This window comes from Epinephelus fuscoguttatus, linkage group LG10 (genome assembly GCF_011397635.1).
Source record: "Epinephelus fuscoguttatus linkage group LG10, E.fuscoguttatus.final_Chr_v1".
Taxonomy (NCBI): domain Eukaryota; kingdom Metazoa; phylum Chordata; class Actinopteri; order Perciformes; family Serranidae; genus Epinephelus; species Epinephelus fuscoguttatus.
This window is the reverse complement of record NC_064761.1, coordinates 29554509-29698687: the sequence shown is the minus strand read 5'-3', so window position 1 is coordinate 29698687 and position 144179 is coordinate 29554509. Positions and strand designations below refer to the sequence as shown.

The 144179-nt window shown below is 42.2% G+C and overlaps 5 protein-coding genes across 5 annotated transcripts; 3 read left to right on the top strand and 2 right to left on the bottom strand.

The window, feature by feature from the left end:
- Window positions 1–56532: 56532 nt before the first annotated feature.
- foxd2 (forkhead box D2) lies at window positions 56533–58903 on the bottom strand. Its single transcript, XM_049588900.1, has one exon. The coding sequence runs from the start codon at window positions 58435–58437 to the stop codon at window positions 57334–57336; it is 1104 nt and encodes a 367-aa protein (XP_049444857.1). The 5' UTR covers window positions 58438–58903; the 3' UTR covers window positions 56533–57333.
- A 6794-nt stretch (window positions 58904–65697) lies between these two features.
- Window positions 65698–66957, bottom strand: foxe3 (forkhead box E3). The gene has a single exon (XM_049588899.1). The coding sequence runs from the start codon at window positions 66955–66957 to the stop codon at window positions 65698–65700; it is 1260 nt and encodes a 419-aa protein (XP_049444856.1).
- An 11924-nt stretch (window positions 66958–78881) lies between these two features.
- Window positions 78882–84832, top strand: haus8 (HAUS augmin like complex subunit 8). Its single transcript, XM_049587798.1, has 10 exons — window positions 78882–78982; window positions 79388–79452; window positions 79908–79969; window positions 80749–80875; window positions 81114–81224; window positions 81309–81412; window positions 81638–81796; window positions 82268–82409; window positions 83356–83497; window positions 83985–84832. The coding sequence occupies exons 1-10, from the start codon at window positions 78918–78920 to the stop codon at window positions 84109–84111; spliced, it is 1104 nt and encodes a 367-aa protein (XP_049443755.1). The 5' UTR covers window positions 78882–78917; the 3' UTR covers window positions 84112–84832.
- A 503-nt stretch (window positions 84833–85335) lies between these two features.
- On the top strand, window positions 85336–90013 carry sac3d1 (SAC3 domain containing 1). The gene is given in 5 exon segments (XM_049588875.1): window positions 85336–85387; window positions 85390–85423; window positions 86975–87392; window positions 87983–88265; window positions 88477–90013. Coding segments are annotated over 5 exon segments (1254 nt in total). The 3' UTR covers window positions 88944–90013.
- Window positions 90014–90337: 324 nt separating this feature from the next.
- Window positions 90338–143442, top strand: cpamd8 (C3 and PZP like alpha-2-macroglobulin domain containing 8). The gene is made up of 44 exons (XM_049587974.1): window positions 90338–91030; window positions 93269–93420; window positions 93948–93970; window positions 94616–94781; window positions 95113–95165; window positions 95769–95786; window positions 96404–96458; window positions 96664–96777; window positions 97135–97219; window positions 97417–97525; window positions 97785–98012; window positions 98153–98323; window positions 98437–98565; window positions 98690–98888; window positions 99060–99244; window positions 101152–101301; window positions 101410–101571; window positions 101678–101820; window positions 102564–102626; window positions 103724–103955; window positions 107310–107463; window positions 108913–109043; window positions 109216–109267; window positions 109443–109741; window positions 112213–112281; window positions 112368–112524; window positions 113696–113872; window positions 116266–116347; window positions 120958–121114; window positions 121321–121395; window positions 123853–124018; window positions 124664–124750; window positions 124935–125071; window positions 125318–125473; window positions 126282–126344; window positions 129240–129514; window positions 129623–129710; window positions 133182–133256; window positions 133480–133585; window positions 133796–133906; window positions 133991–134203; window positions 136848–136922; window positions 140224–140425; window positions 141232–143442. Coding segments are annotated over exons 1-44 (5631 nt in total). The 5' UTR covers window positions 90338–90944; the 3' UTR covers window positions 141233–143442.
- Window positions 143443–144179: the final 737 nt, after the last annotated feature.

Genomic DNA, 144179 nt, shown 5'->3' with positions numbered 1-144179 from the left:
GCCAGAAATGACCATATTTAGACTAGGGCGGTCAACGAATATTCTAAATTCGAATTTAAATTCGAATTTGAAAAAAAAAATGGACCTCCGAATGTGAAAATTGATATTTGATTGTGGAGAAAAAAAAAAAACACCAGCACAGCTGTTCTCTTTGCGAGTGGGCGCACCGCTCGCGGAAGTGCTGCGAAGCGCAGCGCACTGAAATTCTCGTGCGAGCCGGAGCACTTCCGTTCATATCAGACGCGCATTTCTCCACACTGGTCAACAAGCAGTTCTGCTCCCAGCTGTTGTCTCCGTCACCCGGCTTGACACATTCGCTTGCGGCCACGGAGCTGTGCATTGTGAATGACACAATCGGTTAACATGGGCGCTGAAAGGAAACTGGCTTCACTTCTCGGCGCTTCAAGGCTATTCGCAGCGCTTTCGCAGGCGGTGTGGCCTGACGGGTCAAAGAGGTGGGAGCGAGCGAGAGGTCCACAGTCGTTTATAACGTAATGTTATAGATAATTGTTTTATGTGTTTTAATGTGTAGGTATGTAAATGTTTTCAAAGACGTCTATGTTGAAATAAAAATACCTACAAGTAGTTATGTTTCCTTGTATTAATACATATACAAGTATGTTTCCTTGTATTAGTTTGCCTTCTTGTGGACATAATGCGAAAAAAAAAAATTTGAATGGTTCGAACCTGTGAGTTATTTTTAGAAGGAATATTCGAACGTCATTTTTGAGCAATTTTGACAGCCCTAATTTAGACACAAAGATGGAGCTGTGAAGGAGTGAAGGGTGAGTTATATGTAAAGAAGAAACAAACAAAAAAACACCCGCTGTACTGCTGTCACAATCAAGCTATAGAAATCATCTATAGAGAGCAAAACCTTTTTGTGCCAGGTTGTAAACATGTCACATTTCTGCTGTAAAGTTGGACGTTTTAACGTCTATGAGATTAACTCCCTTCAGGAGCCAGCCTCAACTGGCCATTAGAGGAACTGCGGTTTTTGGCACTTCATGTCTTAAATTTTCAGCCCTGCAGGTCGCCACTTAGCTGGGACTGATACCATGTAGCCATAGTGTCCCTGTTCTGGTTCTCGCCAGGGACCTTTGTTGCTTCCCATGATTCCCTTCCCTTTCTACACCATCTAATAAAAGGTGAAATGCCAAAGAATTACTTTAAAAAATAGCAGGGACTTAAAAGTCAATATAATCAGCATCTTCTAATATTCATGTAAATATCTCAGGTCAAAAGGTTTTTGAACAGAACACAAAAAGGTCACTGAAGCCTGATTTGATGCCGTCATAATGCCAGACTGTGGGAAAATAACAAAGCAACAACGTGCAACAAAACTTGCACCATTTTACAACATCACAAACTTGTGTAGTGCAATGACTAATCTGAAGGTGTGCGACTCATAAGCATAAGAATTATTCTCCTGACTATCACAGGGCTGACACTCAGAGACAGACAACCATTCACGCTCACATTCACACCTACAGCCGATTTAGAGTCACTAATTAACCTTCATGTCTTTGGACTGTGGGAGGAAGCTGGAGTACCATGAGACAACCCACACTGGCATGGGGAGACATGCAAACTCTGCACAGAAGGGCTCCCCCACCCTGGGTTCAAACCAGGAACCCTCTTGCTGTGAGGTGACAATGCTAACTACTGCATCACGTGCCGCCTAGAAGAAATATATGTATATGAAATAAATATACAAATTATATATGAAACCTATTAGAAATTGTAACAATTTCATATATTGACAAATATGTGTCAAGCCCAAACTAATCTGTATGTTTATGTATGTACAATACATTTATTTCCATATATGGCAGATATATAATCATTTATATACGTAACATATATATTTGTATACATTTTTAATATACAAATACTATAAATATATACATTTCAGTTATGAAAAACATGGTGTGCACATATAAGTTCAATATATGCTACGATTATACTATGTAAAAATGTTACTTGTATGAATCCATGCGTATCTATCCCAAAAACCTGTCAATATATGTTGGTATTATATATGTAAATGTAAAAAAAAAAGACACGTATGCTTAAAATTACTACGAAAAACAAATGTAAGCATGCATAATTTTGAATGTTTCAACATATTACAACATCACCATCTTGCGTATTGCAATGACTTATTCCTGTTAAGAGGCATCTCTTGTTTGCATTTGCATTAGCCATTGTTTCCATAAACTTGCATATACAAATTAAATATACGTATAATGTTAGGATATATGGTCGCAACATTGAATACCATATAAAAATGTATCATCAACATATATTATAAACCCATATATTCATGTATTCAGAGGATGTATGTTTGTGATAATAATGTATTACCTTGTAGGTTACATAAATGGCAACATTACCCCGGATATATGTCATATGGTACATTTCTGTGTGGGATAATAAATCTTAATGTAAACCATAGCCTGCAGCTGCCTTTTACTTTAAACAGTAACAGTACAGTGAAACTTATTCACACACGCTGCATCACAATTAGAAAATACCTGGTGGAGCATGTGTATGAAATCTTACATAGCTGAACTTCATCTTATTCCCATCTCCCAGTGTAGTCCAGGTGATTCTCAGCCAGGTTATTAGCTCTAATCTTAGAGACAGGTCAGGGAACAGTGAAACCCAAGATAAATATATCTAATAACAATGCACTCACACACACCATACCCCACAAACCAAACACATGTAAATGCCTGCTGTGTGACACAATACTGAGACAAATCCTCAAAGAGCTCCCTCTCTCCTCCTTGCTCATAGGATCATATAGTCCCCCCATACAAAACATTAGCGGATTGACACTATCACACCGGCTATCCGGCAGAGCCCCTTTCACACTTAATTACAGGCTCTCATTTCCCCCGCCGAGGGAACAGGTGCAGGGGGAGAGGGAGCATAGTTCAGGCCCACTGTCTCCTTGGGCTTAGGGCCTTTTCCTGGCTCTGAGAGGCCTGTATTGACAGAGACAGGGGGGACGCCAGCGCTGATAAATCACTGCAAACGTGTAAATGCCACTGCACCACATTCCGCTGAAGAACAGGAGGCCAAACGGTTACAAGTTCCTTTCTCTTTCTGTTTCTGTTGTTTTAAGGCCTGCCCCCTCCTCTAACCCCCCCCCCCCCACACACACACACACGCACACACACACACACACACTATCCTCGCCTGGTATTTTTTTCTCTCTCCCTCCATCTCTCTCCTTCTCTTCGCTCCCCCAAGCAGCTAATAGCATAATTTGAGGAAGAATGTTCCCGGAGTTTCCTGTGAATTCAACCATTAGTCATCCGAATGACCTCTCTGTTCCTCCCCTTTCCCTTCCGTGTCACAGGCACAGCGCTGCTATGGAGCAATGGCTGCCTGGGGAAGAGGGAGGTAAATAGGAACCAGAGCTGAACCGTGTGTGTGTGTGTGTGTGTGTGTGTGTTACTGTGTGAAAAAGCATGTCTTTGTACTGTATACACGTGCATTTTGTGTTTCTGTGTTTATTTGGATGTGTTTATTATTGCAAGTCTGCAATCGTGCCATGTATATGTGTGTGTATGAAAATCTGATATCAGTGTGTGTGTGTGTGTATGTGTGTGTGTGTGTGTGTGTGTGTGTGTGTGTGTGCATATGTGAGTGAGGTGGAAGCTCCCCCACTCAGCGGGGTGCAGAGGTAGGGCCCCAGTACTTACCCCCTGACACTGAGCTGTTAACTGGGAAAAGTAGAAAAGGAGATGTGCAGGGTGGAGTGGGTGGAGGCGGTGTGTGTGTGTGTGTGTGTGTGTAAGAAGAGATGTGCAGCAGAGGGGGAGAGAGAAAGAACGTTTGTGTCACCACCACCACGATAGCTGAAATTACTTGTTTATGTTCCTTTCAGCTCTAATAACCAAAGCAATTATTTGCTTTCACAGTGCAGTTACTACTTTGGCTGCGAGTCCGTATAAGATTTATTTGGATTGATTAGACAACAAGACAGACGGAGAATGGGACCGCTATGCTGCGCAGTTACGTCAATTACATATACATAAACATCATTGTCTGGGATAAGTTGGCCTTTGCTGTGGGGAGCGTGCAATTAGCTTTTGGGGGAGTGAAAGCGAGGGTTGTATTCAAAAAGAAAACAGACGTCGACAAATTTAACTCCAGATGATGCAACATAAGTTGGATCTGGAAATAGATTTGGGAATCTGAAACCAATTATTTACAAAAGGAGATTCGGAGAGATTGAGAGTTAGCTTTATAACAGATGTTTTTCTAACTCGTGATTGACTCTGGATAGGATTATTATTAGCAGCTCCACTCAGGTTTTTCCAGCATAATCCTCGGCGGAACAGGTAATTGGCAGACCTTGTTCCATTACTCCAAAACATTTATGTTAAAATCATCGGTTCATTGGTTTCATCATGTACCAGACTGTAGATGATGAGAAGATGTATAAACCATGTTCATGCCGACCCAACACAGGGGAGTAAACTGACTTTAATGAGGATTCTTCAGAGAACGCAGGCTAACCTTCACATCACACACATGTAGCGCAGTGACTCACATCACAACTGTGGCAACCACATACTGTACACCAGAACCACGGGGCCCCACAGTGGCCCTAAACTGGGTCTACCTATCCATATACTCCTCCTGTCCTCCATCCCAACACCCTGAGCCTCTGCACCTCCACCACCACCCCCCCACATCAAAGGCCATCAATCTCCCACAGTACAGGGGGAAAGGCAAATATTTAGAGAAGGACTGAGCCCCCATAAATCTGTAGTAGGAGAGAGAGAGGGAGAACATGATACCCACCGTACTCCCCCAAACCTCCACCCCCACCACCATCATCCCAGTCCCTCAGCAGTCCTATGTCTTGACGGCTAAAGGAAGCCTTGGGAGGCCACAGGAACTGGAGAGGAAGAGAAGAGGAGGTCTGTGGCAACACCAGCAAGGAAGATGACGGAGATTAAGAAAAAAAAAAGAGTGAGCGAACACCCTCCCACACTCAGTAGAGACATGCACAGTCAGTCAAACAAAAACACACTCTCATACACAAAAAGAGCTCTCACACATACACACACGCAGCATGGAAACATGGACACAGTGGTGGGACTCCTCTTCTTGGCCTTTGATTTACTGCAACTCTCAGTTCCACTCGAGTGAGACTAGAATATTAGCGAGTATTTATGTCCTTTTTCATTTGAAAACAATATGGCTTTCAGTAATAAAGAAAGGAACGCTGCACTGACAGGTCAGGGTTGGGAGGTCACTGGGAGAGTAAATTGGGGGCAGATGAGATCCTGAACAAAGCTAGGCTTGCTCCTACAAAAACTGCCCGCATAGAGAATGGAGGCTGTTGCTCCTGAACAGCTTGAAGGGAGGCTATGCATACAGAGAGACAAAGCTATTGGTCTTCTGTCTGAGAGATGAGGTTTTCATACAAAAAAAAAAAAAATCCAGCACAAAGCCGAATGTTTCCACTAGAGAATAAATAAAATAAACCAGTTCAAGCATTTGAGGCACTTATCCCTTCTCTTAATGCCTTTGGTTCTAAGGTTAACCAAAATCCTGTTGTGTTACCAAATGTATGTTGTAAAATTGTAAAGACATCGGATGTGGTAACTAGAAAAGTGCTCTCAGTAGAGCAGCCACTTCAGACTATTCTTGTAATTTCAGCAGATGTGCCACAGAACGTTTCAGAAGCATCCCAGAAACTAATAAATATAAGTGCTTGGTCTATTTTTGACGGAGCCATGGCACATTGCACAGAGCAGATTGAGTTTTCCTCCAAACAGGCACTGTATGTGAAATATAGATATATAGATTAATGTAATTATGAGGATGAATGATACTTTATCTCTTATCTATGTCATTCCTAACTGGTATTTGAACGGTATTAACTTCGTCTGTAGGTTGCAGCACAATAAAGTCGGAAAATAACCCACATATTCCATGTTCCAATGTTTGGACGGCTGGTTGCCCCAAGTATGTCCATGGCAATATTTGGAGTAACTCCTCCAGATTTTAACTTATGTAGAGCCTCATCCCATGCAAATGGAAGGACTCTTCACCTCCAACATATGGGCATTGGATTAAGGATGTTATGTATCCTTTACAATTGAAGAAAATTTTATTAAAGGATCAACTGCACAATTCTTTGCCACCTGGCAACCATTTTTAACTTTTGTGGCAAATATGGACGCTGAAAAATTGTAATGAAACATGATATACTCCGCTAATTATGTCATGCAATTTAATTAATATATATCTTTTTTGATTCTTTTTTATTTATTCATTTATTTTAGTTCTTGTCTATTGGATTTCCTTTGGCTGGTCTGGCTCTCTCTGTTTGTTCCTGGGTTGGTGGGTGGGTGGAGTTACAATTTAATCCTTGCTGGTTCTATGTTTGTTTGAATTATCAATAAAAAAAATACCTTGTTTTTTTTTAAAAAAAGAAACCATTGTCAAGATAGCTGTGAATATAACAAAAATGTGGACTAATTCAACTTATAATGAGCCAAACTTTAGTGGACTATAGCATGTCAAGTATGGAATCTATCTGCAGATGTGGTTGTTCAAAATGAGAGCAAACTTTTCCAAGGATGTCAGTTTTTGAGTCATGATGAAGGCCAAAATGTGGCCTGCAACAGATGGTAAGGCTTGTTGTTTTTAGCAGAGCTGATTTCCAGAAAATTTGCAGTGTCCAGTTAGGAGGAATAAGGAGTCAGCGCTGACGCTATTAAACAGTCTATAAAACGGGGTTTTCAAAAATTCTCTTTCGCTACAATCATAAGAGGTCCTTAAGCATAAAGTCATAAATGTATGCACAAAAAAATAGGCTGACTGCTCCAGTAATTTGTGAGATTATGCGTTCACATGACCAAATGCCTCCGCCTAGTGGAGATTAAAAGCAGTAACTATAACACTGACACTGCACCTTAAATATTTTGCCTAAAAAGTGAAAAGGACACCTGCACACACATTAAAGCACACATGCACTCACACAGAAAGAGGTGTCCCCTGCAGTCAGCTGTCAGAGCGGCACGAGGGATTTAAGGAGCTTTGCATGGCTCTGGATGGCCCCACTGACAAAGCGAGAGTCCCAAGAGTAAAGGACATTGATCCCTGGGCAGAGTATGTGTCCTGCTCCCCCGACAGACTAGCTGATTGACTTTTCCGCCCCACTGGGAGCCAGCACAGGCAGATAGAGACACATAAATGCCTTAACACCAGCGGGCCTGATGCACGCACATGTCAGTGTGGAAAGCAGACGTGCGAGGACACGCATAATTTGTTGGGTCAAATCATACGGGCACACAAGTAAACACATGCAGTAAGATACAGTATATGCATGCGACACACATACTTGCTTGTGACACCATCACCACTGTCACCACCACAGCTGCCATATTCATGAGTGGGATCTGCGCCAAGCTGCATTATCATGGCCCAGATCCTGCCTTTGTTCTGGCCTTTGTTGGCTTTCCTGGCTGTCTCTGCCTCCATCAAATGTCACGTCTCTGCAGACTCTGTATTTTGAGCGTCAATGTCAATAATTAGACATACAATATTATGGGAGCCTCTGGACCCTTTGCTCAAGACACATTACATTTTTTATGTCTGTGGTTTTGTGCTTTGATTTTACCCTCTCCTCTGTCATCCCTAAACACAACTTCACATCTAAATCGCAGTTTTTTCTTTTTAAATGGCTGCTTTTATTTTGAATTTTTTATTTTGTCGTTTCATATTTGTCATTCAAAAATATATTTTTTTAAATCTTCCTTCCTTTTCTCTCTCATTTCCTTTGTTGACCCTTCTCCTGACCGTTAAATCGGTTAACCACCGAGAATATTTTTGACCTGTTACGCATGTCAGTTCATAGGTTATTTTTGCTACTCTCCAGTTTACTGCACTGCGCACCATCTGGGCCTGGTGGAGGCTAACTTTAGCTAGTGGCGCTGCTCATTCAGCAATTACTGTTTGTAATGCTGCCGCCCTCTCTGAATAGATAGTGCTTTGAAATGTGGCACTAAAGCTCACTGAGTCAATGGAGCACCAGACTATAAGGAAGGCCTCTTGTACTGAACGTAATTTTGCGTTCTGTTTTGTTTTGACATCCCTTATATGAGGTAATGCACAGTCATGTTAGCATTTACTCATTAATCTATTTATTTTTTTTACAAATAGGTGACAAGATGATTAACTTGGTGGCCACACAGCTGTATATTATTTCAACACTGAAACATTTCTTTGACATTTGACAGTTTTAAAGCAATTAAGCTTGGTCAAGTCACCTGCCTATACATGATTTGTTGTCTGCTCTGGTCGTCAACCTCAGCCTACAACTGAAATCCATCACTGCCTTTTCTTTCCTAGTCGTCCCTCACACACACACACACACACACACACACACACTAGATGTGCCTGGGGGAGGATAAGGGTTTGGGATGTGCTGGGAATGGGCACCTAATTGCTTCTTACTGATCCAAATAGCACATCAGAGGCAACGGCACTTCAGTGGACCTCCGAAGAGGTCCGCTAGCTTGGGCCTGTTCATTACCCTGCTGACCCCCCAGCTCGACCCTTCATACGCACACATATTACACACACACACCTCTACCCCTTCACCTACCCCGGCTTATTGTCTCTGGGGTTTAATTGGAGCGATGTTCTCCATTGTGAGCAGGCTCAATGGCAGTGGAGGGCTCCATTGTGGGGCTGAATGAGGGCAGGAGTGTTCATTAGGTGAGTCTCTGAATAAGGTCTTCTGGAGGTAGGGGACTGAGAGCCGGGGGCTGCCCGAGACCTCCGGGGTGGGTGAAACTGCATGCTCTTCTCTCCTCTCCTCTCCCTTCTGTCCTCCCGGCTTCCCTGCTCCTCTCCTGTTGTCTCCCTTCCTCAACAGCCTGACGCTTGGCCCTGAAAGGCAGCGGCTGCGTTTGTTGGAAAGGCAGTCTTTGTCTGTGCCAGGAGGATGAATCGTAGGGAAAGAAGAGAGACGGGGATCAAAGACGGACTGCAGAAAAAGCAAGGACCACCTCCTCTGGTGGAGGGAGAAAGAGAACCGATGGGCCCTGAGAGAAGTTTCATCATTCCTCAGTCTGCATTTGGACCCCGTCCCTCACTGGTGGTCCCAACCAAAATACTTAATGAAACACTACTGTAAAAGTGATACTTCATTGATGCCTGTGGGGAATATTCCTTACACTTGGCCTCACCCGTGGAGGTCAGAGCGCTGGTTCAGCTGCAGAGCAACACCTCCCGGGCTGATATGGATTCTCAACATTAGCCTCCAGCTACACGGCCACCCTGCAAATGCTGCACATGCTATGTGCAGAAACTTGGCAGTGAGGAGAAAAGATGACTGTCTGGGCTGTGATTTAAATGACAGGTTATAGAAAAGGGAGAATTTTTATTCCCCAAAAATTGATACGCGTGCAAAATGAGCAGTCATCACAGTATTAATGAATATTAAAAGTGAAGGAAAGGAAACAGGTGGGCATTTTTGAATGTCTCGCTGCTGGAAATTGGCAACATCCACATTTGGCTGGCACACAGCCACATTTACTCTGCTGTTCTACAGACTGAGCTACGCTGCAGATTACAGGGATTTACCATTCAGCTATATTTCCTTAAAGTTTTGTTTCCTTTAGGGAGTGGGCCTCTTTGAAATGTGATTAAACTCATTTAAAATCTACTTAAAAAAGAAAATTCTAATCAGCTAGATTCTAATTGGCCTTAAAATGTTCAATTTGCCGTAGAAAAGTACACACCATTTACTTTCAGTGTGGCTATGAAGTTGAGATGGAAACCTTTTAATGTAGAAATCCAATGCCAACATTTGCTGTGACTGTTACTTTTCTCTTTCCAGACTGCGGCACTGAAACATTTAAGCTGCCATGGAGCTGACAGGCTTTGGCAGACCACCGTCAGCCAGTCCTCAAGCCTCTGCCAGTGGCTGAGTGCTCTGTTGTGAGCGTGGCGTGCAGTCGGGCGACGTCTGTGTGACAGACTCGACTTTCACACTGACCAGAGCCCCTTCACCCGCTCCCTGCCCAGCCGCTGATGTCATCATGCCTCCATCACGCACACATGCATACACACAAACACACGCATGGAACGTCTCTGCTCTTCCACTCTCCCTTAGCCGCTACCTTCCGCTGTTTACATTTCTCTTACTGCCCAAAAAACAATACCAGACATCTTGTTCACCACAATGAACACACACACATTCACACACGTGTAAACACAGGCCCGACCTCATGCTTAATGCTAATCTGACATCATCAGAGAGGTGTGTAGGGTTACACAGGCTTATGTGTGGACACAGAGCCAAGTCTTGGAACTGTGTTATTGCTGCCACACACAAACCCATATTACTGCTCCTTAACAAGGGTGCGTTCAGGTTTCTGAAACAGGATGGCTCATCTGTCTCTCAGCTTCACTCTGCAGCTCCCTGACTTCAAACAGACGCGCTCTACCTCTCCTCTCCTCCTCTGACGACAGTATTTATTTTTCTGTCTGAACAGCTCACATAGAGCCCTGCATGGACAGTGTAGCGTCTGCCTTCAGCCCGGGTTGTCACGCGTGTTACTACACTCCGTGTCCAGGCACACATCAACACTCAAACACGAATGCAGATTCAAACGTACACATTCTGCAGGTGTGAACACATATTGACTCGCAGCAATGTACTGGCGTGCACACTTGCCACCCACAGTGCTCTGGTCTATATGTGGTCACTTATAGGTGTTTGGCCTACGGTAATGTTTGTGATATTCATTTAAACGAGAAATGGCAAACTTGATCCGCACTGAGAGGGCCTGTTGATGTGGGCCTGCATTCTGAATCCCCAGTGACGGTCTCCTGTCCCTTCCTGTTTAGCCTGGGCGTCTGCCGCACATAAACACTCTGGGGCCTCCTCTGTTGCAGGATATGTGGACGTATGGGGATAGGGGGGCATGGGGGGCATGAGTCATGGTTTCAATCCCCCTGGAAAGCCGCCTCAGAAAAGGCTAGTGTAAAGGCGAACTAGAGGGGGCTTTGTGGAGGGATGATCCTTAACCCAAACTCACTCTGAAACTAAACTTGCCTTTTCCTCTGTGCTTTAAGATACCCTGTGGAATGTCCTCATAAACAAACACAGTTACAGAATGTTTACATTCAGTGTTTCTCACCAAACACATTGTGTGCATCCTTGAGACACAAAGGATCCATCTAGTGATACTCTATATTTTTCTTGCTGTCAAAAAGTCCCATGAAAAGACCAAAACCAACACTGAACCAAAATTGATCCAAGAAGTATTTTCCGTGCAGACAACGTCTGGGAAAGCTAATTCCACTGCGCCATAGACCTCCACTGTTGTCCAACAATGAGCCACACTTGGTGACATGCTCCTTCATTATGATGAACAAGGGCACTGTAGTTTATTTTTTAGCCAATCCCAATCATAACATTCATCAGACATAATACTCAAATCTGCAGCTGAAAATAGTCCCCGACAAATACACAATTTACTCCTTTTTGAGTTTGACATTTGTTGAAAAATATTCAGAATCCAGCTGTTTTAGAAAAGTATTTGTATTTGTTTTTAAATTGAAATATAAATCTGTGCCCTGTTGTTAAAGTAGTAGTATGTGAACAATTGGACTTGGGACTGAGGGCCACAGACACGACAGGGAACTCAAAAATATTTAGAGATGAACTAATGCATTGTTGGTTCTGGTCTTTTCACAGGATTTTTTGATGGTGATATCTATATATAGAGATAGAAATCTAAATATAGACAGATATATAGACACATGAAATATCAGCAGCGTTTCCTTTTGAATACATTTTCCTCCACTTATATTCTTTAAACTTAACAGGTGGCAATTTTACATGTGCATGTGTGTATGTGCATGAGGGTACCACCAGGGTGCGACCTACAGGGGAGTCAGGGGGAGTTTGGTTCCTCTTAAAGGGAAACACCACCTAAATTCATAATTCCAGTATGTCACTTTCATGGCCAAGGAAAGTTTAATCAATATCTGTGAACATGAGTTACTCTCTTAAAGCCAGAACCCAGAGAAATTAGTCTCAAACATGTGATGTCATAGGATATATATCTAGAGCTGCTCCATAGACAATAAATGGAAGACTGATTCTGTGGACTCACAACATGGTTGTTTTCTTTTCTACACCCAAATGGACTTTATTCTATTGTAGTTTTCTCAGTTGTGAAACAGAAAATGTACCCATATACTCTCAACATTCCCCTGAGTGCTCTTCCTCAGACTTCATACCCTATGACATCACACATTTGAGTTTTAGCACTCCAGTTTTGGGTTTAAGAGAGAGTTGTTCATGTTTGCTTATATTTTTGGACTGTCCATGACCATAGGAATAAAATGTATACATTTTGAAAATGGCTGTAGTCCTCTAAAATATTGACAATATGCTATTTTTTCCATGCATTTCAATTTTTCTGTATCTTCATCATCAGCGGTCATGCATAAAATTAGGCTACGTTGATGCAGGATTTATGCACGAGAGTGAATCAGCTATTCTTGCCATCACCATCAAAGCATGGCAGTGCAATATCATAAACTTCACTCACTTAAAGTCAAAGATCAGGAAAAAAAGAGAGCTCCCCCGACAGGCACGGTATAGTTTGCACAGTAGGCACCGCAGATTATAGTTTTAATAGAAGAACAGGAAGAACGACTTCCCTGTCCTGCTCCGCCACCATCCCAACTCCTGGCCTGATCACAGAGACGGATTTGGTCAGAGATAATGAATTCAAGAGCACAAACCCAGTCTTGCCGCACCCAACTCCCTCTCATCTCTGACATGGAGGGGAACCACTATGACACCATGTGCAGGGGCCAGAGAGGGACCACACAGCAGGAGCTCAACCATTCATTCAGTGTGATCATCTAGTTATGGTCTGAGAATGATAAGATGTTATGGTAAACTGCGCACTACAGGCTGTCTGTCCCCAGTGTGATTACGGTAAAAGTCCCACTCTCTTCTGCACGTAACGCTGCAAAGAGGAAGTGTTTTTAAAAATGTATTGTTTGCCATTCTGTTTGAATGCAACCACAAAAATATTACACCCCAGTCGCCAGCGTTTCGCTCTTTGTGAAGTTTTAAATATTTACTGTCAGGGAATCTATAAAAAACAAAAAAAAAAGGCTGCCACGGGCACTTGGGTACTACCACAGTGATTAAGTGATGCATGACAAGAGACGACTATCATTAACTGCTCTGTGTGGCAATAACGTCAAATGTTTTGCAAGGAACACAGGCTATGGTATGTGTGTGAATTCATGCGCATTTGCTTTCATGTCAGCATACTTCCATGTGTACGTGCTTGAATTGCAGCTGAGGGGACTTGGCAACACTTGTCGCCCGTAGCGCTGTGAGAATGTTTCGCAGGCTGTTGCGTAAAATTCTCCAGTTTGTTTGTTTGCTCTGCCTTGGTACCATAAAAACTCAGGGACGGGCAATTGGCACCGCCCTGTTTACATGCCGAGGCTGCGACTCCAGAGAGATGAAGCAGAGAAGGTCTGGGGAACAAATGTTTCCCCACGCTGCCTCACCGCAGAGGGGCACTGATTAGGGCAGCCGCGGGGAGTCTGACGTGTGAACGACTGGCTGTGGTGGGACTGGGGACGGGTAACGGAGAGTCTGAGGGCATCAGTGAGGGTCTGCTGCATGACAAGACAGCTTCATCCTTCATCTTCTCTCTGCTACGTTTAGTCCCGCTTTGTCCCTGGGAAGCTGAGTCCTGACTTTAGCCACATCACATGGCCTCCATAAACTGTGACAAGAGAAGAAGTGAGAAAGACAGGGGGGGCATAGAGGAGGAAAAGAAAAAGGAAAAGGATACTAAACACATCCCCCAGCAGTGAATATCCTGCCTGAAGGAGTGCCATCTGGGGCTGAACGTTGAAAGGGAGAGAGGAGAACAGAGAGAGAGGAGAGCCGGGGTTGGGGTCCGCAAGAGAGGGAAGGTGGGAGTCCAGCTGGGTCCCATTAGGGCCGGACCACATGTGCCTGCGGGGGGGTAGTGGCGGACCGAGGGGGCAGGAGGGAGCAGAGAGGGCAGCGGGGAGGAAGTGCTGAGAGCGATGGGCCTAGACCCTGTGAAGCTTTATTAGGCCTGTCGTCTGCTCTTCTCGACGGGGCTGCTCACACCCCCCTGCAACACCCGCCACCCTACCTTACCCCCCCCCTTCCCCGCCAACCCTCCCCTGCCCTCGGGCACCGCCAGGGCAGAACAGTATAAAACTATTAGAAGGAGGGAGATGGGACTAGACCACCCAGACACATACACACACACACACACACACACACACACACAAACACACCCATAATGGCTACCAGGAGGAGGCCCCAGCATGAGAGCTGCAGCTGGAAAGGGAGAGGGACATCCACACACACATGCACGCAAAAAGAGTGACACACACACACACACACACACACACACACACACACACACTGAAGTAGGGTACATGTACAACAGGGACCATTCAGTCTTTCATTCAAATGTCAGACACACATGTGGCAGATTATGTCCTTAATTTTATCGGTTATATTAAGACAGTTTGGAATAAAGTCTGAGGGACACAACTGTGATATTTGCATCTGTATTAATGTTTGAGCAAAAATGAGTTTCTGCCATGACCACCTGTGGCTCTTCCTCCCCTTGTGGTTGAGATAGGTGCAGACGACTGAGGCTGCATATGTGTGTGAGACAGAGAAAAAGAAAGAGCAGCAAGGACAGTCAGAGATTGTTCTCATGCATACTCTGTGCATGCCTTAATTTGTGTATGTGCTTACATTTCACAGTCCTGGCATATCTGACATGCCTACAGGCTCATCTGCCTCCAGCCCTCCTACCATCCATCCATCCATCCATCCGTCCATCCATCCATCCATCCCTCTATTGCCCCCCGGGGGATGCGTGAGAAAAGCCTGCCTGGAATCTGAGCCCTTCCTGAAATGCTGACCAGCACCATGAATGGATGTGACTGCTTTGTTGGCGTAATGATGGTGATCATCCTCTAGGGTAGCAGACGGATAATGAGCCTCATGACGGAGAGCTGTCGGTCTGGTATGTCAACATTAGCATACTGAGTTCAAAGTGCCTCACTGCTGGGGGAAATCTCAGGTTCGACTGTATGTGTACAGGATCAGGGAACCTGATGGTGCCCCACAGTACAATAAGCTCCTCTTACTGTAATGAAGCAGATAATGACACATGATACATGAGAGCGTTAGAAAGATAATATACTTTTAAAAATAATAATTAGGTACTTATAATTGTTTAAAGGAACAGTGTGTAAGATTAAAGGGGATTTAGTGGCATCAAGCAGTGAGGACTGCAGGTTGCAACCACCTGAAGCTTCTCCCAGTTAGAATTACTTCAGCATTCAATGTTCAGAAAGTTCTTACCAGGAGCCGAATTATCTGTAGAGGTCTCTTCCAGTCCAAAACAAACGGACCCAGTGATTTGAACTGTGAAAAACACAGAATAAAGCAGTTTCACATTAGCCTGAGTGTCAGACTGAAGCTCCCAGAACCTTCAGTCTGACATGGCTTCCATTGAAGGCGATTTACAAGGGGGAGGGAATTTGATTTTTTCCCTAACCAATCAGTAGAGATCAACGACTCACCCAGAATCTGACGTCATTAGTATACATGCCTCGAGGGTGCCGAAAACAAGCGAGCATTGCCCATTTAAAATGTCTCCGTCGTCGTGCACGCCCAGCTGCATCGCCGTTAAATCCAGTTTAGCAGCTTCCTTAATTTGGTCCTCCATTAATGCGAGTAGTGGCGAAATACCTCGATAGCATCATTAATGTGGTCTGTAGGATCTGTAGCGGTCGCCATTGTTGCTATCCTCACCAGTTACCCACTGGCGTACAGCTTGACATCAGCGTGGCGCTGATTGGCTAATCGCTAGACCCCTGGCGTTCACTGGTCCGTCCATCGTTTGGACGAGATAAATCCCAAATTCACTGAATTATGCCAGACCAGAAATGCAAGCCTACTCAGTTGAGTGGGCGGGGTCTATGGTCTGGAACCAGGCTAGTTTCACATTAAAAAATCTGTGTTTCTCCGGTGCTCTTGTTGCAGATGCAAAAACATGAAAACACGAATGAGCCAATCTGGAGCTAGTGGCTGGTTCGTCCATTCTGGGCTACTGTAGAATAGGGCTGTCCGATTAATCAAATTTTAATCTCAATTACGATTTGGGCTTTCAATGATTATGAAAACAAAATAATCAACATAAAATGATTATGCGCTTCTTATCAGTTTACTCTCGTTGTCTTGTGTTGCAAATCAAACGCACCTGGAAGCCGTACATACGCAATACTGCCCCTCCCCTCCTCTCCTCTATTTGCTCCACGAGCCAGTCAAGTAGGTGAAATCGAATAATATGAGGGGCAGGTGATCGCCAAAGATTTCAAAAACAGCGTGCGGAATATGGCAGAGGGAGAGCGAGAGAGGTTGCGTAAATAAGTCATCACGTGCACTGCATAATCGTTTGCATAATCGTGATTTCAATTTTGACCAAAATAATCGTGATTATGATTTTTTCCATAATCGAGCAGCCCTACTGTAGAACATGGCAGTGCAATGTACCAGTTCATTCTAATGTGATAAAACTCAAAAATTCCTATTTTCAGGTGATTATACACTATCATACACTACTATACACTTCTTACATTATATTCCATTTCTGCCAATATATCCCCCTAACTCCTAAACACTGGACCTCAACAACCTCAGAAAAATACCACAAACCTGAAATTCAAAATTGGTAAGATATTAAAACTTGTTGAATTTCTGTATTAGGCAGCATAAAAAGTAAAGTGAAAAGTGTCAAAAAAGTGTTTAAAAAGCGAAAACATAAATAAACAGTTTGTTGTGTTTAAAGGGATTCAAGAGTTTTCATTCAGGACTAATTATTAAACTGCAACATCCTCTCCAACATAAAGATTTACTGAGGAAACTCCTCTGCCAAGGTAAGTGTACGAGGTGTGTGTCACTGTATTTGCTCATTGATGTGTGTGTGCGTGTCTCAAAGTGTGTTCACCCTATCAAACTGCTCTGCCAGGACTCGTCACTCTTCTCCCACCCCCGCCCACCCCCTCCTCCCCATCCAGGTCAGGACCCCACAGCCGAAGTTACAAGGTTTAATACTTCAGCCATTCAATCATTAAGGCGTTTTATACAGCCTGTCCCCGGACTTCTCTCGCTCGTAAAAAAAATAATATTTGTCTTTCCAACTGCACTGTGGACCACAAAGTCCTCATGTTTTATTTTAGTCCGAGCAATAAAACCCTGTTCTTCCCCCCGCCAACCTACTTCCACCATAAGCTGTTGTTCTTGTTCTGTAACTGTACAAGGGTGTGTGTGTGTGTGTGTGTGTGTGTGTGTGTGTGTGTGTGTGTGTGTGTGTGGAGCCATGAGGGGAAGCACAGAAATCCAAGGTGGAGGTCAAGGCAGCCTGAGATTTTCAGAGTTGAGTTTTTCACTTATTTTTCCCCCAAAAAGTCAAAGGCAGGACAGGAAAGGAAATCTCACTTAAAACATAACGAGTTTTTCTTGCCTCTTGTTTCTCCTTAACACATGCTACGATATCCCAGTCATCTAAATGGGAAACTTCAATTGTTCTCCTTGTACGGTGACTGATTTACAGATTCGATCCTACACACTAAGAATCTTTATGATATTCACAACTCTACTCATTTCTTATTCTCAAAGTGCTCCATTCATAAGCTGTGACATATGCCAATATCTGTAACAACATTAGCACATTTGTTCCCTCACTAAATCTACACTATACTCCTGAAATACTGTTTCTTTTCCTGTATTGATGCATGTTGTCCACTGTCAGCATGCTCCTTTATACTTGTTCATTTACAGTTTTTCCTCTTGATCAAAGGGCAGAAAAATGTATCTTGTCCTCTTTACAAAGACTTTGAAAAGAGAGTGAGGAGAGTCCTTATCATCTCCTTTTATGTTGGTCAGTTGCCTCACAGTGCTTTCAAAAGTTAACCACAAAGGCATATTTTGTACTTCAAATGTCACAGACTTGTATTTGAAGGCAGCATAAGGTGTCTTGAAATGTATAACCTGCATCTTGAGTATAGAATAACAAATTCAGAGAAGAAATGAAGATGTGTAAGCCCAGTTTAGCGTGAGGTAAGGGAACAACACACGTACTTTGAGGAGTTATATTTTTTAACAATTATGTCCAGTGATAAATTCCAGTTGGATGGTATGCTCTCACAAGATCTCAGTGACCTTAATGGAGTAAGCAGGATCATTTTGAATTATGTGTTTAAGTGTGCAATAGTTTAACTTTGTGTTGTATTTGCCGAAATTGTCACTATATTCTGCAAGACATTCATTAAGAAAGATGATCGGTAGAAAAACATCATGTCCCTCCGCCTCCTCCCACTGCGTCTAGTGTCGTTTGCTAGAATCTACCGTGGTACACCGAAAACAACCAATCAGAGCCAACGAGTCCCTGACACAGCTGTCAACCATATCAATCACTGCTCTTGAACTGCAGTCAAACTGTCAAACTAGGCAGCGCTGATCAAATATGGCTCAAGATTTTGTTACTGCATTTAACACTTCTACATATGTTAGTGCAGTGGTTCCCAACTGGTGGGTCGCGGTCCAAAAGTGGGTCTGAATGGACCGCAAGTGTCATGCTTACGTATCAACTTTGTAAAAAACAAACTTTATATTTAAGAACAGTGAATTTCCAGTGCAGAGCTTTTATTTTGAAGTGCCGTTTCCTGCTGTAGAGTGAGTGACTAACAGACAGCAAACTGGCTTGAGACATGTCCAAACGCAAGTATGACACTGAATGTATTAAACTGTGTGGACCTTGAACTAATGACTAAGGAGAAATCTGGACCCCGTGGAAACCACTGTGTTAGTGTACTGTTTAGCTGTAAGATGAGAGTTTGTGACCTGTCTGCCATGTTGAAAATCAACACAATCTCACTCCGACCTCGCCACATATTGGCATTTGGTTTCCACGTCCACGTATGACTAGGCTTGGGTATCGTTTGGGGTTTTTCCGATACCGGTGCTGAACCGATACTTTTAAAACGCTACCGGTGCTTAAACGGTGCCTGAACCGATACCTCAAAATATGAGTTTTTTATGGAGGTTCAAAAGTGGCACAAATGGGCCACCTTAAGAAGTGGGGGGGCTTGCTCCGCCCAACGGTGCTTAGCGTGCCTTTAAATAATAATATACATTCAACAAATGAACCAATGAATGAATGGACGTTACGTAACGTCCAATAGAGGGACACATAGCATTAAAAAAAAAAAAGCACCGAAAGGAGGCAACGTAATGTGCGTTTTGTTTCGGTCCGGTATAGGTACCGGTTCCATGTAAGCACCGACTTTCGGTACCCAACCCTACATGACGCGCAAGGTATCCTGGGTGCGTTGGTTGTTGACGTTCTGGCACACTGTGTCAAGTTCTGCCTGTTACATGCATTGTCCTCTTTAAGATACAATATAACGTTTACATACAGTATCTTTCAAAATAAATGCACAATGTCGGCACCACGCCAGTGTTTTTTTTTTCCTTCAACAACAAACACACATGGTTGGGTTTAGGCAAAAAAATATGTGATCAGAGTTAGGAAAAAAAACAGGGTTTGGCTTTAGAATCTTGTGGGATGTGAACACCGCTCTCTCGGGTGTAAGTCGTAGTTTGTTGGACCCATCCACCACCCCTCCCGCCCGCCCCATTCGGACTTTCGCTGCCTTAACTTTTGTTCTTGTCCCTTGTTTGCTGATGTTCCATTCAGGATCACAATTTATGTCTAGCCTATAACTCTTATCAAGTGCCACTACAGCTGAAACACAGAAGGTTCCAGCTGAAATGAAAAGTGTATGATATGTGTTTATTGTATTAGAAAACACGTCTGGATTAAGTGAGTTTGGAGAGAACAGAGAAAATGACAGCAGTGAATGGAGACTCGTGTAGTACAGAGAGCTTGACCTGCTCTCAGCAGAGCCCACAGCTGAGATTAACTCTGCGATAGAGAGAAAGGGGCCTCCTATCACAGATGATCACTGCTTTGAGCAAGACGCTGCTGAGTTGAATGACCCCACCGCTAAAGCCTTGCTATTTCTTTGTCACTCACACCTGACTGTGTAAATATAGTGAGTGTTATTTTTCACTGTAGTGCAGCTTAGTGGCAAATTGGTTACAAGCAGTACGATAATGGTTACTCACGATTATGACATCAGAATTTCGTCTTCAGATTAAATGCTTTTAAAATGAATAATATAATGTCAAATTAGGAAATCTTGTTTTATTCATTTGAAATCTTTTCCTTGCTTTCATACACAGTTTCCTAGCATACCACATAATCACTAAATAAACTGAATTTCCAAAACTAGCTTTTCCTCAGCTGCCTCTGAGTATTTATGCATGACACCAAATCATTAGCCACAAGTGCATGTGTAACGCTGCCTCATTAGCTAATCAAACCCCAGTCTCAGACGTGTGAGGAGAGACGTCTCATTAAGCAGACGAGGAGACGGTAAGATGAGGGAAGAGCCATCTTGGGGATTATCTTTAACTGTTGTGCAGTTATGTCTTTCTCTCCGTGCCACAACACAAACTCGAGCTCAATGAGCGTGCGGGATCCTCATTTATAAAAGTCTCTCGTGTGCAAATTTGCTCAAGGTCAAAGTTCTGATTTGTAAGTGATTTACAGAAGTGCTAATGTCTAAATCAGCGGTTTGCATTAATTTTTTTTCCCCAACACTTACATACAGACAGCTGTTGACCTTGTTATAAACTGATTTAACATAGGTGAAACCAGCTCAGAATCGCCGGCGACCACAGCAATGCATAATTTTTTGTGTGTTTTAATTCATGTGTTAATGAGTTTGAATAATACTGAAGAACACAGGACACCAGCATATCTTTATACAAGTCCGCGGAAATGGAAAAGCTGGGGCAGGTTGATGGAGTATGTCAGGGGTCGGCTTTGTTATGGGTATGGATTTGAGAGGGCTGGTGCACATTAATGACCAATGTTTTATCCACTTGTGTGCTAAAGCATTAAAAGTACGGTCACATAATGGAGGAGCTCGAGTGTTTGTATCAGGTTTTCAGACATTAGTCATAACAGTTTTTTTTTCGAGCTGTGCATCAGGAGAACGGGGTTATTTTGGGGTGCAACTATTGATTATATGATCACTTAGCCTGGGAGAGCTGAGTTGCAGCTCATTGTTAGATAAGTAAATGTTTTGCAGGATGTTTGTGCTGTGTATGGTAGTTTCATCGTCTCCAGGTGCTGTAATGATGAGGAAATCTATAAGGAATAGCACGACTGTTGCTATTTTCTATTAAACATTAACTCATGTCCCCAGCTCTTTGCTTTTACCACCCAGCTTTAAAAGCACTAAATTCCTTTTGTCTGCCTTTCCTCTTCGGTCATTCCTGCTATCCTCCTCATACACCCATCCTTCCTCCTTCTGACTTCCTCTAACTATCCCTCTGTTCTCCTCTTTCCCACAACTCCTCATTTATTTCTCATTTTTTACATCCGTTACTCTCCTCTCCCCATCTCTCTGTCAAACACACACACACACACACACACTCTCTCTCTCACACACACACACACCTCCAACCATGATATGAAGTGCTATATTTCACACCTTATCAGTTTTTGATACTGCAGTAATCTGCAGCTACTGCTGAATAAGATGCCAAGTCTCGTCACCTCTTATCAGCAGATTACAGTGCCAGTAAACATAAAAAAAAATCCTTGCCACCATTTCCACCTTCATAAACATCATCGTCATCATCGCCATCAGCCAATAGAACCGAATATCAAACACTGTGAAGGTCCGAGCCCAGTGTCGGTGACAGAACAGCGCCCACTGCAGCTGGTTAGGATGCACTGTCCTCTTTAGTGTCTTCCATTTGAAGGGTAGCACTGTATTTTACTGCTGTCTTTAAACTAAATGTCTGATCGTATGTTCACCACATGACTCTGTGTCATTGCAATGTGCCCACCTGTCTCTTTTCCCTCCGAGGGACAATAATTCTGCGTGGACAGGAATGAGGAGCATCTGAATGGATGGTTGTGGGGTCATCTTTCCCTTTCCAGTCTCACTGGAATGTCAGATCCATCTGTCTTTCTATCTATCTAGCCTTTATAATGACCTACACTAAATGGGCATGCTCAACTTCAAGGTTCAATGTGTTGGATTTACAGGCATACACTGGCAGAAATGGATTATAATATAAGTATGATTTCTTCACACACGTCAATTCTTTGAAAATAAGAATCGCTGGTTTTCGTTCCCTAAGAATGAGCAGTTTATATCTACATAGAAAGCAAGTCCTTGTCGATGGAGTCAGCCATGTTGCACCACCATTCTTGCTACAGTAGCCCAGAATGGACATGCGAAACATTGGCTTTAGATTAAGTTCAAATTCAAGTTTATGCCTTTCCACGTTGGACACAATAGTTTGCAGCCCCTCCCTGACAAGCAAAACAGCATTAGAAAACCACACATAACTGACATCAAACTGCTTAATTTGGTCTTTTCACTGGTTTAAATCAGCAGGTTTTTGTTGTTCTGTCTGGGAGAAACCTCTGCGGATAATTCAGCTCCCAGTAAAAACCTCATGAAACCTGGATCTTAAGTTGTCAGAGAAAAAAGGTGAGCACACATTAGCAGGGCTAGTCAGTGACGAGCAGAACTGCACCGAAAAACTACAGATTTTTAACGTTTAAGTGCTTAATTCAGGGTTTCCCCCTGTTTTAATCACCTGGTCCATTTATTTTTGAGAGGAAGAGAGCTCTGCAGATAATTTGGCTCCCAGTAAAAACCTCCTGAACAATGAAAACTGAAGGAATCCTAACCGGGAATTTGGTGCTTGGCACACGCATTTCTTTTCATCTAACTGAACACATCATGACCAATATAAACTGTAAACTTGAGCAAAAAGACAGGCAAATAAAATAAATAGCTCGAGAGACAAAAAGACAAAGAACGAGCAGGGAAAGACAGACGGCTACAGCAGGGGTTGATGTTTGTGAAGGGGAACATGAAGTGGCAGACTGAGTATTCAGTGTCAGGGTTGGGTTGGGTTTCCAGCTTCAGCGTTGTCAACACTTTCACTCCTTTCGCCTGGCTCTGTGGAGCTCTGCGGCCCACCATGCATCAGGCAGGATGGGGTTTGCCCTCAGAACAGGAGCTGGCGTCGTCCCCCGTGCCAAAACCACTCCGACTTTACAACACATGGAACCTGCGAACATGACACCGGCACTCGGTGGAAAACAGCATGCAGGACCAATTCTGTCACGGCCCGGGCCATCTGAAATGAATGTTCTCGCCCCACATCGCTTGATCTTGTTGATCCATCCCCTTACTCCTGCCAGGTTTAGATTTCCCTCCTCGCAAACACATTTTGTCACACATGAGCCCTCTGGATCAAAGCCTAATAAATTTACAATGCTTCACTTTTGACTGTGTTTAACTTATGTAGTACTTACCATGTGTGCATTTGACAGAGATATCCGCTTGAGAGACAGCACAAGAAGTAAAGGAGTCAGAGGATCAAAGACGTGGGGTGTGGACAGAATAAGAGAAAGAGCTGGCTGGGAAGATATGAAAAAATATTTCTGAGAGTCATACCGAAAGAGCGAGAACATGTGTGCTTGTTAAATGTTGGTGTGGGAAGCTGATAGGAGTGCAGTTACAGTGTAAGAGGGAACAGGGTCTGTGGCTGCCAGTGTTTAGGTTTAGCAGCTTCTGATGACAGCTAGCTGTTCTTGAATGTGGCTTTGAGCTGCCCACACTGCTGCTACAGCCTGAATAAGAATTACCAAAGACTCAAAGACTGCAGGAACGCTGTATGTAACAGCATGACTGAAAACTGACTGAATGGATTATGAGAATGCAGCACTGGTAACATTTGGCCGTAGCCGCAAAATCTTTGTTGCCAGAACAAAAAATAAAATCACAAAAGAAAAATAGTAGTTACTGGATGTAACTTCAGTTGCAAGGAGAGAAAGAGAGCCCACAATCAGATTATCATGGTTTCTAAAAATGAAAGCAGTGAGAATACAGACATTTCATACAAGAAATTTATATATAATGCAGACCTGCCAATGGGCTGACATTGGACCAGTCAACTGTCACTCTGTTTGTCACTGTTAGGGCCCTGAAACACCAAGCTGACGGTCGGCTGTCAGTCAGCGTTTGTTGTCCTTGTTTTTGTGGTGTGTCCTCCACCCTGGGCACTAATTGAGCTTTGACAACTTTTTTTCGGGAAAATTCAGCATGTTGAAACATCAGGTTGTGTTGTTTATGTGCTAACTGGCTAACTAGCAGCTTGAATCCATCCTGTCGGTCTTCCAATTCCCATTTTTGAAAAATGAATACAGGCTACCATCACCTGCTGGGAGTGTTACTTTCAATAATGCAGGCGCAGAACGTGCTAGTTGGCCATTGGCTTTACTTTTTGCGGTGTGTTCAAGTGCAACTTTTTGCCTGAGACACAGGCGGCGTGAGGTGACGCAACAGTTGGCCTTCTCACCACTAGTTCTTGATGTCAGTTTGTTGTGTCTGGGCCTTTAACCCAGACAGATTTAAGCTAGATATTAAAAATTATTAAATACTTCCAAAACATAGGTGTACTACTTGTTTAATCACATGGTCTCAATTTGCATTTCTACATATTATGTGCAGAACATGTGGTTGTAGAAGCTTTGGAGTTGTTTAAGAGGCCCATGCTGGGTAACAAAGGTAAAGTTACTTTTGTGGTTGATAAATTAGTAGGAGTACAAACACAGACAGCAATTTGGTCATTGCCATCTTGGTTTTTGCAGCCAGAGGTGACAATATTTGGACAAGAGGGTGGAGCTGTGGAGGAGCAAGGGGTTGATCTGACTCTGACTGTGGCAACACTTCACTTAAGTGGCCCCGCCCTTGAATATGTGCAAATTTAAGCCTCAATAAAATGTAAACAAGTGCGTTATATGTAAATTCACCCCCCGTACAATTGTCATGAACGGGGAAATTAGCTATAGGGAACAAAACCGCTTTTTGTACCAGGCTGTAAACATGTCTATCTCTGCTGCTAAAGTTGGGTATTTTAACTTGGGAGTCTATGGGAATTTATCCTATTTTGGAGCCAGCCTCAAGTGGCCATTCAATGAACTGCAGTTATTGGCACATCCACACTGGCTTCGTTTTTTAGCCTCAGAAGTTGACGCTTGGGTGTAAGTCACAAGTTTTTATGTTCATATCAATTCTTTGGGCAACAACAACTGCCACGTCATGATTTCGATTCAACTCAGGGGCCTGCGATCAATAATAGAAGATATCAGTAAATATCCTCATTGTCTTTTTCTGACAGTCTGCCATTATCTGCTGGGCGCTAGGCTGTTAGCGCTGTTTGAATGTTTAGGAAGAAAGTGTGCTTGTATGGAAATGGTGACGCAGATGTGCCATGGGAATATCAAAACCATGGTGTATCTTATAGATGACAATGTATTTTCACTTTGCATCAATAATATTGTATCATCAAAATGTTAAACTGTTTCTTTAGTGGCATCATCCTACATCTCTAAACTGAACACAGCTCTCTGCTTGCTGCGCTTTTCTTAGCAAGTATGAAGTGAAACACTTAAGCTTTCAATACTTGATGCTTTTTTTATTAAGCCTGGATATTTTATGGTCAAGAGGAATGAGTTATATTGGCTAAATGCAGTCTGTTGTTTTAGGACCCGTGCGGCTACTCGATTAGAGTAGTCATTTTGGTCTACACCTCATTCTGCAGCCCATAAAGAGAGAAACCTCAGAGAATGTGCATGTGTAAGCTCTGCATGGAATAACAATGACACAAGAATAGAAACAGTAGTCTGAGGGAAAGAAAACTGATTGAAAAACAAGGATAGAGAGAAAAAAAAAAGATCAAACGGCCTTGAGGGAAATATGAGATGCTTTTGATTACTCCCACAGTTGGATACTTAGCATACGGAACTCCTTTCTCTTTCTGACTCTCTTACATGCACACACAGCCATTAACACACACATAAACACACACAGTTCGCCGATCATGCTGACCACCCAGCCTGTGGCCCCTGGCCCCCACCTCTCACCTCGCTCAGGGGCGCTATAGCCGAGAAAAACTACACCATTCACTTCCTTCCCTCCCTCCCTGGTTCCTCCCTCCCTCCCTTGCTCAGTGCTCCCATTCATGTTGTAACAACTCGTAAAGGAAGGAGACTTTGACCCCTCAGTAAAAAGTTCCCAATCTCTCTCGTTCATCTGCTGTGTGCGGGCGGGTTAGGCAAATTCAGACCGACTCTCCTGGAGATGACGGCTGCGTACTGACTTCCTGTTCAAAGTTCCATTGTAAATGTCCATGGCTGCTAAAATTGGTTTTAGTAAAATAAACTACCGACTTGTATTATAACCCTTTGCAAATGCTTAGGACTTATTTTAAATGCCAGAGCCCATCCTTTTCAAGTAGAGAAAACCAACCACAACGTTTTTATCGTACTGTGAGGCCAAGAAGGAGGGTGAGGCAAAAACACCACGATTCTCACAAACCAAAATTCTCATATGACAATGATTACTCTGAAATTACTGTGTGAAAGCAATACCTCATTTTCTCACAACAGTATCTAATTGCTTTGACACAATAATTGCATAATTATGATTATCTTCAATTGGCCCAGTGATGCATTGAGTGATCAAAATGGGTTATACTGCTTTTCAAATGGACTGGATTAACATTTATCAACATGCTTATTTAATCTGTAAATCCACACCTGCACCCTGATTCAACCTTTCATGTCACAATGATGTAATAATTAGCAACAGAATAAACATCAGATTCACTGAGTAACAAGGACACTCTCAAATTTTAGCGCAACATATCATCAACTTTACCACTGACCACGATGGATACTGCATCATACTGTTTCAGTCTGTTGATGTACGCTTCACTCTCAAGTTGAAATACCTCTGCTTTGACATTCAAACTGGATGTTTTTCCAATTGAGGTATCGGATGAGGCAGTGTGTTTTCAGTTTATGTCATTGTGGTGCGCTGATGAGATGAGATTTCACTCTTCAGCCTGCAGTGAATGAAGCTCCAAACCCCAAAGTGCCTGCCATCAGCTGCACGTGAACGGAGAAGATTTGATGAAGCGTATCCAGCTTCAGCCACAACCCTGTACTGAGATTCTCCCTTTTAAGGGCTGTACACTACAGTCAGACATGGGCCCGAAAGCAAAAATTACACACACACACACACACAAAACACACACACAGCTATTTAAGGGCAATAAACAACCGTCAGCACGTTACAATAAAGTACAAATGGTCAGTGATGCTGATCTGGGAATAGAGGTCTGACTGCCTGTAAAAGCTCCGTTTGGTATCCAAATAGTGTTTGCACGGTATAACAGTACTAAAATAGTACCGTGGTACTAGAGTATTCCAAACGGTACTATACTGCATTTGGAAAATACCGGTACTTTGAAATTGATTCAATTCATTAATTTAGTTAATTTATTTTACTCAATTATGCACACAAACGCCTTTCTTGTTCCTATTGGAGCACAGACTGCACAAGTGGTGTGTATGACAACATGTGTATCAACATTTGCAGCTGGCACATGTGAAAAAGACAAGAGAAAGTCTGCCTCGCAAAGGGAGACAACACGAGACAACACGAACTTGGTGGGACATTTGAGTTACCAAACCGTGACGTCCGTACCGAGGTACTGACCGAACCATGATTTTTTTGGTACCGTTACACCCCTACTATTTATTGCTCTAAAGGTTTGTATCCAAAAGGACTTTTCCTTAGGAAAAGTACCGAAGAGTATAGAAAAGTATAGACGTTCATATTGGTATTGGTACCGAAACAAAGATTTTGGTATCGTGACGACACTACAGTGCCCTCCAAAAGTATTGGAACAGTGAGTCCAATTCCTTTATTTTTGTTGTAGACTGAAAACATTTGGGTTTGACATCAAAAGATGAATATGAGACAAGAGATCAACATTTCAGCTTTTATTTCCAGGTATTTACATCTGGATCTGATACACAACTTAGAAGATAGCATTATTTGTAACGGAACACAAAATTTTTAGGTGAGCAAAAGTATTGAAACATATAAACTTAAAATAGATTAAAGTGAATAAGACTTAATATTTAGTGCATCAAGCCTGTGACCCATTGACATCACCAAATTTTTGCATTCTTCTTTTGTGATGCTTTTCCAGGCTTTCACCGCAGCCTCTTTCAGTTGTTGTTTGTTTTGGGGGGTTACTCCCTTCAGTCTCCTCTTCAGCGGGTAAAATGCATGCTCTATTGGGTTTAAGTCTGGAGACTGACTTGGCCAGTCTAAAACATTCCACTTCTTGCCCCTGATGAACTCCTCTGCTGTTATGGCAGTGTGTTTTGGGTCGTTATCTTGCTGCATGATGAAGGATCTCCCAATCAGTTTGGTTGCATCTTTCTTTAAATTAGCAGACAAAATGTTTCTGTAGACTTCTGAGTTCATTTTGCTGCTGCCATCATGTGTTACATCATCAATGAAGATGAAAGAGCCCGTCCCAGAAGAAGCCATGCAAGCCCAAGCCATGACATTACCTCCACCGTGTTTCACAGATGAGCTTGTATGTTTGGGATCATGAACAGATCCTTTCTTTCTCCAAACTTTTGCCTTTCCATCACTTTGGAAAAAGTTAATCCTCGTCTCATCAGTCCATAAAACTTTTTCCCAGAATTTCTGAGGCTCATCTCTGTACCTTTTGGCAAATTCCAGCCTGGCCTTCCTATTCTTCTTGCTAATGAGTGGTTTGCATCTTCTGGTGTAGCCTCTATACTTTTGTTCATGAAGTCTTCTGCGAACAGTAGATTGTAATACCTTCACTCCTGCCCTCTGGAGGTTGTTGCTGATGTCACTAACAGTTGTTTTAGGGTCTTTCTTTACAGCTCTCACAATGTTTCTGTCATCAACTGCTGATGTTTTCCTTGGTCTACCTGTTTGACGTCTGTTGCTTAGTACACCAGTGATTTCTTTCTTCTTCAGGACATTCCAAATGGTTGTAGTGGCTATGGCCAATGTTTGTGCAATGGCTCTGATTGATTGTCCATCTTCTCTCAGATTCACAATTGCTTCTTTTTCACCCATAGACAGCTCTCTGGTTTTCATGTTGGTTCCACCTCTAAATGCAGTCTGCACAGGCAAAACCTATCCTACCCAATCTGAAACTGAGCTCAGACATTCAGTGCTATTTATTGTTTGAATAATCAGTGTAATTGGGAGACACATGGGCAACAAAACACACCTGTCAGTCACATGTTCCAATACTTTTGCTCTCATGAAAAATGGGTGGGTTCAAACAAAAGGTGCTATCTTCTAAGTTGTGTATCAGATCCAGATGTAAATACCTGGAAATAAAAACTGAAATGTTGATCTCTTGTCTCATATTCATCTTTTGATGTCAAACCCAAATGTTTTCAGTCTACAACAAAAATAAAGGAATTGGCCTCACTGTTCCAATACTTTTGGAGGGCACTGTATATCCAAATGCACACACACTTGTCACACACACTCATATAGCATAAGTTGAATGTTCAGTAAAACACAGAACACACACACAGGTCACACAGCTGTAAGGACCGCGCACCACAGGGAGTGCGCATCTGTGTTTCAGAACTGCCAACTGCAAGGTTAGGGCTGCTCAATTATGGGGCAGAAATCATTGTCACAAATATTCTGTTCAATATTGAAATCACAAGTATTTAGCATGATTTGTCACTGACTTTGAAAATATCAGCATTTACTTAAAAAATAGGATTTCCTTGAACTTTAAACTTGGTGGCTCATTGGCCATAATTCTTACTGCTACGGTTAAGGCACTCAAATACTGACATATTGTCAATAAAGAAAAATTAATACAACTAAATAACGCAAATGTCAACAATGTAATGTAATGTTCCATCATAAGACTCTGACTCGTTGATAATTCCTGTGCCGCAGCTTGTACCTATAAAGAGCAGGCACTGCTGACTGACTAAAATGCACACGAGAGCTTAAGAACTTTGACATGCTTTAATTTGGTATTCTCTATGACAAACAGTATATGCAATATGGTCTAATACCTGCTGCTTTGAACACTCCGTAGCATTAGCTATTACTGAGGCACAGTCTGAATCTGCAGTGGGAGGCCTTTCAGTCTGTTTTTGTCCTGTTCTGCTAATCGACACATTCAGGTGACGCCATCCTAAATAAAATGTTAGCAGCCAACCTGAGAGCTCCACCTTGCACCGTAATGAGAGCTCACAGTGGCAGGAGCTTATTTATGTCACTAGAGGGTGTGACAAGTCGCTAAATCTAGCGAGAAAGTCCCCAAGTTGGCGACAGTGAGTGCACCGCTGTAAAGGAAAGAGGTGCGCTGGATTTATAACAGAAGAAAACGAGACCACCATTGTGAAACAGAATGCGATACAATAATCCTGTTATCTCGATTATCTTGTTGTCATAATCATGACCATGTTCAACAGACTGGTTTATATTTACGACGGCTGTGGCTCAGAGGTAGTGGGTCGTCCACTAATTGGAAGATTGGCAGGTCAATCCCAAGCTCCTCCAGTCCGCATGTCAAAGTATCCTTAGGCAAGACACGGAACACCAAATTGCTCCCGATGGCTGTTCCATCGGTGTGTGAGTGCGTGTGAATGGTTACAGAGTAGCAGGTGGCATGTCGTGTGGTAGCCTTGGCCACCAGTGTGTGACTGGGTGAATGTGACACGTAGTGTAAAAGCGCTTTGGATAGTTGGAAGACTAGAAAAGTGCTATACAAGTGCGGTCCATTGAACATGTGCATCAATAATCCTGTGTAACAGACCTATGAGTGATTAACTTCTGAGATCTCTGCTTCAGTGAAGATCCATTCAGTTTTGCAGTCAGTTTTAACACTACATATTAAAGGGAGAGAATTAGCGTTTTGGAAATGGGGGTGGACCATGACCGCTATCCCCTCTGGCAGTTACAGGCTTGGTACAGTATATCCTTGTACACACAAGAGACGGTCCAAGAGAGTCCAAACTGCTGTGACAGTAAATTAAGGAATAAATATATTGTACGTTTATTGTTTAACATCCGAGTGCATGCTATGTATTACTGATGTTGCTGAATTCTCTGTGCATCATGTACTAATGTTATCTTTCTTTGACTGAGGTGTGTCATCTTTAAAATGACTGGCAGATAAACTTGAAGGACTATAAAGTTTACCTTGACCTGTGTGTCTTATCTCTGTTGTTGCAGGATTGCAAATAGTCGTGCCATTACTATAAAATCAACTTTGCTGATAGTTTAGTTAAGCGGTTTCTAAAATGCTAAAAATCTGAGCAACATACTCAAATACTAAAATCACTACACACACACACACACACACACACACACACACACACACACACACAAGCGCAGACACATTCACGCCGTATTACATAACAGAGGACGGTGACCTTTCTTGATGTAATGATTGCTTTTTTACAACTTTCGTTCGTACTGGCTATTTTCTCATCATGTTTCAACTTTGACCCATTGTACTTCCCATAGCTGTGTGTCCATGCAGTGGAGAGTTTTGACAGATTTATTGGGTGCATTCAGTTTGCTTTAAAGTGTGTTATTTGTGGAGAATTAATAAAAAGTCATTCATTTAGTAATTACCTGTAACCTGTCATTTAAATGGTCCAACAAAGCATGGCTTAGGCTGTTAATTTAAGCTTTGGAAAGGTCAGACAGTAAAAAGACGGACAAAGACACACACTCATTCACAGCCAGGCAGGCTAACAGACAGTCAGTCAATGCGACAGGCAGAGAGACAGAGATAAACAAAAAACATGCATGAAGAGAGTTAGCCAGACAAGACAAGTCAGGCACTCATTTAGTAAAAAGGCAGCCGGAGACATGTGTGGGAGCAGTAGCAGGGGAACCAAACAGAGGTCAGAGGTCAGCTAGGATTTGGGTTTCCGGCTTCTAGACCCCAGTGGAGCTCAAACATTTTTCCCTCGCCTCAGAAAACCATCATCTGTGCCTGGATCTGTTCTGCTCTGCGTCCTCTGCTGCTAACACACCTGTGTGTCTCTGTTTTTATTTAAACATCACCCAGAGCTTTTACTGCACCTGGAAGAATTTTACGTGGTTATGTGTTTTTTTGAGAAACACTGCCCAAATGCTCTTACTGCACACACAGCTCAGCCACAGGAATTGCTTGTAAAGAGGACGAGACGGAGGATGTTTCTCTTTAGCTGTGGTTGTGGTTATTGTTCCTGATGTTGTTTTTACTGTTGTTGTTCCTCGTCTTCCTGTCCCTTTTAATCTGTTTTCATTGCTTAGTGATTATGTTGCAGGGTAACAGTTCACAAAAATTAAATGGTAGTTAGGATTCTCACTCTCTTCATGATGGCCAAACTTCAGGACTGTGCGTTTTTCATGCACGCCATTGTTTGCATTACTCGTGTCTATATGTACATGTGGGTTTTTGTGTATCCTGAGCTGTGCATGTGTGCATATGTGTGTTTATGTGGGGGCAGCTCCCACTGCAGCACTCTTTATAAACACATCAGTTGGGCTGACAGTGCACAGCGGGAGGGAGAGAGCGCCTCGAGACAGCCTGGGACAGAGGCCTCATAAAAAATCACTTCTAATTTATTTCCCTGCAAATTGGAAAGTGCACGCTCACACCTGACTAAATCATCACGCGTCAACTGGAGACGGCCCCCCACTGCACGCTGACGAAACCCGATCCCAGTTTTGCTGCGCAGGCCCAAACCGGGCCTGGCAGAGAAAACACAGCGTCACGCCGCATACATAGACACTTCTTAATGGCTTTTGCAGATGTGCTGCTCCCGATAGCCCCTCCAAAGCCCTTTCCCCAACCCTCCCTCCCGCCTGCGCGCTCGATCTGGCCCCCGCTGGCCTGCAGGGCTTTATCAAATTTTTCATTTCAACCCATGTTTTTTTTTTGTGGTTCGCGTGGCCTCCACATGCCCTCTTGCTCTTTCCCACCAAATCACCCTGCTCTTCTCATCCCTTTGCTCTTCTTCTGTAGTCGTTTCCCCCTTTCACTTCCACCCTACCTTCTTGATCTGTTCTTTCCCCTCCCTTGTCTCATCCGTCACTCCACTACAAGACATGGACTCAGCAAACCTTTAGAAACACTTCCTTCACTCACTCTATCCATCTTCACGTCTCTTTTTCTCTTCCTGTCCATTTCTCATTATATACTCCCCGATCTCCCTCTTGTTCTCCAAGGTGAATCCACATTTTCTAATGTGGAACACAGAGCATTAGACATGGCAGTCATAAACTTGACAAACACTAAGCAAACAGCAGGGGTGGCCAGTTGGAGTGGAAGAGGCCGACAAAAGGAGTGTGTGTATGTGTGTGTGTGTGTGTGTGTGTGAGACATAAGATACACTTCTACATGATGCACGTGCTACTGATGCCACCGCAAAACAACAGTGAGGCACGGGAGGTCAAAAGAGTGAAGAAAAACCTTCCCAGACTCTGTACAATAACACACACTCACAAAGACACATTCATCCACACTGCAGCTCATGTGCGCACGGCACGTTTCCATTCACCAACAGATATGCTGGTGTAAACTGTTGTTTAAAAATCAAGCCCAGTTGCCAGGAGAAAATATTGTCATTGTAAATTTTGGCAAACCCAGAATATATTACATATACATATTTCATACATAGCATATCAACATTTAGTGACGTGTATGAACTGACTTTGTCATCTGGAGGTGGAGGGAACGGTGGATGGTGTATCACCCAGCCTAGATGGCGGCCAAGCTGCAGACCCCTGCAGACCACTGTTTTGAGACGAAAACAACAGAAACTTTTGCCGAATCATTGCTGTATTTCCAGTTGCTCTTGGCACTGAATATGGGTGTTTTGTAGCAACCTGTTGCTGCTTATCCAGTGGAGAGAGTGTTACAAAAAATGGTTGTTTTGGCATTGACATTGCTGCGTTTCCAGCAAAAATTCAGCCACCGAAAGTGGGTATTTCAAGCCAAAACACGATCATTTCCAAACCATAACCAAGTGGTTTTTATGCCTAACCACTACCTTAACCACAGTGTCATTGAAACCTAAAATGTTCCAACATATTTTCTACATAATGACGTGCATACCTGACTTATCCATAGTTTGCTATAATGCCAACATTTTTTGGGGGTGATCGAGTTGAAATAAAAACTTATAACTCTTGGCTTAGTTGAAAAAGTTGGCATATCGAAGCACCGATGTCATGCTGCTACTCACTGTTAGTTGACTCTTCTTAATCCAAAGCTCAAAAAGTACAGAATAAAAAGATTCAGGAGTAGCACCTCAGCAGCCTACTGGAATGATGGGGGCTTTTGGGGTTAGGGGTTTACCTTGATAAAGCTTATTTATCACTTTAATAACTATATCTTCCTTAAATGACCACAAAAAACATTGTAAGAAGAAAAACAAAAATGTACTGACAGCTTGGGGTTAACTTCCAAATACATTGCATTAATATTTTGCAGTTAACCAAAAGGTAAGGACCCAAATAATACATCTTAGACCCCTGTAAAACAAACATAACATTGGCCATAAAGACAAAACTAGACTCTAGCTAGCTTCTCCTCCAGAAAACATACAGCCGTTGTTTTTGCTGACTCATCAGACTCTGCACAACTCAACACGGCTGACCGATCAGTCATGCGTGTGTATTCCAAACACTGTTTTGACCTTCACCTTCCCACCACAAATACTGTTCCCCTTCATTATCTAATGAAGACTGTGGCTGAGGAGTCACAAACCAAACACGACAAAAAAAAATCCCAGCATGCCATGTGAAAACAAAACGTGGCGAGAGCGAGACAGATGAACCGTGTCATGTGCACTCCCACAAACGTTCACAAGTAAATAGGAGGCTGATAAATGGTGCGAGGACTTGCCAGCGTGCACCTACATACACACACACCGTGTTCGGACGAGCGCACACATCTCCCCACAACATAAATTCGACATAAAAACGAGGAAGTGCAAACAGAGGCAGACAAACGAACAGCGTGATAACATACTCTAGTGTTTTGGAAAGGGTTTCTCTCTCAGCTGAAGCGGACACTGTGAGGCCTACTTGTTGGTCTTTGCTGATGTGGCTTGACTTGCATTCTGTAGTGCCTCAGTATGTGTTTTATAGCAGGTAGAGGACAGAGTGGTCAGATGTTGAGGTCACGGAGAAACAGCTTACAAACTTACAACAAAGCCTCGAATTCAGTAGCAGAGGGCAGCAAGGGGATTAAAGGACAAGACAGAGACACATTTTTTTTTACAACATCATTTTGCTGTCCCTGTGTTTTGTTCTTTATGTTTCCCTTCCCTTTCTCTCACCCTCCCATTCTCTTTTTCAGGGTCTGTGCTATTGTTTCGGCCATAGCTGGATTTATTATGAGCAGCAAAAGGAATAATAGTACTACAGCATATCACAAAAAACAGAATGCTATTATGTCTGTTTCTGTTGGCAATGCATTGTGTAAGTTATTATGTCAGCTGTTGGCCATGTTATCCTTTGACAAAGACAAAGACTTGCACTTTCTTTAGGTGCACAAAACGTCATGGTCATCCAGTCTGTCATGTCCATCGTGACTCAGTGTGTCTACAGGTATTAGACAGTTAAATTTAATGCTTTTAAAAACCATTCAAGACACCTTTTAACCAAATTTAGGACACTATTTTGGACAAATCGTGTTTTTTAAGCATTGCAGGTAAGAAGTATATATGTGGTCTTGTGCAGGGGCAGGTGTTTTGTGTGAATATGGTCACTGGAGCGAGTAAAGATTATCTACATTTTGCCAACAGGTAAGTGCAGGTATGAAGTAAAATGACAGTATTATAGTCTTTTATAAGGATTTGTAACTTTTGAATAGAAAAGCTTCACTGCTTTTCACAGAAAGAAATTTAAAAAATGGATAAATGACATAAGATAAGATGTCTGTAGCAATTAAGCCCTCCCAAATGAAAGTTTAAAACTATCTAATGACTTTTAAGGCCTTATTGCTATAAAAAATTTAGTTTTGAGACTTTTTAAGGACCTGCAGACACCCTGTGGTTACTCAAAATCATGAATCCCACCAATATCACTGATAAAAGCATTCTGGTTGACATTTTAGACTGCATGACTGGGCCATGAGCCTCAAAATGATGAAGATTAACCAGGTGGTAAGGGCATTTACACAGGAAATAAAACCCCAAACAATAAATTTCTCACTGCAGCAGTCCTGCAGTGGGATATAGGGGATTCGTTATTTTTTGCTGAGGGTCATTTAGGGGTTTTGTTTGATTTTAAATACATCAAGTCTTAGCTTTTAACTATGAAACTGTCATTCAGACAATAAATACAGTTTTGAAGCTTGCAAAACCAGAATGACAAGCTAGCAGCTAGCACTTGTCTCTCCTGTGTCACCCTGAAATTATGAATGAAAGGCTAAAAATTAAACTAACAAGGCGGGGTCTGGGACAGTGGCTTTTAATCTGACTTCAAATAAACAAAATACTGCCTTTCCAAATATTAAAACCTCTTTAAAGCCCACCGCTGGGGTCACCACTGAGCTAATTCTACACCAAGCTAAGGTTAGCTTGCCTAGCATAGCGCGTCAAAATATAACGTTTAATGTTTAAACTTGTCAGTACCAGAGGTGGGTAGTAACTAGTTACATTTACTCAGTTACATTCACTTGAGTAACTTTTTGGATAAACTGTACTTTTCAGAGTAGTTTTAATGCAAAATACTTTTTACTTTTACTTGAGTTATATTGTTTTAAAGCAACAATATATAAAATATATATATATATGTATGTGTGTGTGTGTGTGTGTGTGTACATATACATATATATATATATATATATATATATATATATATATATGTATGTGTGTGTGTGTGTGTGTGTGCAATATATATAAAAATATATTCGTTACTCTACAGTTACTCAGTACTTGAGTAGTTTTTTCACCAAATACTCGTTTACTCTTACTCAAGTAATTAATTGGATGACTACTTTTTACTTTTACTTGAGTAATATTGTTCTAAAGTATCAGTACTCTTACTTGAGTACAATATTTGGCTACTCTACCCACCTCTGGTCAGTACGGACATGCTACATCGTTAGCTTAGTTAAAATCTCCACAATTCAACCGCTCAATTCAACTCTCAGGAACCATGAGCACAAATGTTAATTTCATTCACATTTACCAGCATGGTGGTTTGTTTGACAGGAGAGACATGAAAAGGTGTTGACTCCTTAACTTACCTTTGAAGTAGTCAAAAAAATCCGAATTTGTGTCCATTCCTCGATTATCTATATTCCTTTAATCCGTAAGGGTGTAACTATCAATATTAAAAGTTGTTTGTCATAAAAAAAAATTAATCCGAGTTGTGAATAATGTCATGTGAAGTTCACTGCTAGCTGTTAACGCTAATTTCGGTTGTCAAACAAACCGCTGTTCAATATTCACTCGTCTTCTTCCGCCTTGTTGTTGGGTATGCTTGTTTTGTTGCCTCCTTGGCTACAAAATAAAAGTCTCCCCCTGTTGCTCTGTGTATTTTTAAGTCCGGGACGGCCCGATAAATATAGCATGCCTCCCCGGTTAGAAGTTCAATGCTGCATTCATGTGCTTCCCGGATGGTCGTATTTCCCGAGTTGCTACTCTGTCTTAGGTGTGTTCATGAGCTTTCAGATATATTAGGAAACAACACTGAAGAACCGTTGTATTTTATTAGGGGCATGGGTCATCACCTTCAACATAATCAAATTAAAAACTCAAAAACAACACAATCAAAAGAAACCCCTGCTCAAATAAAAGAAAAAAAACACAAGTTGTTATTCTGACACGAGGGGGCGTTAACGTATATTTTCCCAGTCAGGAACTCTTATTTTCGATTATTCCTACACCACGTGAATGCAGGGTCTGTTCTCTAACATGTATCTTCGCGGCCACCGTACAACAAACTTTAAAGCACTTTGGCTCAAAATCACGCACAGCTTGTTGACAGCCGTTGTGTAATGAGACACATTGTGGTTAATATTTACTGACAACATGTATCGTGGACCGTGGACAGTAGGGGGAGTAGTTTCTCTCTCCGGGAGCAATGCACTTACTGAGAGGTCAGAGGGCACCGGGGAAATACAGGAAGTGCGGCATAATGCGCCTTGTTGGGAATGGCACTACTGCAGCCATAAGAAAACTCATTAATAACCTTATCTTGTTTGAAAATTATTACTTCAATGTAGCATTATATTGGTTGAATGATAGTATATATGTAATATGTAGGTCTGCTTAGCCTGTAGAGATCCATAGTAGGCTTGCCAGTGAATGTGGGAAAACATGACGCCTGCCACTGGAGGATCTTGAACCTTGAATTAGGTAGGAAACTGTGTTTGCTGATGATTTCTTATTTGCTTGCTTGTCTAGTTATTTTTCTAGTGCGTTTAGCAGTGTGGACATATTTTGTTTCCTTTGTTAAGTTCAGTAGGTTAGCTCTAATGAATGTTTTTCTGTCCTCTCCTCCCTATAAAGAGGTCTCTGCTTTATTTGTGCTGGAATAGTACTGGGTTTCTTTTATTTGAGCAGTACCTGTTCCTTTTGCTCAATTGGAAACCATTTCCACCAGTGAAAACTAAGCTTTATTTTGCCTTAATTCCATACATAAGAAACAAACTCAGAAGAAACAAAGACTCCACTTGAAAACATTTGAAGTAATTTTTGTGATTTATTACACCTTCGAGCTTACTTACAAAAGCAACATACAACCATTATACATCCTTCAAAACAGAGCAATCAGGCCAGTACACAGTGTTGGGTACAGGAAACACACCAACACACTGTTTTTAAAGTCACATTCATTGAAATGTTTAGATCTGGTCAAATTTAAATTGCAATAATCGCGTTTAAAGCGAGACATAAAGTCATTCATTCATTTAGATTAAGAACAGAGAAGGCTTGTCTGAAGTAAATGTTCAGTTGAATGCCCATCTCACAGTAAAGTTGCAGTAACCAGTTTTCTAAGTCTCACTGAATTCCTCTTACTCACCAACTGTCCCTCATAAGCAAAATATATGTACTCCCATTTTAGTGCTGATTTGGCAGAACTGTTCTTCAGAGAAATATATTGCTCTCTGGCTTTCAAGATGTTCTAATGTCATCTCTCAGTGGGATTGACAGCACTGACTCGCAGCCGAGCTCTTTTTAACACATGAATAATTTGTAAAATCATCTGTCTACTCGTCTCTGTCTCTTCCACATGCTCGTGCTGTCAAGGATGAGTAATGCAAACTCGGCTGTCTTTGTGACCAGATGTTCAACTCTGTTTCACCCATGGCTGGATAATCCAAGCTGATCGCAGCCCGAGTCCCTCCCCAGCTGTCTCTCCATTGGCACATCCAGATTCAGGTAAAGTCAGTACACTTCAGCACTTAATAAAGATCAAAACAGAGCTTTTATCCAGATGCAGGATGTTCAGTTTGTGATATGAATCATATTGTGCACTGCAGACCCAACCCTGTTAAAGGCCGTCACACTTACGATGCACGCAGGTTGTTATCAATGATTTTTCCTGATTAAACTTTGATGACACCCGCTATTTCAAATCCCAGCTGTAGGGGGAGACAACAATGTCAATAATGGGAAATTGCAAGTTATGTTGGGAACAGAGCAACACTGATGGTTGTAACACACCTTTTACTGCAGAGGTTAAACTGATAAAAAACAACACAAGAGCCAGTAAAGAAACATTAATCTGAGTGGTTTCCTGCATTAGATGAAATCCGTATTGACATACTGTATACACGAACACCCCCAACCCCCTCCCCTCTTTTCCCCAACTGGCATTGATGTAGCTCCCCAGAGTAGTGACCCAGAAACCCACAGACCAATTCCCTGTCCTCTCATATCCTGATGTGTGTACAGAGGCCACTGGCCCGGCCCGTCCAGGGCAGGTGAAGCCCTGAACTCCATTACATAACAACAGAGGAAGTCATCCGTCAGTGTAGTGGAGTGGGGTGGCACTCAACTATGTCCCCTTTTTTTTTTTTTTTTTCCCTCTCGGCGGGAGCTGCAGCTTCCAGTGTGCGAGGGTGACAGCGCAGTGAGCCTGAAGTGTTTGTGTAAGCCTAAATCAGTTTTAGAGGAGTGGAAACAATCCAGGGGGGCTCAAATGCGTGTGTGTGTGTTTGTGTGTGTCCCTCCCTAATGATTTATTGTTACAAATGATCAGCCGTAAACAAACAACAAGCAAGCCACCCGTCTGCCCACACAAACAAACAAACAAACAAACAGAGGAGACAGACAAACAGGCCAAGTGACGGCCCAGTTTATGGTGATCAATCACAGTTAGGCAGAGATCAGTGCAGGCTTGTTTCGTTGTGATCAGCGATGCATATTAGTGCTGCACGGACATCTGCACATCCACCTTTGTTGACGAGCCTGTGAACGCGTGTTTTTGGCCGAACTTTGTGTGCCTGTACGTGCGGTTGCCAGTCTGCCCGTCATATGTGTGTATCTGAGCGAACAAGTGTGTGTGTGGGATGTAACCTAAGCTAGAGCGGCACAACACAGCAGCCTGTTCAAAGGCCCGTTTGTATTATTACAGCTTGTCCAGCTGCTCAGGACAGACAAACAAGACTTAGAGCTCTGAGCTGCAAAACACAGACCTCCCACCCCATCGCAGAAACCCCTGTGGCCCAGCCCGGCCCAGCATCACGGCTCAGAAATGGACAAACAAACGCCTACAAATAGACAAACTGCCAGGCATGAGGGGAAGTTTTGTCCAGAAACAGTGAAAGATGAATATAAATTTCACATCATCATCAAAAGGAGCGTGTTTCCTTGTTTTCTGTTCCTCCACTAACTGCCAAAAAATTGTCCATCTGGGATGTTTCTAACAAATTCTGCTCCCTATTGCACAATCCGAAGTCATAAATCATAGTTGTTTGTTTATGTTTCTTTGTTTCCAAATAGATAATGCTCATATATTTAAAACAGATATGCTATACTTGTGTCAACATTTGTATAGTGAGTGGCAGTGGCCCCCGCCCTGCCCCATTCTCTCCCCATGAACAGTATGGAAAGTGCCTATACATTTCTGCACCACACTGTAATGAGTAACGTTAGCTCCTGTCAAAATATTGAGTCTCCATCCCACATTTGCTTTTCAAATCTCACATACTACACTGAGCAATGATCCTAAAAACAAAATATTGCTTTATATACACAGCGATCTACTTAGAAAGCTGATGAAAATTAATGCCTGTATTTCCAGTGCAGACTTTTCGCCGGCAATATTTCTTCTCGGTGTGTACTCAGTGTGCACTCTGTTGCCCTCTGAACAGCTTTCTCCTCTGGAGATCTCCCCAAATGGATCTGATCGTGGTGATTAAGATCAGAGTAAGCTAACACTCTCGCTCCCTCACACCTCTCCTTCTCCCACCTCCTCTATATTCTCTCCTTTTTCACCTCAGCTTGTGCCATTCGTCCTCCCCTCCATCCTCCATCCTCGTCACTTGTGCTCCATCCTCCTCACTCCTCCATTCCTCATCCATCCCGCTCTCCTCCTCCTCCACCTCCTCCTTTCTCCCTGTGCTCCTGCTCCCTCTCTGAATCAGGGTCCCTGTGTGCCTGTATGTAACATCAGTAAAGCTGTCAGGCAGCCAGGCCAAGGTAAACAGCCCAGCGCTGGGTTCAGGGGTGATGGGGGCCGAGATGTTTTTCCTCAGGAACCCAGGGACCCCTGGAGGCTTCTGACTGGGGCCAGGGAGGGGCCGAGGGGGGAAGACGATCCCCTCAGTTGCCCCCCACAAGAACACAAACCGGCCGGCTTCTCTTTTTCTCTCTGTTTCTCCATCTTCTCCCTTTTGTTTCCTCCCTCCTCATCACACACTCTCTCTGTCTGCATCAGTGTATACAGAGACCTTTAACAGCATCTCCTTGACACATTTACAGTCATCCATCAGCACTCACACACTCCTGCACTCACACTTTCTTGCATAAATCCTTCCTGTGCTGGCATAAAAGAGACATGTGTGTGCCTTTAAATGTCCCATATATACAGCGTGCAGAATATCAGAGAGGTCTAAATCATAAATATCATTTTTATTTCCAAATGCATGCGTCTCATAGTGAAGTGACACTTTTAAAGGTAGACTTGGAAAGATATTTTGGCCTGATGTGCTTCTGGAGGATTTCAGCAAATCATTTATGTTGATTGAAGAGGAAAAGGAGAAGGAAGAGCGAGAGAGGAAGGAGGGATGTCTAGAGAGGACAACAAGAAGAAGACAAGAAGAGAGAGAAAGAGATGGAGTCAGTGGGTGAATATGGTGAGGAAAGGTAGAAAGAGATAGAGGAGAAGTGATATCCCTCACCCTGGCGTGACCCCTCTCAGCCCCAGTGAGCTGCTCCCTCTGAGGGAGGCAGATGGCCCGGAGAAGGAGAGCAGGACGGGGTACATCCAGAGGTTGCAAATCAGAGGCAGCACTAAAAACACAGCAACTGGGAGCAAGAGACACAGAAAGAGGGGAGAGAGAGAGAGAGAGAGAGATGCCGGGAGTTGATGAAGAGTGGGAGAAGAGACTAAAAAAGGAGTTCTGAAAAAAGAGAGCGAAGAAGGATTTAATGGAGAAAGCAAGGAGGTCAGAGAAGAAATGGAGGAGGCAGAGGGAAAAATTGTTGAATGAAGACAGGAGCCGGTCAAGCCAAGAAAAGCATGTTGAATTGAATTAGGGGAGGGAGAGCCACCGAGCAAACCAACAGGAGAGGAAAGCAGGGGTGCAAGGAGGAAGAGGAGGACCATTACCCTTTGTACATCAGCCGTTACATCCCTTGGCGGCTGTCGGAGGGGGGAAAAAAAGAGAGGAAACATCACAGAGTGGATGGAAGGATTAGGATAATTGGAGAGGAGTAAGAAAGGGAGAGCAGATTCAGCGGAAAGAGAGGTTAAGACCAGACTTTATTTGTAAATACTGTTTGTTTTAACCGTCCTGGAGTAGCAGGTGGGTGGAGTTGGGGGATGGGGGGACTGAGTGGTTTTCGGGGGACCCAAAGCTGGACAGAGTGCCTGGAACATGCCAGGGATTATAGATATTTATTGTGTCAGAAGTATTGTTGAGCTCTTGACGGAGTGCCCACATTCTGTAATGATGGGTGGCGTTCGTCATGTAATCAATGTCAGAAAGTCACCTAAGTGTTCTCTTTCTCTAACATAATAACTTACATGACATCATCACAGTTATGATGTTGCAGTCTAGATATTTTTCACTCGTCTGAAACATTTACCCTTGAGCTTTTTAAAACCATTTGGTCCAAGTCTGATTATAATCAATCCGAGACTTTTCCAAGGAAGACCAGATGGGAAGCAACAACTCCTCTGTCTGCACGTGTTAAATGGGAGCTTGACTTTAAAGGACACTTTGAATTTTCCTGATAACGTGAAGAAAAGACGAGGGAGTGCCGAAGAGCCTCCATCCAAGAGCGCAGTAACTGTATCATTTTATCAATGTCCTGCAAACACTGATATTTAAAGATGTATTTCACTGCTGGAAAGATGTTCTTTTCATAAAACTAGTCTGTCTATGCAGTAGAAAGATGCAAATACTTTTGAAATTGGAGCTAAATGAAAAGACATAATGCATGTTACAGGCTGAAGTTGACATGGTGTCATGTCAGTCAGCAAGGTGCCTTGCACGTCATATGTAGACGTGGAAAGTCCACAACCAAGCGGGAATATGCAGGCCGCCGTTAAGAAATACAGGCAGGGAGACAACATTTTCAAAGGGGAGGTCATTTAATCACCCACAAGTGCTTTGTATCTACTTGTACTTGTATCTCTTGTAAAGACCTTGTTTTCTTATTTTGAAAGCAGAGGTAATCGGGTAGTGTGTCCTGGGCTGAAAAAATGCCGTCCAATGAATGATTTTAGAAAAGGTATTAAATCATAAGATCAGATAAGGAGTGAACAAAAAAAACCTTTTCATTTATTCATTCAATCTTGAGAGCTTCTTTAATTAAATATTGGTCAAACTGTGTGCAGAACTGAAATAGTGTAAAAAGTGTATGGCTTTCAGTTTTCCAGTCATACCCAATTTTTGCAATTTCAAGACTGTTTATGGATCCCAGTATGCAGAAATATTTAAGTACACCATTTTGAAAAATGGCAATGTTCCTTATTTCCTTGCCAAAATTTAGCATAACTTTGGAGCATTACTTGGCCTCCTTCCAACAAACAGCCCAAGAGGTTGGAGATGAGCAGGGAGATCTGGGCGCTGGTAAGATGGAGCAGAGTTTACCATAGTTCATTTTAGGGATGTCAACTGTTTACTGTTAACCACAGAGAATATTCTTATCCGCTTACACATGTCAGTCTATAGGTTAATTTTGCTACTCTTCAGTTTACTGCACTGTGCACCACCCAGTTCTGGCGGATGTAGCTAGCGTTTGTGGCACCGCACATCAGGCTATTACCGTTAGTAACACTGTCCCGACTCATCAGCATTGCTGTGAAACCACTGTGCCCAACTTCCAGTCTCAATTTTGAGCCATAAAAGCTATTTAGCATTGTTGACCATCTTATTACTGTTAGCTCTGTTGCAGCCGTTAGCAGTGTCGGCACGGCTAGTGGTGCTAACATTGTAAACAATGCTGAAAGGGTTTTACAGCTTCAAAATGAAGTCCCTCACTCACTAGGGCGACCTTGAAGGACACCCGAGAGTGGGCACAATGTTTCCGCAGGAACGTGCGGAATGGCATTAATGGCTGTAATCGGCAAATGAGCAGCATAGCTAGCCAACGTAACTCGCCAAAAGAAACCCAAATGAACGTCAAAACATTAAAATTTCAATACCTCTAAATGGATGGCGCATGGAAATGCAGCACTAAAGCTCAATGAGTCAAAAGAGCGCTGGACTAAAAGGAAAGGCCTCTTTTCCTTATTTATTTTATTTTATTTTATTTTATTTTTTTATCAACCAGTCAGTTACTTCTTAATGGATGTCGACCCTTCAAAAATAGAATTGACTGAAACTGACATCCCTAGTTCATTTACACATACTACCCACATTGTTATGATACATATCTGGCAAAGTTTTCCTTCAAATAAGTTCTTTAAAGATTAGGAAAACTGGTTGACATTTTAGACTACAATTTCTGATCCTTTGAGCATCAACAATCTTTCATGTCCTCACTGTTAGATGCTCTGCAAAGCCTCACAAAACCTTTACTGTCCAATTTTATTTTGCCTTACATATTTACCTGCAGCTTGAGTTCTCTTCCTCCTTAGCTTCCTCTTCTCGTCTCCTTGTCTTCCCGTTCCGGTTTCTCAGCAGCCCTTAGTCATTCTGTTACTGCTCCTCATCAATTCCACACTGCCACAATGGTCTGTGACAGCAGCGCTGAGAGGCCTGTGACAGGCCTGCCACCCGGGCGGCCTGTCACTGCCAGCCAGCCCACAGTATGGGAGAAGACAAGCAGACATGAACATGCACAACTTCCTTCCTCCCCCCCCCCCCCCAAACCTGGTTGGCGCCTAACTGTGTGGCCCAGCCCTCCTTCTCTGAGGCGCAGCCACTGCCTGCTTACCTGCCTGCTGGCCTGGATCACATCCTCCCAATCATACTGTACAATGTCAGCAGCATGGCTTCAGCTATGGAAATGATGGTCCACCACTTTGGTCCAGATTGAAATATCTCCTTAATGATTGAATGGACGGCCACAGAATTGTGTATAGATATTCATATTCCTCAGAGGATGAAGCCTGCTGACTTTGGTGATCCCCTGACTTTCCCTCTAGCGCCACCATAAGGTTGATATTTGTAGTTTTGAATAAAATTCTCAACAGCTATTGGATGGGTTGCCATGAAGCTTAGCACAGACATTTATGGCACCCTTAGGATCAACAGGAAATAACTTTGATCCCCTGATTTTTTTCAATAGTGCCATCATCTGGTAAAAAAAGAAAAGAAATAATAACCTACCTATTGGTCTCGGCCAGTGGCACCCCCAGAAATGTTCAATTGAGGTGGCCAGATGGGGCGACTGAAAATCTTTGGATGGCACACCAAAAACAAGCCATAACTGAATTTTAGAAATTCACTTATATAGGCTAGTCAATATGGACAGTTAAGGAATTGCATTGGATTGGATTTTACCGTTAATATTACTAATTATCTGATGCGCATAGTCTAATAGCACTAAAGTCCTGTTTCAACGTGTTATGGACACAATCTATATAGGCCTTTTCCTTGAAAGGACAAAGACACAGCTTTTTTCCATTTGAAGTAGTATATTGATTTCAAGGAACAAACCATTTACTAGGATCATGCCTAAAATTGAGGGGAGACTCATGGGCACCCATAGAACCCATATTCATTCTATGGGTACCCATAGAACCCATATTCATTCAGATATCTTGAGGTGAGAGTTCAAGAGACACCTTTGAAAATGCCCATGCCAGTTGTTTCTTGCTGAAATTTAGCCTAACTTTGGAGCAATATTCAGCCCCCTTCCCGAACAGCTATGTCAACATGGTTGGTACCCATGGATGCTTAGGTTGTCTAGTTTCACCATATACTGAAACTTTGATGCTAGCTTAAAAAGTAATCACACTACAGCCTCTTAAAGACAGTAATATTGGCTTCCAGCAGCAACTGTATCAGGGTGGCCATGGCTCACCCTTGGGGGCACCACTGGCCTTAGCTGTACCTTGTATTTATTGACAGACCTAAATGTTGGCATGGTAACATGCTAAATGAAGATGCCAAATATGACAGCATTACCTCCTCAACATCAGCATTTTAGCTTGGTTATTGTGAGCATATTAGCATGCTCACGTTAGCACTAAGCTCACATGTCCACTGTGCCCAAGTGCAGCATCTCAGAGCCCATACCATGACTCTAGACTTTACTATAGTTATTGTATCATTGTATGTGTTGGTCTAGTTGTTTTGGGGATGTTGCCTTTCATAATATCTCAATGTTTCAACAAGCTATATCAGTGAGGTGACAGGTGCTTATTAAGGCTGTTTTCTCTTGTGGTGTCGAATGATGTCTTAACCTCCAGTAGCTTTGTTGAGGTTTTCTACTGTTGGTTAACCTTTAATTTTTAGTGAGGGGGTTTAACTATTTTGCCAAACCACAATTTAGCCATAAAGTTGCCATTGTAAACATTGCTTTAACCTTTGATCTGAGTTTATGATTTCTTTTTGAAGTTAAATTTTAGCATCAGAAAACAGCGGCATTGCAAAATACTGGTGTTTGTAAAAAGAAACTGTTTGTGTTGGCTGAATACAGTGTTCCTGTACTCTGTGACCACTTAAAGTGCAATCATTTTGGTGCCTTAATTTAGTGGATTAAAGATTTACGGGACTGAGTCGGCAAATTGGGTTGAATTTATCAAAACAGATCAGAACAAAACTCGGTATATTGACTTCTGGGATCAAACATGAATGATTATAGATAATTTTTCTTCCATTTGCTCGCTGGCAGGTAGAATGATCAAACACACCAATGCATAAACCAGAGAGCGCAGATTGGCGTTTTACAGCTGCAGATGGCCAATGAACAGGAAAAGTTTACACATGGCTGACAGCTTGCTCATCGTCTACACACTGGTTCGGGCTTGTTGTGAGCTGTCGATCCTGCTGCTCAGTGTGCGAACACACCATTAGAGGGAGTGAGGAGCTAAAGAGCGACATCATCCAAAGCTAATGTCAAATGGTGTAGTAAGTGTGAAACCTGTCACAAATACAATATTCGCACCACAATTATGTCTTGGTGGCACTCCCTGAAATACAGCATGTCTGTATAACTCTGCTTTTCCTCCCACTCTCTCTCACGCACACACACACACACACACACACACTCCCCCACTCTTGATCTGCTTAGATCTGCAACATCTAACTGCCACTTAACCTCACTTTCTCTACTTACCCATCTGCTCGCCCCTTCAGCTTCCAATCCATCATCCAGCCGCGCCTCTAGCCCTTTGAAATGACTCTACTAGTCATGAACAACATTACCCCCCCCCCATCCAAATACACATACACATACATACATGTGATCAGATGCCCCTTTACCTCTACTCAAAGTGCAATCTCAAACTACTTCACCCCCTGCATCAGCCTCTCGCTGTGGAGGCAGTTGTTTCTCTGCTCTGCTTTCCTTTTCTTTATGTGTGACATTTCTCCTCCACAAGGAGCCTCAGAGTGGCCTCATCATCTTTGGCCTTTTCATTCCGCTCGCCTTTGAACCCGGGCGCTCGGTGCACTCACATACAGACACAGATGTACTCACAGATGTAAAAATACACTCCATTTATGATACATCTGTACTAATTGGAGGACAGCCACAAGAACACACACATGCAGTGAATGTTGCAGCTGTCTTTATCACAGTAGTAGATGTGGATTAAAAGCGCGAAAAGAGAATAAATATAAATAAAAATCATTGGTGCTTCGGAGACCCAGTTTGATATCAGGAATTGCTGCATGAGAGAGTCAACATGTGTGTGGCATTTGAAGAGCAGCTCTTTGTAGTGGGAATACACACAGGCTGCCATTCATAAGACTTTTATTATGTTTTGTCTACCTGCACGTCCGCACGGTCACACTTCACCACATAAAAGCTGAGCAAGTCGAACTTGAACTGATATGAGGAAAGTTTATGAATTTAAACCTCCTGACACACGTTAACTTTAGTACACCACGTGTGTGTATCTTCAATATGACTGTCGGCATGGGACCTCCCTGGGACTGCGTATAGGGTGCTTTGCATTGTCTTTGCTTGCAGATGGAGAGAATAAATGTCTCATGTGCACTAGCATCAGCTGTGAAAATACTTAATATAAGAATATTTCATGATAACACAGCGTGTTCTTGAACTCTCTTCATCCATCTCTGTCTTTTTTTTTTCCCCCGTCCATCCCTTGACTCTTCCTGTACACTCTGCCTCTCCAGTGAAGTGGCTGCTCGCAGGCTGTGATGCTGCTGACTCTTTAACTGCTGTTGTGGCTCCTCAGGGCTCTTATGTGCTGAAGAATCATATGGGCCTATATTGTGTGCAATTGTACAGGCACTTTTGGTCAATAACTCGCGCAGGAAAAAGGCGGCCATCTTTGGAGACTGGAGATCTTTATACTCCAGCACTAACCAAGTTTGAGCAAAATAACTATCATTATACGGTGTCAAGCCAAATAATTGCTTTTGTTTCATGCAGCACCTTATGTGGAAATTATGTCTGACAATTTCAGGATGGCGTTAAATTAATTTAATGATCCAATGTTTGCTATTTTTGTTTTTTCATTTTTAAGCATACTGAATTAGGGCCGTATAAATTGTGAATGATTAAATCTTTTGAAACATGCACTCACTCTTTATGGAAAATCACTTTTCTGCAGGCACCAAAGTGACACTACTGCTCACTAATCTTTCTGAAAAGGTTTATGAAGACACAAAGTTGTAGTGTGATTCATGCCATCACTTGACAGAAGGTCCTGGACCTACATACTTTCCTTTGTGTACACATGTGCTCTCCTCTGTACGCACAGTGCGCATGCCCCTGCAGAGCTGCCTGTGTTGCAGTCTTGTCCATGTCTGCATCTCAGATCAACGTTGGTGGCGGGGTGTGAGCTGCCCAGAGGAGGAGAAAGTGAGGTGTTGGGGGGTTGGAGGAGTTAGGGTGGGGGGGGGGGGGGGGGCCGGCTAGAGGAGAGATGGTAAAGATAGAAATGGACGGCACGGACACAATGTCTAATGGCAGTTCCAGCTGAGAAAACAAAAATACCCGAGGAACACTAAAACCTGAGGGGTGAAAAATATGTGGGTCTGGCGAGAGGTCAGATTCCCCACCGTATCTAATTCAATTTTACAAACTGTAAGAAAACACGCTGCTGCTCTCCAGGCACTGGGGACATGCGCTGCAAATATGTCCGTTTTTACACTTCATAATGAAACTTTTTTTTCCCCCGCCTTTGAATTAATGAAAAAGTCAGTGAGATAAGGTCACGTTTTCCACAATGAAGTTGTGCTTATTTGGCAACAAGGAATATTTTGAAATAAGAGAGATAAGGAAAGATTGGTAGCGTAGAAATATCTCAAAAACCCAGTGCAATATCATTTTGTTTTTGATGACAATAAATAGCAGGTTAGGACTCACACAGAGGAGTGTTTCTAAAGATGATGAGCTAATATTATTTCAGCCCTCAGGTTAGTTTTTGCAGCTTTTATCATAATTGCACATCAAGCAGAATAACAAGAACAACTGTGGAAGCTAGATAGCTGATTATATCAAAAATGTTGCTGCAATTGGCTAAGATATCATTTGTTTTTTACAAAAAGTAATTTTTGCTTTGCATCAGGTGCTTTATTTAAAAGCAGCTCATCCAAAATGAGAGTAAACTTTGTTGTATTATCCACCCTGGTTTTTAATGGTTGGCTAGTGGGACACAGTATCTTGCACACTGAATGCAGCCCTGTCTCAAAAAGGGACACAGCCGGTTGCAGAGAGCCGCATGCAGTCTTGCTGGTGGTCTGCTCCGGCCTGGTAAAGACATTAGTGAAGCATTCTGGGAGAACGGGGGAGTCCCATAGACAGCGCTCACTTCTCTAAATAAACATTAGTCTTAAAAAGTTTGGCCCCGCGACCTCAGCGTGATCGCATTTCACTCTGGATGGTAAACTTCAATTTTATCGCGAGGTTTCCCCCCCTATACTTTTGGAAAACACACTTTCACGCCGAAAAGGATTAGATAAACAAAGTTTCATTTTCACCTGGAGGCTGCAGCGTCCTTGGTATTTCTTATATCACACCCTGAGCTGACTTTTGTTTAACTTCACTGATTTACCTCCACGTTTGAAGTATAATCATTACACTCTTAAAAACCATTAGGCAGACAGCAGTGCATATGACAGGTATAGGAAAGCAGACAAATCGAAATTACGCATGGCACTATAAAGGCTATGTGCAACATTTGTCCTAATTGGCCTTTGATTCGACTAATTGAGCTCAAATGTCTTAATTATGAAAAAAATGATTATGTCGAATGTTTTAAATTTAAAATTAGCTGACACCGAAAGCTAAAAGCAATATTTTTGTCCATCCATAACGGCATATTAATACCTTTTTGACCTATGGGGAGAAAATTAAACAATTTCTCTGCGCAACGCATAAAAGAAACCGACCAGGGAAAAACGTTTAAACCCTAAATCAATAATCATGGGGTGTAATAACTGGGTCGGCCCGCTGCCATTAGCCGCAGTGGATCCCTAGCTGTGAGTGTAATGCGTTGGCATCAAAGGTCAAATGGAAGAAGTCAGTAAAAGCGCCCGCATGACACCAATGATTGTGTGTGAGAGGCGACCAGCAGCAGCAGCAGCAGCAGCTGCGCCTCTCTATCAAAGCGATACAGAGGGAAGTGCTGCACACTCGCCTTGCCTTCATTGCGTCTTCCCGAAGCCAAACCGAGGACGGGAGCTGATGGAGGGGACCGGTGTTGCCCAATGTGAGGTCCGAGGACCAGCAGGGGACGGTTGAAAGCACTGAGTAGGTCCCCATTGAGAAACAAAATAGTTGAATGTAATTAAATAATAGTGGAGTTCTTTGGATGACATGGTTTCAGTGTTGATTTTACCTCACACCAGTGTTGGAATTAAAGGAGCCAGATGAGACCACCTGAGCTCCCTGCACTGTAGTTCAAGTGCTGGGGTCACAAAACAGATCATTAACTGATCTTTTGAGCAAAATTTAATGGAGATCATCATCAAAATGTAATCAAACTCCTATAGGCGAATATATCCAGTATTTAGTTAACCCCAAAACTGAAAATGATGCCATTTCTGCAGGTGAGAAAGATACACCTGGGAGGTAAATATATATATATGTATAGGGTCTGTTTTATTCTGCAAGGCTTTAAATTGTTAACCACTGCTGCAGTTGTCACATTGTTCAGCTTCATTTGTCAGGTTTAAATGTGCGCACTCCTGCCCGATCTGTGCGTATCGTTCCAGTTAATGGATCAAGACGCACCTCGTGTGTTTTATGTGCGCTTTTGTAGCCTGTCGGGCCTTTTGTTTGATCATTGCGCCTGCGCGTAATTTGCTGTCAGACCAGGTGGCTGATCTAATTTATCTTAATCATTAAGTGCAACTTGTGTGGACACTCAGAGGTGGATAAAGTGCATGTGAATGTTTGCATTGTCATGTAAAGCAGGTGCATGTGGCAGATAAGTGTTTAGGGAAAACAGGACGAGTTCTTTACATTCTGCTGCTCAAACTCTATCAAAAGTTTCATAATCCATTCATCTAAAATGTTTTAGGTGCACAAACGTGATCCAAAAACTTAAAGCAACAAACACAGCTTCTAGTCAGAGGCTGCAGACTTTACAGTAAACACACATCCTCACTCTTCTAAAACAAGCCTGAATGACGGGTATCACCTGCTATCATGTTCTGGTGATCTTTGCAGGCTAATATCTGCAGTCATTAATACCCCTGCCCCGACACTGTGTGTATGTGGCTGTGTGTTTATGTGTGTGTGTCCGTGCACGCGCGCGCTCTCCTCTCTTTCCCCCCCTTGCTGCAGCAGGTGTTCGTTTAGTGTGTCAGAGTCGGCGGGGCGAAGATCTTCCAAAGTTAATATTGTGTTTCCAGAGATGATGGGGAGTTCACTGTCCTCGCTTTATTTACACATTCTAAATTAATTAAGCGAAGGATTCCTCTGTCTGTTGCAAAAACACGGAGGCTGGAGGGGAGACTGGGAGCAGCGAGGGGAGGCTGTGATTTATAGCGGCGGTGCAGCGAAGAGCCGCGGCTCGCCTCTCCTCCAGGCCGGGGAGCCGCGGACCGGGCCAACATTCCTCTGTGGGGGCGAGGAGGCTCGTCTGCCGCGCGCGCACGCACACACACACATAAGGAGGAAGAAGAGAGAGGGAGATGGGGGAGGTATAAGGGATAAGATATAGCCTATTTGTTTCAGGGGAGAGAAGTAGCTTATAGGCTCTAAGGCTGCTGCTTTATGAGGGACGTGTGTGTGTGTGTGTGTGTGTGTGTGTGTGTGTGTGTGGTTTCCAATATGTCTCAAAAAGTAAAATGTGAGTGGTTTGTTTTCATTATTAGTTACACTCCCTATAATAAAGCTGCAGCTGCAGCAGTTTCCAACTGAACACAGATCTGCGGCCTGCATGGTGTGTCTCTTCTGCGGCCTTTATATTAAGGCACAAAGTTTAGGCGACTCCTGTTGAAGGTTCACACGAAACTAGTCAAATTTTAAATATCTAAAATCTGATTTTGTCCCCTGAAGTCATCACCAGTAAATATACAGGCAAGGATGTTGTGGATGTTGTTCAAGGATCAAACACTTCATATCCTGCATTCTGGCCAATTTTAATGCACCGAATTGTCTTTTAATTTGTTTTGTACGTGTGTTTAATTTATTTAAAATCAAAATAGGATCCACATACTCTAAATTTTGAGAGGCACATGCCCCCTTGATCCCCATTCCCTCAATTTCTAGGACCACAGGTCTTTTCTTAGTACCACCTGCAATTTCCGAGTGTCTTATTTTACAAAATATTCTTGTGCATGATCAATTACTCCAGTAAAAAGGCAGATTTAATTATTTAAGGGGGGCTATAGTTCATGTCAGAGGGGATTTAAACCCCGAAAGATCATCACTAGGTCTGTATCCTTGTTTATACCCACAAAATCAATGGTGCAGCCATTTACTCACACAAACAATTAGGCTATAATTTAAATTAATGCATGGGCCAATTTGTTTTTAAGGGGCACCTATGGGACTAAACTTCATCAGTAGCTCCATTGATAGAGGACCTATTCTAGTATTATAATATTATCTGTCTCATTATTATATATTGTTAGTTCTGTGTGCCCTTAGAGAAGAATGGCTTTCAACAGTTTAAATTGATGAGCGTGACCTTGAGGATAGTAGCCTGACATCTCTATTACGCGCTCACACACACACACACACACACACGATTTCCTCGTGGCGTCAGCACAGCCTGTCCTCGTGTCCTTCAAGACGCAACAATATGCATCGATCCGGGGACGCAGCATTATTGGCAAGGCAGAGAGAGAATTAAGCACAACGATTTCATTTAATCCCCTGCTGTCACGCGCTGCTCAACACCAAACTCTTGTGATAATTTGATGATGATAATAATGATATTAACAATAATAATAAGGTTTATGTCATTCCCAGGACTTCCCCCGCGAATCCCCCAAAAGGGAGAAAATATTTAGAAGCGGAGATAAATCTAAATTTCTGTTGACATCTGCGTCTATAAATAAATTAGAGCGGCACAAAATGCGGCTTGAAGTGTGCTTACGCCCAAACAGGGCATATGGGAGCGGTTAGACATGAGATGGGAATTGCCTTGAAATGTATAAATGTGTTTTTGGTGACTGTTGAGTCATTTGGCTGTCACTTCACATATCACTCACCACTTATTTCGTTTGAGGAAAACGTCACCAAAAATGACGGATGTCGTCGTGGTGCCTAAATAAAGACACGCACAAAACTGTGGGTGGTCCTGCAGTGACAACCCGCACGGAAACCGGTATTGACGTGTCAATGTAGGTCCATTAGGACGCATATAAAAAAATGAAAAGGCGTTTTTAAAGATGCTCCCCCGGATGTTTAATGTGTTCAGTGTTTGTGGTGGTTGAAGGAAGAGCAAGGCTCCAGGTCTATTCTGGTCACAAGCCTGTAATCTTCCAGCGGAGATGGACAGTGTTGGTGCGCACTCGAGCTGAAAATCTGTAGAAATGGGTTCAGTCTTAAATCGTCCATTTTCAAAGCCGGTGCCTTTGGCTGAACCTCATATGGCAGATCCAGTGTGTGCATCTGTGTGTGTGTGCGTGCTTTGTGTCCCGTGAGTTTTATTGGCTTAGTTTTCGTTCCTGCCGTTATTTAAATGGTTTTTTAACCACCTCTGCAGACGCTTCATGTGGATTTTAATGGACTGATGCGGTGCGTAATAACTCCCTGTCAGAGCGAGTGCGCGCAGAAAACTTCAATAGCCTGCTAATGTTTTTTTCCACCTCATTTACTCTGCAAATTATATAGATGCAGGATATCAATTAACATCACGGATACTGCGGGAGAAGCTCTAATCAAAATGACCCCCCCCCCCCCACCCCCCCAAAAAAAAACCCTTCTGCGATATTTATCAATTGTCCAATTTGCACCAACAGGGAGAGGGAACGGAAAAGAAAGGAAATAAAGGCTGCGTCTGGATAAAGAAAGTAGTGTTGGTTTTCGTTTCAAAGACCTTCAGTGAGCTGTGCTGAGGGAAAACAGAGGAGTCAGCCCTCCCACCCTTCATCCTTAATAATCATCTGTCAAAACACCCACAAACTAATTTAACCATTTGCACACAGATCTGGTAAATAAAAGAGGCTTTACACCCCCTTCTGTCTGGAAACATGTGCTCCAACAACTCTGAAAAAGACCAATAGGCCTGTTTTCTGTAGCCGGACGAGTCCCACTGCTTCTTTTATATGTATCCCGAGACAACACAGACGACATGAAAGCGGAGCAAACCGAGGGCCTTTAGAGAAGATTGCTTTTCAGGGGTTCTAAATGTGTGTGGCTGGTCTCACAGGGGACCGCTCGCTGCGCGCACATTCACTCCCCTGGGCCAGGGGTCCACACTGACAACATCAACAAACGGCCAAAAAGCCGCATTATGGTGGATTAGGAGCCTGATGAAAAATGCTGCTACAAATTAGCAACGAAAGCCCAAAAGACCGTGGGTATATCCTTGTTCACTTTCAATTACAGACCGCCGAGGCCCTGCTAACGTCCCCCATTCATTTGGGGCCTTTGTAACTTGCTAGAAAATGGTCCTTTACAAGCGAGCAAGAGCCACACAAGAGGTATACTTGCCCACTGTTGCGTGATATTCATGACTGCTATGTACATGGAGTCGTGTTTGAAATATTTCAACTGAATGTTGTGCGTTTTTACGCACCAAAGGAGTCTGAATTAACTGCATTACTAAGAGACTCCTCTGTTTAGGCTTGTTGTAATTGGTCAGTGTTCACGCATGGGTTTAATATACTAAAAGGTGCATGATTAGAGCAAGAATAAATATTATAATTTGACCATAATGTGCAAAAATGTATGAAAATAGAATATTAAAATCATCTTTCACTGAGGGGAAACATAAAAAATAATGCAAGGAAACCAACAAAGCACCTTTTTTATAAATAAGAAGAAAGAAAACTTTGGACTTTCATTTGTAAGTTTTTAAATATTTGCAAAAACAGCATATGTATATTTAATTTAATGCAACTGATGTGCTGCTGTTTAGTTTACAGGCCCTTCTCTGGTGAACTCTGACGCATCAACTTTCCATGCAATAAAAAAAATAACGATTTTGTTTTTCTTTTCAAATTCACAAACATTTATTATTCTTGTCATTACAACAAAAAATGACCTATGAACATTTAGGTGTCTCTCTCTATTGGCAACACATGACATACTGTATGTTTCACAGATTAACTTGTGAAATAGATAGGAACGAACAACAATTAAAAAGGTTGAGAGAGGTAATGCGCTCTTTTATACCAAAAAAAACACATATCCTAGTGTCCACCGACGACATAAAATGATATTGTCACAAATTCACCATGTAGAGGAGAGTGAGGGGAGGAAAGGAGTGATAGTGGGAAATGGTTAATTTTTTTGTTGTCAGAACCCCCCCTTTTGTCTCCATGTGCTTTCTAAGTAAAACCTGAGTTTGCCGTCTCTGTCAGCCTATATGTCAACAACAACAGTGCCATTTTCTCACGACGCACAGAATAAAAACAATATAAATCATAATAAAATTCTCAATTATATTTAAAAAATCATCCCCGTAGCCATGGGTGACACCTTTAACTTATGTTAAAATAACAGGATCTTTTTCTCCACACTGACAAATGGAGGCCTCATGCCAGACTGCAGGCCAGCACTGTTTTTTAAAAAGATCCCTCTCGGAGTTTCTCTTGCTTTTGTCTCTCAATATTATACATATATTTACAAACCATAAATAAACATATCTCTCCTCTTACATTGTTAGGAAATGGGGAGAGCAGAAACACTCTTATTTCATCAAGAATGTACAGCCTACCTTCACATAGGACGACGCCACAACTGGCTTTAATAAAAGATTTTTCAGTCTTGTCATTATTATTATTATTATTTAGAAAGGACAAGTGTTCATATTCGGGGTTTTGCTGGAGAAAGTCTGACCCTGTGGCCCGGGTTGTAATATGCTGTCCTGTGTGAGGCTCAAGTGATTGGAGGCAGAGGCCAGTGCTGGGGTCAATATGGCCAGGATCTGCGCCTGGCTGCCCGGCTGCGCGCTGTAGGAAGAGGCGGTGGAGTTGGCCGCGCCGATTATATTGTCAATGGAGAATGAAGGCCGGTTCGGGGCGCTGGAGTCCGTCTTGAGAGGCGGCAGAGACGGGCTTAACTGAGGGTAGAAGGGCTTTCTTAAATCGGCCCCTAAAAGGGAGGGAAGGGGATGCGGCGCAGGGAATATGGAGGCTGATGAGGGCAAGGTGCAGGGGGCGTTAGGAAATGGGAATGAACCACCTGTGTGGTGTGGGTGATACGGGTTGTGGGCTGCGTGGAAGTTTTGCAGCTGAAGTCCATAGTTGTATCCATACGGGCCGTATCCAAACCCGGGTAGAAAGCCACCAGACTCCCTGAGGATTTCGTTAGTTTGATGCCTCTTGAAGCGCTTCCTCCTGCGCAAGAAGCTCCCGTTGTCGAACATGTCTGCGGAATCCGGGTCGAGGGTCCAGTAGTTGCCCTTTCCGGGGTTGCCAGGCTCTCGTGGGATTTTCACGAAGCAGTCGTTTAAGGAAAGGTTGTGGCGGATAGAGTTCTGCCACGCCGGGAATTTCTCCCGGTAGTAAGGGAATCTGTTGCTGATGAACTCGCAGATCTCGCTGAGAGTGAGACGCTTCTTTGGGCTCTGCAGGATGGACATGGTGATCAGAGCGATGTAAGAGTACGGGGGCTTCACAAGTGCACTTTTTCTGGATTTCTCCCCGATCACGGTCCCGACCTCTGCGCTGGACCCCATCTGGTCTGACGGGCAGTCGGAGCTGCTGAGCCCGGGAGAGGAAGCTCTCTCGGCCGCGTTCTGGGAGTAATTATCGTCCGAGTCATTGTCCAAGTTGAACTCGTGGTGAATGTACTTTCCGTCCTTTCCAACGGATATGTCACCCCCAACCACATCGATGTCCACATCTTCGGACAATGCAGAGCTGTCGGACATATCCGTCCCTAAAGTCATCCTCGGAGACGCCGCTTCTCTTCCCCCTCTCTCCCAGATTTCCTCCTCCTCTGGTCCGGTGAGGCGACTGAGCGAGAGCTCGCACACACTCGCCCTCTTCCCCTTACAACCACACCAGACTTTTTCTGCGGCTTTATCTCCAACTACTGAACTCACACATGGCTAGAATCTATTGAAAAGATAAATAACTCTTTGACCTGTGGATTTGGCGACTCCGGGTCGTCTGAGGCTGGTCAAGCAGGGCCGCGCCAGGTTCTTCTCATCGAGCAGAAAACTTCTGGTTTTCAGGCGTAAAAAAGAAACGGTCAAAGATCATCGAGCTTGCACCAGTCTGGATTTGTGTCCTCTTCAGATGCGATTGTTCCCGCCTGTGATCAGTTTAGGCTGTAGCTCATTAAAAAAAAAGCTACTTTTGGATATCCAAGTGTCTTTCCAAAATGTCTTTTACGCACGGGGTTGGGTAGGTATCCAGCCAGACTATCACACTATCCTCCTTAGCTCTCAAAAGGTATTTATAGGAGCACGCTGGTCACGTGGTCTTTGAGTCACTGTTACCAGGAACTGGACGAAATTGGCCTGTAAAAAGTGATATTTGGATCTGATCTTCAATCTTAAAAATATTTCGTTCAAGAAAAATAACTTAATAAAAAAACAACGACAACATGTAATATAAAGTGGATAATATCAGGTGTTCCGGTGCGTATGAACTTGATATTTTAAACACTTAATTTGCTTATTATAGACGGAGATCTCTCTTATTATGTGCTTTAACAATCCATTAAAAAATAAAATTATGGATTTAAAAAAATGCGTTTTAAACAAAATAGTCTCACTGACAACCAAACGGTGCGATTTGGCATTTAATCTTTGAAAAAGCGATTTAATTTGTGAACACGAGGATGCGTGACTCAATTAAATGTCTTTTTTCCCTTTTTTCAGTGTGAGGCGCGTGGAGTGCAAGGTGTGCTCCAAAAAACGATGGCTGGATTTTTATGTACTAGTCTACAGACACAAACAAAGCACATATAGGCCTACATTAAAAATTTATATCTAGAGCCAGATCGTCTATTATAATTATATAATATGGTTACACGTAAGTTATAAAAAAATGTGTCAAATCTATCTGCACAGCTCATGACTAAGAACGAAAGGCAAGTGCTAAAAGGAAATTATTATTATTATTATTATTATTATTATTATTATTATTATCATTATCATTATTTTATATATTTTCGTTCCTTTTCAAACGCAGTACTTGTTGAATTCAGAAATAAAATACACCACATTTGCGCCCATAATTTTTTAAAATTAGGTTAATAATAAATATCAGGATGTCACTAAAATTGGCCTTTCATCATTTTTTTTTTCATTAGTCTTTTAATTATCATTTTTAATGGTTGTTTAGACGTTTGATCTGTTTCATCAGTTTTTGTTTCAGGTGTTTAATAAACAAAAGGAGCTCTTTATTCTGTCCCTAATAAACTGGCTGATTTTATCCGTCTTGAATTCCTCCTCAAAGGTTCTGGCCAGTCGCCTAATTCCCTGATCACTTCTCATGGGTTTTGTGTTTTCGTCGTCAATAAGTCACAACACTATCCATCTGCATTTTCTGCACAATTCACAAGGACGCACACGCACACGCACACACACACACACACACACACACACATACATACACACACACACACACACACACACACACACACACACACACACACACACACACACAGGGGCACACAGTCAGCTGCAACCTGCTCCAATTCGTCTTCGTCAGGAGTGAGAGGCCAGCAGCAGATGACAATGTGTAATGTGTGTGTGTGAATGTGTGCGGGCTCATTCAGACACAAGATGACATTCCAGTTCATCACGGTGCAGAAACACCGAGTTATTGTAATGCGTTTACATCAGCAGCCCATTCATCTCAGAGGTCACACAGCACACACTGTCGTGGGTTTTTGGTGTTTTTTTTTTCTATTTTTTTTTTACTCACCACGGAGCTATAGTTTTCATAATCTATCTGGATTTTTTGTTTGCTTGTTTAAATCTAAATATTCTTTATTGAAGGAAAATACTGAACCACTGAGGGATCAAGTGCAAGTCACACATGCAACTTCTTGAATACCACCTATAGACAGAGCCGTGTGTGATCTGTCTGACCTGCCTGTCAGCAGGCTTTTAATATCTAGAAAAGACGCACTGAGACCTGCCTGACGCATACACAGCCATCATTATTATTATCATTATTATCCCTAGATCCTCGGAACTTTTTGGAGCCTTTGGACCTGTTGATTGATACTGTATTGGAATATCTTTAAAGATCTATAGCCAATCAATAAACACGAGATGGTCCATGCGGCCCACTCATTTTGGTGTGTGTGTGTGTGTGTTTGTGTGTGTGTGTTTGGCAACAAATTTACTGGCCTGTATTTATTTTACAGCTCTTTTTATTATCAAGCGTCCGACCTGCATCATTTATTTAATTTTACAAAGAGATTTGGTTGAAAAAAAAAACCATAATTTTGTTTAATCAATTATCAAATTATATTAACTAACATACAAAACGTGTGCTGTAGGCATTTCAGGTTCTTGGAAGTTTCCAAAGGTTCACTGGGTTTTTGGATTTTATGATCCGTGAGTTGGCCCAGTGGAGAGGTGTCTCATCGGTGCAGTTTGTGGTGTTGAAGCGCCCTCTGCTGGTGACAAGGTGATAGACGTGAAATCCTCACAGGGCCGAACATGTTAGTAAAGGCCAGTTGTGTGTCCTGTCAACATGGGGCATGATGCAGCTGAGAAACTGAAGGCTGCTGAGGTATTTTGAGATTTTGAGAAAGTGGAAAATTAAGTTTAAAGTCAAGTCAGCTTGCAGTTCATGCGTTAATAAAATGCAGTCACCCCACATCGATATGAAAATATTATGTCTTTAAGAAAAAATCAGAGTAAAGTATATCAACTATTAACCATATGCAGGAGTATTCATGTGCATTACAATACTTACTGACACTAGTTGCAATTGGTTGTCAGCAGTTGTGTCATGGTAGCTGATGGCGTGGTTGTACTAGGTGGATAAGTAAGGAGGAATACTGTCCTAAATATTCCGGTGGCTTTTTGGCTGATAAGTGGTCACACTGTAAACAGCCAGAAAGAGAGCTGTGTATACCTTCCACTACACCACTGGCTGCCAGTCAGAGTGTAAGATTGGGATAATGAGGCATGTTGAAACACTAGGAGGATAAATAAAACAAACGGTCCAAAATATGATCTAATGGAGGACTTGGCTTGAAGAATTAATGTTTGAAAATGAATTAGATCATATTAGTTACATCCTCTGAAACATCAAGCTATGACAACAAGTGTAAATTCAAACACAGCGTTAAAACAGGGCGTATGCAGGTCCTTAAAAAGTCTTGAAATGTCTCTAATTCTATTAATATAAGGCCTTAAAGTCATTTAATAGTCTAATTTCATTTTTTTGAACTTATTAAAGCTCTTATGTGTGAAAGTCCACATTCATTTAAACCTACCACTAAACCTAATACTGTCTTTTTACGTTATACTTGCAGGTATCTCTTGGCAAGTGTAGATTAAGCTAACTCACTGTAGTAACTACATTCTTACATAAAACCTACCTCTGCACAGGATTACATATACACCACTTACCTTTACACTCACTTGCAATGCTTGAATAAGGAAAAGATAACTGTCCAGAAATCAGTGTTAAATTTTTTTGGTTAAAAATTATCTTGAGAGGGTCATAAAAAGCATTGAAACTGTCACGAATAGTGTGAAGTCAAGAATAGATAGAAGCTGCACAGGAGCACCTTCAATGTTTAGAGTTGTGTGAAGAAACACTAATTTAAAAAAGCAGTTCTTGATGCATCCTTGTTGTTTTCATTTTGCTGTTTTCCAGATCACTGGCCAGATGACGTCACACTGAGACATTTCCAGCACAGTGAGTTTTGTTGCATAAATATTTTTGTCTGTAATAAGTTGTAATGGTAATGTCTCAGTTGTGAAGCCTCCTAATTCTTTCATAGGTTATTCCATGGTTGTGCACATAAGGTGGCTTTAGATTCAAGGTTCAAGATCAACTTTATTAATTTCACTTGGGCACCTCTCCCATGCTGCAGCTATAAAGATACAACATAGTGTATGAACAAATCAGCTATTGTCATTATTGTCATTTCATTACGAAAAGATAAAGATTTAATTCAACACAAGTAAAGAAAATTAGGTAGGTCCCACATTTCATCAGCTTTTTAATGATGTCTCAAATTCTGTGCAAACTTACTCTGTGCATCCATGCTGAGTAGTCATAAACAATTAGCAATTTCATCTGTGTACAGTTTTTTTTCTGGACAGGAAAATGTTTGGCAAGACACAGAACACCAAATTTGTATGCTTCCTCCTATAATTAAAACTCTTTTAAAGACTTCAAATCAGTCAAATCGGTTCAGTTCAGCAAAACACAATACTGTAATAAAAATCAGATTATTCCTGATTATGTGTGGAACATGCACAGATCCAAACCAGCCTGCCTGTCGATACAAAATGAGCATTTTTAAAACCGTAAACTGTGACTTTAGCAGTGGAGTCAGAGCAGAATAACTGTATTTAACCATAAACACAACAAACTGCAAAACGAAATCCTTGTTAGACTGTGAACTATCCCACAGGCTGAACATTTTGCTTCTGCTTCCATCTAGTGGTGAACCTGTTTAATTCCTTCAGTTCCAACTGTGTGTTCACTCATGCTGAACTAACAGTTGTATCACACAGAAGTAATGAGGTTTAGCTGTGAGCAGACCTTCGCTTTTGAATTTGACCATACTAACTTATGCTTTAAAGTCTCTGTTATGATCCCAGCTTGTGGAAGATATAGACGTAGATTATCAAAGGGAAGTCGAGGTTCTTGTTTGGTAAGATGCTGTTCCTCTTATCAGAGACCGTCTTTAAACCAAAGACCCCACTTAGTTTTCACTTACAAGTACCTGCCTCATCCCTGTTGATCATGTGCATGATGGGACTGACCCACCAGGTGGCCCTCAGGCAAATTTGTGCTGCAACAGATGTGGGGAACACTATCTGCAGACTATGTGTAGAAGTTTAAATCTAATACAACCCTTACACCATCTGTCCTTCTGATGCATCAATAGTTTGAGTGCACACAGAGAGCAGTGGGCAGCTGTACAAGCTGGAAGCCTTCATGACCTGAGCAAAAACAAACTCAGAACTTTTTTATTATTACATTATAATGAATTTCTCATATTTTTGAATCTGTGTTTTGTTGTGAGTTGTGTTTTGTTTTTTTAAACAGCCTTAAAATGTAATCATGAACACCAGAATGTGACCAGGTTGCATCTATGTTCACTGAATTACCTCTCCATGATGAAAATTATCCCAGTTAGGTGCTACAAGGAACTTTGACAATTTGTTTCTGTCACCAACACCAACTATTCCACTTTATTTCTATATTTCTACATGACCTCAGATGACTTGTGAAGCCATTTGACAAATTATGATATATTAATCACAACTTTGTTTATCTGTGAACCATTTCATGTATATTTATTGACTAATGTTTGTCTAGCAGTTGATATTTTCTTTTTTCAACAGAGAAAACGAATTAAAATGCTGATTAAAATCTGAATAACACCTAGTTGTTGATATAGTTCGTAATAAAAACAAGTGAAAAATTAGTAGATCTGTTATTGTTGAAATAGGCTAGTGAATAGGCTAAGCATTGAAATAAATGCGTATCTGCATCCTTGGACCAAAAAATATTTTTGGAACATAAAAATGGCAGAGAAACACCCACCTCACAAGTAACAATAAAGTATTTAACTAACGTTATAGAATAAGAACTTTATATGGTGGAATTAAAAATAAAGGAATTGATTATGAGGAAAAACAACCTACAAGTTAAATTGTGATAAAGATTATTTAGAGATGTTGATGATGTAACGGACTCCAGTCCATAGTGAATATACATTCATATATAATACCCCTCACTTGGTTTTTGCTGTTGGTACAGTGTGTATTCCCTCAGTTTAGACAATAAGACCAGTATTATAGATTTTAAAGGCACCTACAGCTAAAACGATGAGAACGTTTGTGCTATATTAGGACACTGTGCGAGTGGTTAAGACTAGTTCAGTCAATATGTTTAATTAATAGTTCCTAACCTTGATTTCCTGTGATTTTTATTTAATTTACTGTGCTAAAATTTTGAATTGATGTGTGATAATGGTGAGTAATCTGTTCTTTTTATATTGTTATTGTGTCTAATTGTTCATTTGTACTGTGTCTTATTTGTACTGCATTTATTTATCAAAACACATTTTGTCCATAAGGAAAAAAACAAAAAGGCTTTTAAATCAAATCAAATCAAATCAAATCAATGCTGCTAATTTTATCTTTTTTAAAATATCTATCCTTACTTTGTTTTGTTTTACTAGGAGAAAATTCCTCAGGTCTTATTTTTTAAGCGAGGTTGGTTATTACAAAATATTTAGATTTGAACCAGGACATATTTTTGAACTGTTTGGTCTTAAATATATTAAATATTAACAATAATACAACCAGCTTTTAAATAAAGACACGTTATCATTTTGACTGAAATGTGATTCATTTTAAGAAAATGCAATATTACTGATTGATGTAACTTAACCTGCAGTCACACTAAAACCAAATAATACAAACTACAGTATTTTCCACTGACAAATACATCTGAATTATTGCAAATAAAGACCACATTTATTTTACTGTAAAAATGAATTTATTTCAGGCGACCTGTCGTCAGCAATCATAACACTCTTATCCTTTAGTTTTATACACCAACAAACTATTTACATGACAAAAAGCAGACTTGAATTGATGATAGAACAAATATATGTAAAAACAAACTGTAAAACACAGGAACTGTGAACGTAATGTGGCACAATAAAACACATTAAACTCTCTGAGATACAGTCATGGAATGTGTCAAACGGATCTAAAATGGCTTTCATAAAATAGGAATGTTTTATCATGAGGCTCGGTCAAGATAAGATAATAAATCACCGAATTTTATACAGGAAATTATAAATCTGTCGTTTAATGATTGACATAATAGAAGCTTTAAAATATAGGCCTTGTGTTTGGATATGTGTCCCAAAAGTACTGTTTTATGTCATGATACCAGACCTGTGTTTCATATGGACTCATTAAGGGGACTATTAAGTGACCTCTAATTAATTAGGATTTTCCTTGGTATATAAAGTCTCACATATACCGCTCTAATCCTGACGCAAAGTTGGCTTGTCTCATGTAGGTGTTGTTGTAGGAGTTCATGGGGCTGGAGAGGCCCAGCAGCTGTTCCGTGTGCTCGGCGCAGGAGCCCGGGCGCAGGGCCGGCAGAGACAGCCGGTTGCCGGAGCAGTACACTTGCGAGCTCCCCGGAGAGAAACCGGACTGGGTCATGGAGGGCAGGTTTGGAGGAGAGGCCGAGGAGGAGTACGGGTACCCTGCGGTCAGGTTGGATGACAGATTCCCGCTGTTTCTGCTCAGCATGTTCGCAGACGGGTTCACAGTCTGGGTCTGGAAGCACGCAGACGGGTCGGTGCCGGTGACCGAGCAGCTGGAGGTCATGGTGCCCAGGTCACCTCCGCCCAGCCCCAGCGCCTGCGAGTTGAGGTCTCCCCCCGGGCCGCTCTGCACCACCGTCTGCTGGCTGATGATGTTGTCGATGCTGAACATGCGCGGCTGTCCTTGGCCGACCCCGGCGGAGGTCTGGTAGTGATGCAGCATGGCCGGATGCGGGGATGTTGCAGTCAGCTGGGAGCCATAACCGGAGCCTATCCCTGCGTACAGGGTGTTTGGGTACGAGGGCCTGCCCATTGGGGTTGGTGTAAACGCGCTTGAGCTCTGCATGTACCCGGGGTAGGTGCTCACATCTGTGCGCTTGAACCTTTTCCTCCTCCTCAGGAAGCTCCCGTTGTCAAACATGTCCTCAGCTGCGGGGTCTAACGTCCAGTAGTTGCCTTTACCTGGTCTGCCGGGCTCCCGGGGGATCTTCACAAAACAGTCGTTGAGGGTGAGGTTGTGGCGGATGGAGTTCTGCCACTTCTTGGAGTTCTCCCTGTAGAAAGGAAAGCGCTCCATGATGAACTTATAAATGCCCCCCAGGGTGAGCTTCCTCTCGGGGGAGTTGGCGATGGCCATGGCGATGAGAGCGATGTAGCTGTAGGGAGGCTTCCCCCTCTGGACGGGCCTCTTCCTCCGGCGGCTCCCGGTGGGCAGGTGCTCCTCAGTCTGCCCCAGAGCGGCTCCATCCTCCGTGTTGGGACTGTTCCCCCGGGGCTCTGACTTGATCAACACATTGTCCTTGGAGCGGGCCTGCAGCATGAGAGGCGGCGGAGGCAGCGGCGAGTCCAGGCTGACATTTGGAGACATGACAACAGGACTCGCCTCGGCGGGCGAGTGCTGCGTCTCTGCGGTCATGTTGCACATGCCAGAGAAGTAAGAATAATTTGCCAGATTCATAAAAGAAACAATGTGATGATCTTCTTTTCGTGGAAATGATCAGCTGGGGAGAATGCCCGAGAAAGAGCCAAGTTAGGTGCGTAGTTTATCTACTGATGATCCTCTCCTTTGGCCAAAAATAGCCCCTGTCCTGCCCTGGTGTTTGGGGTGGTGTGTGTCAGTCCAGGTGAGAGGAAGGCGTTGACAGTTTTATAAAGCAGGGCAGGAGTGACGTCACTGGTGAGGCAGGAGGACAAGACCCAAAAGAAAATTTCAGTATTCCTCTGAGTCCATGATACTCTGTATGTGACAGTGAAATCACTTGAGTTAAGTTCTAGCCTTCCTCAGATGCCAGTTTTCAAAAGGGGGATTTTAGGATTTGGTTAGGCTTTTTGTCAGCTCAGTTTCCATGTTAAGATATAACCCAGAAAAAAAGCATTAGGCAGCCTGTATGGATCATAATATCTTAGTGATGTGTCACACACCATACTGGAACAATATTGGACGTATCCTTTACTGTTTGAGGCACTAACAGAGATTTACTGATGACCCTCTCTGTCTGCTGCTCTCTCCCTGCTTTCACTGACAGCTCTGTGTATATCCAGGGCAGAAACAACACTCACAGAGCTGCTCCGCGCTACTCCAAACCCAACAGACAATCCAGCAATTGAAAAATAATAACAAGCCACTGAAAACAAGCAATTGAGCTATCAAAGCTTTTGGGGAAGAAAAGTAAATATCCCTCTTATTTCATTTTCCTTTTTGGAGAGCGATAATCAAACAGTCCCCCCGGCCAGAGAGGAGAGGTGTTATCTTATGGATCTTTAAGTGAAAACACAGTGCTACACACACAACAGCTTTTAAACACAAGCCTGGGATAGTGCTTCTGATTGATTATTTAGGAGAATAGAGGGTTGAAGTTAAAAGGTAAGATACACAGTGTGACGTTACTTTAAACAACATGGGGAGAGGTGCTGTGGAGTGTTGTGAATGATCGTGGACTGAGCCCAGCAAGGCACACTGATAATGTCATCATGCTGAGGATGTTCAGATGGGCAACAAATTAAAAGAAACCCTGAGTAAAGGAGTGGCAAGACAGGTTTAGGGCAGCAGAGGAGATACCTACACACCAATACAACTGGGCTGGACAGCCACAAAAAAGGTTCAAAGGCTGAGATCAATGCAGAAAAAAGTCAATTTATTTAGGACACCTGTGCATTAAAAACAAGGGTGCTCAAAGTGCAAAAACCAATAATAAAAAGTGAATAAAAACAGCAGCAAACATTTCAGTCCTCAACTATCATCAGTGCTCAAGGGCTGAAATGTTTGCTGCTGTTTTTGTGCATGGATGTCCTAAATAAATTGATATTTGTTTTGCACTGATATCATCCTGTGAACCTGGACCTGTCTGTCCAGCCCAGTTGCATTGGTGTGTGGGTATCTCCTCTGCCGTCCTTTCTTGGTTGTCCAGTGTACTGACGCACCCAAGAACAACTTTTTTGTTCCCCTAACGAGGCACGGCTTCACAGTAGCCCTAAGACATGACGGGTTTAGGGAGAACCGTTTGATAAGTATAAAAAGAGGACACTAATTATATGTGATGTCTTTGCAATCACCAGACCTCAGCCTAATTTTACACCTTAGGGCAGTGCCAAACCGAGCATAGGCCAACCCCTTGGCTCCCCATGTTTGCCCCCTATACCCCAACAAAAAATGTAAAAATACAAATTATTATTGTTGTTATTATTGCATATATTATTAACAAGAACAAGAACTAATAAGGAATTAACACAAACAAACAACTTAGTCAACAAACTAACAGAAGAGGATATGATATGTGGAAATTTGCAAATTTTTGTTTTTGTATCGTGCCCCAGATAGTTTTGCCTTTTTATTTTCTCTTACTCCTCCTTTAGGCGCCTGTGGAAAGATCCTCCAATGCCTTTCAAAGATTTGGGACCAGATTATTAGACAGCTTTTTCCACCCCCGTCAAAAAACACCAAATGAGGTAATATCTTTTGCAGGAATGCTGATGAATCAATGCCAAAGTTCACTGAAGCTGTTCTATACAGTATATATACGAGACAAACACCTTAAAAGGAAAATTTATGTTTGTTTTTTATGTGTTTATTTAGAGAGACAGATGGAGAAAACCAAAGAGAGACAGACACATCCCTTCACACTGTTTAAGATTGTCCTTCTAACGGGCCTGGTCTAAAAAAATATGGTGGCAATAATCCAACTAAAGTCATTAATCATAACCTCCCACTCCTTTACTGGATGCCTGTTTCCCCGTCACCCTCACACCGCCAACACAAAGTCGCTGGCAACCCCCCCCCCCTCACAGATGATAGGACCCCTCCCGACCCAGCCGCAGCTCAGACAACACTAAGCCCAGCTAGCTACTCACAGCCAGTGGCTAACAGCTTCAGACAGGCGTGGGAGCAGGGCTGTATCCAAGCAGGATCTGCCCCCAGAGCTGCCAGGTCAGGCAGGACAAACAGGGGCTCAGGCCAGGAAACGGGCCCTCTGCCTCGGGGCCTGCGGCCTCTTGCTAATCCCCTCTTCTCCTAAACTCACCCCACCAACCCCACCACAGCCTCCCCGTACCTCTCTGCACTTTGACGCTCCATGTACAGATATTTACAATTTTAGACACTGTACTTTACACACAGGCATTTTTTTGTGTACAGTGAACACCTCGCTTCACTTCCACCCTGTGTTACTGTCTTTACAAAATGTCCGACCACCCAATGGCAGGATGATGCCGCTGTAGCCCAGTCGCCAGAAGAAAATGTTGGCATTGTACCTTTCTTCAAACCACAAATACGTTACATTTGCACAGTTCATATACTATATCTTATCAACATTTCTAAAGTGACATATGAGCAGACTTTGTTATCGGGAGGCGGAGGGGATGGTGGAAGGTAACACCTGTCAACCTCTTGACCACTGTTTGAGACCAACAACAAAAGAGGACATGATTTAGAGAGTCATTGCTGTGTTTGAGCAGCTTTTTAGCCCCCAAACGTTGGTGATTTTCAGTGACCCGTCACTGTTCTTTCACTGTTTTTCCACTTGGGACAGTGCCTCGAAAATGGGTTGTTTTTGCAGAGACGTTGCTATGTTTCCTGCTGGAATTGTTCCCCCAGAACCAGGTATTTTAAGCCAAAACATGACCTTTTCCTAAATCTAGCCAAGTGGTTTTTGTGCTGAAACCTCACCACACTTTAACCACACCGTAATTGAAATGTAAAGTTTCAATGTATCCGCAACATCATAACACACAAATGTAGCGGATCCATGGTTTTCAGAAACGTACAATGCCATCATTTTTCTCTGGCTATTGGATTAGCTGCTGACATGCAACTACATTAGGATTCATAAATTAAAAGGAAAGAGGATAGAAAATATTATGTTTCTGCTATTTCACTGCTAAACTCTGCACTGGTTCAGCATCCTATAAAGCTCAGAGAGCCTAATACAACAATGCAATGAAATATGCAGACACACACAGTTGTCTAAACTCATTTATCATAGACGTTAAAAACAGTTTTTGTAAACTTTCTATTTTAATGGTGGATCAACAGCAGTGCGGTTACAGTCAGTCAGAAGGTGGAGGATTCCCTGAAGCTGAGATGGCAGGAGCTAAGGCCCTGCTGGGTCAGGTTCACATTGATGATGAGAATTGTGATTTAGGATATTGGTGTGCCATCTCACTGTGATGCATAGCTTCATACACTTAGGTTTTATTCACCCGTGTTGGTCGCAGTGGTTGCTGTTTTCTTATTGTGGCTTGAATTACTCTTTACTCTGTAAACCTGACCACAGATTCAAGAATATCACATCTAACAAAACAAATTACCCTAAAAAGTTTCATATCTTGCTTCACTCCAGAAAGTCATATTTTGTTTTTGGATTAAAGGAGCAGTTTGTAGGATTTAGTGGCATCTAGCAGTGAAGATTGCAGATTGTAGCCACCTGAAACTTTTCTTGTGTGCCAAGTGTGAACTCCCGGTTGGAACTCCTTCAGTGTTTATTGTTCAGGAGGTTTTTACTGGGAGCCAAATTATCTGCAGAGGTCTCTCTCTCTCTGCTCCAAAACAAACTGATGTGGTCATTAAAACTGGTAAAAACACTAAATAAAGCAGTTTCAACTCACGTTACAACTCAGTGTTTCTCTGACGCTGTTTGGCTTGTTGCAGACAAGCAGCTAGCCCAACACATGCTAATGAGTGCTCAGCTTTTTTCTTTGATAAATATTAGATAAGATAGATATTTCACGTTACAAATCAGTGCGTTTCCCCACTGTTTTGTTCGTCACTATGGTGGCTGATGCGAAAAACATGAATCTAGAGCTAGTGTTTGTTTCTGGGCTTCTGTAGAAACATTGTGATGCAACATAGCAGACTCCATGGTTGAAGACACACTCCCTATGTAGATATAAACGGCTCATCGTAAGATGAAAAACAAGAAGATGCTTATTTTCAGGTGACCATGCACCGAAGAAAATATACTTATTATATTCCATTTCTGCCAATATATCCCCATAAATCCTACACACTGGATCTTTATATCCTTCATATATTTCAGCTCAGCAAGTGGCTCAGGATTGCTGTCTCACAGAAAATGTAAAAATCTGTCTGGAAATTTTTACCTGAACCACAAACTTACAGTATTTCCGAGTGAATAGAAAATTATAAATGTGATTTATAGAGCCAGGCCAAGTTTCCTCCTCCTCACTGAAATTAACACAGGTTTTATATTTACGTCTAGAGATTAAACTCAGTAAGACATGACTGTAAAACACACTGGTTGGATGTGTGTGTCAAAGTGTCCCTGAATGTATTAAGATAAGACCAGACAGAAGCTTGTTTGTGACAGAAGCTAATCACAAGTTGTGTGTGCGTTCCCATGAATACAAAAATGAGCTGAATACAGGTTTGCATTTAAGGTCACAGTTGCGGAGATTAACAATGTGTCTCCTAACATATTTCCCAATTTTATGCCAGATGTACACCGTAAATGGTGGTCGTGGAGATAGTCGATCTGCAGGTTATTTTCCCCTTTTTGATGCAATCCTGAGAAATATTGGGGGACAGGCAAAGTTGCTGAGTAAACACTTGGTATCCATTCATTCGCAAAGTGGCTCCAGGGGACGGGGAGGAGCAGGGGGGGGGGGCATGAGAAAAAGAGGGGGAATAAAAGAGTGAGAGACAGAAAGAGAAAGAGAGGGAGACAGAGAGAGAGAGAAACACACGAGAGAGCGCAACCTTTTTCTTGCTCAAGCTCATCAAGTACGGGCCAGGGCTCCTGAAAACGTAGGGATTACCAGGGTACTGGGGCTGTACTGGCCTGGGCCGCCTCTGCTCGCTCCTGCACTGCACGCTACACTGCCCTGCTAAAGCACCGCACATGGTTCTCACACACACAACCAGTCATGCTTGCTGTATGGTGCTCATCTCTCATTTGCAAAAGTTCACATGGATGCTCAACATATACTCACACACACACACACACACACACACACACACACACACACACACACACTTGGTTTTTTTTTAACAAAGAATAACTTCATTGATAACCAGCAACGTGTACAACCACTGCATATTTCTCTAAAGTTATATATATCTTTAAGCATCATGTCTGTTTATCTCTAATTTAATATAAGTGCAGTTTTATAGTGTGTAGGCTACATGTTATATTTAAAGCAGCCGTATGCGACATTCAGAACATATTTATGATTCAGAGCCTGGGCCAGGATTGCCTGCACACAGCTCTCAACATGGAGGTGCCTGAGCAGACAGTTAGCAGCTAACGGTGCTAACAGTACAAACTGTGTTGCAAGTACCTACCAGTGTAGCGTGGCAGTGATTAGCTAGCCAGTGGGATACACACACAAGAACTCACACGTACAAACATGCAAGCACTGCCAGACCTGCTACAACATCAAACAACAGAGAAGCTCAGATTACAACACACACGGAGGGAGTGTGACTTCATTCTCTGCTCAGGACGCCATTATTCTACTATATCTTCACATAGCAAATAGTTGTTTGTGCCTTTATTAATGTTCTGTATGTGGTGTATAGGACCCTTACGATTGGCCATAGAGTAACAACTCATCTTGACATACAAAATACAATGTCCCATGTAAATGTATTTATTTGGGAACATAAACCTTTGACCTCTGAACACGTCTTATATGTTCTTAAAGTTTCTGCCTGAATAAACACCCCACTGCCCCAAGACACATGTAGGAAATCCCCCAGCCTCCAGCAATGCAGCTCAGGGATGCTGCAAGGGTCAGTCACAAGAGTGAACTCCAAGCTGAGGTCACATCCTGTGAAGACAAACACTGTAATTAACAATTAGGAAGTGAGCGACACTTGGATGAGGTGGAAAACCAGGCTTTCCGTCATTTGGATGGAGTCTGTGGTGTTGCATTGAGGCCATGGTTTTAATTGTTATTAAACTGCAGCATACTGTGGAAGAAAAAGACAAACAATCTCAGCTTTAGTCTACCTTTACTTATGGCTTGTTACATCTGAACCAAAGGTCAACAAAATTGCAGTGACCGCAATAGTTGGACATTTTTGGGAAATACACTTATTTGCTTTCTTGCAGAGAGTTAGATGAGAATAGCCTATTGCTCTTATTTTTTGTCTATTAAATATGAAGCTTAGACTGAAAGCAAGGGGAACGGCTAACCTGGCTCTGTCTGCCAAAAAATCTGCATTGCACCTTTAAAACTTAGTAATTTAATAAGTATCTACCTTTGGACAGAGCCAGGCTAGCTGTTTCCCAGTTCCTAATCCTTACGCTAAACTAAGATAAGCTAAGCTAAGCTAACTGTCTCCTTGCACAGCTTCATATTAAATGGATAGACATGAATCAAGAATGGTGTCAATCTTCCCATCTAACTCTCAACCACAAAGGAAATATGCCTATTTTCCAAAATGTCAAACTCTTCTACTATTCTTACACAGCTAATTCCAGTGTTGAAGGGTGTTGATTTTCTGTGAGAATTATTATTTGTGCATTAATTTATAGCTTCTCTTGCTGTCATTAGTAAATACCCAACGTGATACACCCGCAGTCTTTGAGTATGGAGATTTAAAAGGGACAAAATGACCAGCAGAGCCGCCCAGACAGTGTGAAGGTAAGACGTAAACATTGTCCTAATGCCCCACTGCTTACTATGGTCAGCCAACAGAGAAGAGCTTAACTACTTAGTACTGGGAGCTCCTGGCTGAGTGGTTGGGTCTTGTATTAGGTTCTCTCTGCAACAAGAGCCACCTAGGCAAGAGCAAACAGTGGAAATCATACACCTGTCTGCTCTGGAGAGCAGAGGTAGCCAATACTTAAGTTCTTAAATTCAATTCTTAAAGGTCCAGCGTATAGGATTTAGGGTGGTTAGTTGGCATAAGTGAAATATGATGAGTATGTTTTCTTTAGTGTATAATTATCATATTTTCGTTACATTAGAATGAGCTGCTTATATCTATATAGGGGTGAGTCCTCACCATGTTTCAACAGTAGCCCAAAATGGACAAATCAAACACTAGCTCTAGGGCCATTCATGTTTTCATGTCAGCCACCGTAGTAAGCAGAACCTCTGCCATAGGCTGTGATGGAAAAACACAGACTTTTTTTTATGTAAAACTGCTTTATTCAGTGTTTTTACCAGTTTAAATCATCAAGTCCATTTGTTTTGAAGAAGAGACCTCTGTGGATGATGTCTCCAAGTCAAAACCTCCCGAATGTCTAGCTCTTAAGTTATCAGAGAGAAAGGCAAGCAACATTAGGTGCTGTGCTAGCAACCTTTCTGCGTTGAGCCAAACAGCATCGGAGAAACACTGATTTGTAAGGTGAAACTTCATTATGCAGTATTTTTACTGGTTTAAATCACAGAGTCCGTTTGTTTTGGAGACGAAGAGACCTCTGCCTATAATGCAGCTCTTGGTAAAACCCTCCTGGACAATGAACACTGAATGAATCTTAACTGGGAGTTCATGCTTGGCACATGCCAGAAGTTTCAGTTGGTTGCAATCTGCAATCATCACTGGTAGATGCCACTAAATCCTACACACTGCTCCTTTAAATTTTCAAGAAACTAGAGGGGCACTTGGAGAGCACAGACCTGTTAACAAAAGTGAAAAATAATTTGTGTATCCGCCGTGTCATTCAGATCCACACGAAAATTTTATATTGGCCCGCCAATTTTGCATAATCCTGCTGACCAACTAACAACCTGAACCAAAACATAACCTCCTTGGTGGCAGTAATGAATACATATACCCACAAGCAAAAGCAGTAGAGCCTTGTGATTTACCTCAGATATCCAACAGAATGCTGTAAATACTGCCTGTTGGCTTTTCTACATGAGGCACTGTGTATTTGAGGCATTCCTGGAAGGCTATGTGGACCAGACTGGCAGACTGGGCAGTGATGAGTAACAGCTTACCACAAAGGGAAGGAAGGCTGGTGTGTGGGCTGCATGGGAGGGTTGTCTGTGTGTGTGTAATCGTGTGTACATACATGTGTTAGGGGAGCTGACAACAACTTTCCGTCACTTTCAGAATATGAATTAAAGCCGTTTCATTTTGCTCTTTTATCACGCTGAAATGTCCTAAAGTGGCAAAGCAGAGTATCAGTGAGGTCACAGTGACATAGACAAATCCTTCGTTAGACGTCAGAGTTTCGGAGCAGAGAGAAAGAGAGACAAGGACTTTCATTCAGTGACTCCATGTGTCCTTATAGCGCTGTCTTTCAACGTGCACTTCTCACTCTTTTACTTCAGCTCCTCAGCCTTTCAGGATTTCACCCTTTACTCCTGAGCAAAGGAAAAGGAAACCACCTTTTTAGTGGAAAAAATTCTATTATTTAAACCAAGTTTTACTGACTGAATCCAAAAGAGTCCGTACTGCACGTATCACCATCATCAACGGCACTTGTTTTCCACCTCAAAGGCAGCTATTGGTCCTGGCATTGCTTGGTGGTGAGAGATGGACAGCCAGCATGCGGACACACAGCCTCAGGGCTTTATTACACTGAGAGAGAGAGAAAGAGAGGAGAGCAATGATAAGACCCGGCCTTTACACAGACTGATAAAGTAGGACACACACACACATACATCACATGCTTGGCACACACACACACACACACATACAAATACAGGCATGTATTTGTGAGAGATTTGTTTTAGTGCCAAGCCCTAATGTTCAACCTTTATCATGAAAATTCATTAAAGCAGAAAGGTCAAAATAAAACTCAATACCTGGATGTTGTCCAGCAAACGCACTTCATAAAAATCTAATTTAATTACTGTTTTAAAAAAAATACCCTATATTTAAAATACTATTATGTTATACTGCAGGACACAGTGCAGATGTTAAAACTCACCACCTTTTACAAGCCAATAGGATTCTTTCTCTCTCTACCCCCGTAGTTTATCCATCCATGTCTGTGGACGTGATTTAGGACAGAAGTTGCCGGCTAGTGTTTACCACCCAGTCCCACACCCACTGTCCTCACATTGTCCTTCCCGATGTGCAAGACCAGCTCAGACAGGTGGGATCAGCACCCATTATATTCCTTAAGACTTGTGCACACAGACAACCCGTAAACTACAGGAAAGAGAACTCACTAAGCAGATACCCACACATGTGGGACGAAGACGCACACATGCAGGTAGATGCACATAAGTGGTTATAATCTACACTGGTTTTCAACAGCAAATAAAAAAGACTCCAGTGTGACGATGTGGGTTACCTCTGGGTTTAGGTGGACTGGATGCATCTCTGTTTTCCCTGTGATGTTCTAGTTACCTGCTCAGTGTTTACACGACCATGCAGCGTTGGCCGGGTTTGACTTCAAACACCTCATGACACTGACAAGGGAATACATTATAAACAGCGCAAATAGATATATAAATGTATTTTGGTTTTGTTTTCAGTCAGCACATTAGATTGAGACATAATCTTCAGTGTAGTTTATACAGACTGAAAGTATGTTCTTCTCATCTCACTGGACAGTGAATGCAGACCTTTACACCCATCTAGTGGTCACTAGAACAACTGTAGTTTATGACATCCCCTGGCGTCAATGCAAAGCAGATGTTGCATTCTTTCTCCAACATAAATTTTTGATCGGGGCCCCTGTTCTGGACGCAGTGATATGAGCACCTGCACATTATAATGCAGAAGTCCAGGATATATCAATCAGCCCCTCTCTGTTGCAATTTCACCGAAAAAAAAGACAACACCATGGTCGTAATCAGTTAGCTACAGGTGTTCATATTATTATGCATGTGCCCTGTATGAGCAAAGAAATAGCATTGCAGAAGTAGAGAGGGCAAGAAAACCTTACATGCTGACTACATCCAAAGTAATGCAGAACTGACAACAAAAATATGACCATAAATAAAAGAGATATATTTAAAGCCACAATCAGGGATCAGGTCATACTCAAACAGTTGGAAAGGACAGCCTCTCAAGAGAAATAATAACTGAGATATTAAAAAAATAACTTGGGTTTTCTTTTTCAGACAATAAGTGATCAAATAACACAGTACAGTGTATATTTAACCAGGACTGTTGCTGGTATGAATGAAGCAAGCTGCAGCATGATTTAATCTGACAGGTCCACCATGGACTGGAACAAAGAAGAGCAGCAATGGACCTTTAAATAGTTGCTCAGTGAAGGAACATTTGATGAGGATGTATCTCGACTGGAAAAACAAGATTAGTATTTTTTTTTTTATTTATTTATTTACAGTGATAGAAGAAGTACTTAGATCTTTTACTTAAGTAAAAGTAGCAATACCACAATGTAGACATACTGTGTCACAAGTAAATGCCCTGCATTCAAATGTTAGGCTACTTGTGTAATGTACAAAATTATTAGCATAAAAATGTACTTAAAGTACAAAAAGTAATAGTACTCATTATACTGAATGGCCCATTTCAGAATGATTTATATTACTGGATTCTAATTAGAAATGTGCATACCACTTTAATGTTGCAGCTGATAAAGGTGGGTCAAATTTTATTTACTTCATATATATATTAACGCTGTGTAGCTTCATCTAGGCTATAGGCTATAACAGTATATCATATTTATGCCAATATATGGCACTAAATCTACTCCCAACACATGTATTGAATGGCTGTGCTACAGTGAAATGTGACATTTCATCTGAATAGCTGCTATCTAGAGATATTCCACCAGAACTGTTTTTCGTGAACTGATCTTATTACTTGTCACTCAAAAATAGTTATCTATGTACTTATATTAGGTTGCACATAAAAAAAGCTTTGATATACTCTATATATGTTGTTTGGGGATTTGTTGGGAAACCTGAAATTAAAATAATTAGCCTGGATAAAAGGCTGCAAGGCTTATAGATATAGATAATTCATTATCGGGTCAGGGTTGGGATTTTAGTTTTATTGATTTAGTTAGATGGCTCATTCTGAGCTCCGGGCAAGATGTCTCTTTACACGATTTTCATTTTGTGCTATAACAACAAATTCAGCTACTGAACTAATTCATTTCTCCCAACAGTGTGTTGGTTTATGCATCATCATTCTGCACATGCTAAAGTCATATCCAAACATTTTTTTTAACTTTATAGTAAATTGATTTTGTTCTCAAGGGGGCATCTTCCCCCATCTTACCCCTACTCAAGTAAAGTACCTCAAAATTGTACCTCAGTGCTTACAGTACTTGACTAAATATACTTCCATAACCGTTGTTTATTTATAAACACTGTAATCATAGTATAATTTAGTACCAAGACTCTGACTGCAGACACCCCACAACAGCAGAGGTCAGCCTACACCATGTTTCTTTGCAGTCAGCCACCGATGTGCAAAGAGGAAGCAGATCGGAACCATAGGGCGGAACCAATGTATCGCCTCTTGTTTCTGACGGTTGACCAAACTGGCGTACAGGCGGTTTGCTTCAAAACATTATGGCGTCGAGAAGAACTTCAACACTGCCAAGTAGTTTAAAAAGTACCTCCACTGACGCTAAAAGGTAGATTGTTGTCGTATTTTTCCTTCATTGTAAGCGAGTGTCGTGTAACTCGCATATTTTTTGGTCAATTTAAGTTTGTAACGTAAGAGAGGAGCCGTTTGAATACAGACGCCGTTAAGTTACGTTACAGTGCTTTATTTAGCTGTCATTTACATTTTACACTTCTGGACCAGACATACTATTAATCAGTAACACTAGACTATAAAAGCAAATATATGTATACGCTTTTATGTTCTTGTTAGTCGCAACAATAAAGTAATTTATCGGTTGCAAATTTAAGCTAACATTAATGTTACAGCTCAGCTTCCGGTTTAGCCTCTTCTATAAATATAAACCAGCTTCGTTATTTGTGCTCTGATGTCGACATTATTGAATTCCCCTGCTACTTTTTTTGTTTATTTTTAGCTCGAAAAGTGGAAACAATGCTAATAAAGCAAACGTCAGTGGGAATGGGAAGAAAACTGCTAAATGTAAGTATTTGTGTGGGTTCACACATGTTAGTTAGTTTTAGTTATTATGTCCCTTATCAGACATGACTTACAGTTAGCCTCATGTCAACAATTCCCATTAAGTCTTCCTCCAGTGTTTAAAACTGTCTTTCCAACGTCTCTCTGCGACAGTTAACTTAAAGTGGCACTCCAACTTGAAACTGATTTACACTGATTTGTGCAAAGCTTAATAATAAAAATCAATATCACAGATGTCTTTGCAAGGCAGTTGTTGTGAATATGCTCAATTTGACTGGCATCTTTTGTACCGTGTTTGAATTCTGAAACAAAACTATTCCCTTTTTAAGGGAATTGGCAGTTGATATTACATTGGTGGTATGAATCATACACAGTCAAAAATGTTGAATTAGGCTAAACTGAGCTTGGTTTATTTCTTAAGTTTTTCTTTCTTTATGAATCTTTTCATCAATCTTTAGCAAGTGGGACTATTGTCAAGTCTCGATACATGCAGTCTGCTGAGAAGACATCTCTTTCAAAGGTAATGCTATTTTATTTTTACTTTTTTTTAAGCAAAGATTTGGTTTTATTAACAAATTACAGTGAGGAAAAATGCTGTTCCTTAAGTATAAATACAGAGAGGTTGTACTAAAGATAAACCTATGGGACATTTCCACGTACAAACGTATGTTAATAAACTTACAAATGGATCGGAAATTGCAAGAAAAAAACAGGATGTTGTTCAGCATCCACCCCCCACCACCACCCCTGTGTGGTTCTCCATTTATGTCATATGAATAGGAAAGACTGTTTAACAAAATCAATATAAAAGTTTAAGTTAAGGTTGGTCCAGGAAGAGTCGCATCCCTGTGGTCGGCTAAATCCAAAGAAGGCAGAATGTTGATAAAGGGACCCCAAATTTTCTGAAAGGTTGAGGGTTTTTTTCCTTATAATATTGAGCATCTTCTGATTTCCAACTAATTAGTAAGCATTTTTTCACTGCAGTGCTGGCAAATAGAATAAAGTGTTTCTTGTAGTGGTTCACATTAACAGAACTCATATCCCCCCATATCCATAGCTATTTTTTACTTTTACAGGTTTTTGGTTTGATGCTTTAATGTAACATATATGTATTTCACTCATGGTAATCCAACTACGCTACATATTGTAAATTGACCTAAGATACCAATCTGCTATTAAGTGTTTAAATAGTTACTAAAATTCTGCCTCCTCTGTGTCTATGCAGTTCAGGTGTCTGTTGTTGTCTCACTTTTGATATTACACATTTGTATCTCATCGCACCTGTGTACCCATTAACAGAGTAACTCGCTGACCAATGAGTCGATGGCTGCACCACCAAGGCCTTCCTCGCCTAAGCCCAGTGGTACCAAACCGAGGGTGGGCACTCCACCAAGACGCTCACTGGCCCCACAGGCTCTAGCAACATGTAAGTCCTTCCTATGGTGATAACTGTGAATGTGTATTTGTAGTTTTTCGTGAATGAGCATGGTAATTGTAGTGTGCCTTATGAGTTGAGTCAGTTGTTGAAATCTTGCAGTGAAACCCAGCAATGCAAATATCTTTTTATTCACCTATTTTCCTTGAGTTTTGATTGAGTCTGTAACAGTGTCTAAATGAGTTCTATGAATAACTTTTGCATTATGTTCATGTTATCTTTCTCACAGCAATGATGTCAAACACAACTGAGCCCTCACTGCTTGGGAGAAGTATTCTGCAGTCCACTTTCTCAGATGGACACTGCTTTCGCCCAGAGTTTGATATTTCAGTCATTAAAGGTAAAATGATTTTAACTCTTAAAATGCTTGAAATAACTTTCAAATGAGATTATCGTGTAACCGTTCTTTTTCTATCTCTCTCAGAAAAAACGGTGCTTGAAAATGCAGTCGAGCCGGAGAAACATCCAGAGAATGAGAAGAGGATTGTTGAAATGCAAACATTCCTACTGGCCTACCTCACAGCTAAGGTAAATGTGTCTAACATATAAGTGTATCTGATATGCTAAAACCTTGTTTTTAATACATCTGCTTTGTTAAATCAGAGGACATTAGAGAGTACAACATTTTAAATGAAACATTGTGTCTAAGTAGTTTTTAGTGAATTGTCCTCTGTGCTCTGTGGGGAATAAACCACTTGTCTGAGTCCCATGCTGTGACTCATCTGGCTCTGTCTCTTTGATGTGTGACATAAGATGGAGAGCAATACCGCAAAGCTCAAGGCTGAGGCAGAGGCAAGAATCATGCAGGAGATGGAGGAAGAGGAGGCGCTTCATAATGAGGTCAAGGAGAAAAAGCGTCAGTACCTCCTCATGGAGAAAAACAGGCTAGCGAATGAGCTGCTGGATTTACAGGTCAGGAAATCATCTCCTTTGAGGACCTTTTCAATATTTGGTCTGTCTTAAAAATTGTTATTGCATGCTGTAAAAGCAATGTGAAAGAAGAACATGAATTTCGTTTTTTTACAGTGTCATTGGTCAGCATTTTAGTGACAGACATAATGTAGTCATCACCTTATTGCCAAGCAACAAACTTATAACTAGAAAATGTTTCTTACGTAACATACATATTAAAAATGTCCATTGTATGATGGAGTATCATAACACACAGACATTTATCATTGGAGATACTTAGCTACTATTGCATGTTCATACTTCATTAAAGCTTAGTGGGTCGCATCTGTGCTGATTGATGGTATTGTATGATCAAAACAGCTGTTGAATAGTTGGTTTGTATTTTGAAAATGAAAAAAATGTGTAAACTGTGTATAAAAACAAGTATGGCTACATGATTCTCGTCTCACTAATGTTATTCTTTTCCTTCAGATTGCTGCTCTGACTCCAGTAGCAGAAACTGCCAGGCAGTTCACAAAGGATTACAAGTCTTTCGCCACAGCTGTTGACACCACCCGACATGAGCTGCCTGTCAAGAATTTCTACATTGATGGCGACAGAATGGAGTTTTTAGGTTGTTGTCACTATGTTTCAAAAGTTATTTCAAAAAAGGTTGCCCAAAACAGCATTGTTAATCGTCAGTAACTTACTTTAATACTCAAAAACTCAGCTAATCTGCTTCATCCGAACTGTGTATAAATGTTTCGATCAGATTAACTCTGCCAGCGTAACACAACAACTATAATCTGATGCTAATTCTTAAAGGTATACTATGCAGGATTGTCAGGCACTATTTGTAAATGTGCTTGCTAGTAGAGGTGAAAGTAAAAGCCAGGCCCAGATTCACTCTCGTTAGGCTTTTTGTCTCCCTATATTTAACTTTTTTTGGCCCTGTGTCTCTTGGATGGCTGCTGTTAAAAGTGTAATACTTGGTTGCTACCTTTTTGTAAAGCCCCCAACCTCACCTGAGTACTGTGGGGATACATGCATAAATGTCCCACACACAGACAATAAGAAAGAGGCCAGAGTCTCTACAGAAAAACACACTGCCACACACTTCTAGTGAGTCATAACTGAGGACTGAGCAGGATTACTTTTGTATGAGACTATACATTGTTTTCGAGGAAAGGTATATCTGTATGTGCATAGTTTATCTTTAAATAGGTAAATTTTAATTGGTGCATGGAAATATCTTATAGCACCCTTCTCCAGCACAGTCCTGTCCACTCCAAACCTATGAGATAAGCAGAGACAAAACAAATGCAGTACAAACAATCAGAATTATTCTGGTTTACAGCAGATATTTATGTGCTGCAGGAACTCATGAAGATGGTTCTTAGGGTCCTCACAAAAGAAATTTGATTTTAAACAATGTGCTTCTGGCTTTTTAAATTATTTTATGTAACCTAACCACTGATTGCTCCTGTAAACACCAAATGACATATATGTATTTTGCAGGAAGCGTTAACTTGATGATAAATATTGTTATAATCACATGCACCTGTATCTACACATTTCAGATAAAGCGGAGGCTTGCCTGAAGGAGAGTGAGAAGCTGCTGATGGAGTGCACAGAGGGAGATCATACGGACAACACCACTTCCCTTGAGTGCCTTAGGGACATGAAAACAACATCAAAGGACATCAGTCAGCAGCTGTCAGGGTAGGCACATACTGAAGAGAACTTGTCATTTGGAAGCTGGGGATACTGTAAATCTATGATCTGCTTTGTGTCAACGTGTTGATTTATTCCTCTTTTGTTCCTATCCAGAGAAATGCACTGTGTGACATAAGTCTTCCTTAAAGAAATTTCATATTTACATAGTTGAAACAAGATACTTTTAAAGGTCCAGTGTGAAAGATTTAGTGGCATCTAGCATTGAGGATGCAGAACTGAAACTTCTTCCATGTGCCAAGCATGTAGAAGAACTACTAAGGTCTGGAAAACACAACACTTCTTATTTTGTAGGCCTGAAAACAGTTATGAATATTACATACCATTCCTGCCAATAGATGCTCCTAGATCCTACACACTCGACCTTTTAAAGAGTTGAATATTGGCACTCAGTGGTATTCAGTAGCACCTAAAATGCATCCTGCCTGACGAGGTTACACTTGTGCTCAAACTTTGGTGTTTTCCATTTTTCTAGTACATTTTCAGAGCTGCTGGAGCTGTCATCATTGATCTGCCGCCACACAGTCCATGTCCAGCAGGCCGCTGAGGAAGAACAGCTGGGCACTGCAAGAACCCACAAGCTGTTCTGCCCCAAACAGTGAAGGACAGCACACAGCATGGGATACACAGTACATGCACTTTGGATACCCCTCAACCCCAGATCTTCCCGGTTTGCATATATTTGTAGCGTTTGTGTCTTGTCTGATTTCTTTGCAGCTGTATTATGAGATATTGTAAATGTTGGATAATGACTGATACTGTTTTATAGATGGAACATTGGTAATAAATACAACAACAACAAAAATAATAAAAATATAAAACGGAACAATCAGCATGGCCATTTAAATGAGAAGCAACAATATGCAAGAGGGGGGTATTCCAGTTTTATGATGTGTTAAATACAGCTGCAAAAAATACCTTAATGTCCTCCTGAGACCCTGCGTCCTCATGAGGACATTTGCTGCACCTTATATTTCATTCTGCTCAACTTAAATCTGTTGTCCTCATTCGTGGACAGTTAGTCTGCAGCTAATCTTGACACAAAAGTGGACAAGGTACAAAACCTGATCACACTGTATGGTTGAAACTTGTCCTTGACCAATTAGGTGTAACAGACTGTCTCTACAGACAAAAGGACATTCTTCACTTGGTGTATGGAACAAGGAAAATTCATCCAGACTTACAAAATGAACAAATCACAAGACTTTTAGATATGGTGCATTATTTGTAATTTAGTCTTTGCACAACAACATTCAGACATTTAAATAAACTGTTTTATATTTTATTACACACTGTAACCATAAAAAAGAAACCCACTTTCCTCATTTTTCTTTGTTTTTCTCCCAAACTACTTCCTTTTCAAAGACAGTGTTTAGTTTTTTATACTTATCAGGTCCTACTGATGCCAAACAGCTCAGAGACATTAAAAATGCAGACCAGAACAGAAGCTGAGATCTTAGGAGAATATATAAGGAGTCTTGGTTCTAGGGAAATAAGTATGTGAGCAGAGTTGGGGGGCATGGACAAGTTTAAATACATGTTAGATTTGTGTTTGCTTGATAAGAGAAAACTCTCAAATTCGTTGATAATGATTTAATGTAGAAGTGTGAAGTCCAGTTTTATGAATGAATTCTGCTGTCTGCCTCGTGTGTTTTACAAGTGAATTTAACACGAGAGGCCCAAACTGTGGTTTGTTTTTTTGTTTTTTTTTTTACATGTTTGGAAATGGTTAAAGACACGTAGTACAATAACTTAAGTCAAGGGCCTTTTCACTGTGTGTAAAGTGTTGTGTCCAACTCCGGATGTGACGTTGCATCAAAACAACGATGACGCATTTTTATTGGCTGATGCTGGAAAGTGACGAGCGGTCTTTTCTGAAGGACCAATGAACCGGAGGAGAGCGCCTCGTCGCATGTGAGTACACGGAGTTTATTTCACATTTATTAACCATTTCCCAGAAAATTACATCCCTAGCCAAGTTTTCTATCGTATCTTGACAGTTTGGTTCCTCTAACTTGAATATTCTTTGATAGTAGAGACGCCATTCGCGCGGTATCTGTCGTTGTTAGCTAGCTAACTGACAGAGTAAGCTAACAACTGCCGCCTGGTGAGTTCTTACAGTTACCAGTAGCTTCTTACAGCTACCAGTACGGTAACGTTACAGTAGTTACCAGCTACTAACTGGTGAAACGTTGCTATTGTGTGCTTTGTTCTGTTGCTTTAGAAATGACGGCGAAAACAAAGATTTCGGATAGAGCTAGCATGATAGCTTTGTTTAAACCGTTTGCTAACGGTTTGTCCAATACAGATTCAGTTATGTTACAAAGTTTGTAAGGACTTATCTCAACACCTAACGTAAACCCAAACTTAACTCAAACACCGGTAGGTGGTGGTACGTTCATAAGTTGAATGCCTCTTGTTTTGTCAATCAATGACTTAAGAAGGAGGAGAAAAAGCAATAGAAGGTGAAAAGTAATATAGCATTGTGCATTCTGCATAACGTAAGACAACGGTAGCTTTTAAGTCAGGTGTGTTGCACAAATAAATGTAGAACTACGGGGGAAAAGGGTAGCCACAGCCACTTAGATAAGAACTGAGTACAGTTAAACATACACTGATTAGCCACAACTTTAAAACCACTGACCGTGTAAGTGAAGAACGTTGATTATCTCATTACAATGCAATGTACTGCCAAGAAACCTTGTGTCCTGGTATGCATATGAATGCCACTTTACATACACCACTCACCCAAACGCAGTTGCAGACCATCTTCACCCCCTCATAGCAATGGCACCCCCTGATGTGAACTCCACAAAGAGCTCAAGGCGTCGACCTGGTCTCCAAATTCCCCAGATCCCAATCCTATTGAGCACTTATGGGATGAGCTGGTACATCAGAAGTCCTTTTTACATGCCATGAGAGGTTTTAGTCAAGTCTGATTTGCAGTGGGGTTCTCTGACCTGGTGAGGCATGGACACAGGACATCTGTAGGGTGTCCAGTGGTGTCTGGCACCAGGATGTTGGTGGCAGAGTCTTGTGGATTGCAAGGTAGAGGTGGGGTATCAGCACGTCCCACAGATGCTCGACTGGATTTGGATCTGGGGATTCTGTAGGCCAGGTCGACACCTTGAGCTCTGCCACTGGGGAGTACTGTTGCCATGAGGGGGGTTACTTTGTGTGCAACAGTGTTTTAGGTGGGTGGTGTGTGTCAAGTAGCATCCACATGAATGCCAGGACCCAAAGAGAACATTGCATTTTAATGAGATGATCAATGTTATCCATTTCGCCTGCCAGCTGTTTTAATGTTGTGGCTGATCAGTATAGCGGTTATGTGTCAGTCATTACAGGTTTTTGTCAGATGTCAGTGAGGGCCACAACACAAGAAAACAAGCTGTTATTGTGTATACTTATATCTGATTCCTATGGGAATACATTTTCAGTGAACAACCTGTTTCTTTCACGCAGCTCTCACTCGCAGAGAAGGGGTGCATCAGCAGGAGGACAATGGAGACAGAGGAGTGAAGAGCAATGGCAAGGCCATGTCAAAGCAAGGGGGAGAGAGGTGGAGGAGGATGAGAGATGCGAGCAGCATGGGAAAGAGACCGTGCCCAGGGGAACCTGCCAAACCATGTGCCCTGCTCGTGAGCTGCGGGCCCGTGAGGCACAGTACCGCCTTCACCATTTTGAGATGTTGGCAGGCACAGAAAGAGATCGACAGCCCAAAGGAGACCCCTTGCGTGCTGTCAAAGAGTATTCCAGACCAGCAGCTGGGAAAGACTCCACAATCCCCACTGACCTCCGCCCACCTGCTGTGCTGCTGAAAACTGTGCATTACCTTATTGATGACATTGCTGCCTCCCCTCACCTGCATCCCTGGACTGAGGCTAGTAGTGTTTCTCCAGTCACTGTTTCTATTATTCTTAGAGTGTAGTCAAGAAAAACTAACTTGTATATTAAGGGGATTGGTCACTTAGAATTGTAACTTTTAGCATCATCTACACATCCCTAATGGTAGTTAAAACATTGGTTACGCTTGACTTCACTAGTATGCACACAGGCGCTAAGCCAACGCAGCTTCATGTAAACATCCTCCAAAACCTCATGTGTCTAACAAATTGTCTTTAAAGTACCAAAAAGACATAAAAATGAGCATATAGCAGTGACTAAATATTTGGCTTTTGAACACAAACTGCAGCACTTTCTTTACATAGCACAAGCTGTGTGTTATGGTGCCTGACAAACTGGAAAAACTTTCAGCGATCAGTGGCCATATCATTTTTGTAAATATCTTTTGCAGAAAAACTAAAATGAAACATGAGAATTTAAGGATCTCGGCCGAAGCTAGTAACTTTGATTCTGATGTGGCATATTTGTCATAGCCCAGTAATAATTCAGTAATATTAAAGTTGCAATAATGAGTACATAGAAAAAAATCTTCACAACATATAATAACACATTTATATTGCCCTACAGGTGTACGGCTTTGTATTTGATCGACTGCGTGGCGTGAAGCAGGACATGATCATCCAGAGGGTGTCTGGGGAGAACTGTGTGGCCATTTTAGAGCGAACAGTGCGGTTCCTGATCTACGCCTCTTATCGGCTTTGTGGTGAGCCCCTGCGGCTCTACGACCCGTGCATTAACGACACACACCTACAGGAGAATCTGAGCTGGCTGTTGGACTGCTATGCAACTGAAAAGGGGCCACATCCCAACCAGGAAGAGTTCCAGGCTCTTGGTCTGCTGTACAACTTGGGTTGGTCACTGTTTTTTATTGTTTCATGCAAGTTTTTGATTTGCATGTGTGGTTAAGCATCATATCAATTGCGCAGGCAGGCTATTGATGCAGAGATCTGTCTTCAGCAGTCCTCTGACTAAATTATAAAATAAAGTAAGGTGTTTCTTTATGTGCCATGATCAGGATCATTTCTTCATGCTTGCTCTCTTTTTTCCCCTGTATCCTCCAGGTTCAGCTCGTGCCACACAGCACATCATGGAGCTCCCTGAGCGACTTCGCAGCTCTCCTGCCATCACACTTGCTCTTTCCATAAACCGAGCTTCTCTGGAGCGGAACCCCATACGTTTGCTCCGATTGGCCCAGAGGTTGAACTTCCTGCAGAGCTGTGCTCTGCACCGTCACCTGATGACATGTCGTAGAGATCTGCTGCTAATATACAGCCACGGATACAACAGTCGTAACTGTCGCTTTCCTCTTCATGGACTGGGTCAGCTCTTGTTCTTAGACACATCACTCACAGCCCGACTCTGTCAGGAGTACGGAGTGGAGGTTAACCAGGACAACCAAGTAGTATTCTCTAAGGCTGCTTTCACTGAGCCTGAACAAGGAAAACTCCACTGCAAACTGTACCACAACATAGTGGCTGAGAAACAGAGAGACCTCACTGTCGAGAACATCATTCACGGATGCTCTTGAGAAATAAAAGGATTAGATCAATTATACAACTGATGTGTTGGTTGATTGGCATTCATGTTTGCTCCTGTTTCTGCACAGGGACATCAGTGCCACAAGCAGGGATTTAAAGTGTATTTTTAAACACACCTTAGCAGTGCTTTCACCTTTCTTTTCTTGTTATCCTTTGCATTTGAGTCTCAGTGTTTCCTTCTCTCATACATGTTCAACATAAGGGTCAGGGCTTGTGTTTGCTGAGCCATTGATCTGCCATGCTTCACTTAAGTGACGCTGAACTCCAGGTGCCTGAATTACTGTAAAGGAATACTTCACCCACAAAATGATCATTTGTGTATCAGTTAGTCATACCGTGTTACCTTGAAACTGTGAAGAAAACTTTGCTTTTCTTGCATGCCCTCACAGAAAACTCAGAATATAAAGCTTTTTGATTGACTGGGTACCACCTTCAACTTTTAACAACATCAAAACGTCCGTTTACAAACACTCCCACAAGTGTAGTATAATCCAATTCTCATTTATGTAGTCGTATGCTCAGTATCGCCCAAACACATGTATTTTTGCTAAAATGGAGTATTTAAAAATAACAAATTGGAACATGTCTATGCTCTCTTCTAAGTTAGACTCTAATACTAAGGATTTTTAGTAAAAAACTACTACTACTACTGAGCACACAACTGGTTAATGAGCTTTGGATTATACTGCGGGAGATTTTGTTAACTGATGCTTTAATATAGTTTTCTGTTGTTAAAGGTGGTCCCCAATCAATCAGTAAATCATGTTCACCGTTTTCCATGGAGGCATGCAAGAAAAAGATTTCTTAACAAATTAAAGGTTAACACAACATGACAGTCTAATTTACGAATGGTCATTTTGTGGGTAAGTATTCCTTCAAAATGTGAATTACTTTAATGTTGTTACTCTTTACTGGTTACATTTAAGGGTTTAAATGTGATGTTAATGCTCTATGTTTTTGTGAGGCATTTCAGGAAACCTACTGGACAATTTACTGTGCATCAGTGTTCATTTATTCTCACCAATGCAGTACCTCAGAAGCTGTAAATAAATATTTCTTATAAGAGGAATGCCTTGGTTTTTTATTTCAATTGCATTTGAGCTCATCTACCACTGGAGGGCAGCAAATATCTGTAGAGGGCATCAACGTACTCCAAGAAGTACAAAAACAACTGACTGCAATTTGGATAATTGTGCTTCAAGTGTTTGTTTGGGTTTTGGGTTTTTTTTTTTTTTTAATTGTTTTCCTATTGAGCAATCCTGTAATGTTTTCCAACCCAAAGTGAACTAGTTGTGGCTGGTGAATCCTCTGAGATGTCAGCTGAGATCCAAGTATGTAAAATGTGCAGGTAATTTATGGTGGTTTGAGCAGCAGGCTCCGTGCCGCTCCTTACACTGGGGTTAGTCATGCTCTCGCAGCACAGAAGTGAGAGGAGCTATTGAAGTGAATGAAGCGCAGCCTGACGCCGATCGCCTCCTCAGTCGCTGCTGTAGGAGCAGAGGGAGAGGGGAAGAAAAAAAAAAAAAAAGATCCACCGACTTGAAAGAGATCACCAGGAACTATCGGGGAAGCAACAGTTGCACGGATTTTACATGTCAAACATTTCTTTACACTGACATTTCTGCTCGCTCAAGTGGGAGGACGCTCACAATTTGTAATGCTGAAATATGAGAGAACGGAACCGGGGCGGGTGAAGGCACATGGGAGAGGACTGTCCGTGTACTCGGGGCTCTAAAAGGAAAAAAAAACTCCACGATTTGCTTGGAACTGGATTTGGCGAAGTGGGATGATTACAAAAAGTTGATATTTGGTTCCGGACGAAGCTCTGCACACCTATCACTCCAATCAACCTCAATGGATAGATAGACTGAGAGAGCTGTAGATACAGACTGTTAACATTTCATTTAACTTTTCATCAGAGGTGGAAGATCTTGAAACTCCTTCAGAGGGGAGAGCCGATATCCAGCTTTATCTCGGTTACTGGGGCCAAAATGTTGCGGTTGTCTCTGACAGCTTTGAGTCTTTCATGGACTTTGTTCATCTGCAACGTGAGCTCAAGTTATGCACAAGAAAGACAGTAAGTAGCCTGTGCTGCATGTGTTGGCTTTGAAGTGTAGTGCGGTGCTTTAACCTCACTACAAGCATTTCCGATGCTCTCAATTGGGAATTGTTATATTCAGAACAGTGTTTATGTTCATTGCAACACCAGCCTTTCAATTCAAATATGTGCAGCAAGCATCTTGATCATTGTTTATCATATTTACTGCATAAGCACCATGTCCTTATCTGTGAGATTGTCGTATTGTTTGTGAATATGTGATTTTATGTCATTACTGATGACGACATTGTACTATCACACAGCCCTTTGCCATTCATGTTTTTCATTCACTCTTTAGTTATTGGACCTTTGAGCAGTTACGAAGTGATATACTAAGAGGCAGCCTCGCTGATTTTGTTGTGATGGCAGAGCTTTTCTCATGCCCATTAAGATAATGACAATTATTTAAGTTCATTGGTTTAATAGAAGCCTATTTTGCTCAGTTTATTCGTCCAGACCCAGAGGAAAAAGAGGTAAAACTGACTTTTGTCTCCTTGCTGCCATCAGTCAGGCTGCTGTCAGCTGCCTGCAAGCTTAATCCTGACCTTGAGAGCTGTGTTAATAGTAAAGAGTTGTAAACAGTTCCTCCAGGTTGTCCAAGGGGGGAGGGATTGAGTGCGGCTCTGTGTAGTGAATTAACCAAAATTACTGCCAATGCAGGCTTGATTTACAAAAGAGAGCTTAAATCTTTGTCACGTATTAAACAGCTCAGCTGAGAGTGAAATTTGGGCAAAAAGCAAAAAAGACTAAGAACCTATGACCATGTGACTGAACTAAAAAGAACGGACTGTTAAAGACTTCACCTTCACAAATCCCTCTCAGGCACCAACCAGCGCTCAGCTGAGGACAAAAGTTGGGCAAAAACAATGAGAACTTGAGTACATCAGGCCATGTGACTGAAATAAGCATGGTCTCCACCACCTGATCCGGGCTCATCCAAGAGCTGGTTAAACTCACTGTAGATCAAACGCGCAGAGTCAATTTCCTCGTATTATCTTCCTTCTCCCGAAGCCTTATTTTCCAGGGGATTTTCTCATGACTTTCTCTCTCAGGAACTGGAGTTGCCTCCGGCTGTAATGCCGTAGTGCCGTAATGCCAACCACCTGATCCTTCTCTCAGGCATGCAATTGGGTTTGTGCTCGAGGCTTTGCTCACTCCTAATTTGTGTGATCTTCAGTAAAGTTTTCAGGTGGTGAACGGGCCTATTTGCCTTAAAAATTAGAGTTGGGATGACTGGGTCAGGAGCTACATAGTCTGCCACATGTGGCTGGAATAGTCAATATAGGACTGGGTCTGCTTTTCTCAAATCAAGTTACCTTTTGATACCCATACAAACACATCATTTGGTGGATGCTTTCATCAACTGCTCTACACGCCCCTAACATACTCCCTAACAGACCACACTCACTGATGAAGTCAAGCAGGACCATGCTAACAAGAGCACCTATTATTCTGTCTTTGTCACCTGAGAGATAAAACCCCCTCAGCGCCAGATGGCATATTCTTTCATCCAAATAAAACTTAAGTTGGGCCTTTTTTTTTTTTTTTACAGACTGTCGATAAGCATCAAAGAGTGACCTTTGCTCTGTGACCTCTGTGACAGGCTCCTTCCCTCAATTAAATGTCAGAGTGACCGTGTGGAATCTCAGTCGTTATTTTTTCAAAACAGACGCCAAGGTTCTGTCAGAGGTGCCAGACCACCCAGAGAGAATGCCAGAGCGGAAAGCTCATTGGCCAACAGGTACTCCGTCCCTGGTAACCATCGCAATTAAACCTGATCTCGCTGCACAGATCCACGTGGAATGTCCCTGTTTGTATGTGTGTTTCATTGCGTGCGTGTGGGTCAGGGAGGCAGCGAGAAACGGCGAGAGAAACATGAATTTATGCTTTGGTTCACCTGTGGGCAACACTGTAATATATTCACTATAAAACAATAATGGTAAGTGGTGTCAGTGCCTGAATCCACCTTAAAGTGGAGCAGTGATGTGATTCATATCTGTTTATACACAGCGTAAATTAACCTCCACATGTCTGTTTGTTGTCTGACCTCTGACCTCTACTTTATCTCCTGCAACCACCTCTCCCTCTGTTATGCCACTTTAACTTTTTCTCCTGCTCTGTGTACTTTCATGCCCTCTGCTCTCCTCACCTCACCTCCCTCCTTCCCCTTTGCTTCATCTCCCCTTCCTCCACCTTGCTCTACCGCTCTTCTCTCAGGGGTTATTTAGTCGCCGCACCTTCAGTGTTTCGAGCAGGCGTGGAGGAGAGCGTGAGTGTAACCATCTTCAATGCAAAAGCAGAAACACGCGTCCAGGTGCAGCTGACGGTGAAGGGACAGACGGTTGCCCACAGCCACGGCTCAGTGCTCGGTGAGAACAAAGCTAAGGTTACACTGGCACAATGCATCACTTTCAGAGAGCAAACTTGCACTAACAAGTTGAGCTATGGGACACCCCCTTTATGGGATTGATCCAAAGGATGTAGACATCACACAGGTGGGCAGTGCTGATAAAAACATAGGTTAAAGAACACACACAAGAGCAACGTGAGCCTGGTTGACCTCTGCCCTCACTGTGTGCTCCTGACCAGCTACGGTTTTTATAGATGTTATCTTTGATTGGAGGCATCAGTTGAGCCCATCCCACCAGCCACTTCGTGTATACAGTGTGTGATTTGTTTGACAGCACCATTAATAGATGGTGCTTGCTCTACCTCAGAGTGGCATTGAGACAGGCTGCAGCTGGATTTCCTGTGAACCCAGGGTGAACACATTCAGGCAAACACAACCACAATGTAGTAGCTCTCAAAACTGCTGGATATTATTGTGTTATACAGATGTTATACAGATTTCAGAGATGAGATGTAAGTATATGAAAATGCTCCGTTTCTATTTCAGATAAAGGCACCATCAAACTAAAGGTGAGTCTAACTGTGTTCTGTAGCTCTCATTTGTTTCCTCAGCAGAGTCCTACAGTAACATGCATGCTGCTTTCCAGAGATGTTTAAAATGCACGGCACTGTTTAGCGGTGACAGCTGCACAGTAGTGAGAGCCCCTTGTCCGTTGTGTGCACATTCCTCAGGCAACATGCAAATCAACACTAACATTATTTGTAATGCAACATCTGTCTCTGCTCATTCATTGGGAATAAGGTAACAGCCTCAATATAATATGCAACAGCTGTTGACGTGCATGTATGGTCCGCCGCCCCCGAAGGCTGGAATAGATCAATCTAGTATACACAACTCGATTCTTCCCTTCTGTCTCTCTCGCTCTCTCCCCTCCCTGTAACCTCCACCCTCATTCTCGTGAAATACAGTCATGTGTAGTGTGCTGTGTTATAGCTTGGCATCTTCCTCTGGTGTTTAGATGTAGTTCTTTTGTTGTGCTGTAGCTTTTGCTCCATAAAAATATATTTAAAAAGTTGAATCAAGGTGAATTGTGTACAGCAGCCAATAGTAAACACATCAATCCTCCCCCTAATAACCTAATTTACTTGTGATAAATCCAGCCCTGATCCTCTTTGTTTGTGTTTGTGTGTTTTTGTGTGTGTATATGCCACTAGATTCCCACTGGATTAAGAGGCCAGGCCCATCTAAAGGTGTGGGGGAACCGTCACCTCACAGAGGGAGGCTACATCTTCCACAACTTCACCACCGTCACAGTGGAGAGCAAGGGCACAGCTGTCTTCATCCAGACTGACAAGCCTGTCTACAAACCCAAACATAAAGGTTCCCTCATAGTGCACCTGGTAGTTAATCAGTTATGCAGAGAATTGAGGCTCATTTTTTAGGGTTTTGTCATAGAATAAAACTTGGTTGATTGAAAATCATCACAACGATGGACCCTTATAGGTGTTGTGCTGTTTTCTGTTTGGGATCTATCATTTTTATCCAACAAAATAATTCAGTTATTTAATCAATTTGGTCAGGCAGCAATATTTTAGAATTTGGTGGGCCACAGATTCATTGGTCCTAACAGGAATACTAGTTAATGTTCATATGCTTGAAGGTGCAGACCTGCCTTTTCTTCTCAATACTGTGTTTCCTTCTCTGTCTTTAGTGTTCATCAATGTCTACACAGTCACACCAGACCTGAGGCCAGTAAATGACAAGGTAATTCAAAGTTTATGTCATCTTAAAGCCAATAAAGACATGCAGCAAAAAACATTGAAAACATTGCGCACCACTCACGGTAACCAGGCAAACAAACCATGAAGAATTGAGTAACAGTCTTCAGTCAGAATGAATAGAAGTTGTGGTCAAATCTGTGTTGCAAAAAAAAACATACAAATCCTGTTTTCATGTTATCCTTATCACATCAGCAGTAGAATGACATAATATTTAGCACTTTTCCATGTGTAATTACTGCAATTAAGAGGAGAAACCTGGTCTTCTGTGAGTGCAGAGAAATGTACAGTTACCTATTTACAGGAGCCAAGCTAGAGTCATTTCTCTTGGAATGTTAGCAATGGCTCCAAATATACTGTGCAACTGTGCAGACAGACGGTTTATTGATGTTTGCAGCTATAAAGGTCTGCCGCTGGTACAGGGCAATGCTCACTTTCACAGATGGATGATTGTTGGATAAGAAATGAGCGGGGAGAAGCATTGGGAAGAGGCTTAGGATCCTCTCTAGGATTTACAGTTTGTGTCTAATTCATAACGTCTTCTTCTTGTCTTTCTCTTTTTTTCTTTCCATTTTTTTTTTTGTTCCAGATTGAGGCGTATGTTTTGGTGAGTGGAGGCTGGCGGGACCACCCAGGGGACAGTGGCAATTTTAGTTCCCAGCTCGGTCGGAGATTACAGAGCAGAAGTCAGGGCAGCTCACCTAGATAACAGGGTGCTCTTTGGAACAGTACAAGGATAAACAACATGAAAGGAACCTCTTCTCTTCTCGTCTGTTGGTTTTGTCTTTATCAGTCCTTCCACAACCCCACACACACTGTGTGTGTCTCCCCCACTCGTTCTTACTTCCCTTGCTCATTTATTGTCTCTCTTCTCAGATCTCAAGATGTTTGTAGGGCAAATAACAAGCTGCTACTTCATAAGAAGCTTCGGGAAGCCTGTGCATGACTTACAGCTAGTGACAAGCACATAGATGTTTTTTTTTTTTTTACTACTCTCTCACCTGCAGCTCATGTATCACCTGAGGAAAAGTTGTAAGAGTATGTTGACAGTGGTCAGAGGCAGGTCTCTGGGTCAAGTTCAGTTCAGGAGCTGTTAGACCTGACTCAACAATAATATATGACATGCCACTGTGTAATGAATGACTAGCATGCAGGAGGTCAGCACTTAAATGTGAACTGTTTAGTCTTAACACTGGTTTCTGAACTTCTAATTTGATCTCTCAGGATCCAAGAGGATCCAGGATGGTCCAGTGGAAAAGCCTAAAATCTGTCTGCTGTGGTGAGCAACACCTTCTGCAGCTTATTTGCACCGTCATTGTGCAGCCTTTAGATTTCATTTCAGTGTTTCGCTTGGTGTTATTTGTACTTAGTTTCTGCAATTTTAGTCATAATCCTATCTACTCTGTAGTTGTCATATCAGGAGTGTATATGATTGTATGTATATACATGCATGAAGGTGTTAACTATATTTCTCTGTCCTGTAGGCGTTGTGAACATGAGTTTCCCTCTGTCTGACCAGCCCGTGTTTGGAGAGTGGTTTATCTTTGTGGAGGTGCAGGGCCACACCTATAACAAATCGTTTGAAGTGCAGAAATATGGTGAGACCCAGCACATACAAGAGACTGATAGCATTGTTTATCAAGAGTGCTCTGTAGAGTTAATTGCCCCGCAGTTCTTTCTTGTATTATTTATACTTGTGATATGTTGATATTGCACATGTCTTTGTGAAGCAAATTAAACTTTAAAATCGTTATTTAGTGTTTTAGAGATGAATTTCACATGATTCTGATCTTTAAAGACAAGAAGACACTCAACTGCAATGGGAGCTGTAGTAGAGTAATGTTATTTTATGCAGCAAGCCACTCATAAAGAGAACAAGACATAATACAACAAAAAAAAATACACAGAGAAGTAGAATATGTAACTAAAATAATATTCTGTCACCTCCCTCACAGTGATGCCCAAGTTTGAGTTGGTGATTGATCCACCTCACTACATTCGTGATCTGAGCTCATGTGAGCAAGCTACCGTCAGGGCCAGGTACGTCACTATAGAATATATCAAACAAAGGTGCCACTCATCTTTTGTGAGGGGGACTTTTGTCTGGCTCACCACCTATAAAATGGTATTACATGTAGCTTTGTTTTTGTACATTCATCATTTGTGATTTTGTTTCCTGATTCACTGACCTTGGGTGCCTTGTAGATGTAGAGGTCTGACATGTCAATGTTGTACAGGTATACCTTTGGGAAACCGGTGACAGGGAAGTTGACAGTGAACATGACAGTGAATGGAGTGGGCTACTACCGTCATGAGATGGGCCATCCTGTGATTAAAACCATGGAGGTCAGTTTATTTACTCCCTGGTCAGCCGATATTTTGTGTTAATGCTTCAGTTTATAAATTCAATAGCATATTCAAGGCTGGTATTGACATGAGATTGTTGATTGTGTTGTCTTAATTGTTAGCTGTGGCTAAATTCTGTTAATACTATTATTATCATGCATACATTGTACATAATTATTATTATGTGTGATCCAAACCCTGGCCCTAGAATGATGCTCCACACGTTCACAACACTAGATGACTCCTTTCCTGTCCTCAGATCAAAGGCTCTGCAAACTTCAGCCTGTGCGTCAAAGACATGATGCCCTTGGATGTAGCCGATCACTTCAGGGGCACTGTGAGCATTTGGGCGTCAGTGACCAGCATAGATGGGAGCAGGCAAACTACATTTGACGATTCGACACCCGTCCATAAACAGCTCATCGACATCAAGTACTCCAAGGACACACGCAAACAGTTCAAGCCTGGCTTGCCTTACAAAGGGAAGGTAAGGAAACAAAATGTAGACACACAACCACTGTATTATTTGTCAGTTGATAGCTATAGATATTAGCTGTAGCTGTTACTGGTTAGTATTTAACATGTCTGCTATATTTTCATACCTACTGTGTAACACTTTCCCTGTAGATTGAAGTGACTTACCCGGATGGGAGCCCAGCTGATGGGGTGAAGGTGCGTGTCAAGGCAGAGCTGACTCCCAAGGACAATGTCTACACCAGCGAGCTGATCTCCAAGGACGGCCAGGCCACCTTTGAGATCCCCTCCATCCCCACTGCTGCCCAGTATGTCTGGCTAGAGGTCAGTAGTTGTTGTAGCAGTAGTTTCTAATGTTAGGTGATATAAACAGGGTGAAGTGAAAAGGGCATTTTAAGCAGATCTTATGAAAGCTTTTTATTTTATGTTTGGCATAGACCAAGGTGACGTCCATTGATGGCAAGACAGTAGGAGACCAGTACCTGCCCAGCTACCTGTCGATAAGTAGTTGGTACTCTCCCAGCAGGTGTCACATCCAGATTCAGAGCCCCAGTGCCCCACTCAAGGTCAGTGCTGCCTTCTTGTCAGTATAAATTACCTGTTATATTCAGCATAAATGATTCAAACCTCATTTTGGACCATTTTTAAAAAAAATAATGTAATAGTGCTTGCATCTTTCTGTGCGCGTAGGTCGGCCAAGAAGCTGAGGTTGCTCTGAAATCCACCTGTCCGTGTAACTTCACTCTACACTACGAAGTGGCATCCAGGGGAAACATCATCCTATCAGGCCAACAACCAGCCAACCTGACAACCTCGCACCGAGGAAAAAGGGCAACAGTCACCTTTGATAAGAACATTCACACCACCCACCTGCCTCCTTCTGCCTCTGGTGAGTATCCCCTGGATTATAAAAATCCCTACTCCCTGTCATTCTCTTGTCTGTTTGTTTTAATGGATAATATACAGTGTTGCAGCATCTTTATCACAGATGTCTTTAACATCAGAGTACCACTATGTCTTTATGAAGACTGTGTCACCCCCTTTGCCATCACTCTGCCAGGTGTCGCAGGCTCCTCCTCCTCGTCCTCCCAGGTCGAGATGGACAGCTGCGTGTCATATCTACGCTTCCCTGTTAGCCACAGCATGGCACCACTCAGCCGTCTGCTGGTCTACTACGTGAGGGAAAACGGCGAAGGAGTCACGGACAGTCTGCAAATTCCTATCCAGCCCGACTTTGAGAACCAGGTTTGCATTATCTTTAAACATGAGGCTTCAATGTACATTTTAAAAACAGTGTGAGGCCTCTGCTTTTGTCTATCCTTTGGTTTACTACCCACAGAAGGGCTTTATAGTGGTATATCATTTATAACAGGATTATTCACAACAACATGATGAAAATATAGTAGATAAAGTTCTCTTTATAAACTTAAAATTATCCAGAGAAAAGCATTTGATCCTTAATAAACTTTATTACCCTTCAATAACACACATGAAGATATGAAACTTGTGATAACTGAGGGTAAGTTTCTTGCCCAAACATTGATGCTGGATATGAATTAGTTATTATAAACATAGCTTTATTATGTAATAATTAATAAATCCTGGTAAAAGTCTGTATACATTTCGGAGCTGAGTCCAAGTATCCATGCACCAGCTCTGTCCACAGCGTAATGTCTGTAAACAAACAGCTGTGTTGGCCTGGGAGAGCTCCCCAGTTCCTGCCTGCATTAGGTGGAGTTAACTCCCTGAAGTATTTACAGCTCCCTGGTATGCCATTACAACACTCTGTGTGTGTGTGTGTGTGTGTGTGTGTGTGTGTGTGTGTGTGTGTGTGTGTGTGTGAGAGTGTGTGTGAGAGTGTGAGTGTGTGTGTGTCAGAGGAGGAGGAGGAGGGGGGGGAGCTGTGAGGGCATGATGAGACAGAGGCCATGCAGCCCGCAGGCAGATGAGTGGGGTCGTGACAGCAGAGGATGACAGGTTACGGAGTGGTGAAAGGAGGGCAGCGGAACCGATTAACGGGGCTAATTTGTGACTGCGCGCTGCTGAAAAAATAGTTTTGATGTGTGAAAGTTTATGGCCGACTCTCACCATCCCTCCCTCTTTCAAAGCCTGTAGTTTTCCACTCTCTGTCCTCGTGTTTCCCACCACATCTCACTATTTAACACTATAGATATTCCTCTACAGTACATGATACAAAAATTGCTACTGAATAACAACACTGCCAACTATTGCAGGAACATTTAGTCAGTTGACAAATCAGAGAATCAACAGAAAATTAATCAACAACAACTTTAATAACTGATTTGTAGTTTCATGTCTTTCATTAGGAAAAATGTCAGTCACTGGTTGCAGCTTTTCAAATGTGATGATTAGTTTTTATCTTTGTGTTGTACAAGTTTTGTTCTGGTAGTCAAAAAATACAAGCAATTAAAAAATGTCACATTTGGCTCCAAACTGGAATTTTTCACTATTTTCTGTGTTATAGACTCAATAATTCATTGGTGAATCTGAAATTTATCAGTAGATTAATATATAACTAAAATAATCACATGTTGCATCCCTACTGCCAACTGGGCTGCCGATTGGTTGAGGTATAATGCAAAACATTGTGGACCAAAATTTAAACTTGTTGTATAAATTAGGGGTGTTGCAATATACCATATAGCCATGATATTTAAAAAATAAGATATTGATATAATTGTTATAATACAGATGTGATAATATTGTGTAAATAAGTCAGCAACTCTAAAATAATTCCTGTTTCTTTACGTTCTCTGGTGCCTTTTCATCATCCTTTATATGTAATGGATCTTTTGTACACTTTTGTACAATTGTGGTTACAGAGTCTCTGTCCAACTCCACTACACTCGTATTTTGAGTGTAATTCATTTGCCAAAAACAGACACAAAACACAGAATAAACAAAGTTAGATGAATTTCACTCACACCATTGTTATTATTGTTATTTATTTATTTAAATTTTCCATGGATATCACGATGATATTGTTATTGTGAACTCTTTGGTCATGATAATTATGTTACATGATAAAATCTGATATCATGCCAGCCCTAGTGTTAATGCATGTTCGCCCATAAAAATGCTCATGCTGTGGTCAGCATTTCACCTGTTAAACTGTATGTGCTGGTTTGCAGGTATCTGTTTCTTTGTCAACTAATGAGTCCATGCCAGGGGACCCTGTGACCCTGCACGTCCGGGGAGAAAAAGGCTCCTGCGTGTGTGTGGCCACTGTGGACAAGAGCCTTTATCTTCTAAAGCCTGACTTCCAGCTCAGTCCAGACAAGGTCAGTTCTATATTTACATTGATATTTCAATACCATTTTGTCCATCTTAAAATGTGGCTCAATCTGTTTATCTTAAAACAAGTAAATGAATGTGTTTCCTCTGGGCAGGTGTTCAAAGAGCTGGCAGATTTTGACGTTTCGGATGCATTCGGCATTCCTAAAGATGACGGACACTTCTGGTGGCCGGGGCTGTCATCAAAGAGACGCAGGCGCTCCTCTGTCTTCCCATGGCACTGGGACATCACCAAAGACGCCCGCTTCGCTTTCTCAGTGAGAAGACACACTTAGTTAAAGAGCCCACAGTAATAGTACAGGGATAAAAAAATATTAATCATCATCGTGTGTGTGTTTTTATTTCTCTGTATGTTTAACACAGGAAACAGGGCTGGTTGTGATGACAGATGTGGTGAGTTTAAACCACCGGCAGAGTGGAGGCATGTACACAGACGAGGCTGTTCCCGCCTTCCAGCCGCACACCTCCACCTTAGTGGCTGCCATGCACTCTCGTCCCACCACCAGGTAAGGAGCTGCTGCTGATGCCATCTCTGGACATCATCTAGCCACTCTGAACTCTGGGAATGTGCTGTTCTATTCCAGCTGTGGTGTGGCTCTTTAAAAAAATGTTCTTAACTGATATATAGCTTAGAAAGTCCATTATATTTCATCTGAAAGTCAGTAAAACAAGTTAAAACCACAGCCTTTCGTAGCTTTCCCAGTAAGGATGGTCTCTGTAACCATTAAGAGTCCCTGTATTTGAATGTATTACTTTATGAATTACCTCTGTACTTTTTCCACTCTCCTTAATGCCGCATGGCAGACAACAAGTTATTGATAAAAATCTCCCATGATCTTTGACTGGACCACACACAGTTACTTAGGCATCCACTTTGCTGAAAACAATAAATTTGAAAGCAAAGCCATGAGAAAACAATAATGACTTAATGCTCCCTGGAATTATATCCTCGTAATACGCATTTCAGTATTTGTTATGCCTGGGTTGAATAAGGTCTCCGAAATGAGTAATAGACAAGAAAGAGAAAAACATGACAAAAGAAATTAGTTTTGTTGGTTTGTCCATATTTTATGTCTGCATTCCTTAATGCCACGAATAGTTCTCATCCTGGTGATGAACATTAAACAACATGACGTGACTGAGAGATTGTCAGTGTGGAATTCAGAATAAAACATTTTCCAATTATGGTGTTGTTTTATTGTGAGCAGCTGAAACCTTTTATTGATGTCAGCTTGTGTTTTGGTTGCAGAGCGGAGAAGCGCAGGCGTACATTTTTCCCAGAGACTTGGGTGTGGCACTGCCTCAACGTCAGGTATTTAAATCTTTGTATAAATATTTCACTTTGTGTGTGTGTGTGTGTGTGTGCTGTTTGTGTGTGTGTGTGTTACATGCATGTGACTTGAAATATCAGATGCACCAGACTGTCTGTACTTATGTGGGATTTTGTCAAAATGTAAAGCATTTAGAAGCACAGAGAAATGAAAGGGAGAGGGGAGGAGAAGAGAGAAGCAAACATAGAAAAACCTGTGAGGATGAAACAGACAGGACAAAAGGAAAGACAATTTTAGTCTAAGAGGAGATGATAGCAGGGTAGATCGAGAAGAGGAAAGGAAAAAGGAGGTGTGATGGGAATAATACAGATAGGAAGCATAAGAAAGGAGAAGAAGGGAAGTTGGGATAATAAAGGGCTTGCTGGAAAAGGTGAAAGCGAAGATGAGAGATGGACATGAGAAGAAAGGATGGAGGGAGGAAAGGAAAGGTGCGAATCGAGCCTGATGTTCCATCACTCCAGCATTTCCCCCCTCTGGGTGTGAATGTGCCTCATTTAAATTGGGCGATCTTGGAACGGACTGTCACTTTCTCAACAGCTCCTTCCATTCATTTTCAGCCAATATAAATGAACTGCCCATAGATTTCCATATGCTTGATTCCTTTGGATGGGACTTCAGCTCTGCCTAATTTCCTGTGAAGTCCAGCGCTCTGATTTCCCTTAAAAGTCTATTAAAGTGGATTTTGGGCAACTTTGATCAAAAGGAAGGGCGTACATGGAGTTTTTCAAGTTTATTATGCCCTGCGACACTTTGCCAAGACCAACATTAAATATGCGTTGCCAATAATGATCTCAGCCTGTTTCAGTCAAAGAAACAGATTGGGTCAACACCTGACTGCCCCTCACACCTATCCGTTTGAGAGTGTTTGCTGTAGTTACATTGGTGCAGCTGTTGGTGTTGACACAGGTGCTGCGAACATAAAAGTGATCTACAGTGATTCATCAAGCGTGTCCTTGTAGTCTGTGCCTTTTTATAGCTTGTGTTGTATAAAACCATGAAAGGATGCTAAAAATCTTTTTTATTCGCTCTCCAACTAAGTGCGCCATTCAAGTTGTATCTCATTGTGTGTCATTTACAGCTCTGAAACCGGGGAAGCTGAGCTGCGACTGGATGTGCCGGATTCGATCACCACGTGGGTGACAGAAGCTGTTGGCCTGTCAGAGGAGAAGGGGCTGGGCTTAGCAAAAACAGCGGAGCTTCGTACCTTCAAGCCCTTCTTTGTTGACTTCACATTGCCCTACAGCTTAATCAGAGGGGAGCAGACTAAAGTTCCTCTGACTGTCTACAACTACCTGCCAACCTGCTCTGAGGTAAGATGATGAATGAGAGGGCAGACAGACAGGAAACAAGTTAGGTTTCCACAGTGCAGCATATATGTACAGTAAGGCTCATCAGCATTGCCTCACAAAGTACAAACATCACACTCTTTATTGTGAATATATTTTTGAAGATGATGATGCCACTTCTTTTCAGGGATCAAGCTTAAAGGGCCATACTCATGCTTTAGCCCATTACCTGCAAATTGTGGGCATGATACAGGGTGTTAAAGGATGGTTGGAAAATAAGATTTCCATTGTATCTGCAGGTCCTGAAAAAAATTATTTCAGTTTACTAAAAAAAAAAACCAGGCCTTAAGACTCCTACAAACTGTGAGATTGTAGCAATCTTATAAGTTTAGTGCAAGCTGCATTAATAAACTTGGGTACGACATCAAGTTAGATATGTGCAGACTGTACAATGACAGCGCCTACTGAATCGCAGGCTGCCACGTACGATGCAGTAGCTTCCCATACTAAATGCGCAAGGATGCTGCACAGGTTATTACTTCCCCAACTGTGAAGCACAACATAGAGCATCACATTATTAAATATACTGACGTTTTGTGGGGACTATATACTGTGTGTCCTCTAGCTGCTAGATTGCTCACCTGGCAGCTGCACTTCCGCCATTATTTCCTTCCGTGCTTCGTCCGTCTTTATGCAATCATGATAAGAGCTGGAGGACACATCATACAGGCAAGGCTTCTGCTGCCACAACTCCACAAGGTTTTCCTCTTTGCTGGAATCCCACACATTTCTTTAAGCATGTTTTGCCTCCATGACGAGCTGCTATCCGTCTGTTTGTTTGGGTTTAGCACAGTGCAGTGCGTCATTTCATGCTGCATTTCTATTGGTTTGTTGGTAGACACAGGTTGTAACAGCAGGCACACAGTGAGATGGTCATCCCTAATTTTTGACACATCGTGATAACAGCCAACCCTGCACCTCTCTCACTGTGCAGCATAGTAGGACCACGGTTTTAGAGCCACATTTCTTTCACGTTAGTCATCTTTCATCTGGAAGAGCCCAGAATCACACAGTGTGTACTGGGCTTTAGAAGGTATTAATGTCTTAGATTTAATTGACAGAAGTCTTAAATATTTTCTACCACAGGCACTAATGTAAGCTTTTAATGTTTTTGTGTCTTATTGCAGGCAGTTGGGGTTCATTACACTCCAATGAACTAAAAGTAGGGTTTTGTGACAATGCATTGTGCTCACAAGAGGCTGTTTGATGTGTTTTTGTGGAGTTTCAGTCAGCATCATCAGCCAGCGCCGATACTACTGCTAGCTAAAGAAGCTAGTTGGCTCATTGTCTTATAACTTGAATTAACTTAAATTGATGAATTATGTTCAGTTACTTAATTCAGTGGTTTCTGAAAGTTTTCAGAGAACCTCTTCAAAGAAATGTTTTCGTCATGGCACCGCGAGCACCCCAACTCTGGTGATACAGTAATTTTTATATTAATTGCTTTTTTTCTTCTGTCTTATTACATTTGAAAACCTTACATAAAACATGCTTAATGTAAATATTGCCATTTTTTTAAGGTTGTCAAACTTTAATGACGCACAATAAATGAACAATTTTGTGATAAATCTTGAGGCACCCTTGGCCCATCCTTGAGGCATCTCAAGATGCAGTGGCACCCACTTTGTGTGGCAGAGTAACTGTTATTTCGTCCATTTTCTGCCACTTTAACAAGTCCAGATCACAGATAAATTAATTGCCTGATTTTCTTTATCCAGGTGCACTCAAGGACAGGGCTCAGACACAAGCATAAGTAACAAAACGGAATAAAAAGAAATAAATAAATGTCCCCATTCCACTCACATTCTACACAGTTGTAGATACCATACACCCATTGCCAATGTATGCAGTTAAAATGGGATTTAAAGAAAATTATTGCACATAAAATAAGTTACTGCATTTGAGAAAAATAACTTTAATGTGTTTTAGTGGGTTTGCTTCAGTTCAGAGTTCAGTATTGTTATCGCTTTGGGGTGGAGACTTATAAATCTTGCGGTGCTTGTGATCCTTTGCTTGTAGGCTGCTTTAGCATCCCTCATGCCCTTCCTCAGGTTCGCCCTGGCCGTCACCAGAGAGAGCAGTGTTTCAAGCCTTCCGAAGGAGTTTAAAATCCTTTGTCATCCACGGCTTTTTGTTAGGAAAAATTGTATTATTAGGAATTACTGTCAAAAACTGTGGGGAAATTGTATAATATATTAAGTATTAAAAATATAATAACTGCTAAACAAACAAATGACAGCAAAAAAGGTGTTCTCTGATACTGTATATCGTTTCAAGCAAGTGTTTTGTCTCAGCAAGTTGATTTTCGCAATGTAAACACATGAGAAGGTACCAGAGACTGTCTCTAAAGCAAGAAAGTCAAGTTAGTGGTTTTATACAACCCAATATTACAAAATTTTCTATGTGGTCTTTACAATCTGAACAGTGTCGTACACGTTCTATCCTCGGTTTCAAACAAGTAGAGGTGTTTGAAATGAAGACAGTGGATCACAGAGAGGACACAAAGCAACTTCCAGGTGCTGGAAACCAACCTAAAAACACATGATGTGCTTCACAGGTGATTGGCTAAAACATGCAAATACTGTGATTGCCCTTTAAGGTTTTTTATGTCTGCATGTAGCAGAGCAGGTGGGATGTCAAAACAATGTGATGAATGAGACAAGGCTTGTTATGGAATAGCTGTAGATGCTGTAGGTAGTCCCGGGGGTACGGAGGGACTGGAAATGGTGGCCAAAGGAAGCACAAATTTGTAATGTGAAATTATGAGATTAGCCCAGAAGTATGTTTTAGCGCTCACTTTGGATAGCCCTCTAAGCTCTGTCTTGGCCTTAAATGGGTCCATCCTGCACTCCACACAGATGACATCATGATGTTTGCAGATGAGCCTGTTAAATGGCCTGTGCGTGTGCTGCCCTGATGTCATGTTAGGTGAATATACAAACCAGAGTAGCCCTTCCTTTGATGTCCACCACAGCAACATGTGATTCCTATATTTTCTGCTCAGTTATTTACGACTTGTGGCGTGTGGATAAAGAACAGTTAAAAGATCCCTCCGCATTACAGAGCCCTCTGTGAAAATTGGACGATGAGTGGAACTTAATCCTTCAGGGAGCTTGAGAAGCATGAGTCAGTCAGCATGGAAAATTCACAATGTGATTTAAAAATTCTCCCTCGCTTTCGGAGCTTTGAGGAGAACACGCTATATGAGGGAGGGGCGTGCCGGCTGGAATGATGTCATTGTGGCCTGTCAGAGGAAATCAATTGCCTCTGATTTGTCTCTTCCTCTCCTCTCCTCTCCTCTCCTTTCTTGTCTCACAGGTTCATGTTAAAGTCTCAGTTCCGAAAGGTATAAAGTTTGTTGGCCACCCTGGAAAACACCACCTTACCAGGAAGAAGTGTGTTGCTCCTGGAGAGGCTACACCTACATCCATTGTGTTGTCATTCACTGAACTGGGGTCTGCAAACATCACAGGTAGCCAAGTCACTTCTATTTATAAAACATAATGTAACAATAAGGGGCTTTACAGTCAGTACAGCATATGACATCCTCTGGTCTCAGGCCTTCGATTCAGATAAGGAAAAAAACCCTAAAAACCTTTCATGGGGAAAAAAATAAAAGAAACAAGACACCAAAGCAGTCTTAAAATACTGATTTATCAATTCGCTCAATTCTGAATATTTTATTATATATTAAATTTAAATTGTATGCCTTCAATATCATTTTTTCCCGTGACAACACTATGCCATAGAATAAATCAATTAATAACAATAACTAAATTGAAAATGAATGAGGATTCTTGATGCCTGTATTAATTGTTATATTCCATAGTTTTAAATACTTTATGGGCAATGTGGTAGGGTTTTAACATGCATATTTTCACATGATAAAGGTCATAGAGCAAATGTAGGTACATTTTTGAAAAAATAATCTCCCCAGGCATTTTAATGTCATCAGTGTGACAGATAAAGCTAACAGTTGTATTACTATAAAAATAGCAACAAAACAAATGTTTAGTTACGTAAAGTCATTAAGTAAAGTTAAATTACTGCAATAATTTAGGGTAAACTGTTCTTTTATCTCACAATCCCTGCCTCATGATCAGGAAGGAGGCACACTCAGCTTTGTTTTGAAAGTACGCTCCAAAGTTTTGAGGCTAATGTAAACAACACAGATTAGATTGTGCTGTATCATGGAAATGGCATTACTTGAATTCTCAAGTGGCGAGAGGTTTCTGAAAAAACAGCAGCCTTTCACCGGGACGTCAGCGCCCTCAGTGTGATGCCTCACAAAAAGGCAAGCCTTCTTTGACTCGAGAGAGCTCTGCTGGCCAAGAGGCTGAGCTGTGTGTGATCTGGTCACCCACCCAGAGTTACAAACAGTCCCCTCCAGAACGCATGTGAGAACAAAGCAGGCCAGCAGTGGGGGAGCAACCAGAGCTGTGCTGTGACACTCAGTGGCATGTTGATGAGTTTGCAGGTCACTGGCGGTCAATGGGCCCCCCATGGCCCCACTCCTAGTCCCCTGGCCCCTTATGTTTCCTTCTCAGTACACACACACAAAGAGACGCCACTGGCACAGGGCCACATTTCTGATGTGCTCCCCAAGCAAGAGAACTGGGAGTCCTCTTACAGACATGTTTGTCCTGTGTAACGTATGTTGATGTCCATGAATGACATTAGAGACATGGTCATATCCAGGTATCAGTGATTTTTTGACTTGTAAATGTTTCCCCAAAGTCCCTTGACAGTTTGTCAGCATTATTATGTTAAGTGACTTGTAAGTATTTCAGCAGAATGAGCCTCAATATCCACATTGGTTCTGTAGGTACCTAGCGACTAGCTTGGGGTGACACACTGTGATATTGTGCTCTGACATAACCGAAATAAGGAGAGCTGATCCTGTTCTCTGCTGCCCCGATAGCTCGTGCAATTGCCTACAGCGAACCAAGCTGCTGTTCAGATGGATTCCAAACAGGCAAAACGGGCAACGATGTGGACGATAGAAGAACCCCAATCGGCCTGGATTATGTTCGCAGGACTGTCCAGGTGGAGGTAAGAGAGCTGATATTGATCACTGTCACTTAATAGATGAGGGTTGCTCTGTATTATGTATTTATTTATCATCAGGTCAGAATTTTGTTGAGATAAGCCTACAGAACCTTTTGAATTTTCTTGATTTATCCCACTTTCCCCTTTGTTTCTCTTCCTCTCACTCTCCTTGTAGCCAGAAGGCCTTCCAAGAGAATACACCTACAGTGTCTTCTTCTGTCCCAATGGTTAGTGGGGATGCATTTTCCTGATATCATGTAATGTTTGGTAATCTCATCATAGCTCTCCTGCTGTATCATCCTCCTAATTACATTTCTTGAGTTGATGTATGCCTACTCTCAGTGCACTGTCACTACTGTCAGTGAAACTAAGCCTAAGCATGTTTGATATTTCAATTTTCAGAGAGAATCCACATTTCCACCCCCAACAAGTACGAGTATCAGTATGTGAAAAAGCCGGCCAAGATGAACCAGTTCCAAGTGGCAGTGAAGACCCACAACGATGCCCATTTTGCCCTCTCTGCCAGCCCCCACGACAGTGCAGAGATGCTAGAGATCGTACTTGGGGGCAGGCAAAACACACGCTCTTGGATATCCTTGGGCAAGATGGGGGAGCCCCTGATCAGCGCCGCCACACCTGGCATCCTCTCCTGGGATGAGTTCAGAAGCTTTTGGATCAGCTGGAAGGGTGGCGTGGTACAGGTAAGAAGATTAAGGAACTATAGAAGAATGTATTGCTCGACCAAATAAATTATGAAAAAGTCTAATGCTTTGGATGTACAACTCCTTTCTTCTCTACCGATGCTCCTGTGGGTCAGTTTGATAAATATATGTGTTGGTTTTAATTGACTGTCGAGCTGGTAAACATATTCACACATAGGAGGATGAAATACAGTACAGGCCAAAAGTTTGGACACACCTTCTCATTCAATGCGTTTTCTTTATTTTCATGACTATTTACATTGTAGATTCTCACTGAAGGCATCAAAACTATGAATGAACACATGTGGAGTTATGTACTTAACAAAAAAAGGTGAAATAACTGAAAACACGTTTTATATTCTAGTTTCTTCAAAATAGCCACCCTTTGCTCTGATTACTGCTTTGCACACTCTTGGCATTCTCTCCATGAGCTTCAAGAGGTAGTCACCTGAAATGGTTTTCCAACAGTCTTGAAGGAGTTCCCAGAGGTGTTTAGCACTTGTTGGCCCCTTTGCCTTCACTCTGCGGTCCAGCTCACCCCAAACCATCTTGATTGGGTTCAGGTCCGGTGACTGTGGAGGCCAGGTCATCTGCCGCAGCACTCCATCACTCTCCTTCTTGGTCAAATAGCCCTTACACAGCCTGGAGGTGTGTTTGGGGTCATTGTCCTATTGAAAAATAAATGATCGTCCAACTAAACGCAAACCGGATGGGATGGCATGTCGCTGCAGGATGCTGTGGTAGCCATGCTGGTTCAGTGTGCCTTCAATTTTGAATAAATCCCCAACAGTGTCACCAGCAAAACACCCCCACACCATCACACCTCCTCCTCCATGCTTCACAGTGGGAACCAGGCATGTGGAATCCATCCGTTCACCTTTTCTCGTCTCACAAAGACACGGTTGGAACCAAAGATCTCAAATTTGGACTCATCAGACCAAAGCACAGATTTCCACTGGTCTAATGTCCATTCCTTGTGTTTCTTGGCCCAAACAAATCTCTTCTGCTTGTTGCCTCTCCTTAGCAGTGGTTTCCTAGCAGCTATTTGACCATGAAGGCCTGATTCGCGCAGTCTCCTCTTGACAGTTGTTCTAGAGATGGGTCTGCTGCTAGAACTCTGTGTGGCATTCATCTGGTCTCTGATCTGAGCTGCTGTTAACTTGCCATTTCTGAGGCTGGTGACTCGGATGAACTTATCCTCAGAAGCAGAGGTGACTCTTGGTCTTCCTTTCCTGGGTCGGTCCTCACGTGTGCCAGTTTCGTTGTAGCGCTTGATGGTTTTTGCGACTCCACTTGGGGACACATTTAAAGTTTTTGCAATTTTCCGGACTGACTGACCTTCATTTCTTAAAGTAATGATGGCCACTCGTTTTTCTTTAGTTAGCTGATTGGTTCTTGCCATAATATGAATTTTAACAGTTGTCCAATAGGGCTGTCGGCTGTGTATTAACCTGACTTCTGCACAACACAACTGATGGTCCCAACCCCATTGATAAAGCAAGAAATTCCACTAATTAACCCTGATAAGGCACACCTGTGAAGTGGAAACCATTTCAGGTGACTACCTCTTGAAGCTCATGGAGAGAATGCCAAGAGTGTGCAAAGCAGTAATCAGAGCAAAGGGTGGCTATTTTGAAGAAACTAGAATATAAAACATGTTTTCAGTTATTTCACCTTTTTTTGTTAAGTACATAACTCCACATGTGTTCATTCATAGTTTTGATGCCTTCAGTGAGAATCTACAATGTAAATAGTCATGAAAATAAAGAAAATGCATTGAATGAGAAGGTGTGTCCAAACTTTTGGCCTGTACTGTACCCTGCACCAGCAAGTGCAGCAGAATTGTGTTCAGATCATCAGCGGATCCGCCGACACAAAGAGAAGAGAGTGAAAAAGACTCAGCAGGCCATGGGGTCTGTGTGTTAGGAGGACTGGCGCCACTTTTACTGGCATGCCTTCCCGAAAGGTCACGCTTAACGGGCTGATGTCACTGAGGACACTCAGTGATCCATGGCCTGGTGCTCGCATGGCACTCTCCGGCTGGCACACTGCTCCCCAGCCCCGGCATTAGCCTCGCACCATTCACCAGCGGCGGCAGTTAAAAGCCTGCCTACTACAGCCCAATAGGATTTATTTATTTTTTAGAGGACGTTGGCATTTTGGGTTGAATGAGCTGTGGGGCTTGGCCCTGCATGGTCTGTGGTTTAACGTGATTACACAATGAAACTCTAGTAGCAGAGAGGAAATGTGCTCTACATGGGTCTATTTGTATGTTTGGGATTGTGTGTGGGAGGTGAGTGAATCACACTGGCATCACCAACACTTAGCAGAAGGACGTTATTAGTGCTCGGTATGAGGGAGTCCCAAAGAGCACCAGTTGCTTTCTAAAGTGGGTTCTCTGATTTGTATTGGGTTTTTTTTTGTTGACCTCTATCTAAGTGATTTCCCTTTGTCTGCCTTATTATCTCCAGGTGGGCCATGGTTTACATCCCTCCAATGAATCAGTGATCCTCCAGTGGGCAGGCCAATTCCCTGGACAGGTTCGACTCTTTTATGGCATTTATAGACAAGTTGCAGCTATTTAATTTTACAGATAAATCTAAAAATAATTTGCTTGTCCATCCAGGTGCGTCACATTGGCTTCTCAACAGGCTGGGGATCAGTTGGGGAGTTTAAGATCTGGAGGAAAGAAGACTCTGATGAGAACCACAATGAGGCCTTCACTCTGGGGGTCCCACACAACATGGTGCCTGGATCTGAGAGGGCCACAGCATTTATGATCGGTAAATATTTTTTGTGTGATGTGGGCATGCATATAGGTATGATTCTGTGTAAGAAACATTCACTTGTCTGTAACTTCTATTAAACTACATCCAAGCTACGTCCTTAAGCCCAGTTCAGACCAACGATTCGCAACGAGACAAAACCATTTTAGAAAGTTACAGAGAAAAGTTGAGCTTGGCTCAGGCCAGCTGATGGTGTTACCTGCAACTCAGCTGGTCTAATTGCCGGTGGCTGGTTTAGAACGTAAAGCACATCACCTGTTTCAACAGCCAGTCAGCTTGTAGTGAAGTCTGCTGGTCAAGTCAAAATGACCACAGACGGCGTGTTCGCTTGCTGCAGCAGGTGCCCCGTCCCCGCCGAGCCCTCTGTTTCTGTCCTCATGGTGTGAAGGTGTCGGATGGTTGGTCACTACTGCTGCTTGCTGTATGTGCCTATGCCCCCCTCACACACGCACGTTCTCATAGACTGATTAATTGGTGCTGGTTATTTATATTATTGTGGCGTAGTGATTATAAATACAGTCCATCTGATGCTCATTTGTTCATGTTTTTTACCATTTCATCACTACTACAAATGCAGCCGTAGTCATTATCTCACTATCGCTATCCTCATTCATATTTTAAGGGGCTATAAATTATTTTCAAACACAAAATAAGCTTGAAAAGCTGGAAATCCGAACGGGAGCACAGAAAGTTGTTGCATAGAGATGGTATGCCATCTCGTCTAGTTGCGTTGGTGTCAACTGCAGAACGGTGCAATGCAAGTAGTTGCCTGTTTTAACTGGTCTTGTTGCAAATCTCTGGTCTGAACTGGTGACTATGTTGCTCTCACATTACAACTTAAAGCTCATGAACACACTGAAGGCGGAATAATGACCGTCTGAGGAGCATGTGAATGCACCACCTGCCTCAGCTGGCAGAGGTCTGGACTCAAGTCTTAGTTAATCATTCGTCGTTTGTTCATTCAGCACCGTTGCCGCACTACATTACGACATGTTAGGGATTCATGAGCTCTTGGAAAATCAACGGGCTGACCTGGTACATACTGGTACAGACACAAAAAGGAGTCGATAAAAAAGATTTATTTGTTCACTTTCGTTCATCACTATCTTAAAGCCTTTGCTCAGATCAGTGAAAGTTATATGTGTACGTGTGTGTTCACCTGTATCAGGGGACGTGATGGGACCAACTCTTAATAACCTGGACAAGCTGTTGCGGCTGCCCTTTGGATGTGGGGAGCAGAACATGATCCACTTTGCCCCAAACGTCTTTGTTCTCAAGTACCTGCAGAAGACCAGGCAGCTCAGTCCTGAGGTTGAGAATGAAGCAACTGACTACTTGCTGCAAGGTAAAGACACTGCAACCCAAGCACTTTCTGGTTTTCATTACATGTTGCACCTTTAGACAAAACTTGTATTGCAAATTTATACCAGTGGGTTGAAGATGAGCTCCTTACAACGCTTTAAGAATACTCTCTGTTGCTTTCTTTACCTCTTATCCTGTGATTTTTTCTAAGTTTTATATCTTTGGGAAATATGGATTTGAATTTTGTACATTTTACGATTGATTTCTTGTCATTTGGATCTGTCCTTTAATAATATGTTCTTAAGATATTAAGCAAAATCTTTAAAATGTAAGGATATTTATTCGAGGCTGAGTATCAACAGCTCTTACTTTGTACAAACTGTTCTCTTGGACTACTTCTTTTGGACAAACCTGAATCAGCCATCCAACACTTGACACTGAGATAAAGGATCACCTTTGGTACCACAGATTCCACCTGTCTGGGCCGCTGGTGAGATAACTGATGACATGTTTACCTGAAGATGCGCTGCATTCCCAAAATCCTTGCTGACCTACCTCCAATTAGCCAGCAGCTGTTTAAGCAGAGGGAACAGAAGCGTCAATTAAGCTCTAAGAGTGTGCCGTGAATCCCAACAAGTCAAATCCCTCCTGGTCTGACTTTGCCCAAGTGACTTAATGCTGAGCGGAAGGAATGTTTTCTAATTGTTGGCAAGTTGAATGCTGTTGTTGGGTTTTCTGGAAACTGTTGGAGTGAAGTTTACCTTGGATAATGGTTTTTGTTTGTGGAACTGTGGATTTCTCGACGGAAGAGCCTCGGCTTGGCTGGCATTAAATACTCTGGATCACGGATCGGAACATGAAGCCGGACGTCGTTACTCAGAGTTACCCAGACCAATCTTTTCTCCACCTCCTGTGTTTTCTCCACTTACCCTGGCAAAGGGTCACTCACCTTCAGTAACTCTTACTAGACTTTTTCTAGCATGTGATATCAGAGGCAGGCCATGCTGCTGATGGATGTAGAGGAGTTGTGACTCAGAGGAATTGTTAAAGGGACGATTAAGCCCAAAATCAAACATACATATTTTCACTCTTACCTGTAGTGCTATATATTCATCTAGATTGTTTTGGTGTGAGTTGCCAGGTGTTGGAGATAACAACTGTAAAGATGTCTGCCTTCTCATGAATATAGTAGAACTAGATGGCACTCAGCTTGTGGTGCTCAAAGTGCCAAGGAAATACATATGAAAATTCAACAATAATGTCTCAATGTCAAGAAAATCCACAGACCTTGTTGTAAGCAGTTTCATGTAGGAGCTATTTTCTTTCTGTGAAACTACACCCGCTAACCGTATCAACGTGCAAAAGGAAGCGTGCATCTCCTTGTAGCTCACCTAGCAACACTGAGCTAGCTACGTTGCAGCTCAGCCAAGGAGGATGCCATTAACTGATTAATTTACATCTTGTGCTGTCAAGAGCACGAGCCTCTCACTCATAAACACATATTCCCCTCCTTCTTCGCAATGATGTGGTTGGTAGATGTAGTCAGGTAGACAGAAAATAGCTCCTACATGAAACTACTCGCAACAAGGTCTATGGATTATCTTGAGTAACCAAGTCATGATCTCTGGAAAGAGACATTGCCGTTGAGTTTTCCGATGTATTTCCTTGATGCTTTGAGCACCACAAGCCAAGTGCCATCTAGTTCCATTATACTGGAGAGAGGCAGACATCTTAACTCACACCAAATGTATCTCGATTGATAAATAACACTAAAAGTAAGAGGAAAAACATGTATTTTTTTTTTTTTAAATTTCTGGCTGAACTGCCCCTTTAAAATGTGGAAGGAGCCTCAGAATCCCAGAAGAATTACAATGTTTTGAAGTTTTGCGTCATCAAAAGTAGGAAATCAGCTGCTGGGTTGTATGAAGTACAGGAACAAATGTACGATAATATCCATTATAATCAAATATTGTTGGGGTTTTTTTGTGCACTGCATAAAAATACTGAAAGAATGACCCAAGAGCATTTCATGGTCAGGAAAATACCACACGTTGAAGTGGTGCTTTTGCCAGTCTTTGCACCACCTTTAAAACATCGCCCAGAGTTCAGTCTCACCTCGTTGCTCCTCATTTCCTGCCTGAACTTCAAAGATCACATGATGAAAGAAGAATCAGGACTTAACACCCTGACACGTTTCTAGAACATTAAATACAATTAACTTTAAAATCTGTTTACTCGTATTATACGAGATCACCTCTTACAGTTAGTGAACATTACATACAGTATGTGAGGATCATATGAAATGCTTTGAGGGCAGCTTGAAGAGACTTGACAGGCTCTGATAGCCTGAAAGCATGTAAATAATTTTGGTAATTTTCCAGTAATTTTGAGGAACTATCTTGCTAAAAGTGGTCTCCATTCTTTATTCTTACCCAGGCTATCAGAGACAACTGACCTACAAACGGCAGGATGGATCCTACAGTGCTTTCGGAGAGAGGGATTCCTCTGGCAGTATGTGGTAAGTCATTGTAGGTGTAGCTGTTGAAGTTTACACAACTCATACCACCCGATCTATGCTTAGCTCTAGCCACATTCTTCAGCTTTAACTGGGACATAGGTTTCTGGCCAAAGCAATGAAGCTTTTATCAGCATCTCAGAACACTGTGCTCAAATTAATCCATTCCTGTTGATGTGTTGAAATCATCGGTTAGTTTTTCCTCTGAGTGTTTATTTCATGTTTACACTCCCCGGGGGCAGGCAGGCAGGCACGACCACCTCATGATATTTATAAAACTGAAATCAATGCTCTCAATGGGGAGCTCCACTGCTTGCATTTTGAGGCCCACGCACATTGTGCATACCTCTGGCTGATTTATGAGCTGAGGTGGGTATTATGATATTTAATAGAGCTAGCGCAGTGAAACAGCAGGTTACATAAACAACGGAGAATCATAAACAAACTGCATAATTGGATCCCTGAGGTAGGCGAAGCTGTCAAGATTTATTTGCAGTTAATCAGGGTTCATATCCGTGGCACTGAGTGGACCCATGCTGCTTTGGCCCCGCTGACGAGCCCTTAATGCCACTATTGGAGACAGTCTTATAAGTTGTCTGGAGCCACTTCACCAAATGGCTCTCTACCTTTTTTTTTGACATGGCTTAGAAAATAGGAGCAGAGCATGCCTTTTAATGACTCACTACCTGGGTGTAATTGGTAACATTAAACTGCTGTGGAAAGCTTGAACTCTTCCCGTGATGACTGTGAGAGGATATGAGGATGTAACAAGCAGCGGTTTGGAGTTTTCCTTGGCCGCCCAGGGCTACAAGTGTGGGTTGTGTGGGCACAACTCAGATGGTGAACCTTGAGTAAACCTGCATCAGACACTTTATGAATCCATCAACAACACGCTCGCATCCAAAACAAGCCCGGCTTTTGTTTTGGTTCCAGAGTTCACGAGTGGAGCAGTGCATTTACTGCCTGCTTAAAAGGAGCTGTAATGCAGTGTTAATGTATTCCAGCTTGTAAAAATGTATCGAAGTGGAAATTGACAGGATCTAATGAAAAGATTGAACATAATGACAAGGGCTGGCAGTAATGGTTTGGTGTGCAGCGCTGGCCATCTCTGGTGCCAAGGCTGTTAACACTGCACAGAGTGGGCTGAAAGTTCACTGACTTAATGTAATTCAGAGGCAGGGAGACACTGACGAGGAACGATGAGGCTGATGGATTGTGTTTTTAACCCCTTCTTGCTTTTCACATTGAGTGAGAACTACCTGCTGTTTTGCAAATACGCCTTTGGAGGTTGTAATGTGTCTTTCCATCTTTTTTTTATTATTACAACACACACAGAACATCCCATCCCCATATCCTCATTGTATACCTCAGCCCTATTGCCTCCACACTTTCTCACAAACCCAGTTAAAATGACATTTTTCTTACAAAGAAACCCCTCAAGCATCCGCACGTTCTTCCTGACAGAAAACTGAAGTCATAGCTAACCTAAAAAAATGCTTTTAACAAACTTGTCAAAAGTTCGCTCCCTCCTTCTATAATTATTGTTAACAGTGGGACACTTCTTTTTCTTTTTTTTTTCATTTTCGTCTGACAGTCTCAGTCCTTGGCTCTACATGTTGAGGCTGGCATGGCATTTCTGTCTGCCCAAAGACGGATCTGACAGCGTTAGCGGGGTTGGGGGGCTGAATACCAGAGATTGAAAGAACTGATATCTGCTGCTGTATTAACTCAATATCTGTTTCCAGTCCTGTGCCAAGATGGCAGGCCAGCCTTTCTTTCTTTCTCTTGCTATAGCTTGGCTATACAGCTGTTGCAGAAATGTATGTGTCAAAAAAATGCCATCTATACTGGTATGGTCACCAAATATTAAGTCATGTGGGCTTGTCACAAAGCTGTAATCACAGACAGCCTGAAAAGGTCATCTTTGGAATTGAAAATCTAGAAATATCCACCAAAAGATAATGGAGACTTGATCATCCAAAGGCAGACATTTGCTACAGGTTTCCTGCGGATCCTGAAAAAGGCTGAAAAATAAGGCCTGAGTAGGTATTAATATATTTTAAACCAGTGATTCCCAGCTGGTCCAGCCACAGGGTCCAGATTTGGACTTTGTCATTAGTTCAAGGTCCACACAGTCTGATATATTCAGCATCATACTTGAGTCTGGCCATCTTGTCAAGTTAGTTTGCTGTCACTGTCAGGTAGCTGTCCGTTAGTCACCAACTCTACAGCAGGAAACAGCACTTCAAAATGAAAGCTCTATGCTGTTTTTTTTACAAACTTGAGTCTTTCGTGGTTCACTTGCAGTCCATTCAGAAATGACCCAAGACCCACTTTTGGACCGCGACCCACTAGTGGGGAACCTCTGTTTTAAACAATTCTTCAAAAGTCTTAAAAATGCTCAGAAATGGGAAGTAGGATTTTATGAACCTTTTTTTGTGACGATGCATTGTAAAATCTTAAAATATTTGGTTATGTCTTTTTTATTTTAAAAAAATTATTTACCATTACCATTAAGATCAGGATGGCTGAACCAACAACACTTATACTTTATTTCTTGCTGAGATGCTTGGAGCAGACTGTCTGCTAGCTAGCTGTAACTGTACCCTGGAAGACACAGGAAAGTGCAAATTCAATGAAAATTGGCTGTTAAACCAAGATTTTGTAGCATGGCTGACACTGGCAATGCATACAAGGCTCTCTATTTTTTGATCAAAGTTTTTCAAATTCAGCACGATGGAAATCAAGGCAGTGAAACCCCACTTGTGGAGTGAGAAACAAAAAAATCGCCAAGAAAACTCGCTGACAAGTATTTCCAAGTTCTGTTTTATGTATTATCATGAACGTTTGGGCAAAATTGTCCCTAACCCTAAGTAATTGATGTTGGTTCAAAATTGGTCTTAAATTTCTTTCTTAGTGGCATTAAGAAGTCTTAAAAGGTCTTTAATCTAACTTGCCTTAAGGGTTAGAAACCCTGTGTTAGCATTTTACTGGTGTCTTGATGTAATTTTCCAGTTTGGTTGCAACAGTAGCAGCGATAGCACCTAATCTAATCAGCATCATTAGCACCATCATTTCAGATTCATCATCCTTAAGGCAGCTATACCCTTACCCCAAACCCCTGTTGGTATAATCCACTTTAATCTAAGTTTAAGTGATACACCTCTGGATGCTTTCTAAAACAAGACAACAGCAACATTTTTAGTAGTTGAGGGTAAAAAAAAAACTAAAGCAGGATTGGGGAATACTACAAGTCCAACTCATAACATTCCCCTTTAAGCTTGTCAACCTCGGCTTTATCATGGAGCACTCCCATCTATTGTCTTCTATTGACCCTCAGATCTACCCTTTGAAGTACGGAGCTGGATAAGGGCAGCTCAGAAAGGGAATTTGGAAATCAGAAAACAGGAGAAAGAATAAGGAAGGGGGAGAAGGGGGAGAGCGTGACCCCGGCCAAGGGCCAAGTGGTGGAAGTGAGCATGTCTAGTGCTTCCTTCCTTCCCCAAACTAAATCATATTTACACTCTCCAGTACCTTTCCCTGGGGCCCGACATTTAAAGCCAGTGACACAATATTACTTAACATTATAAAAATTCCAGCAGGCTTGTGGCTTCATCCCTCGTTTTGTCTCTGGGGAGGAATAACATCCAGGTTCCAGCCAGGGAAGATTTAGTGTTTCGCTTTATGAGAGCAAAGTTCTTTTTTTCCTACTCATCTCCCCTGGTGCTCTTTCTTGGATAGTGCTCTCACTTATGAGTTGTGAGCACTACTAAAAACTAGAGCACAACCTGTTTGTTTATTTCCTTATTTCCATCTTGGGTTTCTGTCTTTTAATGGTAAGCAGCTTGCCTCATCCTATAAGTCAGTCGTGGTCAGGGGTGCTGTAATGGAATGTCTTGCTGTCACTGAGGCGTTGTTGGCCAGAGACTGCAGCTTTCGACCACTACCGGGAGGTCTGTTGTTTATGGATGAGTGTGTGTTTATTAGCTCAGCCGTGTCCCCCAGGGCTGACCTTGGCCTTTCTCTGTGGTTCCCCTGGTCCTTCTCCACCATGGCCCACTAAAACCATGGCCCATAAATTTCCAGTTGCACTCCCAGGCCAGCCAGATTCACAACCTTCGTCCCTGGGATCCGTGTTTGTATAAGTTGCGGAATGCTTTTGGGGAATCTCCAGCAATACATGCAGAAAGACACTTGATTGGCCTGTGTGAGATTTCACATTCTCAAGAGCACAGCTGCCGCATCCTGTAGTGATGATCAAACCCCGCCGCACCCATCTGCTCCCCTCCTCACTTCCTTTCTTTTTTCCATTTCCTCAGATCCGTCTATACATACCAGTCCCTCTATCTTTGACAAAAACATCCCTCCATCTACAGTCTCCTCTATCAGCCCCCCTCCTCCGCTGCTGACAGATTGAAAGACTGTGACCGGTTGGAAAACTTCTCACTCTGTTGAAAAAGTGATTGCAGTCAAACTCTTGATCGTTTTTTGGGGGGGGATTTGTCAGCACATGTTTGAAAGGATCGCAGATATATCTCCTCTCTTATCTTCTCCCCCTCACCCGTCTTTATTTGTCCCCCCCCTCCCTCCACCTCCATCTCTTCTTCCTCTAGGTTGACAGCGTTTGTGCTGAAGTCCTTTGCTCAGTCTCGGGGTTTCATCTTCATTGACCCCGAGGAGCTTCGTGCAGCCAAGTCTTGGCTCATCAAACATCAGCGAGATGACGGCTCCTTTCCTGCCATGGGACGCATCCTCAACAAAGACCTGCAGGTAGGCTTGTGTCTCAGTGGAGGTGGGGGTGGGTCTAAAATCAGAAACAGCAGTAACATTTTGAAACTCAATACCAACCTCATAGCTGCCCCAGAATTTATATTATTTAATGGTTTGAATTATTACTCCTCAGAGTTTTTTTAGATTTACATTATGAAGGTCTCTACTGTGTTTAATTAACTAAAAGCTAATGCTTTTGTCCACAGGGAGGGATCCATGGGAAGATCTCACTTACAGCATATGTGGTAGCAGCTCTCTTGGAGACAGGGATAACCACAGAGGTAAGCAGCCCAACAAAATAACATCTTACTGCAGTCTTTGTCTCTCCATCACAGCCACTGCTTAATGTTGAGCTAAACAGTGTATTCAGTATAAATGTAACAGTGTAAATGTATTCATGATGTCAGCGGGTTGAAAGGAGCACGTCTTTTAATCAAAACTCTACCTGTCCCACTTGAACAACTCACTCTCATAGCCCTTCCTACCAGCCTGCTGTAAATTTAAGTACAGGTCGTGTGTGGACATATCGCTGCATTCCTGATAGTTGTGAAGATGGATGTGCTGGCAGTCAGCCTTCTCATGTTTGTTATGCCCCACTGCCGCTAATCTAATATCTAATCACATTTTGGACTACATCAAAAGATTTAGGCTGACGTGCAGAGACAATTAAGTTCCGTGAAAGACACCTCGGTTGCATTCCTCCGTATCTCCTGTCTGCCTCTTCCCTTGTTGCCCTACTTTTCTCTCTGTTTTTGGCCTGATTTTTCTTTACTCCTTCACTAATAGCCATCCTCAACAATTAACATCAGCAGCATATGTGCTGTTCAGTCACTTAAAGACGTGGGAAAAGGAAGAGTTACAGCATAATTTATGGTGAAATCCTCCTCAGCATGTGTTGCATACTCTGGCAATATAAAAAGCCTCCAAACCTCTGATTGTTTTTGTCTTTGCTCTCCATTTGTCCACATAGTTGACTCTTTATTTAGCATTTCCTCCCTCTGGCTCTCCTCCATCCATCTGTCTCTCCCCCTTTCCTCTGCTATCTATCCCAAAGGGCTTCTTCTGAGAGTCTGTCCTTTTACAACTGATAAAAACTGAAAAGGTATCCTTCACATCAAAGCAGAACCTTCAACCCCCCTCCAATTTCACTTAATTAAAAGATGACTGCTGCAATTACAGTGAGTGGCTCTGGAGACCTATCATCTCAGGGATGAGAGGGAAGGTCACATCTGCATGAGATGAAAGTCAACGCTCAACTTTTTAATGGCCAAAATGAATGTTTATTCAATAACTGCAACCAAGTGGAGGAGGAGGTTGTGAGTTTGCACAGGGCAGCCTCTAAACAGTTGAGCAGAGAGATGATGGTGATGGTGATGATGATTGTGTTTGTGTGTGCATACGTGTGTATGTGCGTGCGTGTATGTAAAAGGTATGCCAAAGGTCACGTCATGTAAGAGTCATATCTGATGATCCCCTGTGCAGAGAATACAAAATAGAATAAAAGAAAGTCAGTGCTGTAGAAAATTAAATGGACACTGTGTCTTCTAATGTACTTGCAATAAACTATAGACTATGGAGTGCTTATTTTTGACTGTTATTGTACAGCAAATTAATGTACTTTTTCATTTTTTTTAATGTATTTTTACAATTTTAAAGTTGAAAACTTTACAAATACTGAGTACAAAAGATTTTCCAAAGATTGTATTACTTTAAATATTTGTTTTGTAAACTGTCGTGAGCCATGACACCATCATTCTCGATTTTCATTTCAGTCAGAAACACTTTAGTCAAAGAAAACTTAATTGCAGTATTATATTTGGTGGTATGGCTCTGTTCTGGGACCTCTCTGCCTTTCTTCAGGCCTATGCAGAAAGCCTCTTCCGCGTTCCTACGTGGAAAGCCTAGGGTAAAGAGAGCACGCCTCTCTGCCCTTCCACGTGCAAACGAGGAAAGCCTGAGGCAGAGAGAGCAAAACTCCCTGCCCTTCCATGCGCCTACATGGAAAGCCGGAGGCAGAGAGAGCAGCAGCAAAGCAGCATAAATGACAGACAGAAATGACACTGATAAGTCAGACACAGCATGAAAAGGAGGAGCTGGGGTGGAAGTGGGTTTCAAAGCAGCTTGCAGAGGAAGCAGCAACAGTAGGCAGGCCAGAGCAGTTTAAATAGGGCACCCTGAATGAGATTCACCAATTGGCTGCATAGAAAGGAATCATGTGATCTATCAGCTGACTCCCTTTTATCAATCAGCTGCTCCATCAGTTGATCGGGCTGTTTGAGATCAGCTGATGTAGCTGGGATGTGAGCTGAGCTTGACTTGTGTCCTGCCTGAACGTATGCAATGCTTAGTTCTTAGCAGCTGAGAGTCACTTCTTTATTTTACTTGTATCTTGCATTGCTAGACAGCTTCTATCAACACTGCAATCAAAGATCCTGAATAAAAACCATGCAGTTATATGTATTTATATATTTTGGCACCTCCATAATCAAGCAAACTGTAAGTTAGATATTAAATGATGCTTTATGATTTTAACCAAAACAGGAAAGAAATATACTCAGAACAGCATTTTTTACTCTGGCTGACAGATTTATAGTTTTAAACAGCAGGTTATCAACAGTTGGAGAAGAATTATACTAAACTCAAAAAATTCAAACACCAATTCCACCTCTGCCATGTCTTGTAAGCTGTTGACACATGTTTACTTATGTTTGTTTCATGCTCTGTCCTGACTGCTCCAGGAAGAGAAGGTGGCAGTGGCCAAAGCCAAAGATTTCCTGGAGAGCAACACCTACTCTGCAGATGACCCATATACCACAGCCCTCTCCGCATACGCCTTGGCTCTGCTGCGCAGTCCTTACGCCCCGCTGGCCCTGCGCCGCCTCAACCACATGGCCATCACACAAGGTACTGCCACACTCATCAGTCACTGGAGGTTCATTCATTCAGAACTTTAGTAACCTGCACAACAGATGTATCACCAGGTGACAAGCAAAAGACCAGATGTTGAATGAACGTGTTCTGTAACAACAAGATTAATGCACCAAAAAAATCACAGTGAGGAAAAATTGAAGTGTAGAAATATATGGCTTATTTCTCTGAATCCGTGCAGCAGCACAAAACTGTCACAGATTTACAGTTGAAGCGTCTTGCCCCGAGACTGCTTACAGTTTGAACACATTCAGACACAATATATGGACAGACTCAACTGTGAATGGAGCTGCTGTAGTGCTCAGCAGTAGCCCCGTCCACTCCTCCCTTTCCCCCTCTGTCTCTTATCTCACTGTTGGTTTCCTTTGGCCATTTCCCTCTCTTCCTCTTGACTGAAACTTTCTGCAAGTTTTGGCAGATTCAACAGAGTTTAGTGGAACACAAAAATGTCCGTACTCGATCACAATAATTGTATTCCCCAAGTACAATGAAGGCACAGGGCTTGGTTGCATAGTTGCTGAAAGATTCAGACAATTAGGATATTGATACAATGAGTCATATGATACAGGATGCCCTCTCTGTGCTCTCTCCGTCTTTATCTCACTTTGTTTGTCTTTGCAGATGGACTCACCCATTGGAGTCTGACTGGCAGCACTATGACAGATGAGGACACGTTCATGGGCTTCAGCGACGGCCTTTCACAGTCAGGTATAATTACTTTAACGCTACCCTCCTAGTGGAAATATAGGAGCCAGGACTGTTGGTTACATTAGTATTAGCCGTGCTTGCTTTCTTTCATCCTCTTGGCCAAACACTGATGTGATACTGTCTGATTCCCCAATAAAATAAAATGCAGAATGCACATAAGAATCTAATTTTTGTTTGTTTCCAGTGGTATCAGCAGAGGTGGAGATGACAGCGTATGGTCTTCTGACCTACACCCTCCTCGGGGATGTGGCTTCTGCCCTGCCTGTGGTCAAATGGCTCTCCCAGCAGAGGAATGCCCTGGGCGGCTTCTCATCCACACAGGTAGCCCTGTTTCTCTGGTTTCCCTTTGTGTTTGGTTCAGCCACTTGTAGCAACATCATTACATGATTAAACAGTTGTTTTATGTGCAGTTTCCCCTTTGTTCGAAACATATTAACATACAAAAGAAATGACAATTAAAGTACTCCTTATCAGTTTACCTTTTTTTGATAACGCAGCATCACTGAAAATTAGCTAGATGAGCAAATTAGCAAGACTGAAGTAGTTTTTTCTTCAACCCCTGTGCAGGACACGTGTGTAGCTCTGCAGGCTCTGTCAGAGTATGCTATCCTGTCCTATGTAGGAGGGGTCAACCTCACAATCTCTCTGGCCTCCACTAACCTCGACTTCCAGGAGACCTTTGAACTCAACAGGGACAACCAGAAACTCCTTCAGAGTGCCAAGGTAACCACATCTACAGAAACAGTGAACCATGTAACAGTTTCTTTAAGGCAAGCATGCCCCTCTGTGTTTTTGTGTGCAGATTTTGCATGACAAACGATTCACTATGCTGCTGCCTTTAGATTGTTTGTCCAGGTTGACAGTGCTTTATCAGCATTAATTGTGCAGAAAAAACACCATTAATGATTGCCAGCACTTCAGAGGTGGCATTTCCTCTAAGAGAAATCCCACTGCTTTAATTCAGTGTAAAACTTTTCCCACTTTATTACAGTGATTGATGAGCACCAGAGCCACATTCTGGCATTAAACATTAATCTCTATTTCTATGTCCGGCTGTTTAGTAGCCAGGACCCTTTCACACTGCCAAACCAAACCAGGCTGAACTGGACTGGATTTCCCAGAAGCACCTTGTTGGTCTGTTGATTTTATAACTCTGTTTTATTGGCCTGTTTGCCCACACATTGCAAATTTGACAGTGTGGGCACGCACCACCTTGGCCAGGGCGCTGTGGCGTCAGGTCAGCGCTGCTGTGTGTATGTGTGTGTGTGCAAAAGTGCTCCATAAGACAGCCAGAGTGGTTCAGGTAAGAGTGCAGTACATTCTCTCTGCCGGGCATGTTCCTCTGCTGTGATTAGTGGTGTCAGCTTAATTGGGGGCAATTAAGGCCTGCTGGTTAGTAGCCAGGGAACCACCAGTGGCAGCGCAGCAGCCTACAGCATTCATTCCCTTGATAAATGACTCATTCACCTCTCCCTGCCCCCTCTGACTCTCTTTGTTTCTCTTCTTTCTTCTGTCTCTCCCTCTTTTTCAGATCCCCAGTATCCCCACAGGGCTTTTTGTCAGCGCTAAAGGAGAGGGCTGCTGTCTCATGCAGGTATTGTAGAACTCTCACACAAGCACATTTCCTTTCTTGAACATTGTCCAAAAGGGAACTGAAATGCTTACTTCATCGGCTCACAGCGAGAATCTGACGGCACAGGAGAGTCAGTTGCCGTCGTCACATAAATGCCCAAATTCCTGACTTTAAATTGGAGTAATCTGGTAGCATTTAGCCGGTTGTTTTGGAATGTGTTGATCATTCCCGTTGATTCCTGTGGTCCCCTGGACAGGATGCTGTTTACTTCCTACCTTGTCAATGACAAACAAAAACCCCTTTTATAAACAGAGCCATTCAGTCATTTTTCCTCTTCGCTGGAAGATTTTCTGTCCTCTCGTCTTATCACCCTTGTTTAAATGTTTGTCTGCAAACAAGGCATAAATAAAAAAGCATGAGTCAAATATGTTTACAGTCCCGTTTTCGGTAGCCTGTATGTGAGATATGACTTGACTGGACTGAGGCAGAGCCAGCTACAGCAGCGGATGTTGTGCTCTGCTGTACAGTGCCTGAAACGTCTTCCGACACAGTCTCGTCTGCAGGTTTCTTACACACACAAACACACAACTTCTCTCCTCACACCTCTCTCCCTCTCTACTTTCCCCTCCATCCACACCTCTCTGCGCGTCAACACACTCCTCTGACAGCCCCTCAGGCCAGCAGCACCTGGACTCTAATGAAATACAAGAGCGGGGCAATCAAAGAGACCTGCCTGTGTGTGTTTGTACACATACTGTATGTGATGAGTTTATGTCTTGTGCCTCAGGATTGTTTTTTAGTAGCTTTGTGAAGGTCTCAAATCAGACTGGATGATTTATTCCGAATGTGTACAGTTCTGGGAATAATAATCATCTGTGAAATTAATAAGAGCGTCAAAGCAGTGAGTTGTCCTCAGGCTGAAATAGTAGTCTTCTGAAAGCATGTCTTGTGTCCAGTGAATATGATTTGTGGTTTATGCTTTCAAGTCTTGCCTAAGTCTTTTTTTTCCTGACTTTCTAGTTTTTTCAAGGCCGGAGGTCTTAAATATTTGAACTCTTAAGTCGTTAGTTTCCAATTGATGATGCCAAAACATATTAATTTTGTTTCTTCATACAACTTTTTTAAAATAGCTGCCTCAGACACATACCAAGTATTTGGCAAACAAATGAGAACCTGCTTTGATAGCAGACATAATGACAAACTATCAGCTGATCTGACGTACCGTATGTCTCTAGATTAGCACAGCACAATTCCTCTGCTTGTTATTGGTCATATCCTCATATAAAAAAGTAAAGCCTGCAACCAAAATAGGGTGGAAAATTGGATATAGTAGCTCAAGACCTAATGCAGTAATCACATAGGGAAATATTAACTTAGCAAGACGACACGAGCAGTCCTGTTAGGCTATATTTAATGCACATCTGGGCACCATGAATGTCTGTACAAACTTTAAAGGTCCAGTATGTAGCATTTAGGGGCATGTATTTGCAGGATAATATTCATAACTATGTTTTCAATAGTTTCTTATCACCTGAAAATAAGACCTGTTTTTGTAAACTTGAGCCTTTTATATCTACAAACGGAATATGTCCTCTACCACGAGTCCTCTATATTACTCTATAGTTGCCCACAACGGAAAAATAAAGCGCTGACTCTAAATAGGACCATTTGCCTTTTTTGCGTCAGCAACCATTAATTCTCCTACACACTTGGCACACAGAGGAAGTTTCGGTTCTGCAAACTCATCACTAGATGCCACTAAATCCTGCTCAATGGACCTTTAATAACAATTCATCCAAATGAGACATTTCACTAGCTAAACTAAGCCAAGACAAAAACGCTAATCTGCTAGTGGTGCTAATGGAATCAGCAAAGTCACTAGGCTTCATCCTCTGGGGACCACGACTTTCTGTACAAAAGGCAGCCTGTCAAATAGTTGTTGCAATATTTTAGATTGGACAAAAATGCTGGAGCAACAGAACAACTGTGCCATCCCTACAGCCATGTCACTGGCATAGCTAGCGTAGCATTACAATGCAGGGACTAAACAAGAGCTAGCTCAAATTTCAGGTCACATAGATTAAAATCAAGTAGTTCACAATCATAGTTCACAATTTGGTCATCAGTTCCCTAGACTGGTCGGATAATTCAACTCATAGTGTTTCAAATTCATTGCCGATGTGTGTATAAAGATGTGAGATTTTTTTTCAGTGGGAATCTGTGCTAATTTGTTGCGAAAACTCCTCCAAATATTCATTAGAATTATCTTCAGCAGTACTGATAGCTGCGTTGTCCAAATTGCAAGTTGAATTAGCCATGCAGGTGTTGCGTTCAAGTCTGCTTCCCTGTCGAATAGTGTTTCCGTCCTGTCAAAGTGCATGGCGCCTCCCCTCCTGGCTATGTAAAGGAAAAGTTTGGTTCATATTTAGTTAAGGGGTCCTCGACACAACGCTGGCATGTCAGGTACTGTAAAACAAATTACACGAATGTCATTAATTGTCGCGAGAATAAATGACGCTCATGTTCATTAGTTGCAAAAGGGTATGTTCAGTTCACCATTCAACAAAAACATGAGCACGTTAAGTGAACACGCTCTTTAGCACCTTCATACACATCACTGGATTTTAAACCACAAAGCAGCCAAGACAGTGAAAGTAAATGTCACTTTAGCAGGAATAGGCCAGTCCAGTATTTGTGAAAGGACTTATTAATATCGATCTGTCTGTCAAAGTGATATATGTGGTGAAGTGTTTATGGAAAAAACTATTCATAGCTGGGTGCCATGCTTAAAAAGCCAGGGCATCATTTTGTTTCCTTTCGATCCAGTCAGACTGCTCTATCTGAGCATTTAAGTCTCTGTTTCATTGGTATCCTGTTTTAAATACTGCATTCCCACTGCTCTCTGCGTGTCTGCAGATTGATGTCTCTTACAACCTACCTGACCCAGTGTCCAAGCCAGCCTTCCAGCTCAAGGTGGACCTGAAAGAGCCTTTTCAGGAGCGACACCTGCAGTCCCCCTCTTCCTCCTCCTCCTCCCCCTCGTCTCCCCGCCATCCTTCCTCACGCTCTCGGAGCCGTGCTGACAACCGCTCCGAGCTTAACCGGAAGCGGCGGGCACCCATCGATGATGACGACCCAGCAGCCCACCAGGACAAAATGGACTTCCACATCTCCTTAGAAGTCTGTGCCAGGTAGAACACACACACTGCATACAAGTAAATAAATTGGCCTTGCATGTGTACACATCTCTTCTTCTAACAACCCCGCCTTTTCATCCTGAACCTTGGCTCTGTGTGTAGGTGGCTTCATTCAGGATCATCCAACATGGCTGTCATAGAAGTTCCTATGATTTCCGGTTTCCGAGCAGACGTTGAAAGTCTAGAGAGGGTACGTAAGCACGTTAATACACATGCACACACTTTGCTAAAGGATTAGACCCGTAGACGCTCATTGGCCAATGTCATAGTGGCTCACATATTGCCAGACAGGCAGGGTCAGTAGTCAGGTAAGTGCCCAAACTGAGAGGGCAGGTGGAAATGGAGACGGATGTGTCCACATCTGGAGACCATTTGACGTGAAAAAGCAGTATGTACTGGAATTCATCTGACTCCTCCAGTTTCCTTTGCAAACCCCAACCTCATGAATACACATTCACACCCACACAGGACGCATCCCTTACCATGCACGCATAAACAAACACACACATACTTTTGATATGGATATTTCTCCAGTGGTAGAGTGGAGGGAGTAAATATTTGTCGGAGCAGGAAGGAGTCTAATGATTACCTGTCATAATCTTCCTTTTAAGAAGTTGGACAGAACAGCTCCTGAAGACAAATGAGACAGGCGCTCTAAGTGCAGCGTGTTACTCACATGTGTCTCCATGTGTTGTATGTGTCATAGGCAAGGGAAGGATCATTAAGGTGAGGGTCCTTTTTATGGTGTTTTTTTTTAGGAAAAACCAGCCAGCTCAGACCCCGTGGAGTTACAATGTCTCAGGGGTCAGAGGCCACCGGGCCTCTCTGGGCAACACACACATCTCTTTGGGCCTTGTGAGGTACAGACTTGGAGAAACCTTGTGTAGTTTACAGAAGACAGAGGGAAGAGACAGATACACTATTATGAACAGTGGACTGGATTGAAGGATTAGAAGTCACAGGATGGACAAGTAGTTTGAGGAATGGTTCGACTGACGGAGAGCGAGAGAAAGCGATGATAAATTTAAAAGCGATCCAGGTCAGCTCCCCAGCCACCCATCAGAAGCCTGTCCCTCATTACTAGACAGTTATAGGGCCTTAGTCTGCAGGCTTCCACCTCTAAAAGAGCCACCTCTCTGGCTACCTGGGGAGATGTTAAACACACACACACACACACACACACACACACACATGCACACAGATACCACTGTGAGTGTGTCAGTTGAGGCTGACCTGAGTTGTAGTGGCTAACAAGCTCAGTTTACACCCCTGCTGGCCTCCCTTGGAGTTTTACTGCTGCCTGCCCGACTGCCACTTGCATTCCTCAATTTATGGTGGCAAGCTTGGGTTCTACAGTCATGTCTAGTTGCTTTCATGGAAGCTGTAGTCATGAATGATTAGTCCGGTGACTGACTGGGAGCTACCGCAGCCATGGCCTCTTATCACCCAATATAATGAGCTTGTTTTAATGACCCAGAACACACTCTAGGTATAACATTAGAGCTATGGGAGTTCATTGGCAATGTTTAGTTCCTAGATAGGCAAACAATGCTTTTGTAAACAGAGAGACCAATTGTGCTGTGTGTGTTCATGCATGTGTGTGTGCATGTGTGTGTCTCGGTGGCGCCAGCTCGGGCTGAGCACCTCATAAACCCCTGCTGTCCAAAGGCTGCCACCTTTGACAGAATGAAAAATCCCCCCGTGGGGGAAATTAACTCCGTTGGCTCTCTATGCACACTCTGAAATTTGCAGTAAACAGCTTCCCCATTACTCATTCATACACTTATATTTACTAGATATGGTCATACATGTCTGACCCAACAAGACATTTGTGCACAAGGTTTACAAAATACCAGACACTCTGAAGTATAAAACACTGATCAGGCGACCCTTGTTGATTTCTGTTGATACATGCCTAGCCAAGTCCATGACTGGTGACCACACGGACCATCATGTCATGGTGGAGTGCATCTGGTTTACATTTCAGTCATTGCCCACAGAGCAAGCGCAGACCATGTGGACTCTGACAATTGGGTGGTAAGGGCACTGTCCTCGAGGTGCAAAGTGCGAATCACTTTGATGAGCTTTCAGTATGTATTCACTGACTGTTCAGTTTGTTCACTCTTGTCTGAGCTAAAGAACAACATGTTGAAATTCACAGTAAGTGAAGATATCACCATTCATACCGTTGTGACTGTCGACATTTATGACAGTACAAAGCTAGGCCTATGCAAGCAGTGTTTATAAGGTTAATAGCTCACCTGTCATGTATTTGCAACACTTATCACATCATGCTTGTAGAACCATTAGGACATTACTTTGTTCAATCCAGGATTTTTGTCACATGAAGTTAAACTTTGTGTTTAATCTCAGTGAATTGCAAACTCTTGTTAGCATGAGACGGAACTGTCCAGTCCGCTGTGGTGCTGATTACTATTTACGTCCATTTCCATGTCCATGACTCCTAGTTGTCCATTATTGTGAGAATCAAATATCCAGCTGGCTTGATGACAAGCCATGAGCTTTGGATCCCTTTGGATTCCTTTAATTGGGATGAGATTCAGCACCTCCAAATCTGAGGCCATGGTTCTCTGCCGGAAACCATTGCCCCTTCGAGTTGGGAGTGACTTACTGCCCCAAGCAAGAGAGTTCAAGTATCTCAGGGTCTTGTTCACTAGTGAGGGTAGAATGGAACGTGAGATGGATCAGAGGTTTGGCAGTGATGCTGGCATTGTGCCAGACTGTCATGGTAAAGAGGGAGCTGAGCTGGAAGGCAAAGCTTTCGATTTACTGGTCCATCTATGTCCCAACCCTTACCTTTGGTCATGAGCTCTGAGTAGTGGCCGAAAGAATGAGGTCGCGGTTCAGCCGTAGAGATAGGGTGAGGAGCTTGGACATCCGGAGGGAGCTCGAAGTAGAGCCGCTGCTCCTTTGTGTCGAAAGGGGTCAGCTGAGATGGTTTGGGCATCTGATCAGGATGCCTCCTGGGCACCTCACGTTAGACGTGTTCCAGGCACAACCCACTGGTAGGAGGCCCCGGGGCAGGCCCAGAACACACTGGAGGGATTACATATCTCGTCTGGCCTGAGAACGCTTTGGGGTCCCCCAGGAGGAGCTGGAAAGCGTTGCTGGGGAGAGGGACGTCTGGGGTCCTTTGCTCGGCCTGCTGCCCCTGCGACCAGACCTTGGATAAGTGGTTGAAGGTGGATGGATAGATGGATGGATGGATGGATGGATGGATGGATGGATCATCAGCCATAGGTTTTTACTTCCTCCCAACAGATATAATACATGAGAGAGAGGGGAATATGCATAGATTCATTTTTGTTTTTAGTGAATTAATTGAGCCTTGTGAAACTCTTATTTTTAAAGATGTTGGTATGTAATGTGTTGAACTGGTTTCCAGCTCTGGGGTTTTCTCAGTGTAGCGCTAGAAACTAGTAAGATGGATCACAGAAGCATTTAGAAATATTTCCCACATCAATGCTTCACCAAGAACAACACATGTTCACGCATACTCTACAAAACTTCTGAACCAATTTCAAGACTAAACCAATAAACCAACCAAAATCTTTAAGTCTGTGTCTGCACAGATTTGCTTGAGTCCAGTTGTGTGTTCTTCTACATGCAGAGCCTGATTTTCTTTTTTCTTTCTCAACAGCTGCTGATGGACAAGCGCGTGGGTCTGAAGAGATACGAGCTGAATGGAAGAAAAGTGTTGTTCTACTTTGATGAGGTGAGTTTAATCCAAAATCTCCCTTGTTGTGTCCATCAAGGCTCAGATCGAAGATAATCGTATGTTTGGAAATGGTGGATGAGGAGCCAGTGTTTGCACAGAGTTAGGGAGAAGTCTGTATGTAGTAACAGTGTATTGGTGTACGTAATTAAATTGCTTTACATTTGTATTTGTTTCTGAGTGTTTTTGCAAGTATTTTTCTGTGTTTGCCACTGTTTCTTAGATCCCCAGCCAGTGCATGACGTGTGTGGCCTTTCAAGCCATCCGGGAATACATTGTTGGCAAGACAGCGCCTGTTCCGGTCAAGATCTATGACTACTACGAACCAGGTGTGCCTCTGATGAATATTTTAAGTACTGCTCTTTAAAGAGTTACAGAGCAGGAAAACTGTCTAGCTCACCGTGATTTATGAAGCGACTTCTTTCTTTGAGGAAATTGGATTTTTTTCAAGTTTATGACCTAGTTATGGTGAGTGTCATCCTTGTTTTGTGTGTGTGGATGTGTGAATGTGCTGGTGTGGGTCTGCCCTTTTCATGCAGCCTTTGAGGCCACGCGGTTCTACAATGTTAGCGAGAGCAGTCCGCTAGCACGGGAGCTGTGTGATGGGCCCACTTGCAATGAGGTGGAAAGTTCAACCAATCAGTGGATAGGTGAGACTCATGGTACGCTCCTTAATGATTCACAGACACCACACTGCCATCAGTTTCTTAAAAACACATATATTCCCCCTGCAGGTTTTGTGCAGGCGAACCAGTGCAACAATGTGTTTGGCTGTCTGGAGGAGGAGCAGTTTGAGCGCTGCACTTGCTACAGGGACTGCGGTTATGACGGGGAGCCAGTTTGTGGGTCAGATGGCCAACTCTACCAGAACCAGTGTCAGATGGAGGTGTTTGCCTGTCGAAACGGGACACGCATCAAGCAGGTTCCGCTTTCCCAGTGTCCTCACAGTAAGAGCTCTCACATCGCACATCACCAGGACTTTGGCCTTACAACTTGTCAGGCTCCATAATTCACTCACGCTGCTGCTGGCTATACTAGAACCTGGCTTCAGATTTCTGACTCTTCACCCTCATCTCAGATTTGTTGAACGCTTCAAAGACATTAACTGGTTGGAAAAACATTCGACCAATCGTAGCATGGTAGGCAGGTATCTTCTTACATAGTTAGCTAACTACCTTGCTACATTTGTGGAAAGTAGTGACAGCTTTGACAAGACTGATTCATCAGTTGTAAGTCCATGTAGAGAAACAACGTGGAATTCCTCACCTTCTGAACGTATGGTGAACGACGAATCCAAAAAATTGAGAAAATCCTAACGCATTAAAGTAAAATTAGCAACAGCAAAACTGTATGAAAACATCCGATTGGTAGTAAATAAGCAGGTACACTGCACACAAGAGGGTTTAATTGCTTCTTTCAATTTAGTTTTCAAAGACTAAATCAAAAGAAAAGGCAATTCAGCTCTCTTGTGTACGGTGAATCTACTTATTTACTATCAAACTGATGTTTCTTGCCATCACCTGCACCAAGTTATAAGGGCTGACAGTGCTGTGCACGGGGCATGTGGTTTTATATTAAACATCCGTTTACAGCCTCTCTCACAACTCTATATATCAATTATCTAGTACCCAAGTCTCATTTATCCAGCTGAATGCTCCGTACTATCAAAACACATTCATTTTCACTAAAATCGTACTATTTAGAACACTTCTGTATAATCTCACCCATGGACGAGTTGCACACCTGCGCTGTTTATGTGTAGGTGTTTTATTGAATAGTGATGTTTTAGCAAAAATGCATGTGTTTTGGAAGTACTGAGCATACAACTGGATAAATGAGACTTGGATTATACTGCATGAGACTTTGTAAACAGATGTTTTGATATAGTTTTGCCGTCGTTGAATGCGGACCCCCAATTAATAAAGAATGTTTGCCTTTTTTGGATTCTCCGTTCACCGTGGAGGCATGTGAGAAAAACTTTTTCCTAACAAAGTCAAAGAAACACGTGGTGAGTACTTGATTTACAAAAGCTTATTTTGTGGTCAAGTATTCCTTTAATATCAGTTACGTGGGTTTAAATGTATACCATGCAGGATTGTCAGTTACTGTTTGTAAACAAGTTCACCAGTACAAGGAAAAGATGACCCCAGATTCACTCGAAGTTGGCTTTTTGCCATGCTATATTTGTATTTAGTTTGGTACAGTAATTCTTGGATGCCTGCAGCTTACAGTCTGTTGTTAAACGCGACCCTCTATGACCTTAACTCATCAACAGTTTCCACCATCTTTGGATTTTTCGTTCACTGTGGAGGCATGCGAGAAAAACAATGGTCATTTGGGGGGTTAAATTTCCCTTTAAATCGAAAAATTGAAAGAACATAAACTGCTCCCAGCATCCAACGCAGCAGCTACTGTTTGGTCACGCCACAACATAAAAAGAAATTAGCTAACATGACCACTGTGTTTTTTAAGTCAAATTATCATGCTAACGCTAATAGACTTTGGTGAAAATAATTGCTTAGATGTTTTCATTTCACTTCATTCTGAAACAGCCACAATTTCAAACTACTACCTGTCACATCTTGCCGTGCACATCCCAGAGCAGCTACTATCAACTGTATACTGTTGATTTTTTACAATAGGTGGGCCGTAACTCACAGGTAGCATATCCCAGAACTTTAAGAGGAACTTCAGAGGAAACAAGTGTGTGCCCCTGTTCTTGTGTTCTCAGGAACTCTTGTGAGCTTGTGTTTTTATCAGATACAGTCAGTTAGTCTAGTTGTAACTCAATATGTGTGTGTAACTGTCCACATGTCCATTGTGCACGCATCTGTATGTGTGTCTATTCACATGCACGTGCAAGCGCTCCTGTGCTCCTCTGTGTGTGTGCTGTGATCTGAGCTGTAGAAACAGCTGTTCAGGTGTTGAGCTGATTACTGGATGAGTTTTCTGAGGAGAGCTACCCACCGTGCCCCCCCCCCACCCCCCCCAAACCCTCTTTCGCTCTCTGCTGTATTACAGGGCTCTCTCCAAATGACAGAGTGCTTTTGTCCAGCCCTTTGAAATCCTTGTCACATTCCTTTCCGACGCACAGCCCAACAACAAAGGAGCCTTCATGTTGTGGGGCAGATTGGGGAAAAGGCATAGACAAAACTTTGGTGGGAAAAGACCTCAGTTTGTGCCAAGTGGTTCATGCTGTAGATTATCAAAAGAATCATATTTTTGTTTAGAGCTCCCTGACCTTGTTTGTTTGTGTATGGTTGTGTGGGGGAGGTTCATGCCACCATTTCCCTGTTTTGAAAAGGAAAAAGATACAATTTGTTTCCACACACGGCGGTCCCTCTGGCCATGGTTTGGCCCCGGCTATTTTTGGAAAGATTTTAATGCAGGCCTCTGTTGAGACTGAGTGTACATCATTGTTTTGCCAAGAAGTGTTGCTCAGTGGGGTGGATAATGCTTCTGGGCAGTATTTAGATTATGCAACACTGAAACTCTGTTGAATTCATTATGAGTTTTTTTTTAAGTGCCGTGGCAGCCACATAAATGTGAATAATCTAACGTGTGTGTGTTTGTATATGTTTGTATTTCCAGTGGAGACCACAGTGGAGGACAGGCAACCAATAGCAAACCAGGAAACTGAGCAGCCCTCAGTGCCTGTGCACACAGGTAACTTCATCTACCACACCTTTTCCTACTCACACACAGCTTTACCTTCCATCTCCAACCTTCTCTCTATCTTTATGCTAATGCCAGCTGTACCCAGCAGCAGAGGCAGCAGTACTCTGTATATTTTCTGCCTACAGTAGCTTTTACTTACTTGCTATTGATTATGCAGGATGTTACATCCGCTGTTTGAATGCTACAGCCTTTATTCCTCTAGGCATGTCATCTGATTCTGCATCCATTAATCTGGGCTTCTGTGTCAGCTAAATGTAAATATACAGAGCCTGAGATCTCAGTTATGTCATATGCTTGACATGCACCCTTTTTTGTACACCGTGTGCGTTATTGTCATGTGGATAATGGGACTTCACAAGGCTAGGAAGAAGAAAGAGTGAGACAAAGATTAAAGGGTGCGAGGGGTGTAAAACTAAGTACAGAAAGCGGAGAAAGACAGTCAAAGAGCTATGAGCGGCAGACGAGGTGAAAGAAGAAAAAAGAGCAGGGCAGAAAGAGAGAGAGGATGAGAGGGAAGTAGAGGGAAGTAGATACGTAGGTGGGGTGTGTGGCAGCGCATTCCCCTGCCACCACATCATGTCTACGATCGGTGTGATAAATAGGTGGATAGGTTTCACACTGCGGGCTTGATTGTTGCCCTGCCATGAGCTTAGATCAGCTGCTGCTTCCAGAGAGGCGGCCAGAGAATTCCTGATAGGATGTTTGGCTGCTTGCGGAGGGAGGATGTAGCTGTGTTACATTTGGCAACAAAAACACAAAAAGGCAGCGAAGTCATTCACAAGTGGCAGAAGTGCATGCGCTGTGCATGTGGTGATAAGTGAGCTGATATATAGCATTAATGTCTGCCTATGTGAATGTTTGAGTTGTGTACTGGTGTGTGTATGTGTGTGTGTGTGTGTGTGTGTGTGTGTGCGTGTGTGATGTGGCACAGCCTGCACTGACTTGTCTCCCAGCCTGCAGCTCCCAGTAGCTGCAGCTCACAAAGCTGCTCTCAGTCAAAGGTCTCTGTAGTACAAAAGCTAACGCTTCACACTCGCCACAGGAATGCTGTCATGCACTCACACACACATATATGTATCCATATATGCACACACGTATTGCATGCTCACACAGGCAAATACGCCCACATAGACACACACACACATACACACACTCACCTAGAATATGATAACCCAGGGGTGATTAGATTGAATAAGTACTGTAAAAACACTGTCATTGTAAACCATTAGAATGTTGACGACATGCCCGCTAAGTGCACTGAGAGTGTAATAGGTGAGGGCGGGCTGTGCCAAGGAACTGACAGTTTCCACTGGAACAGTGGAGGAAGCTGAAGCTCTGGAATTAGCTTCCCTGTGCAGACTTGTCTTATTAGTGAACTTGTACCAGAGGACAACATACATTAGAATGGATATACAGACTGCAAGCTTCATTTGAGATGAGATTTTCCGTCACGTGCATGTGCTGTAGTCAGTTTTAACTTCCCGCTTTAGTAATCAAATGTTAACATATCCTTTCTGTGTGTTTGTGTTCAACCTCACCATGAAGTCTAATGTGTAACAAAAACTTTAAAGAAGCAAAATCTGATTGTAGTGGACTCACAGTAAGCGCTCGTAGTAAACATGTGATAAAGCTGTGTTGTTCTCCAGCAGTGTGAATTTAAAGTAGCGTGTTATGTGAGAATACAACATTTTAAGCAGGGAGGGACCCCTACTGTCTCTGATGGGGTATCGCTACAAGAGCGTCAGATGTACAGGACATTAAAGGTGCCTTGTGGAGTTTTCTTGTTTACCTTCAGTGTTAATCACCAGAAAGCACATGTGTATCCTTGAGCTCCATCTGCAAAGCTGATTTTTCTTAAGAGTTTGAAACCTCTCTAATTTACATCCATATTTACTGTTGACTGTCTTCTTCTTCCCTACTGTGTAGCTATGTTCTTTTGTGCTTTACCGCCACCTGCAGATCAGGGGAACAGTATAAAACCACTGGCAGTGTGTATCAGATACATGCATGTGTCTGTGCAAGAAAAGAAAAAACAGAGACTCATATGACGCAAGACTGCTCCTTAAGCTTCTAGAGATCCCAAACTCAACTGTATAGTCTTCATGACACCAACTAAATCCAGCTCTTGTTAATCACATACTGTTATCAACCATTCAATGGCCACCTTGTCAAGGCCAGGGGTGAGCGATCGAGCTATACACCAGCTCCAAATCGTTCAAAATTCAGCAGCTGGACTTCTGACTAAAACAAAACAATCCTCACAGATCACATCTATTTTGGTTTGCCTGCACTGCCTTCCAGTCTCTTTCTGAGTCCATTTTTAAGTTCTTTCAATGATATACGAGGCCTCTAGTGATCTGGATCTGGCACCGGAGTGTATAACTGAGCTTCTCACACGGTACCGCCCAAACAGGCCCCTCAGGTCTGCTAGTCTGGGTCTTCTAACTGTTCCAGAGTCCACTCCTTGGCTTTGGAACAGTCTCCCACTGAGTGTCAGATCAGCTGACTCTGTTCACATCTTTAAATCTCATGTTAAAACTTACTTCGACAGATTGGCCTTTCCTGACAGTTGATAGACTTATTGTGTGTATGGGAGTGTATATTTGCAGCCATGTGTATATGTATGCATGCTTATAGGTATATGTTGGTGTAGGCGTATGTTTATGCTTATGTTTTATTAGTATCACTTCTGTTTTGTATTTTCTGCACCTTGGAAAGCCCTTTATGCTTTCAGCTCAAAAAGTACTCTACAAATAAAGCTAGTATTTTTTTTATTATTATTACCTCATCTCCATGTAGGATGACATTTAGCATCTTTGGTATTACAGAAACAAGTTTTCTAACTGCACTTATGGATTTCAGCAGCACTGCTGTTAGGTCAGTGTTGTAATGACAACAAAGATGGGTAACGACATGAACACTGAAATATAACCATAATATGTTGCTTTAAATTCCCCTGACCATGATTTAATGGGTATATATCGACTGCCAAGATGATTAGTTTTGAATTTGAGAGGCCCACAAGGAGGCGTGAGGTCCTGCCAGTAGTTGTAGCAACAACCAAATGCCAATTTGTGTCCATGATAGCAAGCTAGCTAGCCAGTGACAAGTGAGAGCAGTGGAAATTATGGCTTATCCATCTCAAAATAGCCTACTGGTACATTGTAATCAAAGATGCATGCAGTCTTGTGTACAGTGTAAACATAGATACAAACCTGACAGGACGAGCGCCAAGCTCACATCTGGTGTAACGTGTCTCCATTTTTCACCCCATCCGTGATCTCTCCAGGTGAAGAGGAGCAGGGCTCCATGGCAGAGGTGTCCTACTACTCCTACGAATACGACCCAGATTCTGAGCCTTTCCTCGCCGATGCAGAGGGAGGGGACCATTTTGACCTTCCTGACGGTGGGCAGGACGTAGAGCAGAAGGTGCTCCAGCCAGCAGATACCCAGCTACCCACACTGGACACAAAAAACACCCCTGAGCGATGGTAGGAGCTGCTCTATCAATTCTGTTTCTGTATATGTATATCTCTTAGTCAACAAACCCTGTGAAAAAACCAAAACTAAGAACACTGGTCTGTCTTTCAATACTTGCCAATTTCCCCACCCTGTCTGTAGCACACAGCCCCAAGCTTATTCTTTCCTACAAAAACTTATCTTTAAAAATGGTCACTTGTTTACTAAAACAGCTGGGCACTGTAGTTTTTAGTAAACATCAGTCAAACGGGAGGAATGGTGCATTTGTTGGGACTGTTTTCAGACACAGATGAACCCACATGTGGTGCTCTTTAAAGTATCTATGACTGCAGAGAGATGTATGTGGGACTGCCTCAAAATAAACTACAAGCCTTGTTGAAACGGCTATGTCATTCATCATTTAGTAGCCTTTATGGTTAGTTATCTGCAGGTATGAAATGCACCTGGTAAAGTGACAGCTCACCCCCAAATCAAAAATGCATACTGTATTTTTCCTTTTACCTTTCGTGCTATTTATCAGTGTAGATTGTTTGGTGCGAGTTGTCGAGCGTTGGAGATATTGGCCGTAGTTTCATGTAGGGACTTTTTACCAAACTACAGCTGCCAATTGTGCATGTACTCATGATGAGAGGATGAGAGGCTTGTGCTCTAGGCTTGAGCTAACACTAGATCCACGCTTCCTTCTGTGTGGTGATATGGTTGATTTTGAGGTGAACTGTCTCTTTAAATAACAATACAGATTTATACTGTTGAGTGAGAGAAGTGTTAATAGTGTCTGATCTTATAATGGTTTGTCTTGTTTTCTTGTTGTCCACAGAAACGCCCACAGAGTGAAGCCATACCCACCTCCAAATTGTACATTATTTGTGAATATGCTAGTGAATGGAAAGAGAAGAGAGACTTGGGACTTGTCCAGCCTGAAAGGAAGAGATGATGGAGTCTGGAGAATAAGAGTGTGACAGTGTGTGAGTGTTTTTAGGTGTTAGATTGTCATGAATGGAGCCTGTGTGGATGCATTTATACATTTGTGTGCGTGTGGTTGTGATGTGAGTGTGTGTGTGTGTATGACTGCTGTTAAGGTAGTGTCCTCCAGACTTTTATTTTCCTTCCTCCAGACTCCTGGTCACCAATAGGCACCATAGCGTCTTTGTTATTCACTGTACTGCCTTTATAATCACTAGAAGAAATAATCAAGTATTTATGTTTGTAATTACACCTGACTTTAAGCAAAATATTTTGTTATATTTTCTATCTGTGGTATTTATTTGTAGCTAGAGGTCATATCATTTTTATTTTTTTGTCATTGCCCGCCCATACATTCTACTTTCTGCCCTCGTGGTTCTTTGAGTTCAAACAAAAGATATGTGCTGTCAAAGGCTTTTTTTTTCCTTTCATAGCAAGCTTTAACCCAATTATTGAAATGTTTGATGAAATTCCTGTGCTGGTATCCTGCTGGAGAAAGACATATGCTGCCCATATGCTTTACAGAAACATAAGCTCAAATGTTTTTCATTTTAAAGATTTTTGGGGGTGCGTTATTGCCTTTCCTTGATATCACAGTGGAGATTGACAGATAAAATAAAGAAGGGGGACTGACATGTAACAAAGGTCTCTGACCGACTCAAACTGGTCCACCAGGACACACCAGCTCAAACGTTTCTGAAACATCGTCTACTCTCAAGTCACCTTTCACCTTACCTACCTTGAGATTTGATTGTACAGTTCATAAGCTATTTTGTTTTTGTTAAATTTTGATTCGTGAAGCAATCAACTTAAAAATCAATAATGAAGTTTTGAATTCATGTAAATGTACCAAATTTGATTAAATGTAGCCCCTGTTCATATAAAAAAAAAAGTGCTTTTTAAAACAATCGAGAATAAAATTTGTATACAATCCAAGGTTTTGATTTTGTCGGCTTTCACGCTCAGGTTTTGATGCTGTGGTTGATAATCAGACAAGATCTGTTCATGCGTGGGTGATTAAAGGAATACTTCAACAAAAAAAAAAAATGTATATCAAGTTTTCACTGCGTTACCTTTTATTTGTGTAGCAAACTGTGTTTTTCTCGCATGCCTCTGGTGAACGAAGAATCCAAAAACTGAGAAAATTCGTGATGAATTGATTGAGCAATTCCAACGGGGAACTGAACCGAAAGGGGAACTTATCTATGCTCTCTTTCCAAGCCAGACGCCATTGACAAAAACAGTCATTTTACCTCCCTGAACATGAGAGCAGCCGATGGTTTATTTGTGTAACTGTGAGACTTTGGTGAATCCAAACTAACCCTTTAAAACACCAAAGTCACACAATTAAAAATTGATTTTAAATGCTCAAAAAAGTTCATGGCTTTTTCAGAAGCTCGCTCACAGTTGCTTGACTATTTTAGCATCTTCACTTCTGATAGTAAATCCATTTGGCAAGTGTCCTCATACAAGTACTTGGGTATACAGTATGGATAGATGACAAGCTTTCGTTTAATGTACGCATTGCTGCTCTAGTTAGGAACCTTAAAGTGAAGATTGGTTTTTATTTTAGAAGTCTTGTTTTACTTTCAGTGCTCAGGAAAAAAAACTTGTTGAAGCTACTTTTCTGTCTGTGATTGAGTACATTGACATATTGTATATGCATGCAACCTCCTCCATTTTACGAAGCCTTGATTCAGTCTACCATGCATCTCTACGTTTTATTACAAATGCATTCTTTATGATTTGCAGGGTTTGACGTCATTGGCCATTCCCAGACAACAGCACTGGTGCATTTTTATCTATAGAGCAATACTAGGCAAACCTCTGGCCAACCTCTGCTCCGTTCTGTTCGTCAGCTCTGGTAGTTACCTGCTATGCTCCTCCAAGTGGTTGCTCTTTAATGTACCCTGGGTTTTAACAGATACTGTGCACCATGGACATGTAACAATCTTCAAAAAGATCTAAAATTAGAAACACTTACATCCATTGATGAATCTAAGGGCATCATAAAGAATGTGGTGACAGAGACGTGTGCTTGTTTTTCTTCAGAGGCCACTATGTTTGAACAATTGTTGTTTTATTGTGGATTTTTGTGTTATATGTTGTATATGTTGCATGTTAAATGTGTCCTGATTGGCTGCTACCTTGGCCTGGAGATTTTCGACTGCAATGGGACTTCCTGGTTTAATAAAGGTTAAATAAGAAATAAATAATAACACTAACTGATCAAGGCGGTGGTGGACCAGCAACTCCTGTGTTCTGTGAGGTAAAATTACTGTTATTGTCGAGTTGTGTGAGAGATTGGAGACAGAGGTTTTGACAGTTTTGCTATTGCCGAATGCAGATCTTGATTGCCTTTTTTTGGATTCTCCGTTCAAAGTGAAGGCGTGCAATAAAAATGTTTTCTTTATGAATTCAAGATAACACATTGTGAGTAACTGATATATACATAGTTATTTTGCCGGCTAAGTATTCCTTTAACATAGGTTACTTTTGTTAGAGTCACTGGCTTCTGTATTTTGCTACCACACTTCCGTCTTCTGTTTGAGCTTGTGCAATTCTACTGTGTATAACTGTAGGATAGAAATACCTTCACCCTTGTTACTTTTCAGTACAATACAATCTCTGCGGATGCAGCACAGCACAGTACATATATCTGCTCTTCTAGCAGAGGAGCTGCAGTTTATGAAAGCTGTGTTGCTCCATTTCCTTTGAAAGGCTAGTTAAGTCTGGAGATAATTTCCTGTCAGCAGCGAGCTGTATTACAACCCTGCTGCTTCAGAAGGCCCTCTGCTTTGA

Bases quoted from the DNA above. Each gene is read 5' to 3' on its own strand.
- foxe3 (XM_049588899.1), bottom strand. From the start codon at position 66,957: ATGAATCTGGCAAATTATTCTTACTTCTCTGGCATGTGCAACATGACC.
- cpamd8 (XM_049587974.1), top strand. From the start codon at position 90,945: ATGTTGCGGTTGTCTCTGACAGCTTTGAGTCTTTCATGGACTTTGTTC. The intron at 93,421-93,947 runs GTGAGAACAAAG...TTTCTATTTCAG, and splicing joins CAGCCACGGCTCAGTGCTCG to ATAAAGGCACCATCAAACTA. The intron at 129,515-129,622 runs GTAGAACACACA...CTCTGTGTGTAG, and splicing joins TCCTTAGAAGTCTGTGCCAG to GTGGCTTCATTCAGGATCAT.
- haus8 (XM_049587798.1), top strand. From the start codon at position 78,918: ATGGCGTCGAGAAGAACTTCAACACTGCCAAGTAGTTTAAAAAGTACC. The intron at 81,413-81,637 runs GTAAATGTGTCT...GTGTGACATAAG, and splicing joins TGGCCTACCTCACAGCTAAG to ATGGAGAGCAATACCGCAAA. The intron at 83,498-83,984 runs GTAGGCACATAC...CCATTTTTCTAG, and splicing joins ATCAGTCAGCAGCTGTCAGG to TACATTTTCAGAGCTGCTGG.
- foxd2 (XM_049588900.1), bottom strand. From the start codon at position 58,437: ATGACTTTAGGGACGGATATGTCCGACAGCTCTGCATTGTCCGAAGAT.